Source organism: Schistocerca gregaria, chromosome 5 (genome assembly GCF_023897955.1).
Source record: "Schistocerca gregaria isolate iqSchGreg1 chromosome 5, iqSchGreg1.2, whole genome shotgun sequence".
Lineage (NCBI taxonomy): Eukaryota > Metazoa > Arthropoda > Insecta > Orthoptera > Acrididae > Schistocerca > Schistocerca gregaria.
In genome coordinates, this window is record NC_064924.1 from 376,416,941 (window position 1) to 376,551,599 (window position 134,659).

General features: G+C 39.0%; 1 protein-coding gene across 1 annotated transcript; it reads left to right on the plus strand.

The window, feature by feature from the left end:
* The first annotated feature begins 3,090 nt into the window (after positions 1-3,090).
* Positions 3,091-80,766, plus strand: LOC126272021 (heparin sulfate O-sulfotransferase). The gene is made up of 8 exons (XM_049974515.1): positions 3,091-3,524; positions 3,603-3,832; positions 10,733-10,818; positions 26,513-26,651; positions 43,443-43,540; positions 43,740-43,897; positions 61,486-61,708; positions 75,746-80,766. Exons 1-7 carry the CDS (start codon positions 3,395-3,397, stop codon positions 61,704-61,706), a joined length of 1,062 nt encoding a protein of 353 aa, XP_049830472.1. The 5' UTR covers positions 3,091-3,394; the 3' UTR covers positions 61,707-61,708; positions 75,746-80,766.
* The last annotated feature ends 53,893 nt before the right edge of the window (positions 80,767-134,659 follow it).

The following is a 134,659-nucleotide window of genomic DNA, read 5'->3' on the forward strand; positions in this document are numbered from 1 at the left end:
GTAGCCCAGCTTCATGGAGACGGTTGTGAATGGTCCTCGCCGATACCCCTGGAGCAACAGTGTCCCTAATTTGCTGGGAAGTGGCGGTGCGGTCCCCTACGGCACTGCCTAGGATCCTACGGTCTTGGCGTGCATCCGTGCGTCGCTGCGGTCCGGTCCCAGGTCGACGGGCACGTGCACCTTTCGCCGACCACTGGCGACAACATCGATGTACTGTGGAGACCTCACTCCCCACGTGTTGAGCAATTCGGCGGTACGTCCACCCGGCCTCCCGCATGCCCACTATACGCCCTCGCTCAAAGTCCGTCAACTGCACATACGGTTTACGTCCACGCTGTCGCGGCATGCTACCAGTGTTAAAGACTGCGATGGAGCTCCGTATGCCACGGCAAACTGGCTGACACTGACGGCGGCGGTGCACAAATGCTGCGCAGCTAGCGCCATTCGACGGCCAACACAGCGGTTCCTGGTGTGTCCGCTGTGCCGTGCGTGTGATCATTGCTTGTACAGCCCTCTCGCAGTGTCCGGAGCAAGTATGGTAGGTCTGACACACCGGTGTAAATGTGTTCTTTTTTCCATTTCCAGGAGTGTATTTTGGATAAGATGAGACCCTATAGAGACAATGCTAATTTCCCATATTCTCTGTTGACCTTTTTTGTGTGTACTGAAGTTTGTCAGGGAAGTTGACTAGTTTAAATGATTGATTGATAATTAAAGGTGGAGGGTGTGCTATTTTATCACAGACAAATTTAATTATTTTGGTGATATTTGATCCTTCCTTACAGCATTTTTTCAAGAACAAATTATAATTTTTCACAGCCTCGGTTACATCTTTACTATCTGTAAGAAGCGTGGGGAGTCCCTATTCTGATCCAGGTCAAAAAAGTTTATACCGTTTTGATAAGTGATCGCCTCAATATTATAGTTTACTGCATTTATGAGAAACTCATTGAAGCATTAAGATATTCAAATGGGGTTCACAATAGTGTTGTTGTATTGCTTACATTTTTAAATTTCCTGGCAATTAACTGTTGTACATACATACGTACATCCATACATTAATACTTGTTCCATAGATCGTAAATACAACATTTGGAACATGTTGCTTTAACGCAAGTTGTCTTTACACAAAATAATTAATTTTTTAGCTAATTTGGATTTAATAATGGGTCATAGTGCCACAGACTTATTCATATGTCATAAAATAAACTTATCATTTGACTTTTTTGGCAGTTTTAACAATACTTTTAAATATAACTTCGTAATGTCTCACATATTTAATAAGGTCAGGGTTTTATTGTGTTTCAGCTCTTTATGTAGCTCTCTTTTTCTCTCACTAAATATTTTGAAGCATGGAGGAATTCAGTTCAGTTTACTTTTGACATTTTGGTGCCATTTTTGGCTGGGAATGAGATCACTGAATACAGCTAGAAAACTCCTTAAAAACTATCAAAGTTCTTGGCACACTATTATCTAGGTATCATCTTACGGCAGCTATCTTTTCAAGGAACAGGTTAAAGTTATTTTTGCAAAAGTTTCTTTTCATGTAACCTTCCTTAAAATTATTTATTATTATTATTTATTCCTAGCAGCTGAATAAACAATGCAGAATAATCAGAAATTCCTAAGCCTAAACAGACATTGTTTTCTCTCTCAAACATGCAGTTTGTTGACATATTGTGTATACAAGTAGCTGTATGGCCATTTTCTCTAGTGATTTAACAAAAATTTAGTTTTAAAGCAGAGTTCTGAATTAAGTCAATAAACTTTTTTGAGCTATGGTCATGACTTATCACATTTACATTGAAATCATGTGCTGTTATATTTTTCTTCCTTTCTTTGTTAACTTTATCTAGAAGACACTGGAATCTGAAATAGAAATCTATATTTATTGCAGCTACTTCGAGGGATTCTTAAACTGATATGACTATTTTGTTCATCTCTTTTACTTCAACACAACAGATTTTAAAAGAGTATTGCTCATGTAAGTACCAGTAATCAAAATCCGTTTTTATTCAATATGTTAAGCAGGTATCCACAAGTATGCATCAGCCTCTGTGAGATCTCTCTCCTCTACAAAAGCTTCTTGCTACACTGTAACATTTCAATATATTTAAAAATTTTACGGAGTCACTGATCAGTGTTCATTTAGGCAGACAGCTTTGCCAGTTTTGCTATCATTGAGGATAAATTGCAGTTTTGTTACTAGCTGCCTTCAAACATTTATATTCCAAAGCACTAAGTAATTTTTCAATTTTGTTTATCCTTCTAAGCACAACTTTTCATAGATTTCTCACCTCTGTCTTTCCTTCATACCAGCTTCTACTAAAAAAATCCTTCAGATGCCATTGTGATTAAATTCCTTTCATGTTAAGGAGGTAAATGACTCCTATTGCTTCTTCTTTTGTCGTTGCTATTTCTTCTTCTGCTATTGCCGTTACTTCTTCCCTTGTTGCTTGTGCTTCTGATGATAATGGTTCTGTTTCTGGGAATGATGATGCCTGCTGCTGCGGCCATTGGCGATTGTGGCCCTGCTGTCTTCATTGATGATGTTGGTTCTGCTGTTGGTTGGGATGATGATGTTGCTTCTTCTGTTGTTGCTGTTGCTTCTCGTGATAATGGTTTTGCTTCAGTCGATGCTCGTTTTGCTACCACTGATGATGGCTCTGCTATACCAGCTGATGGTGATGGTTCTGTTCCTGATAATAATAGTGGTTCAGCTGTTTTTACTTGTCCTTTTGCTATCTTCTGATGCCCTCAGTAATAGAGGAGAGTTTAATCTGTTTCCGAAGGTCAATTTCTTAAGAAAACAATTTTCAAAGTAGCTTATGACTATACATTGTGTTTTTCATTTCCACCAGGGGTGCTGTGCGTTTCTTTCCAGTCTGTACTTCGCAGCTGTGTGGAAACACAATATAACATTTCAGGGCTTCAGTAAATCTATAATCTTCACTCAGACAATAAGTTTTTGGGTGAGCAACATTCCTTCTTGTGTGAACACATTTTACGGTGACGTCGCCTTTCGTTCTGATTATTCTGATTCTGATTCTGTGAGAATCGATGTTGAAAGCAACTTGTCCGTGTAGGTCCAAAGATCTTTATTATCTTCAGTGCCTGTGATTGTTTGTTTCTGATCAGCTGTTTACTATTGTGTTGATATGATACAGACGTGGTGGTGTTTGAACTGCATACATGTTTTGGATCGAGAATTGTCTGTGAAATATTATACGTGACAGCATCTTATGTGGAAAGCAAGAGCTTCATTAAAGAAATGTGTAGACAGCTGTTTGAATGTAACTATCTCGTTCACCGACAGTGAAAATGTTGTGACACGTAATGAACGCGAACGAACATTATCGCGGGATTTACATGAAATACGTTTCGTGTTCGTTCAATGCAAAGGATGATACAGAGGGTTACTGTCGGAAGAGTGCTATTATTTGGCGCTTTGCTGAGTTTTGTTATTTTTGTACTTCTTTTTGAGTCTCAAATTCTACAAGTGAGAGAGAGTACTAAGGATTTAGGTAAGAACAGTGGAATAATGGACTTCGTATGGTAATTCTTTATGTTGTAATAACGACATATTACCTTGATCTTTACAGAATATCTTGTAGCAAGTCTTCACCAAAGAAATGTTGAGAATCATCGAATTTTCGACAATAGACCAGAAGAGTCAATGCTTACGGACATGGTCATTATTTATAACCGTGTACCGAAAACAGCTTCAACCAGTTTTGTTGGCGTAGCATACGAGCTTTGTAAACAAAATGGATTTCATGTTCTTCATATTAACATTACAGCTAATATGCATGTACTGACGTTGGCAAATCAGGTAAACATTATTTCCCATTTTTATGAATGTTAATAATACTAGTTCACTGAATTGATGAGCTGCAAGCAGTAGTGTGTGTGATGAATGTTGTACAGTATCCACTTAGTTGATATGTTTGGAATTTGTCTGCACAACTAATAGAGTTAGTTAGAATAATAAAATGTTCCTCATCTTTGTAACTGTCAGTCTTTTGGGTGCCATTCTGCCCACTCTGCCGTGATATATGTCATGTGTCTCTCATTTACCGATAGTTTAATATTAACGTAATGGAGTATTATTCCGGATGATCAGCCATCCACAGATGTGGATGTAATTTTCATTGAATTCTAGGGAAGTGTGTTCGGCCAATCACTGTTTGTCATGTATATTAAGGATTTAGTGGATAACATTAATTACCGTCTCAGATTTGTCACAAAAATTGTAGTTATCTGTGGCTATAATGTGGTACTAGAGTCTCCTTGAAATCTTGGTTATGGTGACAGACTGATCTGTAGCATAGCCTTAGGTCTGGGCTAGGTTGGAATCTGATAATTTGTTTAAGAGTGAATTCCAACTATAGATTGTGGTTACAGAGTAATCTTTAGCAAAGCCTAATTTTTACATGGATGCCATATTTAATGCATTTTTTGCCAATGAGTAATGCAAGTTTCATCATTAAAAAAATCAGAAAAATTGTATTACCTAGTGGACAAGACTTCACCAAGCATTTTGATGCATATTGTCTATACATAATGTGTGCCAGTATCTGGAAGTAACAATGTAGAGACATATTAATTTCAAGTGTTGTATGGGTTCAGTTGTAGTTAAAGCATTAACAAAGTTATATTTATGAGTAAAATACTGGGGAACTGTAGGGCACAAAAAAAAGAGAGTGCCTAAAAATACTTACACAATCCGCAATGAGGGCAGACAGCAAAGGACGGTGATGTGAATACTTACAGTCTTGTTTGGCTTGTGGGAAAGAGTAATGGATATGCTAAAAGATCTCAACTGACATAAGAAAGTGTCATATATCTCATTAAAAAATCGCTTGTAAAAATTTAAGGTTTCCAGGGTAGAATCTATTGATTTTTCAGTTTCCCATGTATCACTCACATAGAAACAGTAAATTCATCACAATAAACCTTTGTTTACATCTCTATTCACAAAAACTAGTGTTAACAAGCGAAGTAGTAGCTTTCTCATTTATGCAGAGATAAGGGGGGGGGGTGGGGGGGGGGGAGAATTGAAGACACAAAACTGACACCAAATGCAGTCTCAGGCTTGAACCCTACAAACTTTCAATTTTAATGATTCAGTGGATATTGCATATTGGCATGTTGGCCAGTTTTCTCCCTGTAACCCGTTCCAGGTGTTGATGTTCGTCTATTGGTAATTGTTAGCTCTTCACTCAAAGCCTGTTGTTGAGATCCCCATTATTTTGGAATGTGATTGTGATCACCAGCTTGGGAATCATGTCTTGAATTTTAGTCCTCTCAGGACCATGTTTTGCATTGAATGCCCATGCTATATGCCTGTGCTGTCTGCTTCCACCAGGAAGATTTTGTATGTGTGCTCAGCAAACTGCATGAGTAAATGTGCTGCAGATACTGTTCTGTTGTGTAACAAGTCTTTAGTATTACCAAAATAATGACCAATATTTAACAGGGTGGATGGTGAGTGGAAGGCTGCGTGTGGTTGTGACCATTCACATATTGATGAACCATTAACCATTGGATAACCTTATTTGCAAGACAAATCTTTCAAACAGAACTTGGACAATTTAGATATGCAGAAGTTTAAAGCTTATTTCGCACCTAATAAATCCAACCTGAATAATCTTGGAAAATTGTTAAATTTTAAGATAAGTGTGGGGTGAAAATAAAATTAGCTGGCACCAGAAAGGATCATGGAAGAACACCACAAACCCATGTTTTAAAAAGTCAAAGGCAATTATAGCAGCATTGTGTGAATGACTGCTGGTATCAGTCACTTTATACTGCCACTCTAGTAATTCGTAAGCAACGGGCTAGGCACATTTCCTGGACCAGGCACTGTCCATATTCAGACCCACAGTACGACACAGTTGTACAGACAAGGGTTTGTTAATTGCTGAAATGATCATTCAGAAATAGCTCTAAGTATGTCATTCGCAGTTTGCCAGTTATTAATAATGTCCTAGCAGCTGGCACAGTTCAGGATCTAAATCTCCTCAATACTCCATTAACAATAAAATCACTTTCTGTGTCTTACTGTTTGAATAATTCAAAAGACAGTTAAGTTCATGTAGAAGTGGAAGGTAATAATCCTCCGGTCGCAAAGCAGATTTAGAATATGGGTGGCATACATGAACTGCCAGGCTGAAACGGATGAGACATTTAACTACTTGCAGTTCACATAAAAGTTCAATTTCCAACAGTTCTGATAACATGTGATCTTAATGTTTCTGACGATCCTTCACAAGATGTCTGTACATTGTCATTTGAGGCTCACATTTACATTTGCAGTTAACAGCACAACACAATCCATCGGGAAACTTGGCACTGACTTATTCACTGATAGTGACACACACAGCTGACAAAAACTAATGAGTAAATGAATCCCTGAGGCAGCACTGGGATTGCTTATATAACCTCACAAAGCAGAACGAACAGTTCCAAACTGTCAGTGCATCTGACTCAATGCTCTAAAAAAAAGCCATCTCAGAACACTAAATTAGTAATAACTTCCTGAATTGGGATTATATTGACTCTCTGATTTTTTCCTGGTGTAGGTTCCGTGATTAACGAACATTTTATTTTTATATCTTAATAAATATTGTTGCAGTATTTTTTCAAACAGAACTTTAAAGAGGACTTTACCCTGTGAACTGTCCATTTGCTCTTTGCTGTTCCCTTTTTCAATTTATCAATCTTCTTGAAAAAGATTTCTGTTACATGTTAAGAACATCATCAGTGAAAATATACACTACTGTAAATATCCTGAATGTGTTGAAAAAGTTCCTGCAGGGGGGGGGGGGGGGGGGTTGATTATTATGTCTGCATATCCGTGTCTGAACTCTCTGCAATGTGAGAATAATGCATAGGCCCACTGTGCAAACCACCATACTGTGCCTGCTGTAAGGACCTTGTACCACTACTAGTCATTCCCTTTCAAGTTCCACTTGTAGATGGAGCGAGAGAAAACTGACTGACTGGATGCCTTCATGTGAACCCAAATTTCTCTTGGCTTGTCTTTGCAATCCTGTCAACATATGTGGAAAGGTCGTAAGATCATTGTACAGTCAGCCACAAATTCTCTCAAATTTCTCAACAGTGTTTTGTGAGAAGAATATTGTCTTCTTTCCAGTGACTCCCATTTGAGTTCATGGCACATTTCTATAACTCATGTTGATTTGATCTACAGGTAACAAATCCAGCAGCGTGTGTCTAAATTGCTCTGACATCTTCATTTAATCTGCCCTCCACAAACAGTCGAGCAGTACTCAAGAACAGGTCTCACTATGCTGCCTATATGCTGTCTCCTTTTTAGATGAGCTTCACCTTCCTAGAATTCTCGTAAGTTGGCCAGTTGCCTCCCCTTCACCATCTTGCATCATTTTTGTCTAAATATTTAATCAACTTGATTGTGCGAAGCAGCACCCTGCTAATACTGTATTTGAACTTTACACGATTGTTTTTCGTATTTGTCTGCATTAACTTACATTTTTCTACATTTAAAACAAACTGCCACACCAAACTACAGTCTCACCAGCAAACAGTCACACATTGATGCTCACCTATCCGTCAGGTCATTTACATATATGGAGGACAAGAGCACTCCCATCATGCTTCTTTGTCTTTCATGAATACTCACCATTCATGACATGTCTTCCAGTAATTTCTTCAGAATATTATTCCAGATGCAGCAAAAAATGTCGAAGCTAGTTACATACTCAATCTTTGAGCAATGCAGGAATGCCGTGTTGCTGCCCCAGGCAAGGTCTTAGCAGAGATGGGACATGTCTTTGCCTTCATCTGACCTAATATTCGATATCACATGTGTATCTGCACCTTGTGGGTGATTCTGCCCTATAGTGTAGTTTGTATTTATGTTGTTAGCAATGGGTGTGAAATGAAAATTAGAGAAAGGCTGAAACACATTACAGAGCAGCAAATAGTGTACTTCTCTCTAATATCTCCAACGGTGCTACCGATCTTGACATCCCCGTCTGATAGTCAAGTCATCAAAAGTAGTGTATACTCCCTCAGTCTATGAGTCACTACAGATGATTAGCAAATGCGTACTGAAAAGGGGAAGTAATTCATTCTGTATGTCACATACTTATAGACTTCATCACTCAAAATGTGGAAAGAGTCAGAAAGCTACCATTCATATGGAGTACCATATAACTCAGCATTTGATAACAAATATCTCTCTCAAAAGAAGTGTCACATAGTATTTAAAATCAAATGTGCAGAATGATAATTAAAAACAAACGTCAGTTAATAGAGGTATCAAGGGCAATATTACATAGACAGACAGTTTTCAGTGAGGGATGTTATGAGAGAATGAACACTTCATAAATTTAACATGTAATGAAAAATGATAAGTCTTTGTTAGCGAAAAGTCCATGATCATCCAAATTGAACTAATGACAGTTTGGGAAACAAATTAGTGAAATCTGAGATGCAAAATGTTATACAACAAATATAAGTTACCCATATCAGAGGAAAGTGTGGAAAATTGCACACAGGTGGGTGAGATACTTAGCGTCCTCTAATAATATCATGAGAAAGTGTGTGTGAATAAGAAATTTTAGTTCAGTGTTGTAATTAATCTTAAACTTCGACCTGACTTGAGTTAATTTTTATACTTAAATTATATAATCAACATAAAAAGATAATTTTGCATTTATTTGATTTCCAAAACACTATTTTTCTGATAATATAGTTTTATTTTTTATGACAATCCATTTAGCAACATCGATCTTGAACAATGAAAATTAATAACTACAATTGTTAATGTAAATGAGTCAAAAACCACTTTACAGTGAAATTAATATTGTGATGCTTTAGTTTTTGTGTAAACAAAAATTTCTGTTTTCATTTTTAATTTTTTTTATTTTATCATTGATAATTATATCGACAGTTATACAAGACAGGATGCTGATAATTTTTATATTGTCAAAATTTGCAACTTTCATGATTAATTATTAGGTGCATAAATCTTTATAAAAATAATTATTTCCAGAAAACATTATATAAATTATACATGAAAAGTATGTAGGTTGTAACTTAAATAATGGCAACATTGCTGTGGAGACACTATGCAATGGAATCTACTATTGTCGCTGATAACACACATTGTTGACATACCTACCTTACCTCCAAGCAAATGGACTCACCCGTCCCACATCACTGGCATGTGCACAATCGAGGGAAACACAGTCTCTTGTGAGCGAGTGGTCAAACATAACAGTGTCACTATGTTTTCGAAACAGGAACAACGGAGATGGATCAAGATTGAATTTACCAGAGGTCATACAGCATGACAGCGTCATCAAGGGCTTAAAGAGGCATGTGAGGAACTGGCATTACCATACAGAACAGGGGCACATTGATAAGAGCCTTCAACGAAGGTCAGCAAACAATGGCAGACATGCATCGGGCAGGTCATCCTAGCATCTCTCACAAAGAAGTGCATGCTGTTGCCGCATTAGTACACAGTGATCGATGCCATATGATTCATGAGTTTGCCCATGAAACTGGATTAGTGCATACGACTGTGCACCGCATCCTGTAGGAACGCCTGGGCAAGCGAAAAAGTGCATCACGGTGGGTTCCGCATGACTTCAGAACTGTTCCAGAGATTTGACAGGCAGTAGATCGCTCCATTCGCACCATCAACAGAACAGGATCTGCTAACAGTACATGGTTGCATCACGGTTGGTTCCGCATGACTTCAGAACTGTTCCAGAGATTCGACAGGCATTAGACCGCTCAATTCGCACCATCACCAGAACAGGATCTGCTAACGGTATACTACACCTTCCACATCGTTGGCAATGGGTTCTACACAACACTGGTTACTACCTTGAAGGACAGTAACAGGTGCAAACATGTAACTCTTTTTGTATTGATTGTGAATAAATAGTTGCCACTACTTAAGTTCCAACCCTCATGATTTCAGTTAAGATAGTCGTCGTAAAATTCATCCTGTTCTAATAGGATCGGGAAGCAATGTACATAAAAATTTTATTAACTTATGACTATTATCTCTTATACCTAGTCTTCTGTGATTTAAATCTCAGCCTCATATACTGGATGATTCAGGAGAAATGTCACATGACATGTGAGGTGATTCAACATCTGAAAATAAACTGAAAAAGTCCTATGAACATGTGTCCGCCTTTCTGTTGTTACGGGACTGGAGCAGGTTGAAGACTGCACACATCCATAAATGAATATAAGGGCAATTGTGAATATGACTTAATAAAATACAGCTCAGTTCTTAAGTAAAAAACCAAATGTCTTATCTTGTGTGAATGGTACATCTGTCTGTGACTATTTATTCATATAGACTATCACGAAATGTTTGTGTGTTTTATTAGTTGTAGCAGATAATTTTGGAATATTATTAAGACATTTGTAATGTACCGAACATTTGGAGCTACCAGTTTCCATAAATACATTGGAACAAATCCTAAGAGAACTTCATTTGAAAAAAACTTTTGTACATTTTCTATCATAATAACTAAAAAGAAATTGAACATGTTTACTTTTTGTGAGAAAATAAGTTATTTATTTGGGGAAAAGAGAGAGAGATAACTAAATAAATAGACCTTAGAATGTAATTATATCTGTTTCTATCCTATAGCTTGTATGCCACTTTGTGGAGAATTCCTGTTTATATTTACACTTTCTTCTTCTTCCTTTACAGTTGCAGTTTGTACAAAATATTTCATACTGGAATAGTATAAAGCCAGCATTTTATCATGGTCACATGGCCTTTTTAGATTTTGGAAGGTAATTAGTTTTATGTGCTATTGTCTTACATAATTATTTCATATTGCTATGTGTACTGAAAAATCTTTGTTGTTTCTCACATCAGGTACTTTTTATTTTATGTTTATAGTTGAATGCATGGTATCTTCAGTTTTTTTGCGGGTGTACACATTTGTTGGTATCAGATTTGCATTCTGTAGGAATTCTCACTTTGTTTCTGTATATCTAATCTCTGTTTTGCACTGTTAATTACTTGTCTGGCTTCTGTGATCAAATACTGTGTACAGTTTGTGAATGCCCTATCACTGTATATAGCAGAAGAGAAACTGCATACAAAATCAGTAATTACATAGTGAAAATTCCCTAACAAGTGAGATGGCATACTGACTGTTATACTTGACTATCATTGAATTGGAGTTGGTTTCATATTCCTCCCAGGCTTGTCTGTTTCTTTCGTAAGTTAGTTGAGATGGCTGTCAGAACCCGTACTCACTTCCTTCCACCCTCCTTCTCCAAATGAATCAACAGCTGATTTCTAATGCCCCTGTTGTCAATGAAATGTTGAAGTTTAACCTTCCTTCCTAAAATGTTTTGTGTGAGGTACCTTCAAGTTATTTGGTCCCATAAATTTTTCCTCCAGAAACTACCTATACCAATTAGTTTAAACTTGTCCATTTTTTGTGGATAGTTCTCTGTACACACACACATCTTCACAATGTTGACATCAAGATTTCATAACAGCTGCAAATACCTCTTTTGATTTCCCATTGGAAATTCACTGATGTTATTGTCTGTTCCAAGTAGAAAACTGGATATTAAGGGGGAAAAAATTATCATTGGAAAAAAACAGAGATCATGGGAGCTGACTCACTGTTCCAAAGTGATTTATATGAAGAAATGTCTGTCAGGAGTGCCCATCAGTTGCTCTGCACTAGCAGTAACTTAAAATTTCTTTGGTGGTGGGTGAGTCACTGGGTTTTTACATTGTGTCTACTACCTCTTGCCTCAGAGTTCAAAGGCAATATGCATGTCTCATCCTTTGTGACAGTTGATAAGTGGAAAGGTTAGTCCATGCCATCACGACATGTCAACATCGCCTGAGTAATTGCCAACTGTTCTGCCTTCTGTTTGTTTATCAGAGCCCCATTTTGAATATACTTCATACATCTTACATTTTAAGTTTTTCTTGTAGGATGGTGTGCACAGTTCCCATTGAAATTCCTGCTTTGGTGGCAACATCTCTTGCACCTAACTGTCAGTCTCCCATACCCATTTGCTCCTGTCATGAAATTATGTAGTCAGTTACGCTGCTGCACTAGTTTGTAGTGCCATGGCATTCGGCCTTCTTTGAATTGTCCCAGCTGTGCACAAACAAATATTATTAAGCTAAATTGATCAAGTGGCCGGAGTTGGAGGTTTCTATCTACAGCTTCAAGGAGCAACAAAAATTTTATTTTCAGTATTTCATATAATTATTTACCAAATTTAAAATTCTGTTGTAGTCTCTTCATTAAGAAGTATAACCTTATGTTAAAGATTTAACCCAGTAAGACAAGATTAAGGTTAAAAACTGTTTATATGTGTTGATACAGTCTAACTTGCTGTGTGCAAATTACCCAGACTATATTCTTCCAGTGTTTGAGAATAAGAGTATGTAACAACTTCCAACAAACATTAATTTCAAATCTTTTAGAAACTTTTCTTGCTGACAATTTCCACAAAATAATGAAAGGGAGAAAGTTCATCACTTACTAAATTTTTGTTATTGTTGTATTTAGACATTAGCATTAGGCAAAACATTTTAATTTATTACTTATGTACTGCTACCTGCATCCCCAAAAGTCAGGGCACCCTTAACAATTTAGAGAAATCATGTGAAACCTAAATCTGATTAGCCTGAACAGGATTTGAACCATATTCCTCCTGAATTTGAGTCCAGCATTTTAACACTCCTCCCACCACTTCCCACCCAATCTCCCTCTACCACACACACCAGTGTCTATGAGCTATGTAGATGGGAATTGTCCGTGTAGCTAATCTTTTAATCCCTCAAATCTTCCTGTCTGTCTTCACTACCCTCCAACCGTGCCCCATCCCACCACGCCTCCAATAGTCCCCATGACCCCCACAACACTCATTTTTACATTCACATTCTCCCCTCTGCAGTCTCTCGTACTCTGGCTTATTTACCTCTCCCATTTCATTCTTGGATGTCATTCTGCTCTACATGTAACTCCCTCTGCCTGCACCACTTCCCTGTCGCGTGCACTTGCTGCCTCTCTCTCCCAATCTTCAGCAACCCTTCCCTTCAACCCTTCCTCCCACTTCCAGCTTCCCTTCTCCCCTTTCCCCATCAATATGATACAGCCCCCCTCCCCCTTCTCATCAAGCTGCAATGACTGCACAGTGTAGTCAGCCAGGACACTTTATTGCTCTGCAGGTGCGTGTGTGCATGTGAGTTCTTAGCAGCATTTTCACCTTTTTTGTGTAGGCATCAATGCCTTAACTATACAGCAACTTGTTACATTTACTACTTTCATTATGTGTATTCCACCAAGGGTTCCTGTTACCACATTTAGAAACCATACCTTGCTTAAGTGAAGATAGCAATTAATCTGATTCTTTTTTAGGTGTTCCATTTCGGTTTTGTTTACCACTTGCCATTAAAATCTGCCCTACAGGCACAAATTCTTGGTGAGTCATGCACTAGCAGCTGAAGAGCATAATAAACATTGTTTTGACCTTTCATTTAGCAGCTATTGCCCATGTTTTGTTGCTAATGTTGATAAATATTAGGAAACTAGAAATGGCCTGTACTATTTCAGTAAAATTTGCGTTAGCATCAATTCGCGACTTCTTCTGCACTTAGTTGAGAAAATTTGTTACAAATATTGCACTCAGTGTTGCTTCCCCAGATCATCCAGCCTGATTTGTGTGAACGACAGTTTTCTTAATATGTGACTACTCTGCTGCCATTCAACTTGTCAAACATAGTTTATCCTGGAGAAAATCCTGCACATATGGCACATGCTTCGTCGTGCAAAGATCTTCAGTTCTTGAGACGTCATTCAGTGACTCTGAGCCCTTGCTAATTTCTGTGGACTGCTCAGACACAGTCATCCCAGTACACACTCTTCATGATTTCACATGTTGCTAATATGAGTTTGCCACATAATTGCTACACATTTCTTCATTGTTTAATAGTGAAGTGTGCAATACACAGTGGCAACAAGAACCACTGTATAGTTTGTATAGCAGATTCCACATTTACAGAGAAAATTGTCACTCAGCAAGACAGCCAGGACATAGTACTTTCAATTACTTGGAGGTTGGACTGGTATACACTGGAAAAATCATTCTGAGAACCTTCTGGATGAGCAGCGTAACCTCACAGGCGGCAGAAGGTTGAGTGCAACAAATTTTCTGCAATTTTGATAATTACAACAAATGATGATGATAATTATTGTAATAATAAAGCAGAAACAAACTCTTTGTGATAATTTGACTCTATTATGATTTAGTAAAATTAATGATTATACAAACCAGCATTATAAAATTCAGGTTTTCATATTCAGCTTTGATTGAATTTTGTAAAAAAAGATAAGATAAAGCTGTCATCAACCTGAAGGCTTGTTTGGAAAGCACAATGCTTTACTAGGCATGGTCCTGTTAAAGGTGGTATGTTGTTGCCTTATCCAGTCAGTTATTGATGGACCTACAGTTGAACATGGGCCCTGCATCATGTTGCAACCCAGCAGTTTTAGTATTAAAAACATTGCCATGGTAAAATAACGATAAGTGACAGATTAAAATCCAAGGACTGACTGGGGAGGAAACCCAAGACATCTAGATCCGTAGTCTGACACTTCACCATTGGGCCATCAAGCCATATAATTCAAGTTGAAGTAAAATATGCAGAATTACTGAATATGGTCACATTTAATCCACATGAGTTAGTGTTAATTCACCATGGGTCCAGTTAATTTAGTTGGGCTCTTGAGATTTTACATACATACTTCAGTCCCACCCCCACTGCTCCCCCCCATGAACCACTGAGCTTGATGTAGCAGAGTGACTTGCATTCCCCGACAATGCAAATAGCTAGGCCAATATATTGTTCCTGAAGAAGGGCAGCAGCCTTTCCAGTAGTTGGAGGAGAACAGTCCAGATGATTAACTGATCTAACACTGTAACATTAGTCAGCTTGACGTCACTGTGTTGGTAAGCAAACTATTGAAAACAAGGGGAAACTACAACCATCACATTTCCCGAGGACATGCAGCTCTACTGTGTGGCTTATTTATAATGGCAGCTTTTTTAGTAAAATATTCATGAGGTAAATTAGCCACCATTCAGGTGTCCGTGTGGGGACTACTTGCAGGAGGATGTTTCCATCACGAAAAACAAAACTGGTGTCCCATGGGTGTGTGTGGAATGTTGGATCGCTTTGTCGGGAAGCCTGGCCAGTGAATTTTAAAAGAGAAGGGGATAAGTTGAAGTTAGATATAGTGGGAGTTATGGAAGTGTGGCAACAGGAAGAACAAAATTATGATCAGGTGAGTACAGGGTCACTAACACAAAATCAAATTAGCATAATGCAGCAGTAGGTCTAATAATAAATAACAAAGTAGGAATATGAAAGAAGTAGAAATGTGGGTAGGCTACTATGAACCACATAGTAAGTGCATTATTGCATCCAAGATAGATGCAAAACCAACACCCAAGACAGTATACAAATTTATATGTCTACTAGTTTCAAAGCTAATGAAGAGATTGAAAGAATACATGCTGTGATAAAAGAAATTCAGTCAATGAAAAATACAGAATGGAATAAATATAACAATACTTGCAACATATAGGATGCATGGAGTTGCAAATGGGCACATTGAAAAGTAGACTGTTGGATATTCATCAGCTCTTCCACACAGTAAGTAGCAATCTATCACAAAAGAAATTATTCAGATACTTAAGGGAGATAATAATTTAACTGTATTGGAGGACTGGAATTTGAAAGTACAAAAAGGGATGGATTGGAAAAACAGTAGGCTAACATGAACTGGGGGAAAGAAATGAAAGAGAAAGTACCGTGGTAGAATATTGGATGGAGCACAATTCAATCATTGCTAGCACTTGGATTAAGAATCATTGTATACAAGGAAGAAACTTGGAGAGAATGGAGGGTTTCATATACATTATACAGCAGTAAGACAAAGATATAAAAAGTAAGACAGATATAAAAACCAGAATTTAGACTGCAATACATTTCCAGTTCCAGATGTTGACTGTGATCATAAGTTATTGATTATGAACTGCTAATTAAGACAGAAGATACTGCAGAAACGTTGGATATTAGGGAGATTGGATTCAGCTAGGTTGAAAGAACCAGAGGTTGTTGGACATTTGTAAGGGAGTATGGGGTATGAGTGATTAAAACTGGGGAAATGAATACAGCAGAATAAGAACGGTTAGCTTTGAGAGATGGAATAGCGAAGGTAACACAGGATCAAACAGGCAAAAAACAAGGCGCAGCAGATATTGTTGTACGATACACAAGACTGAATCCAACTGATGAAAGGAAACATAAAAATGCAGCAAATGAAGCAGGTAAAAAGGAAAATGTGATTGACAGAATGGCAAAGCAGGAATGGCCAGACAAGGAACTGAAGACTGTATATGCACATGACTATGAGAAAGGTAGATGGCGAAGGTCCAGGAAAATTTAAAAGTAACATTCAAGAAAGGTGATGTGTCTGTGAACATTAAGGCCTCTGGTGGCAAGCCAGTACTAACCAAAGAAGGGTAGGTGGGGTGATGTATGGAAAAGACAGGGTGAAGTGAAATTCATGCCCTCAGGCTTTGCAGCACAACTCCCCACATGCAGGCGATAAAAAAATCTCTCACAAAACCCCCCTGTGGGTCCGGGGGTTAGAATAGGCCCAAGGTATTCTTGCCTGTCGTAAGAGGCAACTAAAAGGAGCCTCACACTTTTCGGCCCTATGAGTTCAGGTCCCATTCTATGATTTGACCTGCCACTTTCAAAGTTCTACAGAAGTGCGTGCCATATGGGAAAGGACGCCTTATGTGGTGCAAAAGTTATCCATTGTGCCCTTAGATTTGATCTCATGAATCTCTTGTCATTGCTTTACATGTCCATCTGCAATTCAACTATTTGGGCGAGGACACTTTCCAGGATATGTCATCTTCTTCCATTGTCTCCTGTCCTCTTTCACCCCCATGACAATATTGGATTTCTTTGCATCCAATATTGTCCATTGTGATGGTGCCATCATGTACCCATTTGGTGGTAGCCCCCTGACAACACAGAGATCGCACTGCTGATGCCTGAGCTGTAAACTCCCCATGTATGGCAAGGAGTAGATGCCTGTCATCCTGGGGCATCAGGACTCCCAGCAATGGACATCATGCCAGTTGGCCTTTGCTGTGGCTGGGTGGCGCCCGTGGGGAGAGCCCCTAATCGAGTGGGTGGCATCAGGGCAGACGACCCAGAATGAAGCGGACTAAGTCGTCTCATGCTGGTGACCGTATGGCACCGGCAGTTTCTAAGAAGGGCAAGATTGAATACAATGCCAACAGGTATGACCTTAAATCGTTTGCCTCCCTCGCTAAATCATGGGAGGAACGTAGGGCTACAGAATGTAGAGAGCCATATTCACCTGGGATTTTACTCTGTAGCAGAACTGATGGGGACTCCTTTCTACCTATGAAGTCTCAATTTTTCATTGAACACCTTGAAGATAAGTTTGTAGAAGTGACAGTGCTGTCCAAGATCAGAACAGTGCAGTCTTGATTCAGACAGCATCCCCAGCCCAGTCCTGAGTGTTATTCGCCTGTGACAAGCTGAGTGATATTCCTGTTTCTGTCACTCCCCATAAAAGCCTCAACATGGTCCAGGGGATCATTTTCCATCATGATCTCCTCTTGCAGCATGACGACGAGCTCCGTGCCACTTTAGAATGGCGGGGTGTTCATTTCACCCAGTGCGTTTACAGGGGACTCAAAGACAACAGGGTTGCTATCAGTGCCTTCATCTTGGCCTTTGAGGGTGATTCTTTGCATGAAAAGGTCTAGGTGATGGTTTACCACTGTGACATTAAACCATATGTCCCTCCCTCTATGCGTTGCTTTATATGCCAGAAATTCGGGCACATGTCTTCCTGCTGCACTTCCAGCGCTACATGTCAAGTCTGTCGACTTCCCAGCCTCACGATAGCGTCATCCTCTAGTGGAATTGCAGTGGTTTTTTCCACCACCTAGCTGATTACGGCAACTCTTTAAGCTTTACACCTGCTTTCTGCATTGCCCTTCCACAGCTATATGCAGTGAACCTGTGCCCCTTCAAGCCCCTCTTGAAGCTGTGGCTGTCAGGATAACGACGGCGCAGGAAATAACTGTCTGCAATGTATATCTTCCTCCAGATGGTGCAGTACCCCTGAACACATTGGCTGCACTGATTTATCAACTCCCTAAACTTTTCCTACTTTTGGGAGATTTTAATGCTCATAACCCCTTGTGGGGTGGCCCCATGCTTACTGGCCAAGGCAGATATGTCGAAAATTTACTGTCACAACTCGACCTCTGCCTCTTAAATACAGGTGATCCCACACATTTCAGTGTGGCACATGGCACATATTCGGCCATTGATATCTTGGTTTGCATTCCTGGACTTCTCCCATCTATCCACTGGAGAGAACCTGTGTGGTTGTGACCACTTCCCCATCTTCGTGTCACTGCCCCCCGGCATCAGGCCCATGGGCACCTGCCCAGATGGAATTTAAACAAGGCAGACTGGGACACTTTTACTTGTGCTGTCACCTTGAATTTCCCCCACATGATAACATCAATGTGGTGGTTGGGCAGGTAAATACAATGATCGTTTCTGTGGTGGAAAACACAATCCTTCGTTCTTTAGGATGCCCCTGGAAAAAGACAGTCCCTTGGTGGTTGCCAAAAGTTGCTGAGGCAATTACAGAGCGCCAGTGAGCTCTGCAGTGGCATAAGCCACACCCTTCCCTGGAGCACCGCATAACCTTTAAACAGCTTTGTGCTCGCATTCGCCAGCTTATCAAAAGACAAAAACAGGAGTGTTGGGAGAGATACGTCTCGACCATAGGGTGCCATATGTCACCTTCCCAAGTCTGGGCAAAGATCAAATGAGTTTTTGGGTACCAGACCCCAACAGGGGTTCCCGGAGTTAACATAAATGGCGTGTTACCTACCGACGCAAACGCGATGCCGAGCGCAATGCTCGCGCATCTGCAGCAGAGAATTACTCCCCAGCCTTTCGCACTTTCAAATGGTGGAGAGAAGGGAAAGTCCTCTCGTTCATTACATGCCACAGTGAACCCTTTAACACCACATTCACCGAGTGGGAGCTCCTCAGTGCCTTTGCTCATTGCCCCGATACAGCTCCTGGGCCAGATCGGATCCACAGTCATATGATTAAACATCTCTGGTCTGACTACAAGGGACATCTCGTGATCTTCAGCCGGATCTGATGCAATGTCATCTTTCCATCACACCGGCGGGGGAGCACCATCATACCACTGCCCAAAATGGCAAAAGCCTACTTGATGTAGATAGCAATTAGCCCATCAGCCTCACCAAAGTTCTTTGTAAGCTGCTGGAACGTATGGTATGTCAGTGGTTGTGTTGGGTCGTCAACTCACGTGGCTTGCTGGCTCCATGCCAGGGCAGTTTTCGCCAGGTTCGCTGTACCACTGATAATCTGGTGTCCCTCAAGTCTGCCATCCAAACAGCCTTTCCCAGACAGCAACACCTTGTTGCCATGTTTTTTTATTTACAAAAAGCGTATGACACCACCTGGCGGCATCATAGCCTTGCCACATTATATGATTGGGTTCTCTGAGGCTGTTCCCAATGTTTATCCAGAATTTCCTGTCACTTTGTACTTTCTGTATCCAAGTTTGTGCCTCCCATATTTCCTGCCATATCCAGGAGAATGGGGTCCCACAGGGCTCTGTATTGAGTGTCTCTCTATTTTTAGCGGCCATTAATGGTATAGCAGCAGCTGTAGGGCCGTCCGTCTCACTTTCTCTGTATGCAGACGACTTCTGCATTTTGTACTACCGAGCGAGGTGGCGCAGTGGTTAGCACACTGGACTCGCATTCGGGAGGACGATGGCTCAATCCCGTCTCCGGCCATCCTGATTTAGGTTTTCCGTGATTTCCCTAAATCGCTTCAGGCAAATGCCGGGATGGTTCCTTCGAAAGGGCACGGCCGATTTCCTTCCCCATCCTTCCTTCACCCGAGCTTGCGCTCCGTCTCTAATGACCTCGTTGTCGACGGGACGTTAAACACTAATTTCCTCCTCCTCCATTTTGTACTCCTCCACCAGTACTGGTGTTGCTGAGTGGCACGTACAGGGAGCCATCCACAAGGTGCAGTCATGGTCTCTAGCTTCCAGTTTTCAGCCGAAAAGTCATGTGTTACGCACTTCTGTCGGTGTCGTACCGTTCATCTGGAACCAGAACTTTATCTTACTGTTGATCCCCTCAATGTAGTGGAGACATATTGATTTTTAGGACTGGTTTTTGACACCTGATTGACTTGACTTCCTCACCTTCGTCATCTTAAGCGGAAATGCTGGCAGCACGTCACTGCCCTCCGCTGCCTGAGCAACACCAATTGAGGTGCAGATTGCTTGACGCTGCTGCAGCCCTACAGAGCCCTTGTTCAATCCCACCTTGACTATCGGAGTCTGGTTTATGGTTCGGTGGCACCCTCAGCATTGCGTTTACTCGACCCAGAACACCACTGTGGCATTCAACTAGTGACAAGAACTTTTAGGACAAGACCGGTGGCCAGTTTCCTGGCAGAGGCTGGAGTCCCTCCATTGCAGGTCAGGCGTGCACAACTGCTTGCCAGTTATTTTGTACGTGTTTGCAGTTCTCCTGCGCATCCGAATTACTGTCTTGTTTTCCCACCCAAGACAGTTCATCTCCTGCATCGGCAGCCCAGGTCAGGGCTTAGAATTGCAGTTTGTATCCAATCTCTTCTGTGGAAGTGGAGTCCGTGCCTTTACCACCTATACTCGAGGTCTGTTTGCATACACCTCCTTGGTGTAAACCAAGGCTGTGGCTTTGCCGGGTTCTTTCACAAGGCCCAAAGGACTCAGTTCACCCTGCAGCTCTCCGCTGTCACTTCTTCTTGATTTTCGACATTTACTGAGGCCATGAAGTGATTTACACCGATGGCTCAATGGCTGATGGCCACGTTGACTTCACATATGCCCATGGAGGACATATTAAACAGCATTCCTTGCCCAATGGCTGCAGTGTTTTCCCTATAGAACTTATGGCTATGTCTCGTGCTCTTGAGCCCATCCATTCATGCCCTGGCCAGCCATTTCTTCTGTGTACTGACTCCTTGAGCAGCCTACAAACTATCGACCAGTGCTACCCTCATTATCCTTTGGTAGCGACCATCCAGGAATCCATCTATGCCCTGGAATGGCCCAGTCGTTCAGCGGTGTTTGTGTGGACTCCAGGACACATCGTAATCCCAGGCAACGAACTTGGTGACACGCTGGCCAAATAGGCTACACGAAAACAGCTTATGGAGATTGGCATTCCAATAACTGACCTGCATTGGTTTTCACGCTGCCAGGTTTTTCGGCTTTGGGAGACAGAACGGCATAGTCTCAGTACGAACAACAAACTGCGTGCCATTAAGGAGACTACGAATGTGTGGCAGTCCTCCATGTGGGCCTCTTGCAGGGACTCTGTAGTTCTCTGCCAGCTCCGCATTGGCCATGCTTAGGTGACCCACGGCTACCTCCTGCACCGTGAAGACCCACCTCAGAGTCGATGCAGTGCCTGGTTGACCGTGGCCCATATTCTGGTGCGCTGTTGCACTTTGACTGGCGAGCGATGAAATCTTTGGTTACAGGACTCGTTGCCACTAATTTTATCTGACAACGCTTCATCGGCTGATTTAGTTTTACATTTTATGCATAAGAGAGGGTTTTATCATTTGATCTAAGTTTTAGTGCATGTCCTTTGTCCCTCTGTGTCGTCCACCCTAGTGCTTTTAGGGTGAATGTTTTAATGTGTTGCAGAGTGGCTGGCTTCTCATTTTTATTCTCATGATCAGCCAGCCATGGTAATCTGTTTTGTCATTTTAATCTCTTCTGCCTGTTTCTTGCATTTCTGTGGTTTTCTTTTCCCCTTTTGTCCATTTAAGTGTTTGTTGCCCTTCTGTCATTCTTGTGGTTTTACATTTCTCTCTGTTTTGTGTTGTCAGTCTCACTTGTTTTATTCTCACCCTTGTGGCATTGTTTTATTCAGAACAAGGGACCGATGACGTAGCAGTTTGGTCCCTTTGCCCCTCCTTTAAACCAACCAACCAACCATCTCTCACAAAATTTAGTCTGGCGAGTACATACGGCAGAAATAGGGCATTAAAGAGTGGCAATCTGGCACCACTGTAACAACATGTATTCTAAGTACATCTGCCAGCACATATTAGTTGTGCTGTACAGTTGGTGCAGTGCATAGAGTTTTGGGTTAGCATGCAGAAGGTCGAGGGTTCGCTCCTGGGTTGGGGCGAATTTTTATTTTTTTTATTTTTTTTATTTGCTAATTTCATTCTGATGTTTCGTACTGTAATATATACCATTTCTTAGGTCACATGTATCCTAAATTTACAATGCTGAACATAACAAATACATGGTTATTCAAATTAGATATAGACAGTTGAAACAAATGACCTGTCTTAGGACAATAACTACAAAAACAATATCAATTTCAAGATGCTTAATGTGAAAGTACAGTACAATAATACAACATCTACATGTCATTTATACTACATGTAATATGAGCACTCAGGTGTTGCACATTAGCAGCCAGTGATAATAATAATGTCCATATTAATGACCAGATGACCTTCATGACAGAATTCATAGTCCTCAGAACAACAGATGCTCAAAGTGACCTTCCTGCACATCCAGACATTGTGCAATCCACTGGATCATACAGCTCTGGATCCTTTGCAACAAAGCTGTGTCCACAATAACGAGAGCAGCATGAACATGTTCCACCAATTCTTCCACATTCGTCGTTGGAGTTGGATGACATACCACGAAAAAATTGTTGCATCTGATATGCGAGTATATGAAACAAGTGAAGAAACCTCAGATTTTGAAAGAATATAACAATTCCTGTTCAAAAGTTGGTAAATTCTCAAAGGTGGGAATATTACTGAACCATCAATGTAATAAGTGATGGTTGAAAAATACTGATTTGAATTATTTACAGAAAAATTGGAAAACTGAGGAGGGAGGCTGACCTCAGGGAAGTTCAGATTGAGCTCTGGGGAAATGTGGAAGCACACAGGGCAATACTGACCCAAAGACTTCTCTTAGAAGATATGTTAAAGAAAGGCAAGTCTATATTTGTAAATTTGGAGAAAGTTTTTGCCAATGGTGTCTGGAATATTCTCTTTCAAATTCTGAAGATAACAGGGATAAAATACACAAAATGAAGGGTTATCTACAACTTGTACAGAAACCAGATGATCGAAGGACACAAAAAGGAAGTGGTACTGACAAGGGAACTTCCCCATCCCACCCCCCCCCCCCCCCCCCCCCCCCTCAGATTTAGTTATAAGTTGGCACGGTGGATAGGCCTTGAAAAACTGAACACAGACCAATCGAGAAAACAGGAAGAAGTTATGTGCAACTATGGAAAAAAAGCACAATATACAAACTGACTAGTCCATGAGCAAGATAGGCAACATCAAGGAGAGCGTGAGTTCAGGAACGCTGTGGTCCCTTGGTTAGCATGAGCAGCTGTGGATCAAAAGGGCCTTGGTTCAAGGCTTTCCTTGAGTGACAAGTTTTAATTTTTTATTTTCAGACAATTATTATCCGTCCGTCCAATGCGAGGTAACTGCGCCATAGTATGGGGACGCTACACCTAAACAAGAAAAATCGGGCAAGGTAGAAGAATCTTTTTATCCATTCGCCAACTGTACAAGTTAGGTGGGTCGACAACATATTCCTGTCTTGTGACACATATGCCGTTACCAGTATCGTGTAGAATATATCAGACGTGTTTTCCTGTGGATGAATCGGTTGACCTATGACCTTGCGATCAAATGTTTTCGGTTCCCATTGGAGCGGCACGTTCTTTTGTCTACTAATCGCACGGTTTTGCGGTGCGGTCACAAAACACAGACACTTAACTTCTTACAGTGAACAGAGACATCAATGAACGAACGGACAGACCATAACTTTGTGAAAATAAAGAAAGTAAAATTCTCACCCGAGGGAAGACTTGAACCAAGGACCTCTCGTTCAACAGCTGTGCACGCTAACCATGGGACTACGACGCTCCTGTGCTCACATTTTCTTTAATGTTGCCTATGTTGCGCATAGACTACTCTGTTTGTATATTTTGCTTTTTTTTTTTTTTTTTCCACACAACTTTTTCTTATTTTCTCGGTTGATTTGTGTTCAATTTTTCAAGGCCTATCCACTGTGCCAACTTATAACTAAATCTGAGGGGGTTGCGATGGGGAGGTTCCCTTGTGAGAAGGAAGTGAGACAGGTTGTGGTATATCCCCAGTGTTCTTCAGTCTGTGCATTGAGCAAGCCATTAATGAAACCAAGGAGAAATTTGGAAAGGGAATTAAAGTTCAGTGAGAAGAAATAAAAACATTGAGGTTTGCTAATGATATTGTAATTCTGTCAGAGATGGTACAGGACTTTGAAGATCAGTTGAAAAGAATGGATGGTAGAGCTTTTCATAGTTGACCGTCTATAGCTGTTAGATCATTCGAAAAAAGCAGATTTGTGCTACCAGCTGGACTATTATATTTACTTTCTACCAGTTTTGTTTAGTCACTGTTTTTCTCCTGTGGGGGTGACTAATAATTGAAACTGGTAAAATAAACATACAATTGCACAGATGATGGCAAAAATATGATATTTTTTATTTTTTATTTTATTTTTTGTCAAAGAATGGATAGTGTCTTCAAAAGAGGATGTAAGTTAAATATCAAGTAAAGTAAATCAGTGTAATGGAGTTTTGTCAAATTAAATCAGGCAATGCTGATGGGATTAGATTAGGGATGAGACACAAAAATAGATGAGTTTTGCTATTTGGGCAGCAAAATAATTGAGACTGATTGAAGTAGAGAGCATATAAAATGAAGACTCGGAATAGCAAGAAAAATATTTCTGGAACAGTGAACCTTGGTTATACTGACTATAAATATAAATGTCTTTTCTGAAAGTATATGTCTGTCGTGTAGCCTTGCACAGAAGTGAAATGTGTATCATAAAAAACTTGGACAAGAAAAGACTAGATTTTGAAATGCAGTGCTACAGAAGAGCTCTGAAAATGAGATGGGTAGATCAGATAACTAATGAAAAAGTATGACATTGAAATGAAGAAAACATATTTTCTTTATTTGGAGACACACAAAAGTTTTATATACTGTTAACCAGTATAGGACACCATTTTTCATTATCAGGACAATTGAAGCAACATCAGAATGATCACCAAGTAACACTTTCTCAGACTGAATAATATAGTTAACTTTTATGCGATTGAATCAAAGAAATTATAAAATGTAAGATTAAAAAATATCACCCACTGCCTACAAAATGGTGTTTTTTCCCAATAAAAAATATATTGCGTAACTTAAATAAAAGAAAGTTTATATTGAATGAAGATCATGTAGGGAATAAATGCTAGAGTGGGGCGTTGTGTCAAATTTTTCTTTAAACTGAAAATTGCAACAGCAATAACATGGATTGGTAAATTGGGAAAAAAGTGTATGTTGTTATTTAGTTAATGAGACAAATGGAGAAAATGTTCTTTCAGACAAAAAGCTTGTCCTAGAGGTATTAATGAAATGATGTCAGATGCTGTCTCTTGATCTGATAACAACATACTTAAAATAAATGCTGTGTTATTTACAGTCAGAATGTAGCCACATTTTTGCTGAGAAAAGTGTATTATATTTGTAATTATTAAAGCTCGTACAAATGACATTCTGAATTAAGACAAACTTCAGACATTTGGAATTTCATAAAGATAGAAGATTGAACTGTGACTTCAGTTCTGCTTGTATGTGATATCTGGTGACTTTCTTGTTCATTGGAAAAGGATAACAGTATGTCTGAATAACAGAGTGAAATGTAGTTAAGAGGAACCAAGTTAAGAATCGTACTGCCTTTCTTGAAGTGTGCGTTCTTAAATTTCTATGTTCAAGTTAATGCCTTCAAATAAAGTAAAGATATTTCCTTCCCATGATACTAAGTAAAGAAAGTAATCTTTCCATATGCAGTGACATTGGGTTGAGAAATGATCAGTACTACTTTTTTACTTCTTTGCCGTAGTGTGTCTCGGGATCCACTATAAACTGAAGAGTTGCCTTTTTTATTCCAACAGAAGTATATGATATGTGAAACATTTTATGATTATCTAGTGTTAGTGTGTATGTACTGGTTGAGAATTCAAGATTAATAATTGTGCTCTTGAGTATTTAGTACACTTCATGATGATTTTGCTCATTTTATTAGGAGTCACTAAATGACGGGTCACTTGTTAGAAAAGCTTTTATACTGTATTTTTTGTGCAGTACTTATTAAAATGCACAGTGTATTGAAAAATACACACAGCTCTTTGTACAAAATCATATATAAATGTAAACATATGTTTTCAGGTTTGGAGTTTCACAGCGTCCGCTATATATTAATCTGATCCGGAAGCCACTGGATAGGCTTGTTTCATATTATTACTTCCTTCGCTATGGAGATGATTTTCGACCGCACCTAGTGCGCAGAAAACATGGTGACAAAAAGGTACAAGTAGCGATCTATTTGGAAAAGTATAAATATGAGTTATTATGTTTTTACTTGGTTTTCTATGATGAAGGTCTTCCTCTTCAGAAAATTATAGCAAGTATTAGTAATATGCAATTTTGGCTTATATTATAATGTAATGGCTAAAGATCCCCAGGCACGAGCGATTAATTGCAGTGGTCCATCACAAGGGCGGGTGCAGTCACCTAACAGACCGTATGCGTTGGCCAAATTGCAGTGATCTGACACTGATCATAGACTGCCGGGAAATACTGGTTAGTCTGATGGCGTGCACATGATTCGTGCATATACTACAGCTGTCTGGCTGGTTAGCAGCAATGTGTGGCAATATGACTGCTTGCGTGCAACTGCTTTGTCTAGTTATTGAACATATTTGTGTACTTTTCTTTTCATTTTGCTTTGTTCACATTGAGTAGGAACTTTGCCAGAATTTGCAGTTAGGAAGTGATGTTAAGGCTGGAGTTCCCATTTGCATTAAAAAGGTGATACAAAATAATCTCCGAATTTGCAGTGATTGATATTTTCAAGTTTACTATGTAGAAGAAAAATTGATGAGTAGCTCATTGTAGTAGTCACAATACACTGAGCTGTTCTTAAAGTCCCTTGTCATTTTATATATTGCGACTCTCCCTCATACAATTTAGAACAAGGGTTGTGGCAATCAGCAGTGTTGCTATTGACAACATTCCTATGCATATATTGAGATTACAAAACAAATTGTGTATACTTGCAGTTAAGAAATAATAGCATATTTTCTGGAAAGGGGATTGAAAACATTACAGGATAAAATAAAGCTTACGAGCAAGACATTTGGCATGGAACAGTTTTTAAAATATGTAATTAAAATGTGTCTGAAGCTAAAGGTGAACATTTAAAAACAGAATAAAAAAGCGAGAAAAATCGTCTACAGCACCAAAGCAGTTGATAGTGTATGTGGTTATCCCTAGCTACTTGGCAGGGCTACAACATGTTCTGTTTCAGAGCTCTGTTGGAACTTAGTACCATTTCTGAGAAAGATTTGTGAAGTGCCCCGTAGGTGAGTACCTGGAGTGACAGACCAGTGGGGCCCCGTGACATACAGGACGTCAAGAGAGACATTTTATTAGACTTCAAATACACATTATGTCATTAGCAATGAGAGGCAAACATGTTCCTCTCTGTTGACTCAGGCTGGCCACAGCTAGCAGGTGGCTGGCTTCCAACCATGGGAAAGGGGTGCATGCACAGTCGCGTTGCAGACAGCAGGTTGAGCAACAACCAGTGGTCTGACTGAGGATTGAGGCTCTGACGTCAGTGGTGCTCTCATTCTTCTACCGCCACTCCATTACACTGCTGAACAGCCACACCCAATGACTTGGGTTCATTTGTGTTCACTGCAGAGGCGAGTGAAGACCTCCACATGTGGGGGACAATCCGCTACCCCCTGGGAGGAGTCTGGCTACAGTAGGCATGGAACGCAGGTCAGCAGCGTTGTGGCACCAAGTCCCTCAAGGAGATGCAGTGCAGGGGGCAGCTGGCACAACCAGGCCTCGAACCCATGCATGCACCTGGCGGTGACAAGTCATTCTGTTGTCTAGTAAGGCCATGGCATTGTGGTAATGTGGCTTGTCTCTTAAAGAATCTGCCTCAAAATTCGCAGCTGTATACAAGGTTCTGATGTGCATTTAGCACCGTTACCCAGCCCCCAGTCACATAGCTCACAGCATGGGTTGGTGCACTGGGTGGTGACATCTTCCCATATGTTCCGGCTGTTACTGCTGTGTGGTGCAGACTTCATCAAGCACAGCTAGCCTGTCTAACAATCCTTTTGTGCATGTGTTATGACCCACATGTCACCACAAGGCACTTAGCAACTGGCATTATGTAATTTGACACTTTACAGCCACATTATTACAGATCCCTACATTGTTTGGAGAATTGGCAGAGTCCCTGACATCAGTTGTTGGGCTTCAATTTTTTTCCTCCCATTGCATAACGGATATGCTGTATAGGATTCAACTCGATATCTACTAGTCAGTTCATGTGATGAACACCTTTAAAAATCATTGTCTGATGCGATGACTCAACGTGGAAACTTGTTACAGTCTATGAAGAAGAAACCTGCACCAACTACGTTTCTTAGTGACATTATGAATTTGCTCAAACTCCAGTGGCAGGTGTTGTAAGAGGGATTTTGTGCATCACATGGAGATTTATTGTTAAAATGTTTTATCCATGTTACAAAATGACGTTGTTGTTGTTGTTGTTGTTGCTGTGGTCTTCAGTCCAGAGACTGGTTTGATGCAGCTCTCCATGCTACTGTATCCTGTGCAAGCTTCTTCATACTGCAACCTACATCCTTCTGAATCTGCTTCGTGTATTCATCTCTTGGTCTCCCTCTACAATTTTTACCCTCCACGCTGCCCTCTGATGCTAAATTTGTGATCCCTTGATGCCTCAGAACATGCCCTACCAACCTGTCCCTTCTTCTTGTCAAGTTGTGCCAGAAACTCCTCTTCTCCCCTATTCTATTCAATACCTCCTCATTAGTTACATGATCTACCCACCTAATCTTCAGCATTCTTCTGTAGCACCACATTTCGAAAGCTTCTATTCTCTTCTTGTCCAAACTATTTATCGTCCATGTTTCACTTCCATACATGGCTACACTCCATACAAATACTTTCAGAAATGACTTCCTCACACTTAAATCAATACTCGATGTTAACAAATTTCTCTTCTTCAGAAACTCTTTCTTTGCCATTGCCAGTCTACATTTATATCCTCTCTACTTCGACCACAATAATTTATTTTGCTCCCCAAATAGCAAAACTCCTTTACTACTTTAAGTGTCTCATTTCCTAATCTAATTCCCTCAGCATCACCCTACTTAATTCAACTACATTCCATTATCCTTGTTTTGCTTTTGTTGATGTTCATCTTATATCCTCCTTTCAAGACACTGTCCATTCCGTTCAACTGCTCTTCCAAGTCCTTTGCTGTCTCTGACAGAATTACGTCATCGGTGAACCTCAAAGTTTTTATTTCTTCCCCATGGATTTTAATACCTACTCCGAATTTTTCTTTCGTTTCCTTTACTGCTTGCTCAATATAGAGATTGAATAGCATTGGGGATAGGCTTCAACCCTGTCTCTTTCCGTTCCCAACCACTACTTCCCTTTCATGCCACTCAATTCTTATAACTGCCACCTGGTTTCTGTACAAATTGTAAACAGCCTTTCGAACCCTGTATTTTACCCCTGCCACCTTTAGAATTTGAAAGAGAGTATTCCAGTCAACATTGTCAAAAGCTTGCTCTAAGTCTACAAGTGTTAGAAACGTAAGTTTGCCTTTCCTTAATCTAGCTTCTAAGATAAGTCATAGGGTCAGTATTGCCTCACGTGTTCTAATATTTCTACAGAATCCAAACTGATCTTCCCTAAGGTCGGCCTGTACCAGTTTTTCCATTTGTCTGTAAAGAATTCGAGTTAGTATTTTGCATCCCTGATTTATTAAACTGATTGTTCCGAAATATTTACATCTATCAGCACCTGCTTTCTTTGGGATTGGAATTATTATATTCTTCTTTATGTCTGAGGGTATTTCGCCTGTCTCATACATCTTGCTCACCAGATGGTAGAGTTTTGTCAGGACTGGGTAATCCAAGGCTGTCAGTAGTTCTAATGGAATTTTGTCTACTCCTGGGGCCTTGTTTCAACTCAGGTCTTTCAGTGCTCTGTCAAACTCTTCACGCAGTATCGTATCTCCCATTTCATCTTCATCTACATCCTCTTCCATTTCCATAATATTGTCCTTAAGTACATCGCCCTTGTATAGACCCTCTACATACTCCTTCCACCTTTCTGCTTTCCCTTCTTTGTTTAGAACTGGGTTTCCGTCTGAGCTCTTGATATTCATACAGGTGGTTCTCTATTCTTCAAAGGTCTCTTTAATTTACCTGTAGGCAGTATCTATCTTACCCCTAGTGAGATAAGCCTCTACATCCTTACATTTGTTCTCTAGCCATCCCTGCTTAGCAGTTTTGCACTTTCTGTCGATCTCATTTTTGAGATGTTTGTATTCCTTTTTGCCTGCTTCATTTACTGCATTTTTATATTTTCTCCGTTCATCAATTAAATTCAATATTTCTTCTGTTACCCAAAATGACAGTGATGGGAAAATAAGATAAATTAATTGGGGATCGTATGTGGCTTATTGGCAGACGTTCTTCCCACGTAGCATTTGTGAACAAAACAGGGATGAGTACGAGAAATAGCCTCCTATACTCACCAAAAGGTGGCTTGTGGAGCCTAGATACAGTAGTAGTCTACTGGATGTCCTTGACCTATCATACCAGCTAAAATAGGAACCTGCACTTACAGATGTGTGAGACTGGCATCCTGGGGTGACAGAATACACTGTAGTATGTTGTGTTATTTACATTTGCCTGACAGGAAAGTTCACAGAATTTTAAAACCTGTGAAACAATGGACATGCCACAAAAGTGCCCATGGTGCTCCATTAATAAGATATTCAGGAATAGTTCTCACACCTACAGCTAACCAACATACTTGGTCCATTCACATTAATGGGACCATCACCTATGTTCGATGCCAATGTGCAATAATCACTCACGGGCGGCAGGTAGCAGCACAATCAGGGAGGGTATATAAAGCATGCCAGGGGACACAAAAAATAGTACAGTCGTTGTTGTAATGCAGAAACAGAATAATTTATCTGACATCCAAAAGGACATGACCGTTGGCCTTCAAGCCAAGGGTGTAAGCTTTTCCAAAATGGCTAAGTTTCTAAAGTGTTTAAATGCCACTGTGGTTAAAATATACCATGCATGACTAAATGGAACTATCCAAAAATGGGACCAAGGCAGCTGTGGTGCACCAGACCATAGATTACAGGGGTAAACAACAGCTGTGGAGATGTGTATGGGCAAATAGATCTGTAACTGTTGAGCAGTTGACTGCCCAGATGAATCAAGGAGCTACCAACAGTGTCTCCTCAGTGACCATTCAGGAGAAGTTGCTGAATGTGTGCCTCAGTAGCAGGTGCCTGCTTCAAGCACCTGTGCTGACTGCTGGTCACTGGTGACAATGGCTAGAATTGAGTCACAAGAAGTGGCCTCTTTAGATGAATCATGTTTTATGCTCTATCGTACAGATGGCCGTTGGCTTGTACAGTGTGAAACATCTGAAAGCAAACATCCTGCAGCAATTGTCAGAAGGGCCCTGGCTGAAGGAGGGAGTATTGTGGTCTGAGGAATGCTTTTGTGGCATTCCCTGGGTGACCTCATCATTCTAGAAGGCACATTGGGCAACACAGGTATGTGTGTATCCTTGCAAACCATGCCCATCACTGCATCGAGCTTGTTTTTCCCTGGCATGATGGCATCTACCAGCATACACAAGTATGTATCTATCCTTGGAAACAGTGCCTACCACTACATACAGTTTGTTTATCCTTGACACAATGCCATCTACCACCAGGAAAATGCTATGTATCTCATAGTTCACAGTTTATGTGCATGGTTCATAGAGCACCAGGATGAATTTATTTCATGCCCCTGGCCACCAAACCCCATGGATATAAACCCAGTCAAGAATCCACCTCGATTGGGCTGCTTGCGCCATGGATATTCAGCCGATAAACCTAGCGCAGCTGGCCGCAGCACCAGAGTTAGCGTGGTTCCACTCCCTGTTGATACCATCCGGTATCTCATTGACACTCTTCCTGCATGTCTGGGAGCCGACTGTACTGCAAAAGGTGGTTATTCAGGCTTTTGGAAAGGTGATTGCATTAATGTCACTGGATAGTGTATTTTCTAGATTTAGAAATCCAGCCAAATTGTTACTTCCCTTCAGTGTGTGTTATGAACATAACATTCTGTCTTCACTAACCTAAATTTGCTGGAAGTAGTCTAATGCTTTAGATGACAAGAAGCAATGTGGAGCTGGTTTGCAAACTTCCCACCTCTCTCCCATAGATTGACTTACTTGGTATGCACAGCCAATCTTCTTCTCTGGATAGCCGGCCATGTCGATCTCCAAAAACTTCTTCTTCGAAGAATAATGCTGGTTAAGGGAATTTATCAGACTCTCTCTCTCTCTATTCTTGAAATAATTTTGTACTCGAAGAATACTTTTAGTTCAGTCATGGTATATTTCAACTTCCACAAAAAAAAGATTCACCACTTCAAACTTGTGCGAGTCAGCCAAGTCATCAAACATTAGACTCTATTAGGATATATTTACAACAGAGTTGGTTTAATAACCACCAGAAAATATGAACATGTCTTGCTTCTAGCAAGTCCAACACCAGCATCAAATAGCACAGGCTCTTCTCTACACGTACACTGAAACTCTATGGATTGTACAGCAGGTATTTGTCAGCCGCCGTTCGGCCACCGTGTCCACATTTTGCTCATGACTCTTTTTAGACCTACACACACAAACATGCAATGTGCAGTAGGTTGAATTTGTCTCTCTCACACTTCTATTTAAAATATTGTGGGTTCAAGGTGGAGGAAGGCCAAGTGGTTCTAGAATTTACACAGAAATTCTCGAAGCACTACATATTCCCCGTCAGATGGAACACACAATATTTTATATACCATTGTTATGTACATTTATATCACAGAGAATAACAGTTCATCTTTCAACAATATACCTTGTTCTTTTAATAACCATGAATACCCTTTTTCTTATTATTTAACTATTCCTTTTTGTTCATTTTACTTTCATTATAAAACGTGAATATTTCAATCAATGTTGTAGTTAGCTCTTTCAATATCTAAAAAAATCATTAAGACATTTTTTTTTCTTTTTGGTCTTTATCCAATTGTAAATTCCAGGTGTTCATGACAATTGAGTACTTCATTCTTTATTCTAATCTCTTGTACTATTTTTTCCTTAGTACGTACTAGTATCATTATTTGTAGTAGTTTGTAGTCTGGAGGAGCTCTGGGCAAATGCAAGTGTTCTTTTCGACCCTTGTAAACTCACATATAACATAATAAAGCTAGTGGTATATAGAATTCAAACTTACCAGAGTGATTCCTATTAAATGTGTGACTTCTGTCATGATACTGTCCTTTTCCCCTAGGATCAGTGCCTATACCTTACATGTGGGTTGACCCTATGAGTGCGCTTCCTCCTACTGTTCTGGTAGGAAGGCCCTTTATAAAACATCCCTATTCATCAAGCCACAGGTCGTCCTATATCTATGTAGGTATGCCTGCCCTATAACCTTAGCAAATGCCAGGTACGTCCCCCTTATCCTTTATGAGTAGGCCTCATGGTTCATTGCCCTATTATACACCTTTATGTACACTATAATTAAATATTTCCTAGTAAAATTAAACTCTATTTTACACTTCACTCTCACTTCTTAGCACCTCCTCTAATACCAAGAGTCCTCTTCCACTTCTCAACTTCTATAATCTTAGTAAATACTATGTCTATAAATATTATTCAACTCATGCTAATTACTATGTCTACACATAATGATCAAGTCCCACTAGTCTATGATTCATCTCTTCATCAGAGTCTTTGCTACCCTGACTTTTCTTAAATGATTATCGCGATTGTTACAACCTTGCTTATCACTGTTTTATAATTATTCCACAAGTAAGATTTAAAAAAGGAAAAATGTAGAACCATCACTTAAAAAACAATTTGTGTATCTTTCCAGATGTACACATATCTTTATCCCCTACAACCCTTGGCAGTTCTTACAATCTTTTAATCTGTAACTTCATTGCTTGTGTATTCGTATTTCTTTGTGTGTATGCAGAACTGTTATCGTGAAGTCGGATTATTCGGGCTTCTTATCTGAAGACAAGTTGTAGTTCATTGGAAACCATGGAAACTAGGAAGGACTTCTGCAATAGAAGTAGATGAATATGGAAAGAGGGAAAAATAGATAGGTCCTCAAATGAGAAGTAAGAAAGGGAAAAAAAGGTAGATGTGGTTGCTAGGATCAAAGGAGAGAAAGAAGACAGCCCCAAAGACAGGAAACCCTTCCCATCCCCCTTCCCCAGGATCCCTACCTCGTCAGTACTTGAGTGAGAAGCCGGAGGAGGCATGGTGTTAAATTGTCTCGTACAGAACGGACATTCCCACCTTCACCCTTGAGGTCCGTGAAAAAAATCTTAGCTACGGTATGGAAACAGCAAATGGTGAAGAATCAGGCACACTTGTTTGCGAGGGTCATTTGAAAGGTGTGATGTGTGTTTTTGTTAGTAATGATTTACTGTTAGTGTAAATCATGCTTTTTCATTCATTTCGACATCGATACAAACCCTCCCGTCTATGTCACATCTCGTAAAAGGTATAAAATATTGTGTACCGAGTATAAAATTATATATGCCATTATCACAGTCATTTAATTAGTCACACAATATTGTTTTCCACAGATATAATATTCCATTCAGTTTACTAAGAAAAATATCCTCAATGATTTTAACTTGATTGTCTTACATTCAGTGTGAGAATGGTATTCTCATGAATTCAGAAAGTATTTTGAAAGTTATGTGCCAGGTATGGTTTTCTCTACTTACTTAGAACTATGTGAAAAAAACGATTACCAGACAGCTTTCAAGAAAATCATTTTTGGAATCATTGTAGTTATGATTCATATTAACAGAATATACAAATATAATGACATTGATTTCACTCAGACTTCTGCCCACAGATTTGCACAGAAAACTGGTGAAGAAATTACTTACAAGGCGTAATACAGGCAAAAACAAAACCTAACTATACATGGAGACTGCGTCGGCTGCTGTTGACATTACAATCGAAACCGTGGGAGAGAATGGCTGGCTAGGCAGATTTAATCTATCTTATTTCAGGGATAATATGCGTACCAATTCCCACCTCATGTCACCACCTAGTAAAGTCAGGATAAGTTGGGGCGATCCAGGACGAGTCATGAAGACAGGTAGGGGCACCCCTGGAATAACCAAGGAAGATGCAATCAAAATTGCTAGTGGGCACAACCCACTAACAAAAATTCCTAGCAGGCACAACCCTCAATCAACCGAGGATGACGCAGTCACATACCAGGAGGAATTTTGGGTGATGTAATAACAAATTCTCGCTGGTATGGTTTTTCTAATAACCTCTAAGTGGGAGATGATAGAATAGTATAAGAAGTTGTCGAATTCAGTACAGAAAAATTTTATTACAGAAGAAACACCAAAAACAACTCGGGATTCAACAGTCGTCACTCCATCCATTAAAACAGAACGTTAACATCCCTCGGAGAATAAACAATATGTCCTTTACATTGAACTTTACTTTTTCTGACCCAGTTGTAGGATCCACTAAAAATAATGTTTTGAGATGTATTACCATTTGAGTATCTTCCCAAGCTAGAAATTCTTCAAATTCGTTACTAACAAGTTGTGGTCCATTATCTGTGAGAAATCATTTTGGTTTTCCCACCTCCAGAAAGTACTGTTGCAAACAGCATATAACCATCTGTGTATTTGCTCTTTTTATAGGATATAACTTAACATATTTTGACCAGCACTCTATGATGACCAAAATGTATGACATTCTTCCGTTTCCTTTAGGAACTGGCCCTAAAAAATCTGCTGCTGTAAGATCGTGTAATGATTTAGGTATAATTGGATACGTTTTGTATTTAACATGAGTGTTACTCTCTTTCACCTTCTGACAGATGTCACAGGTCCTAACTCAGGATGCTACTTTATGTCCTAGCTTCTTAAAATAATGGAACTTATTCATATGAGCTATACACTTTTTTATTCCACAGTATCCATATCCTGTATGAATATAGCACACAGTTTTGTTTTCCATTAACTTTGGAATGCAAATGCGCCAACATTATGGTGTTATACTGTCTCTCCAAAACGAATTATGCCCTATAATTTTCCTCCTTCCTGCTTGATTAGGAGCTATGGAATTCCTAATACACATAGCAAACATTTCTGTAAAATAGCGATCATGATGGATGTTTTCTGTTATTCTTTGGGCCACCTCTTGTACCCTGGTGTACGGATATTCTACTGTCACAAAATTAATTGCAAAAATTTCGCTGGGTCCCTCCATACATTTTAACTCTCCTGTTCCTACTGGTAACGTAGACAAAGCGTCCAGTACAATATTCTCAAAACCTTTTACATACTGTATCGTAATGTCATATTCCTGTAGGAACAACATCCATCGCAATAATCTACTGTGTAACAACTGACTACTCATTAAAAGAGATAGATCTTGATGATCTATATAGACATGGATTTCTGACCCCCATACTAGTGTTTGGAATTTTTGGATACTCCATACTGTTGCCAATAGTTCTTTTTCAACAGCTGTGTAGTTTAATTCATGTTTATGAATATAATAGAGGGAAACATTCCACGTGGTAAAACAATATATAAAAAACAAAGATGCTGTAACTTACCAAACGAGAAAGCGCTGGTTTATAGACACAGTAAAAAACACACAAACACACACACATAAATTTCAAGCTTTCGCAACCCAAGGTTGCTTCGTCAGGAAAGAGGGAAAGACGAAAGGATGTGGGTTTTAAGGGAGAGGGTAAGGAGTCATACCCTCCTCCTTAAAACCCACATCCTTTCGTCTTTCCCTCTCCTTCCCTCTTTCCTGATGTAGCAACCTTGGATTGTGAAAGCTTGGAATTTGTGTGTGTGTTTGTGTGTTTTTTATTGTGTCTATCAACTAGCTCTTTCTCGTTTGGTAAGTTACAGCATCTTTGTTTTTTATGTATATTAATTCATGTTTATTAAGACTACGGCTAGCAAAAGCTATGGAGCTACAATTTACATTATCTAGACCCAACTCTCCTTGAAAAAGTTCTGCTGCGGTACCCTAATCAGGTGCATCGGTTGAAATTATACATGGCTCACCCGTACTCGGATGATTTAATATGGGTGATTCTACCAGTGCTCTTTTTACATTTTCAAATGCATCATTTGCCTCTTGATCCCAAAACCACAGTATTCCCTTTCTTAATAAACATAAAATTCTTGGATCATTCAGTTCTTGATCCCATGTATACTGTCTATAGTATCCGGCCATTCCTATAGATCCCTTCAACTGTCTTGCGTTTCTAGAGGGTGGACAATCTTTAATAGCTTTTATGCACTCAGGATCGGGTCTAATCCCCTGCACCCCTACAATATGCCTTAGAAACTTAAGTTCTTGTTGTGCAAAGTGCGATTTAGACAATTTTACTGTAATACCTTTTTCTTTAATTTTTTTGAGGGTCTTACTCAAGGTTAGACAATGTTCGTCCCAGGTAGCAGAGATTATGAGGATATCATCTACATATATTAGTAAATACTTCAATAAATCTCTTCCTAATGCCTCATACAGAGCATGTATAAATACAGATACTAAGATATTTAGTCCGAACGGTAACGCATTGAAATAAGACGATTTACAATTAAACAGAAATGCTGTATACTTCTTTGATTCAGGTTGTAGCCTAATTTGCCAATATCCCACCATCAGGTCCATTGTGCTAAAAAACCTTGCTTTTTCCAAATTTGGATAACAATTCATCAATGTTACTTGGTCTGTCATGTTCTGTCTCTATATACGTATTCAATATACGCGCATCTAGCACTAATCGCGCACCTCCTGTATCCTTTTCTACCACTACTAAAGGGTTATTCGTGATGCTAGGACTACGTTCTTTTATATTGTTGTCAATCATTTTGTAAATTTCCTCCTTAACTGCTTCTTTCAAACTTACCGGTATTGGATATGGCTTACAGGAAGATGAAGTGTCATCTTTGATTTTAAACTTACAATGTAATCACTGATATTACCGGTATGATCATGAAATACTACTTCATATCCCATTAGAATTTTATATAAATCTTGTTTTTGTTCTCTGGTTAATATTAGAGATTCATTTACTTTGTTTTGTATGTCAGCTCGATGTGGTACATGATTTACATTATCGATCTCTGGTGACAATCGTGCTGTAGCAGTTAATCGTAAACATTGACATTCAGTTATTTGTCTTGCAATGTAATTATCAGTTACAAACGGTACCCAACATTTACTGTCATATTTACCAAATCAAAGAAGATTTTCCTCAAAATTTAATATGACGTTAATTTCTAATAACCAGTCTAGACCAAATAAAACATACCTACTAATATTTTCTACTATTACAAGGGGTTTGACAAAATCTGATATTTCAGATGTGGCAGTTCACTTGGGTTTCATGTTTCACAACTTTACTTTTCGTTCTGGTTATACCAAATATGTAAAACTCCAGTTACTGGTAACAGCGGTAAGTAATGTTTAATCTATAATGTGTTAAAGAATGCACTAAAAATGAGTGACACCTCACTCCCTGAGTCTGTAAATATGTTAACTTCAGAAGTCTCCATGGTTCCTGCTATTATTGGTTGTGGATTGCTGGTAGTCAAGCTTGGTTCTTCCAGTAACAACCATTCTTTTGTAGGTATTTTGTGCATGAAATTAACATACTTATTATGAGCCAGGCCTTCTAGTGTATCTCTAGGACCTGGGCCCTGCCCCTGGATCCAGATCACACTGTTTTCCTCATTATTAGTAGTCACTGGTTGGTTACCAAATTGGGTACTACATTATTACTTTGTGCTCTATTATTACTTGGCACAAATTCCTGTGAAGTTACTGGATCTAAATTCGAAGGTGGATGCTTCTTCTGATAATTATCATTGCCATTATTTCTGTTGTGCTGGTGTATTCTAGTTAAGTTGGCCTCATGTATTTTAAAATTATTTCTACTATTCCTTTTGTAATTCTGATTTTCACTTTGGTGTACACTCTCATTGCTGTCCTTATTTAAGGCATCAAGTGCATCCATAAAGGACAACAATTCTTCTACTGTTTTCAAGCTGCTACACAAAATGTCTTTTGTTGTGACTTCTGAAATTTTCCCGGCGTATTTGTTCTTCTAATGTCTTTTCTTGCATAGATAGATAAGCATCTGATTAAAATTCGAACTAGCCCCTCTTCTTCCATTGATGTATCTGAGTACTTCACCCACCTTAAATGCCAGTTGAAATACTTTCTCATTGTTCCCCATGTATTATTGTAATACTTCGGTTCCCACAAATCTGATATGAATTTTTCCTGCACACTAGTGGACCAGTATTTTTCCTTAAATTTCTTCTGGAAGTCTCCCCAAGAAGAAAAGTTCTCAATATTTACAGTATCCCAATCTCCGGCTTCCCCTAAAAGGTACCCAACAGCAAATTCAATCTTTTTTGAATCTTCCCAGTTCTTCGGCAAGGCTTGGTTAAATCTTTTCATAAAATGAGTGGGATGTACGTCCCCATCCGGCTTAAACTTAGGGAATTACCTAGATAACACTGAATTGGCTGCCCATTGTAAATCCGTCATTGCCTCACTAGTCAATACCATGTTAGGAGATGTCATCCTCTTATCTACTTTGTCCTGAATAAGTTTGAATTCTAGCCATAATTCATCCATACCTTACTTGGTAACCTTGAGTTCAGAAGATAAGACAGGAGATACGTTCTCCAAGATTACTCTCGCGGCAACTTTTTGGTCAATTATTTCCTCTACCTGTTCCTCTGGACTACTTATATTTATTAAGTCTGAGGTTGCTAGTTCCTCTTTAAAGTTTCTTTCCACGTTATCTACTCGAAAGTTAATGCCTGCAATTTGCGATTGGACTATTGGTTTTAACTTATCCTGCTTTTCAACACTCTCTCTCAAATTGTGCAATCTTTGCTTTACAGCATTAAATGTAACATTACATGCATTTTGAAATGATCCTAACTTCTCACTAAGTTCAGATTCTACATCATTACATTTATCTTCAATAGCAGATTCTAACTTCTTTGTCAAATCCTGAAATTGCTCATTCTGCCTCTGATTAAAGTTAGTCAACAGTTGATTTACGTGACTATTTAAAGAACTAGTTAGTTCACCTTTCAAATCTATTTTAAAATTTTCTACTTTAGTAGTTAAAGCGTCAAATTCAGTTTTCAGATTTCCCGTGCTTTCACATAAATGGCTGGTTTGCAAATTTCCCACCTCTCTCCATAGTCTGACTTACTTGGTATGCACAGCTGATCTTCTCTGGATAGCCGGCCACGTCGATCTCCAAAAGCTTATTCTCTGATGAATAATGCTGGTTAAGGAAATTTATAAGACTCTCTCTTTACTCTTGAAATAATTTGGTACTCGAAGTATACTTTTAGTTCAGTCATGGTATATTTCAACTTCCACAAAAAACAAATTGACCGCTTCTCGTATAAATATTCGAACTTGTGCGAGTCAACCAAGTCATCAAAAATTAGACTCTATTAGCATACATTAACAGCAGGGTTGGTTTAATAACCACCATAAAATATGAACATGTCTGCTTCTTTAAGTCCAACACATTAATTACTTAAAAGTCTAGTCTCATTTATTCATTTGTTCTTAACAATCATCACAGTCCCTAAACCAGCAAAAAATAGCACAGGCTCTTGTCTACACATACATTGAAACTCTATGGTTCGTAGAGCAGGTACTTGTCAGCCGTTGTTCAGCTGCCACATCCACATTTTGCTCGTGACTGTTTTTGGACCTGCACACACAAACATGCAATGCACAGTAGGTCAGATTTGTCTCACACTTCCATTTAAAATGTCATTGGTTTGAGGTGGAGGAAGGACAAGTGGTTCTAGAATTTACGTGGAAATTCTCGAAGCACTGCAGTGGATATACAGCAGACATTAGTATGCAGACTGCACGCAGTCACATTTTTACATTTTATTTTGAAAAAACATTCAACCTGACACCAGCTGATAGTCTGTTAATGTTACATCATGAAACATGTATAGTGTGTGCAATGAAGGAGTGAAAAGTGAATGAACAATGTAGTACTAGCCTTAAATAACTGCTGTGTAATACAGTATTGTACTCTGGGATTAATCAAATGAGGTAGCACTGTTTTAAACAGACTGGCCTTTTATTTGCGGGGTTATAGGCTCCAGTCTTCATCCAGTGCTCATGATTTAGGTTTTCTGTTGTTTCTCTGAATTACTTTGGGCAAATGCCTGTATGGTTCCTTCTACAGAACCACAGCCAACCACCTCTCCTGTTCTTCTCAAACTAGATCTGTAAGTATATAAATGCCTGTACATATGAATTATGTTGTTCTTGTCATTCTTACATTGTAATGCCAGGCATGTCTAAAGTGATCTATGAATGAATCATAAAACAACAGCAACTACTACCACTACTACAAAAACACTATGTGAAACTATGATGTTATCAATCAGCTTCAAAGTGGAGTTTCACAGACACTTGTTTTTCCTGCCTCTCACCGTCTTGGAAAACATTTGAATAAGTTCTATCAAACCATTCTGAACAAGTCACTAACACCTTCATGACTGTATTTTAAGTATGATTGTTTTTGCAGTTTCACTAGAGTAAAAATTGCCAAGAAAGAACTCAGTGCAGAAGTTATTGTTCATGCAAAGCTGAAAAATAGAAGACTAGAGAAGTGGACAGCAAACACTTTTATTCGATTCATTTCAGAGTAGACATGGCATTTTTCTAATCTTTGTTGGAATATACGCTGCAATGGACATTTGTGATGAATTAGATCTGGGTGCCACTCTGAGACACAAGCTCAAATTGCTGCCTATTGTGGACAGTGCTCTATAGTACTTCCAGGATCAAACATAACACTAGGTTCTGTTCTTAGCCTAGCCGACCAGAAACAAGTCCTCTGGGTGTATATAGCATTTGGTTTCTGTTACAGTCACAAATTTAGCACATTGCTACTCTCCTGCCGGCATAATGAATTTTTATAAATGATTGCAAGTAATGAACCCATTTTGAATTTGTGTACTGCAGAATCATGGTAACAGTTAATAAAGAGGATCCAGTGAGTTTCCCTGTCCACTGATGGAGCCGTTTTACACTTAGGATACATTGAAGACCTAGAGTGATTTTAGCTTACTGTACTGCGAAATGACCATACTACAAGTGTTTCTTAAAGTACATGGTTTCTCCTGATTTATATGAGTAACTATGTCTTCCAACACTTCTGTGCCTATATTGAGAGGCTGCTCTCTTATCTTTTTGAAATGTGACCTCAACATATGCTTTCACCATTTACTTTGTGAAACAATATCAGATCTTTAGGGCACTGGGGCAGACAATATATGATTATGTGATGAAGTTCCTTATATACTCCAGCTCCATTAAACTGTTCCAGCTCCCAAAGTGTTGTTCAAGTTATTTGAGGTTTGTATCCACCATAGAAACAATATCAAATTACACAGGCCATTATTTTTCAGCTACAGAGGCAGCGAAAGGAAGCAACATTCCACAGAGTATCAATTTACATGGAAAGTCAAGGATGTGACCTACGAGACAGACAGCTAAAGTGGTTTTTGTGCCACTCGGAGACTCAAAGTCATATCTCTGCCTATTGTGGTCTGTGAAATGTTTCTCTACATTCAGTTCATTTATACATACACAAAACAGATGCAAGGCAACAGCACAGCTTTTAATAGTAATGCCATTACAGACTCTATTAAAATGTGGTGTCTGTCTGTTTGTTTCTGAAGGAATTCTTCAAGAATCTCACTCTTGTATGGGTAAAGAACTAATTGTAAAATAATTACAAACAGAAAGGCTAAAGCTGTGATATTCTTTGTACTACACTGAGCAATATTCTCATCAGTGAAAACTGCATTGCATTACCTTGTGATAAAAAGGTTATCGTTGTTTTAATATCCATTAAATTTCATTTCAGACATTTGATGAATGTGTGCAGTTAAACCAACCGGATTGTGATCCTGATAATATGTGGCTCCAGATTCCATTCTTCTGTGGGCATGCAGCACCGTGTTGGTCAGTTTTCAATCACTAACAGTTCTGTTCTATATTATAGTCAATAACTCCAATTTTTAATTTAATTTTATTTTTTTGAGATAGGGCACTATTGATGTTCTTACCAATTCCAGTAATCCCTATTTCTGGATCCCTTTCCAAATTACTTAAGACTCAACTTATCAAATATTGTATTTTTTGAGGGAAATTGTATTTGTAGGATTCCAGGAAATGAGTGGGCCCTTGAAGAAGCAAAAAGAAATCTTATCAATCACTATTTCTTAGTTGGAGTCACTGAAGAACTGGCAGATTTTGTGAGGATATTGGAGGCGGCACTTCCTAACTTTTTCCGTGGTGCAGCTGCTCATTTTGAAACCAGTAAGCTATTTCTATTTGTGTATTAAACTTACATTATGTAATTCAACTGTTTTATCTTTCTTGCTTGGTATAAAATTAATTACAGTTAACTTTATCCAGAATAATTGTAATGGATAAATGTATGAGGAAATGGAAAAAGACAGTAACTGTAAGCAGATACATATACAGGGTGTAAACAATAATTGTTACAATGTACCACAGTGGTGTAGAGGAAGTCAGAATGAACCATTTTACAGAGGAAACTAGTGGGCTATCAAGCTGGAAAACCACCTCAAACCGATGCATGAAAACATCCTAAGCTACAGCGCATATGCATCTCCTGAGGTTTTCAATATTCTCTTGCCATTTTCACACATATTATTTGTCTTAGAGAAACACATGACTATTATCATTTTTTAGAAAATTTAATGTAGTTCAGTTTTGTACTGGTATGTGTTTTCAGTAGAGGCTGCAGTTTTACTTATAAAAGTCCCTTCAAATGCTTTTCCACCCTCACATTCAACCTCCACCTGGTCAGAATTTTTAGTACATTTTTCATGACACCCCTTCCTACCACTGCACAAAAATTTAAGACTACATGAACTATCTCTGATTATGACGTTTTTTGGTATTTGCTGACTGGGCTATTATTGTGCACACAGATTAGTCTTGCACTTACGAATTGTAAAACTGATGTTTGTGTGAATTTTACCTCCCAGTTTCATGAATTGTGAAAGCATAAAATTAAAAATTAAATATTTGTTTTGTAAATAAAAACCGCCTTTTCTTGCTGTGCTGTGTTTGATTTTTTCCAAATGACTTTCACCTTTTTGCTTTAAGGCATCTTCAGTGGGATCTAGAATGATACAGTTTTGTTTTAATATGTGTTATTTGTTGATTATAAAACAGTTCACATCTCATTTTTTATGTAAGTAAGTGGTTACTGAGAGTCCTTTGCATTTTTTTATTAGCATCTGTGTTTCCTGTCATCTGGACGCATACTGGAGTGCACACTACGACTCCAGCATGTGACCAGATGCCAACCAAAAATGTGAAGAACTGTAATAATCACTTATTTACATAAAAATGTGACATCAACTGTTTTGTAATCTACAAATCTATATCATTCTAGATTCCACTGAGGATGCCTTAAAGGGAAAAAGGTGAAACACATCTGGGAGAAATGAAACATAGTGCAGGAAGAAAAGGTTCTGAGCTTGCTGCAAAGGATGCCCATGCAAACAAATTTGTTAAAAGTTAAATCATTTTGTTTGCACTACAAAACTATTGTGTTTTTAAAGGTTAAGGTTTTGATCAAATTGTAAACATAATTATTATTTGCATAACATTTACAAAGGTAATTTTACTTTTATTACTCTGCAGGAAAAGTTTAAATCAGTAATATTAATGAAATAGTCAACTATGCCAGTGGCATGATAGCGTAGACAGCAGAGACCAAAAAAGGCCGAATATGGGAAATAATCCATGTAATCACAAATTTTTGTGCAGTGATAGAAGGGAGTGCCATGAAAAAGGTGATAAAAATATTGGCTTGGGTGGGGAAGAGTGAGTGTAGGAGAGTGTACATTTGAAGATCACTTTTTTCTTTAATAACTCAAAAAGCACAGCCTCTTGCAAAAAAGGATCCTTGTACAAAATTAATATACATTAAATTTCCTGCTAAAAAGGTCTTATTCATGTTTTCTCTAGGACAAACAGTCTACGGGAAGAGAGCAAGAGAATATTGAAAATTTCGCACACTGCATGTGTTGTAGCTTAGGCAGTTTTTGTTTCCTTACTTGACACACCACATGTGTGCTATATCAAAATGATCTCCTTTACTTGCTCCACACCTCTGTGGTTAATTATAAACAGCTACTGTTTGCACCCTGTATAGTATGTCATGTGTTAACAGATGTTATCGGACATATGAAGTTGAAATTGTTAATTTGTACCTTTTAATTGTGCAAGAAGTAAGAACATTAGTTGTAAAGTTTCATATTCTGATGATCAATCACTATACATCATTTTTTTAGTCATCATTTGCTACACTTCCATGGTCATGCAGCCAATACCATTTTCCCCCTGGAGATCATTCCATTTTTAAATAGAAAGCATTTTGAGGACATTCCAGAATAGTTAATAATGGGAGGGACCCGCTGTGGTGTACAGATACTGTAAAGAGACGTCTAAAGGAATAGTGACTATTGCATAAAAAGTCTATTGCAAGAGAGATACTGAATGGGACTTGTTTGACTGTCAAAAGGGCAATACATGATGCCTTCAGTCACTACAATAGCAGAATCTTATTGAAAGATATCTCACAGAATCTAAAGAAATTCTGATCATATGTAAAGACTGTCAGTTCCACCAAAAGTAGTTTCCAGACCCTCATGGGTGGCACATGAAATGGACTTAAGGGTAACAGAGCAGAAATAAAAATTCTAAACTCCATTTTCAAGTATTTCTGTACAAATGAACACACAGAACTTGTCCTATTTTAATTCTCACACCACTACAAAGATGAGTGTTACAGATAATGTAATAGTGTCAGTAGCATTGAGGAACAGCTAAAATTAAACAAGGCTACAAGGCCAATGGAATCCCTATCAGATTATGTATAAAATCTGCAGCTGAGTTTGCTCCCATTTTTACCAAATTTACCGTAAATCCCTTGAAACGAAAAACTGTGCCCAGTACTTGGAAGAAAGCAGAGATCATATCCATCTACAAGAAGGCTAGCATGTACATCTACACATATGCTCGTCAACTGTGAAGTTCATGGCAGAGGAAAAGTTACTTCCCATGGTACCATTTGTTAGTGCTTCTTTCCATACCATTTGCATATGGAGGATGACTAGAATGATTACTTAAATGACTCCTCTGTGCACTTTTTAATTGATTCAACTGTGTGGGTTCTTGGTGAAACATTGTTTATTAGAACAGCTAAACATATAAAACTTTGCCTGTGAGTTCAAGTACTAAATACTGTCCATTTTAACATTCAGCTGTCTATAATTTAAATGTTAAGTAGCTTACTTATATTTACGACTACCAGATGGCACTCTTGGTGTCATGTTCACCTTCTCGCACTTGTTAACACGGGCACCTCAGTTCGTTACTACCTGTGGCTTTACAGATATGAGCAGCCCATAGTGGCTCGCCTTCATACATTCTTTTTAAAAAAAAATTGTCGCTAAAGCCCTTCTGGCCTGTTATTTATTTTATGCGTGACATGTAAGTACTGTCTCTGTCTTGTATTGTTAGTCAGTACTTACATTTTTATATAAAAATTTTCTTTTCCCATAAATTTGTAATTATGTTACAGCCCACTTTAAACATTTAAATTCTGATGAAGGTACTCTTAGAAGTGTTGGAACCTGGTTAATAAGACAAAAAATTGTGACCAAGGACTCATTTGTTTCAACTCTAAACAAAATACTTTTTTCTTGTGAAAGTTAATTATTTTTGTATGACCTAGGTTTTGGGTTGTTAGCCCATTTTCCAGTACTCAAGTGATTATTGGAAGCCCAACACAGATAAAGACCTATCAACTTCTTAATCTATCAGTTATTGATTTAAATCATAAAAGTCATCTCTGTTGACTATTTCGATACAGTTCCATTTGTGTTGTACAACATTAATTAGGGTAGCATTTACTCTAATTGTAAATGAACGTACACTGGAGCAGAGATTTGTGCACAATAATGGATATTTCTGTGATTACCTATTTATGAGTGAAGGCACAATGTTCCCAAAAATTGTATTAGTTACACTTCTATGTAGAAGCTATAACTTTATATAAAAAGTGTGAAGCATTGAACTGTGTCTGCTGATTCAGTTCTAAAAGTAGGGATATGTAAATCCGTTCTTCAATTTCTAATATTTCTAATTGAATAAGCTTGGCACCCTTTGCCTCTATATGCAAGACTTCTACATCTTTACCTATTTGTGGGTCTAAGTTAAGCAATGTTTAGCAAACGATGAATAAGGTGTGTTAAGTCTCCAACTTATTTGGTGTCCTCTGAACTTAGTACAAATTGTCTGCCCATTCTCCTATATAGCAGGACTGACACTCTTGGTTGGTGATCTTACAATCCCTGCTCTTCATGATGACAGGTTGTTTATTCTGTGAATTTAAGAAACATCTGCTTAATGTTTGTGGGAAATGAAAATTACAGAGAAACCCTTTGCTTTTAAAATTTAGCCTAACCTATTAGCAATTTTAACTCCAAAAGATAAATTGCATCATTTCCTTTTTGGTCTACCTATGTTGTTCACAAGGTACAGAGGGAACTTGCCTTGCTTCTTCAGTTTTTTATTGAGAATATTATCGATCATGTTGGAATTAAATAAGCAATTGTTTTTATTGTATTAAGTTCCTGGTCATAATCTTCTTGGGACAGAGAGGTAGCAAGGAGGTGGTGGATCATGTCATAGAATGTTGCATGTTTGTAAGCTGTTCAGTGTAGAGGAAGTTAGGATGAACGCACCAGTACAGGAGTCTTTCCAGTAAATTTTAAGTTTGTGGTTAAATCAGACAATGGAAAGCCCATGTTGGAATAACAATAATGTGGAAAGGATAGATTGCTACTCATCACATAGAGGAGGCTTTGGGTTGCAGACAGGCAAAAAGAAAAAGACTACTGAAATATTAAGTTGGTGTTTAGAAAATTAAGGGTGAAACCATTTAACTCCATACTGACCTTTTTGTTTGTGTGCCGCTCGATCATACTTTGCAAGAACTTCTGGAGTTGACTAATGGAATTTTTCCACATACAAAAAATATCATCCACGTATCTTCACCAGTATACTCTCTAATCAGTCTCTCATTTGTCATGAACATTTCTACTAACAAGCGGGTTAAGGATGAACCCATTGCTAGACCATCTGCTTGCTTGTAATAGCTTACTTGTAGTCAGAAATAGTTTTGATATAAATGGAATTCTACTTTCCAACAGAAAATGCTACATATACTTTCACTGATCAAATATTAAATGCATTGAATAACCAAACATCACCCATTGGTATATTTTGTGATCACTCAAAGACTTTTGATTGTGTGATCATGAAATTCTTGTAGATAAGTTTAAGTATTGTGGTATGAGTGGGTCAGTGCACAACCGATTTAATTCATACTTAACTGGAGGAATGCAGAAGGTTGAAATTAACAGTACAGATAGTCTGCAGAGTCTTCTAACTGGGGAGGTATCAAGAATGGTGTCCCACAGGCTTCAGTCTTGGGGTCCCTTGTTGTTCTTAATATATATTAATGACTTGCCACAATATATTCATGAAGATGCAAAGCTAGTTCTTTTTGCTGATGATACAAGTATAGTAATCACACCCAACAAGCCAGAATCATTTGAAGAAATTCTAAATAATGTTTTTCAGAAAATTATTAAGTGGTTCTCTGCAAATGGACTCTCACTAAATTTTGAGAAAACACAGTTTATGCAATTCTGTACAGTAAATGGCATAACACCATTGATAAATATAGACTATGAACAGAAGTCTGTTGCTAAGGCAGAATACTTTTAAATTTCTGGGTATGTGCATTGATGAGAAATTGAATTGGAAGAAACACATCGATGATCAGCTGAAACGGTTAGGTTCAACTACTTATGTTATTAGGGTTATTGCAAATTTTGGGAATAAACATATCAGTAAATTAGCTTACTATGCCTAATTTCATTCACTGCTTTCATACAGTATCTTTTATTGGGGCAAATTGTCATTAAAAGAGAAAGTATTCATTGCACAGAAGGGTGTAACGAGGGTAATTGCTGGAGCTCACCCAAGATTACTTTGCAGACATTTCTTTAAGGAACTCAGGATATTCACAGTACCTTCACAATACATATATTCACTTATGAAATTTATCATTAATAACCCATCCCAATTCAAAAATAACAGCAAAGTGCATAGCTACAACACTAGAAGAAAGGATAATCTTCCCTATTCTAGATTAAATCTCACTTTTGCACAGAAAGGGATGAACTGTGCTGCCACAAAAATCTTTGGTCATTTGCTAAATAGTATTAAAAGTCTGACAGATAGCCAACCAACATTTAAAAGCAAATTAAAAGAATTTTCTGATTGACAGCTCCTTCTACTCAATAGATGAATTCTTAAGTATAAAGTAGTAATTGGAAGGAAAAAAAATTAATTATTTTGTGTAAAGAAAACTTATGTTAAAGTGACACGTTCCACGTCATTACGAAATGTTGTATTCATGATCTGTGGAACAAGGATGTAAATATGTACTGGTTATGCTCAGCTGTTTTTCTGAATTTATGTCATTTAAACACAATATGTGGGATTCAGTATCTGTACAGTCTTTCATAGGAATTCTTGAGAATGGGCTGTGAATATCAAGAGAGGCTAATTTTGCAATGTACGCTGCACATGCTGTAATTTATCTAAACTTGTCGTCGTGGTTGTTTGTGAAAGTGGTACATAGAGGTTGCAGTATGTTCCTTGATTCCTCACTTAATGCTGGTTCTTGAAACTTTTTAAATAGGCTTTCATAGAATGATTGTGTCTTTCAGTTATATTAAATTCGTTCCAATTTACCAGAAAATAACCAGATAAAAGCTGCTTCGTACAGATAACTGCAGTGAGATGTTTTATCAAGTGGCATGGTTAGAGGGAGGAAGAGTTAGGAAGCAGGAGGAATGGTTGGTGAAGCATAGCTGATGGCTTGGAGGGAGGCAGCAGACATACAGGATAGGAAAACGAAGCATGAACACTGAAGCCAGTGACTTTCTGTTGCAGGCATGATCCCCAAAACTACAGTCCAATTTCGTTTATGTTCACCTGTTGCAGGTTCTGAGTTTGAACATAATGATCTCCTTATGCCATAAATAGTGGCCATGAAAGCCAAGGATCAAAGCAAGCAGATGGATGTAGTATTTCTACACTTCAGGAAAGCATTTGAGTCAGTACAACACTAAAATTTCTTAATAAAATAACTATCATATGGCAAATCAAAAAAAAAAAAAAAAAAACTTTTGACTGGTTTAAGGATGTCTTGGAGGGGAGAACACAGCATGCTAACGTGGATTGGCAGGAGGAATCATGCCTACCCCAGGCAAGTGTATTGAGAACTTTGCTGTGCAACCTGACAGACATTATGTGTAGTAACCTACAATGTTTGCAGATTATGAAGTTACCTATAATAAAGTACTGTCTGAAAAACACTGCACAACCGTCCTGGCATGTCATGATAAAATCCCAAACTTGTGCAAAGATTGGCAACTTACTTTGAATGTACTTAAATGTAAAGCAGTGCACTTCACAAACCATAGAAACATGCTACACAGTTACTACATATCAGTGAGTATCAGTTGGAATCGGAACAACTCAGACAAGTACATGGATGTAACAATTTTTATGAACAGGAAATGGATTGCAACATTGGCTCATTTTAAAGTAGTGCAGTTCATGACATAAGTACATTGTAGAAAATAAACTAATGCTAAATCACAGTAAGACTCAGTTTTTACAGTTTCTAACACACAATTCAACAAAACCTGATGGTTTAATTTCACAGAATGGACATATGATTAGTGAAACTGAACAGATCAAATTTCTAGGTGTTCAGATAGATAGTAAGCTGCTGTGGAAAGCCCATGTTCAGGATCTTGTTCAAAGCCTTAATGCTGCCGTTTTTACTACTCAAACGGTATCTGAAGTGAGTGATCGTTTGACACGAAAATTAGTTTACATTGCTTATTTTCATTCGCTTATGTAATATGGCATTATATTTTGGGGTAACTCTTCCCATTCTAAAAGGATATTTTTGACTCAGAAATGGGAGGTTCAGGCAATAAGTGGTGTAAGTTCACGAACCTCTTGTCAGCCTCTGTTCATGAGTCTGGGTATTTTGACATTGGCCACTCAATATATATATTCCTTACTGTCATTTCTTGTTAACAGTATTAGCTTATTCCCAAGAGTAAGCAGCTATCCCTCAGTTAATACTCAGTAGAAATCAAACCTGCATTTGGATTGCACTTCCTTAACTCTTGTGCAGAAAGGTGTGTATTATACTGCTGCCTCCATTTTCAATAAGCCACTACTAGAATTCAAAAATCACGCACTTTCAAATCAAAATTGAAGAGTTTCTTCGTGTGTCACTCCTTCTGTTCTGTCAAGAAGTTCCTTGAAAAATTAAGCTGATTCTTGTTGTATTGTTGACTGCATTTACTTTAACTTATGACTTGACTTTTTTGGGTTCATAAACATTTTATTTTTATGTGTTATTACTTTGATGTTGTAATTTCATGTACTGACATGTTCCATGACCTTGGGATTGCTCCTCAATTTGGTCGTACGGAATTTGATGTGTAAATAAGTAAAATAAAACATATGGGCAGGCACAGGCAATGCAGGTGCCAGATTTCAGTTCATTTGCAGGATCCTAGGAAAATTCAAACTGTCTGTAAATAAGACTACTTTCGAAACATCTGTATGATTCATCCTAGAAAATTTCTCATACATGTGGACCCATACCAGATAGGATGAACAGAGGATATTGAACATACACAGATAAGGGCAGCATGAATGGTCACAGATGTGTTTGACATCCGGGAGTGTTCATGGAAATACTAAATATCCTGAAACAGCAGACGCTTGTTGACAGACATAAATTATTCTGCGAAAATGTACCTACTAAATGTTCAGAGCCAGTATTATATGATGGATATACATATATACTTGAGTCCCATATGTATCAGTCCTATAGGGACCATGAAGACAAGATTAATTAGACTGATTACAATTTGTTCAGAGATATTAAGCACTCGCCCTTTGCACCCTCCATAGGCAAGTGAAATGGGAAGAGAACCTTTGTTTGGTACATGCTAAGTACCCTGTGCTGTGGGTTTGCAGAGTGTGTATATAGATGTATTCCAGAAATTGAGTTCTAAACTCCCTGTGAAAAGTAGCAAAGGCGTTAGCATAATTATAGAACTTACTGAGGGTAATAACTTTGAATGTAACCATTGCATTCTGCATCTACACGTACATATATACTCCACAAGCTACCATACAGTGCATAGTGGAGGGTATGACATGTCACTACTAATCATTTCCTTTTCTGTTCCACTCACAGAGTGGGGGAAAAATTACTTTCTAAGTGACTTGGTACAAACTGTAATTTCTCGCATTTTATTTTTGTGGTCCTTAGTGTGAAATGTATGGTGATAGCAGTGGAATAGTTCTGCATTCTGCCTCAAATGCTGGTTCTCTACATTTCCACAACAGTTCTTCATGAAAGTGTGTCACCATCCCTCCAGAGATTCCCATTTGAGTACATGAAGCATCTCTGTAATATTGACATACTCATTGAATATATTGGTAACAAATCTAGCAACCTGCCTCTGAATTGCTTCAATGTCTTCCTTGAATCTGAGCAGGTGAGGATCCCAAACACTCAAACAGTACTCAAGAATGGGTCTCACTTGCATTCTGTATGCCACATCCTATATAGATAAGCTATACGTTTTGAAAATTCTTCCATTGAAAGCATTCACCTTCCCTACTACCAACCTGGCATTCTCATTCCATTTAATACCACTTTGCAGCATTACACCTAGATATTTAATGAATGTGACTGTGACGAGCAGTGCCCTGCTAATGCTGTATTCAAATGTTACAGGATTGTTTTTCCTACTCATCCACATTAACTTGCATTTTTCTACATTTAGAGCAAGCTGTAGTTCATCACACCAACGAGAGATACTGCCTACGTCATCCTGTATACTCCTGCAGTCAGTCAACAGTGACACCTTCCTATACATCATGGCATCATTAGCAAAGAGCTGTAAGTTGCTGTTCACCCTGTCTGTCAGTTCATTTGCGCATTTATGTATATAGGAAATTAGAGAAGTCTTATCACAATTCCCTGGAGCACTGTCGACAATATCCTTGTCTTTGAACAACATTCGCCCTCGAGAACAACATACTGGGTTCTATTACCTACAAAGTCACATATCTGGGAAACCAAACCAGATGCTCAGACCTTGGTCAACAGTCTACAGTGGGGTACCACGTCAAACACTTTCTGGAAATGTAGGATTATGAAATCTACCTGTTGCCGTCAATCCATGATTTGCAGGATATCATTTGATAAAAGGACAAGCTGAGCTGTGCACAAGCAATGCTTTCTTAATCTGTGCTGATTTTCTGTATCAAGCAGATTTTCTATAATGAAACTCAGAATGTGTTCAAGAATTTTGCAGCAAACTGATGTCAAAGATATTGGTCCTTAATTGTGCAGATCTGTTCTTTTACATTTCTTATACACAGTAATCATCTGCGCTTTTTTCCAGTCACTTGGGATTCCATCTGGACCTGGCGACTTTTTTGTTTGTTTTCAATTCTTTCCGTTGCTTCTGTATGTCACAGATACCTATTTCTATGTCCTCCTTACAGGAATCTGTGTGACAGTCAAATGATGGTACATTTGTACTTGTGTGAATGATTTCTTAAACGTAAAATTTATAATTTCATCTTTTCTTCTGCTATCTTTTGTTTCCACCCCAGAGTGATCGACGAGTGACTGGATAGATGCCTTCGACTCACTTGGTGATTTTAAATATAATCTGAATTTTCTCTGGTTCTTGGCAAGATCTTTTGCTAAGGTATGACTGTGGAAGTTTTATGCTTCACACATTGATTGTCTTACATAGACAAGAATTTCTCCTACTTTTTTCTGGCAACATTTGCACGTTCTTGTGTGAATTGAGAGTGCAACAATCTCTGTTTCCTCAGAGTTTTCCAAATTTGATTATTAAACTGTTGAGGATTCTTTCCATCCTCAGTCCACTTACTTTGCACATATATCTCCTGAGCACAGTTTACATTCCGTTTAATCTTCGTCCATGATTCCTCTAGGTCCATCATATTGGAACTAAATGATGCTCATTCAGCATCTTAATGGGATGCTAATGACTGCTTATCTAGCATAAATACTGTCCTAGCCTTCTAGATGGATTTATTATCTTTAATAATTGTCACCACCATGATGGCATCATGACCTGTATCTGTCTCTATACCGGCACTGTCGATAAGATCAGATCTGTTTGTAACTGAAGAGTCTAAAATATATTAGATGTGGGTTGTCTAACTAGTTGTTCAAGGCAGTTCTTGGAAAATTTGTTAAAAAGTACTTCACAAGTCTGCTTGCCCTTACCATCTGTAGTGAATCCTTAAATGTCCCTGTCTGTACTCAGTAGATTAAAACCATCTCCAACTAGTACTGCATGAAACAATTTTTGATGTTGCTGAGCAACAGTCATAAAATAATTTTTAAATGAACACATCACTGTTTGACTGTATTGTTGTTTATTTAATTACGACCTAGATTTCAGCATTTCATGCCATTTTCAAGTAACTGAGTTTGTCGTTAACATATTTATATCACTGAGCTTGATGCCTGCAATATATGTTAATGACATAAACTCAATTAATTGAAAATGGCATAAAAGGCTTGAACCTGGGTCTTAATTAAATAAAAAAGTATACAGTCAAATGGTGGTCTGTTCATTTAATATTGCATGGTGTGGGTATTTTCATGCTACTGAGCGTAGACTTCCTGTGGATTATTCTAAAACTGTTATGACAGAATCAGCTGCCCAGTAAAAAAATTCAATAATTAACTTGAGTTCACTTAGGCCTGCAACCAGTGTTCAGATAACTTCACAGGCAGACTCAATTTTGACTTCGATACACACAAAATTTTTGTCAAAAACACTGAACACACTTTCTCCTATGGCATCTAATCTGTCTCTTTGATAAATGTTCCATGCCTTGCTAAATATATCTGAGATTCCTTTTTCAAATTTCAGCCAGCTTTCAGTTCTAAGGGTAATTTGAATGTGACAGCTTTCCTGAAGGACAGTAAGTACTGGATCTTTGTTTTGAATACCTCAACAGTTTACTGTTAAAATTGTGACAGTCAAAGTGTGTCTACTTTGTACAGAAACTGATTTCGTTCTCTGCATATCGACTGGCAAGCATTCATCAGAAGACCACACACTACCAGCCAGCTTAAAAAAAAAACCGTGTGCAGTCCACAAGTACTTAGCAACCTAAGCAACTGCTGCATTTGTATAGTGCGTCCCTGCTATGGCAGAAGAGAGGGGAAGAAAACCAATGTGCACTCTGTGTGCATACCGGGGGGAGTCATTCCAGATGTGGAAAGAGTCCTTCCCGATGCCATGAAGGGTACAGGGTGCACCCATCTGCAGGTGGTCGCTCATGTCGGCACCAATGATGTGTGTCACTATGGATCGGAGGAAATCCTCTCTGGCTTCCGGGGGCTATCTGTTTTGGTAAAGACTACTAGTCTCGCTAGCAGGATGAAAGCAGAGCTCACCATCTGCAGCATCGTCGACAGGACTGACTGCGGACCTTTGGTAGAGAGCCGAGTGGAGGGTCTGAATCAGAGGCTGAGACGGTTCTGAGACCGTGTGGGCTGCAGATTCCTCGACTTGCGCGGTTTTTTAGGTTAGATGGCCTTGGGCAAGCACAGAAAGGGCAACAGCCTCAACGGGTGCGGGGCAAAGTCAGGACATGTGGGGACCAAGCAGCAATCGGTATCGTAATTGTAAACTGTCGAAGCTGCGTTGGTGAAGTACCGGAACTTCATGCGCTGATAGAAAGCACCGTAGCTGAAATCGTTATAGGTACAGAAAGCTGGCTGAAGCCAGAGATAAATTCTGCCAAAATTTTTACAAAGGTACAGACGGTGTTTAGAAAGGATAGATTGCATGCAACTGGTGGCGGAGTGTTCGTCGCTGTTAGTAGTAGTTTATCCTCTAGTGAAGTAGAAGTGGATAGTTCCTGTGAATTATTATGGGTGGAGGTTACACTCAACAACCGAGCTAGGTTAATAATTGGCTCCTTTCACCGACCTCCCGACTCAGCAGCATTAGTGGCAGAACAACTGAGAGAAAATTTGGAATACATTTCACATAAATTTCCTCAGCATGTTATAGTCTTAGGTGGAGATTTCAATTTACCAGATATAGACTGGGACACTCAGATGTTTAGGACGGGTGGTAGGGACAGAGCATCGAGTGGCATTATACTGAGTGCACTATCCGAAAATTACCTCGAGCAATTAAACAGAGAACCGACTCGTGGAGATAACATCTTGGACCTACTGATAACAAACAGACCCGAACTTTTCGACTCTGTATGTGCAGAACAGGGAATCAGTGATCATAAGGCCGTTGCAGCATCCCTGAAAATGGAAGCTAATAGGAATATAAAAAAAGGGAGGAAGGTTTATCTGTTTAGCAAGAGTAATAGAAGGTAGATTTCAGACTACCTAACAGATCAAAACGAAAATTTCTGTTCCGACACTGACAATGTTGAGTGTTCATGGAAAAAGTTTAAGGTAACTGTAAAATGCGTTTTAGACAGGTACGTGCCGAGTAAATCTGTGAGGGACAGGAAAAACCCACCGTGGTTCAACAACAAAGTTAGGAAACGACTGTGAAAGCAAAGAGAGCTTCACTACAAATTTAAACGCAGCCAAAATCTCTCAGACAAACAGAACCTAAACGATTCAAAGTTAGCGTAAGGAGGGCTATGCGTGAAGCGTTCAGTGAATTCGAAAGTAAAATTCTATGTACCGACTTGACAGAAAATCCTAGGAAGTTCTGGTCTTACGTTAAATCAGGAAATGGCTCGAAACAGCATATCCAGACACTCCGGGATGATGATGGCATTGAAACAGAGGATGACACGCGTAAAGCTGAAATACTAAACACCTTTTTCCAAAGCTGTTTCACAGAGGAAGACCACACTGCAGTTCCTTCTCTAAATCCTCGCACAAACGAAAAAATGGCTGACATCGAAATAAGTGTCCAAGGAATAGAAAAGCAACTGGAATCACTCAACAGAGGAAAGTCCACTGGACCTGATGGGATACCACTTCGATTCTACACAGAGTACGCGAAAGAACTTGCCCTTTCTAACAGCCGTGTACCACAAGTCTCTAGAGGATCGGAAGGTTCCAAATGATTGGAAAAGAGCACAGGTAGTCCCAGTCTTCAAGAAGGGTCGTCGAGCAGATGAACAAAACCATAGACCTATATCTCTGACGTCAATCTGTTGTAGAATTTTAGATCATGTTTTTTGCTCGAGTATCATGACATTTTTGGAAACCCAGAATCTACTCTGTAAGAATCAACATGGATTCCGGAAGCAGCGAACATGTGAGACCGAACTCGCTTTATTTGTTCATGAGACCCAGAAAATATTAGATACAGGCTCCCAGGTAGATGCTATTTTTCTTGACTTGCGGAAGGCATTCGATACAGTTCCGCACTGTCGCCTGATAAACATAGTAAGAGCCTACGGAATATCAGACCTGCTGTGTGGCTGGATTGAAGAGTTTTTAGCAAACAGAACACAGCATGTTGTTATCAATGGAGAGATGTCAACAGACAATAAAGTAACCTCTGGCGTGCCACAGGGGAGTGTTATGGGACCATTGCTTTTCACAATATATATAAATGACCTAGTAGATAGTGTCGGAAGTTCCACGCAGCTTTTCGCGGATGATGCTGTAGTATACAGAGAAATTGCAACATTAGAAAATTGTAGCGAAATGCAGGAAGATCTGCAGCGGATAGGCACTTGGTGCAGGGAGTGGCAACTGACCCTTAACATACACAAAAGTAATGTATTGCGAATACATAGAAAGAAGGATCCTTTATTGTATGATTATATGATAGTGGAACAAACACTGGTAGCAGTTACTTCTGTAAAATATCTGGGAATATGCGAGCGGAACGATTTGAAGTGGAATGATCATATAAAATTAATTGTTGGTAAGGCGGGTACCAGGTTAAGATACATTGGGAGAGTCCTTAGAAAATGTAGTCCATCAACAAAGGAGGTGGCTTACAAAACACTCGTTCGACCTATACTTGAGTATTGCTCATCAGTGTGGAATCCATACCAGATGGGGTTGACGGAGGAGATAGAGAAGATCCAAAGAAGAGCGGCGCGTTTCGTCACAGGGTTATTTTGTAACCGTGATAGCGATACGGAGATGTTTAACAAACTCAAGTGGCAAACTCTGCTAGAGATGCACTCTGTGTCGCAGTGTAGCTTGCTCGCCAGGTTTCGAGAGGGTGCGTTTCTGTCAGATGTAGGAACTGAGGATGGCCTCAGAAGCCAAGCTACAAGTGTCATTGATGTCAACATGAGCAACAGCTTGTTGTCTACTACACTTAGCACACTCTACATCTTGGATGAGGGCCCACCCCCTCTGGCAGACATATCAAGTGTACATTGGAATGCTTTCTGGCCATCAGTGCTATTTCCATAAGGGGCTTCATAATGTACCTTACATTGGAGCTCCTGATAACTAATAAACCCTTCCCCCACTCCCCTCCCCGCTCCCCCTCCTCTCGCACTTGTGTGCCCACTCAGACCCTACTAAAGGAGCAGCCACCTGTCCACTCATAGAAATAGTGGGCGAGATGAGAGAGCTAGCCTCCACATTGACTCTCCGCCTCAAGAGACATGAGCACATAGCAATCCGCCACTCAGTCTGCAGTGAGCACAGATCCCTTGCGCCGGTACACTGGAAGGTTCACTGACAGCAGAGCCCACGGGAAAAAACAAGTGACACCAGACGTATTCCATGCGATGTGCCATATTCTCTGCTGCTACCACACCATGGGGCAGCAGCCTGCAGACGGCTGACAGTGGCCATAAGCATCTTCAGCTGTCTAAGAACTGTGGCCAGCTCGTGTGCAATGTGTGATATAGGCGTACATGTTCTGCTTTCATCTCTTTACAATCTCACACCTACTCACTCCCTGAATACATCTATACCTTATATGTGAATTGGATTCATATCTTAGAGCTCTCTTGTAATCAGTAGTTTGTGCCCATAGAATTCATAACTTAGGTGATGCAGTGTATTCAATAGAAGCAATGTACAAATTCTTCACCAGTCATGTTTATTAATGTGGTTTGCAATGGTACTTACAAATGGACACAACTGGTTTTGTTCTCCATCCTTTTCTAATCATAACTTATCATGCATCCTCTAATTACCTGAACAATGTGACACTAAATCCTAAACTTCCATTTCTTTCTTTGTAGAATTCATTTATTTTTAATATATTTAATTATACATAGTACTTGGTGTCTTAAAGTTAATTTTTAATGCAGTTAGAAAGACAGCTCACCATTCAACTTAAGTTTGAAGAAGTGAATAATGGACACTCATGCATAAAGGAGTATAGATTTTTTTCTTAGTTTCTAAATTTACATTGTTATTCAGACCTGTCTGATATTGTCTGACCCTAGTCTTTCTGATTACATAATAGCGGGCCTCTGTATTCTAAGACTCCCAAGATTGTCTCCATAAGACTTGGATAGCAGATTATTTGTCCTGGTTTGTGTAGGTTTAAGAGCAATTGCAAATAGACTGAAAAAGGTAAGGTAACAGTAATTAAATTGATGATGAAGAACTGTAAAGCACTACACATTGGCGTCTACATCTACATCCATAACGCTGCAAACCACAGTGAAATGGGGCACTTTCCATTATACCAGAAGTTCGGTTTATTTAACAAATATTTATTAATAATGATACAAATCATTGTACATAGTGATATTACTACAAAAAATTGACATTTATAATTTACGAATATATATCAACAGACAATTTTGGCAGTTCCTTTTTTCTTTTTTCTCTTCCTCCTCCTCCGCTTCCTCATCCTTCTTAATTATGGTGGTGTAATACCTCTGTTCAGCCAATTGTCAGGTAATTCTGCATGGTTCTTATTGAGTCTTGTTGTTTGGTGTGCTAATTCTATGCAGGAGTAATAATTGTTGAAAACTGTTAGTCAGTTGTGAATTAAATAAGTAGTTGTATGTCTGATCATCCAAATTATCGCGTTGTTACAGAATGGGGGAAGAATTGTTGAAGCACTTATGTGCATGCAGTAATTAGTCTAATTTGGTTTTGATGATCCCGGTGGGTCCAACACATAGGAGTATATTATTATATTCCTAGATTCATCATTTAAAGTTAATTCTTAAAATGTACTAAAGAGGCTTTCAAATTATAGTTTGCACCTATCTTCAAGCATGTGACAGTTCAGTTCTATCAGCATCTCCATGATGCTCTCTCATGGGTCAAACAAACATAATTATGTCAATTCATGTTGCAATTCATTTTAAAGGTTCAATAATCCCTGTTAGCTCCTTGTGGTACAAATCTCTCACGCCTGACCAGTACTGTAAGTGGGTTGCACATCTGCATGATCATTCTGTTTCATATTTCTATAAACTGTTACACCCAGGTATTTGTATAAGTTGTTATGAATTAGGAGTTGCAGACACATTTGTAAATTTTCAAACAGTTTTAGGTGTTATGAAGTAATAGTGCACACTATCGCAACAGTAATTGACAAAATATTTGAGTAAAATATAAGAAATAGATGTTCTTGTTCGTTTCATACCTTATTACTGGTCACTTATTCATTGTGAAATGTTGGATTTGCTTTCTTATGCTGCACTCGAAATACATTATACATTTTTCATTAATAATTGCTTTGTTTTAGGTAAGAAATCCCATTTAAGAAAAACTGCACAGAAAATAGAACCATCTGAAGAGACAGTATCAATTATAAAACAGTCAAAAATATGGAAGATGGAAAATGAGCTTTATGAGTTTGCTTTGGAGCAGTTCCACTATATAAAAAAGAAAATACTGGCAATTAAGGATAGTTCAAACTCTGAGAAAGTGCAGCAGTTTACTTATGAAAAAATACGTCCAAAATGAAGGTACTTAATCTCTCTACTATTTTCATGTTTAATGACTTTTATATCTTCACTGCCATAAATTGCACATATTTTTTGTGTTCCCCTTATTTGTAATTTTCAGTAAGCCACACCTATTAGTGTCCATATAAGATGAACTCATATGTATCTCCTGGAAAGAATGAAACTTGCTAAATACTATAAATCTACTGAATTAAAATCCCAGACATAGCATCAAATGTGACAAAGCCTCCTTATCAACTGGTATTTGTAAAGATTGGCAAGGAATGCTTGAGATAGGAGCGGAAGCTTGGAAATCATAATAGTTGGAAGCTTTGAGAAAAAACACTTTTTTCTCTAATTTCACCCACAAGACATCTTGTGCATTTATGAATCAGCGCTTTAACAGAAAATTCTTTTTAATATCGCTACACATCAGTACATAATGACTGTTAAATCACTTTTTTATATATAATTTATGTTTCTGAAACGTGTCCTTTTTCTACTGTTTGATTTTCCTTTATGCAGCCATGTCAAATGTTTTTGTATCAAATAGGTTCTACTTTGTAAATAAAATAGAAAGAAACTTCCACATGGGAAAAATATATTAAAAACAAAGATTCCAAGACTTACCAAGCGGGAAAGCGCCGGCAGACAGGCACAATGAACAAAACACACACACAGAATTACTAGCTTTCACAACCGATGGTTGCTTCTTCAGGAAGGAGAGGGAAAGACGAAAGGATGTGGGTTTTAAGGGAGAGGGTAAGGAGTCATTCCAATCCCGGGAGCGGAAAGACTTCCCTTAGGGGGAAAAAAAAGGACAGGTGTACACTCGCGCGCACACACACACACACACACACACACACTACACTCGCGCGCGCACACACACACACACACACACACACACACACACACACACACACACACACACACACGCATATCCATCCGCACACACACAGACACAAGCAGACATATTTAAAGGCAAAGAGTAAGGTCAGAGATGTCAGTCGAGGCGGAAGTACAAAGGCAAAGAAGTTGTTGAAAGACAGGTGAGGTATGAGCGGCGGCAACTTGAAATTAGCGGAGGTTGAGGCCTGGCGGATATCGAGAAGAGAGGATATACTGAAGGGCGAGTTCCCGTCTCCGGAGTTCGGAGATGGCATGGGATTTGGAGTAGGACCAGGTGGGAACCTGGTCCTACTCCAAATCCCATGCCACTTTCCTAGACGTTGACCTCCATCTGTCCAATGGCCAGCTTCACACATCCGTCCACATCAAACCCACCAACAAGCAACAGTACCTCCATGATGACAGCTGCCACCCATTCCATATCAAACGGTCCCTTCCCTACAGCCTAGGCCTTCGTGGCAAACGAAACTGCTCCAGTCCTGAATCCCTCGACCATTACACCAACAACCTGAAAACAGCTTTCACATCCCGCAATTACCCTCCCGACCTGGTACAGAAGCAGATAACCAGAGTCACTTCCTCATCCCCTCAAACCCAGAACCTCTCACAGAAGAACCCCAAAAGTGCCCCACTTGTGACAGAATACTTCCCGGGACTGGATCAGACCTTGAATGTGGCTCTCCAGCAGGGATACGACTTCCTAAAATCCTGCCCCGAAATGAGATCCATCCTTCATGAAATTCTCCCCACTCCACCAAGAGTGTCTTTCCACCGTCCACCTAACCTTCGTAACCTCTTGGTTCATCCCTATGAAATCCCCAAACCACCTTCCCTACCCTCTGGCTCCTACCCTTGCAACCGCCCCCGGTGTAAAACCTGTCCTATGCACCCTCCCACCACCACCTACTCCAGTCCTGTAACCCAGAAGGTGTACACGATCAAAGGGAGAGCCACGTGTGAAAGCACCCACGTGATTTACCAACTGACCTGCCTGCCCTGTGACGCTTTCTATGTGGGAATGACCAGCAACAAACTGTCCATTCGCATGAATGGACACAGGCAGACAGTGTTTGTTGGTAATGAGGATCACCCTGTGGCTAAACATGCCTTGGTGCACGGCCAGCACATCTTGGCACAGTGTTACACCGTCCGAGTTATCTGGATACTTCCCACCAACACCAACCTATCCGAACTCCGGAGATGGCAACTCGCCCTTCAGTATATCCTCTCTTCTCGATATCCGCCAGGCCTCAACCTCCGCTAATTTCAAGTTGCTGCCGCTCTTACCTCACCTGTCTTTCAACTACTTCTTTGTCTATGTACTTCTGTCTCGACTGACATCTCTTCCCTTATTCTTTGCTTTTAAATATGTCTGCTTGTGTCTGTGTATGTGCGGATGGACATGTGTGTGTGTGTTGATGTGCGAGTGTACACCTGTCCTTTTTTTTCCCCCTAAGGGAAGTCTTTCCGCTCCCGGGATTGGAATGACTCCTTACCCTCTCCCTTAAAACCCACATCCTTTCGTCTTTCCCTCTCCTTCCTGAAGAAGCAACCATCGGTTGCGAAAGCTAGTAATTCTGTGTGTGTGTTTGTGTGTTTTGTTCATTGTGCCTGTCTGCCGGCGCTTTCCTGCTTGGTAAGTGTTGGAATCTTCTTTTTTAATATATAGGTTCTACTTTATTACATAAAGTGAAATGAAATTGTGTTTTGAGCAGTGATATCATCTGACGTGCACTTGTTTAGTAAGTGTCCTACATAATGTGTGCACCTCAAAATTACTTTCGAATTAATAGCTACAAATAAAGTAATGGGGTGAGTGCAGTAATCTGCACATCACTGCACCTCTGCCACCACTACCACAACACATATCAAAGCACTCACTCATTTGAGTAATGAGCCATTCAGCTGCTCCGGACCTCCACCAGTAGGCGCTCACATTGGTCCAGTGTCTCCATTGCTTGCAGGCAATAGCAAGGAGACCCTAGGGGGCAAATGGTTCTTATACAGGCATCTGCCGGCAATCTTGCATGTGTTCTCTATTGCACTAAAGCTGTCATGCCATGGCTTAATAAGAGTAAATAGTTATTTTCTTAAAACAGTCTTTTATTGCATTTGGAATTAAAACAGTGAGCCTCACAGGGAAGCACATTATGCTTTCAGGCAATCTAATGGATTTCCTAGCCACAGTGACCACACACTGTAGTCAAACATTACACCTCAGTCACCTTCCTGCACCCTGCTCTTCCTACTACAACATTTTTGGCTTGAGCAGATTCAGGCAGTTGTTGTCCTATGTGATTGGTCATTGCACATTATAATTTTGTTTGTTTTTAGTTTCATTTGGGTTCTGGAGTTGATTTGTTTAGTGTATGTTGTATGATGCTGGACAGTATCAAAAGAAAATTTATGAGATGACCTGTTGAAAAGTTTGATATCGTTTTTCTGGGGTGGGAATTACTATATGATATTAGTTGAGAGAAATGGTGCATTCGTTACTCAACTACTTAAAAACATATTAATGGTGACCCACTTCTTTGTTGAAGTGAACAAAAGGATTGCTACAATTTTAAATATGAACAGGCAAACAGTTGTAAAATTTGGCGAGAAAATATTTGAGACAGGAGTGGGTGCTTGAGAATCTTCAAAGCTGGAAACTCTGAGGAAAAAAATATTGTATAGATTAGCAAAGTATTAACATAGATTCATTTGCTATACATGTTATATGCCAGCATGTTTAAGATAATCATTCAGTTACCCCGAAGGAAGAAGGTGTTTTGAAATGTAGTTACGTATCATTATTTGCAACTTGTCGCAAACTGGACTTCCACTGTAGACATTTGTGTGGCTGAAGCTGCTGATGGAGACAGAGACATGGTGATGCATATTTTCAAGGCAGATCTGCGACATGAATTCAGTGAAATGGTGTAGCTTGATTAAACTGAAGTCAATTTTGACATATTTTCAAGCAGTACTGCACAAATAACATAGCACTAGAAACAGTGGCAGTGCATTCAGCTAGGGAAACAGATTTATATTTGTGCATGCATGCATCTATATTATACTGTCCTAAACTATCTCCTGGTTTTGAAAAGAAAGATAGGATATTGTGATCATAAATGAATCCTGATACATCTGGAAAGTGGTTTACAGACTCAGTAATATCAAATATGGAAAAACTGTCAACAGTTGTAATCGATAATACTTCATACTATTCTGTTGTTGTCATTAAGGTGCATACTGTGGGAAAGTGATAGGAGAGTATAATTGATTGACTTCAGCATTACATCCCAGTAAATCAGAATCTTAAAGAAGTGGGACTTCTGGAAAATCCCCTAACAAACCACTATTCCAGAGAGATGAAATTGTACTGACAAACTTTTGGGGATATAGTAAAGAGCATGCCTCATTTTCACTGCCATTTAGCCCAATGGATTTGATTTTATGCCAAATTAAAGGTTTGCCTTGTGAAATAACACGATGTTCGCACTGTCGGCTGTTGAACCACTCACTGATAAAGGTGTTTGGACAGTCAGTTCTAAACATAGGAAGAAATCAGTCAGTTGCATGCAGTGCGTCATGGAGTGGTGGTGGCGGGGGGGGGGGGGGGGGGGGGGGGGGGGGACATAATAGCAGAATGAAGCTATTGTAAAAGTTAGTGCTGGAGATGATCATTTCATTAAATAGTGGTTGCAACAATTCAAGCATTTGCTGTGGCATTAAGAGTGATTTCCATTGTTATCACATAAATGATACACAAACAGATTCAGCTGTATATCTGTAATACACTGCTTACAATGGTAAGTGTCTCCATAGCAAAATTATAACTTAGTAAGTTTTGAAACTTTAATAAGAATGTAGCTATTAAAAATAAAGATCAGGTGAAGTTAAACACAACAGTTCAAGCTTTACCACTTTTCTTTATTAGTATACAAGGTGATTCATGAAATATGCAAATATTTTAATGCGTTATTCTAGAAGTAAAACTAAAGGAAAAAAGTTTGTGTAAACATAGGTTTAGTTACATAGTTATGGCTAATCAAAGATTTTGCCTGAAATTTAGCAACTTTGCTAATATGAAGCCATTGCAAAATTTTACGAGGTTAAAGTAAAGCATGATTTCCATTTATTTTGTTGTTACTGATCTAGTGAGTCTAATAAAACATGCCTCAGGTGTATCTGCAGTAGTTTTCCAGAACATCCAGAGTAGCAACGATTATTATAGAAGTAAATTGGTTTATTTTCCATTAAGAATGTAGAAATGTTTATTTCATTTTTGGCAACTGTTAGTGAGTTGTTTCAGTCGTTTCTTAATATTGAAACGAGTTAGTTTTCTGTTTTGTTCAGTGAAAGATCATAATAACAACAGAATATGTAAGTTACTACACATTTAAATGAATATTTTCCCCAGAAATGGATTGGTCATGGTGCTACACATCTGTGACCACCCAGATCGTCCGATTTCACACCAATGGATTTTTTTGTATGGTGGTGGATGAAAGACATAGTTTATCAGGACAAAGTCAATACATGTGAGGCATTATTTGCTCGCATTATGAATGCAATAGACGAAATTAATAATAATCCTGTGAAACTGAAACGAGCAACAAAATCTGTTCGTACACATGAAGCTAAATGCATTGAACCTGGTGGAGACATTTTTGAACATATATTGTGAATGTATTATGAAATTGTATGTATGCTGCACAACTTCCTTAACAGGGAGCTTTGCTTTTTTCGGCTTAACATGAATTAATAAAAGCAGTTTATCTGACACATTCATACAGTTTCAGTTAACATTATTACCATCATTTTTCCAATTAAATTCTCTACAACTTGTGTTGAAAACTTTATGCAATTGTCTGGAATTTAAGAAAGAAATTGGGCCAAGTAGTTTATGAAATTACACCTTTGCCTCTCTGGATGTTGTGGAAAACTGCCGCAGATACATGTCTGGGACATGTTTCATTAGATTCACCAGATCAATAACAACAAAATAAATGGAAATCATGCTTTACTTTAACCTCGTACGGCTTTGTGATGGCTTCATATTAGTGAATTTGGTAAATTTCAGGCAAAATCTTTTATTAGCCGTAACTCCATAACCAAAAATTTGCATACCTATGTTTATATGAACTTTTTTCTTTAGTTTTACTTGTAGAATAACACATTAAAATATTTCCATATCTTCATGAGTCACCCTGTATACAAATCTTAATGTTTTGTTTGTTGTATTAAAAATAAGTAGATTAAAAAAACTTCCAATGTCACCATCATTATTTAACATTTAGAACATGGTCTCGTAACTGTTATAGTATGGGATTACAAATAAGAGATGGAGTTTACCTACATCATTTATTGTTTGCTGATGATCAAGTAGTCGTAGCACAAGATCGAGAGGATGCTAACTATATGTGCAATCAACTAGAAGTAGCATGCAAAACTTGGGGTTTGAAGATTAATTACCAGAAAACTGCATACTTGACCAATGATTCAGATTAGCTATACATTGAAGAAAATAAAATCAAAAAGATAAACACTTTCTGTTATTTGGGATCCTTTTAGAAATCGAGGGAAAATCAGAGTCAGGAATCAATAAAACAATCAGTAGCGGACGGAAGGTCATTGGGATGCTTGACTCAGTCTTATGGAGCAGGAATGTAATGAGCAGAACTAAAAAATTAATATACAAATCTACATTGAAGAGTGTGGTTCTGTATGGAACGGAGACCTGGACAATTAACCTGAAGCACATTAAAAAATTACAAGCTCTAGAGATGGACTTCTGGAGAAGATTGGCAAGAATCTCCAGAAAAGAAAAGATAAGGAACACCGAAATAATAAGGAGAATGGAAATAAAAGAAAGAATATATGATGTAATGGGAATGAAGAAATTACAGTGGTATGGGCATGTACTACGAATGGAGAATACCAAAATTGATGCTGGAGTGGGAACCGGAGGGGAGAAGAAGAAGAGGACAACCTATGATCACCTGGCTCATAAATGTACAGCACAGAGTGAGGAGAATGGGCACACAAGATCGAAACACCTGGAGGAATATTTTGAAAATATAGTTTAAGAACGTTTATTCTTTGTATTGCAGTTTCCGAGCAAATTATTATGTTGGAGATAAGCCTCTGTAATGAGGAAAGGTTCAAAATAATGTTGTTGTTGTTGTTGTTGTTGTTGTTGTTGTCTTCAGTCCTGAGACTGGTTTGATGCAGCTCTCCATGCTACTCTATCCTGTGCAAGCTGCTTCATCTCCCAGTACCTGCTGCAGCCTACATCCTTCTGAATCTGCTTAGTGTACTCATCTCTCGGTCTCCCTCTACGATTTTTACCCTCCACGCTGCCCTCCAATGCTAAATTTGTGATCCCTTGATGCCTCAAAACATGTCCTACCAACCAATCCCTTCTTCTAGTCAAGTTGTGCCACAAACTTCTCTTCTCCCCAATCCTATTCAATACCTCCTCATTAGTTACGTGATCTATCCACCTTATCTTCAGTATTCTTCTGTAGCACCACATTTCGAAAGCTTCTATTCTCTTCTTGTCCAAACTAGTTATCGTCCATGTTTCACTTCCATACATGGCTACACTCCAAACAAATACTTTCAGAAACGACTTCCTGATACATAAATCTATATTCGATGTTAACAAATTTCTCTTCTTCAGAAACGCTTTCCTTGCCATTGCCAGTCTACATTTTATATCCTCTCTACTTCGACCATCATCAGTTATTTTACTTCCTAAATAGCAAAACTCCTTTACTACTTTAAGTGTCTCATTTCCTAATCTTATTCCCTCAGCATCACCCGATTTAATTTGACTACATTCCATTATCCTCGTTTTGCTTCTGTTAATGTTCATCTTATATCCTCCTTTCAAGACACTGTCCATTCCGTTCAACTGCTCTTCCAAGTCCTTTGCTGTCTCTGACAGAATTACAATGTCATCGGCGAACCTCAAAGTTTTTACTTCGTCTCCATGAATTTTAATACCTACTCCAAATTTTTCTTTTGTTTCCTTTACTGCTTGCTCAATATACAGATTGAATAACATCGGGGAGAGGCTACAACCCTGTCTCACTCCTTTCCCAACCACTGCTTCCCTTTCATGCCCCTCGACTCTTATAACTGCCAACTGGTTTCTGTACAAATTATAAATAGCCTTTCGCTCCCTGTGTTTTACCCCTGCCACCTTTAGAATTTGAAAAAGAGTATTCCAGTCAACATTGTCAAAAGCTTTCTATAAGTCTACAAATGCTAGAAACGTAGGTTTGCCTTTTCTTAATCTTTCTTCTAAGATAAGTCGTAAGGTCAGTATTGCCTCACGTGTTCTAACATTTCGACGGAATCCAAACTGATCCTCCCCGAGGTCTGCATCTACCAGTTTTTCCATTCGTCTGTAAAGAATTCGCGTTAGTATTTTGCAGCCGTGGCTTATTAAACTGATAGTTCGGTAATTTTCACATCTGTCAGCACCTACTTTCTTTGGGATTGGAATTATTATATTCTTCTTGAAGTCTGAGGGTATTTCGCCTGTCTCATACATCTTGCTCACCAGCTGGTAGAGTTTTGTCAGGACTGGTTGTCCCAAGGCCGTCAGTAGTTCTAATGGAATGTTGTCTACTCCGGGGGCCTTGTTTCGACTCAGGTCTTTCAGTGCTCTGTCAAACTCTTCATGCAGTATTGTATCTCCCATTTCGTCTTCATCTACATCCTCTTCCATTTCCATAATATTGTCCTCAAGTACATCGCCCTTGTATAAACCTTCTATATACTCCTTCCACCTTTCTGCCTTCCCTTCTTTGCTTAGAACTGGGCTGCCGTCTGAGCTCTTGATATTCATACACGTGGTTCTCTTCTCTCCAAAGGTCTCTTTAATTTTCCTGTAGGCAGTATCTATCTTACCCCTAGTGAGATAAGCTTCTACATCCTTACATTTGTCTTCTAGCCATCCCTGTTTAGCCATTTTGCACTTCCTGTCGATCTCATTTTTGAGACGTTTGTATTCCTTTTTGCCTGCTTCATTTACTGTATTTTTATATTTTCTCCTTTCATCAATTAAATTCAATATTTCTTCTGTTACCCAAGGATTTCTAGCAGCCCTCGTCTTTGTACCTACTTTATCCTCTGCTGCCTTCACTACTACATCCCTCAGAGCTACCCATTCTTCTTCTGCTGTATTTCTTTCCCCTATTCCTGTCAATTGTTCCCTTATGCTCTCTCTGAAACTCTGTACAACCTCTGGTTCTTTCAGTTTATCCAGGTCCCATCTCCTTAATTTCCCACATTTTTGCAGTTTCTTCAGTTTTAATCTACAGGTCATAACCAATAGATTGTGGTCAGAGTCCACATCTGCCCCTGGAAATGTCTTACAACTTAAAACCTGGTTCCTAAATCTCTGTATTACCATTATATAATCTATCTGATACCTTTTAGTATCTCCAGGGTTCTTCCACATATACAACCTTCTTTCATGATTCTTAAACCAAGTGTTAGCTATGATTAAGTTGTGCTCTGTGCAAAATTCTACTAGGGGGCTTCCTTTTTCATTTCTTAGCCCCAATCCATATTCACCTACTATGTTCCTTCTCTTCCTTTTCCTACACTCGAATTCCAGTCACCCATTACTATTAAATTTTCGTCTCCCTTCACTATCTGAATAATTTCTTTTATTTCATCGTACATTTCTTCAATTTCTTCATCATCTGCAAAGCTAGTTGGCATATAAAATTGTACTACTGTAGTAGGTGTGGGCTTCGTATCTATCTTGGCCACAATAATGCGTTCACTATGCTGTTTGTAGTAGCTTACCCGCATTCCTATTTTCCTATTCATTATTAAACCTACTCCTGCATTACCCCTATTTGATTTTGTGTTTATAACCCTGTAGTCACCTGACCAAGAGTCTTGTTCCTCCTGCCACCGAACTTCATTAATTCCCGCTATATCTAACTTTAACCTATCCATTTCCCTTTTTAAATTTTCTAACCTACCTGCCCGATTAAGGGATCTGACATTCCACGCTCCGATCCGTAGAACGCCAGTTTTCTTTCTCCTGATAACGACATCCTCCTGAGTAGTCCCCACCCGGAGATCCGAATGGGGGACTATTTTACCTCCGGAATATTTTACCCAAGAGGATGCCATCATCATTTAATCATACAGTAAAGCTGCATGTCCTCGGGAAAAATTACGGCTGTAGTTTCCCCTTGATTTCAGCCGTTCGCAGTACCAGCACAGCAAGGCCGTTTTGGTTACTGTTCCAAGGCCAGATCAGTCAATCATCCAGACTGTTGCCCCTGCAACTGCTGAAAAGGCTGCTGCCCCTCTTCAGGAACCACACGTTTGTCTGGCCTCTCAACAGATACCCCTCCGTTGTGGTTGCACCTACGGTACGGCCATCTGTATCGCTGAGGCACGCAAGCCTCCCCACCAACGGCAAGGTCCATGGTTCATGGGGGGAGGTTCAAAATAATAATAATAAATAAAAAAGTTAATTATTAGTGGAGTATTATGCGTTTCATTCAGCTAATATTATTATGCGCTAGAGACATCTACTAAAGCTGTGGCTTCTAACTGATGGAAATATTGTTTGTTCTTGAGATTTTGTTTGCATAATGCATTCATCTAAACTGAAGGGATGAAGCGTGATAACACAGTCAGTGATACAAAGAATGAAAGACTAGTAGATTACGACCTATGGGAGTACCAGTAAAGGTTCCAGAGAAATGTGGGGATATGTGAGACAATACTGACACTACAACTTATCTTCAGAGAGAGGCTGAAGAAAGATATATGTACTTCTGCAGCTGTTGTGAATTGGAGGCATCTACTTTGATCAAAATCTCACTGCCACTGAAAAAGACTAATAGAGATTTCCTGGCAGGACATATGCATGGGTTCTAGAGCAGCGCACACACAATGACAGTAACACAGGATAGTAAAATATGTTATCCAACATTGGTGATGTGTGTTACAGCAATTGTAGAACTACAGTTCCATGAATGCTGACTAATAATGTTCTTGGGATTAAAGTCAGAAGAAAACTTATCTTCTTTCTTGACGTAATATTCAAAGAAGAACAGTTCCAAATTAACAGTATTCAGTCAAATCTCTAGGCAGGTGACCTTTGTCCATATACGACAATTCTATACACTGTTCTGTTTCTACTAAGTACTAACCACTGTCTAACTATCAGGCACTGTTTCTGTCTCACAAGACAACTTGAAGACATGACAAACATTCCACAGGAACTCACTAGCAAGTGACGACTTACAGCTTACAACTTGGAACTCATGCTTGTGCATGGTTACTTAAGTGTGAATGTCTTTCCTTGGTGGCACTGTCACTCCATAGGGCATGATTCTTATGGACAGCATGAATAATTTGTGTGCAGCAATGTTTCTGCTGAGGGCAGACGTCCCTGACCATGGTACTTCTATTTGTTGCAAATTCTTCTTGTGTGGTATCACTGTCCACCACTGCAGCATTTGTAGATAGCTTTTGATGGTGTTGACAGGAATACACCCTTTGAAATTCTAAAGATAGCAGGAATAAAATAAAGGGAGTAAATGTGTACTAATTGTACAGAAACGAGACTGCAGTTATAGTGGTCAAAAGACATAACAGGAAGCAATAGTTGAAAAGATGGGGAGACAGAGTTGCAGTGTATCTCCAATGTTATTCAATCTGTATTTTGAGCAAGTAGTAAAGGAAACCGAAGAGAAATTCGGAAAAAAAACAACCAGACAAAATAAAAATGGTTCAAATGGCTCTGAGTACTATGGGACTTAACATCTTAGGTCATCAGTCCCCTAGAACTTACAACTACTTAAAGCTAACTAACCTAAGGACATCAAACACATCCATGCCAGAGGCAGGATTCGAACCTGCGACCGTAGCAGTCCCGCGGTTCTGGACTGCAGTGCCTAGAACCGCACGGCCACCGCAGCTGGCACAAAATAAAAACTTTGAGGTTTTCGATGACACTACAATTCTGTCAAAGATGGGTACGCAGTTAGAAGACCAGTTGAGTGGAATCAGTAGTGTCTTGAACAAAGGTAAGAAGATGAACAATAATAAAAGTAAAACAAGGGTAATGGACTGTAGTCAGATTAAATCAGCAATTCTGAGGGAATTATATGAGGAAATGAGACAGAGATAACATAAAAATGCAGACTGACAATAACAGGAAAAGTGTTTCTGAAAAAGAGATATTTGGAAACACTGAATATAAATTCAAATGGTAGAAAGTATTTTCTGAAGATATTTGTGAGGAGTGTAGCCTATGATTAAACCTTGACACTCCAGCAGCTGGAGAGGCATTCTAAACACACCTCAAAGAACCATGTCATCCACATCGACTCCAGAGACCCCTCACCTAAAGCCTGGTCAGTTTATATTGTCCATGTTTATATCTAAGGAGCACAATCCGCACTATTTTCTCAGCAGTCTCTCTCTCTCTCTCTCTCTCTCTCTCTCTCTCTCTGTCTGTCTGTCTGTCTGTCCTGCTTCATTAACAATCACCACTACCTTCCTACTCTGTAACTCCATCAGGAATGTAAAGCAGTGTGAGCTTTCTGCATCTTCATCTATATACTCCAAAAGCCATTCCACATTGCATAATGATGATCAGATCTTACCAGTATCATCTGTTTTCTTTTCTATCTCTTTTGTGTATGAGGGACATTCCTTAATTTATGCTATCTTATTCTTGCTATCCCTAAGTGAGATAGACGATGGTGGCAGCGTAATGGCCATATAGCCTTCTTCAAGTAGAAGTTTTCTAAATTTACCCAACAAGATTTTGCAGGAACTATGTTGTCTTCCTCCCTTGGATTCCAGTTTGAATTCCCTAAGCATTTCTGTTACACTGAAACAGTTCTCAAGAATTGGTTGCACAAATATGTTGAACACTCCTCCTCCACCTCCTCCTCCTCCTCCTCCTCCTCCCCTCCTCCTCCTCCTCTGTGTCTACCTCTGCATCCCTGTATCTGTCCACCTCATCCTTCCAACTCTATATGTCTATCTTTTCCTCCCACTCTCTTTGCCCATTTCCACCACTCCCTGACCATATCTTCTTCCCCCTTCCCTCTGACCATATCCACATACCCCCTCTTTCTATCTACACCTCCCTCTCTTCTTCACCTGCCCACTATCCCTCTAACCTTCCACCTGCCTCGTGCATCTCCCCCTCCCTTTCCATTTCCTCCTCCCCATCACTTTGTCCATCCTCTCCTTTGTCCATCTCAACCTGTCTCCAGCCATGCTGACCAGCCCCTGCAATACTGTTCAATAAATCAGGCCAATAATGCTCCCATAACATGCCTGTCATAGATGGCAGCCTACATGTTGGAGCCTGGAAAACTATTTCTTGCCCCCTTATATATAGATTGCCCTGCAAAGCAGGTTGATTTGGCAGGCTGCTACTGTTCCCACACAACATGACTGTCATGCAGGGCAGCCTAGATGACGGGGGCTGAAAAAATCATGTTTTGTCCATATCTTTCCCCCTATTGGAGCTAGGAGGTTATAAACCCTACAGTGCTGATACTTGGGTAGCCTGTTGGTTCTTTGGTTGAAATCGACCTAGGGGTCAGGGAGGAGATCCCAGACATACACACACATTCACTCTGCTTTATATACATAACAGCTTAGTAATTTGAATAGAAAATAAACAGTGATTACAACAATAGATCATCGCCATTATGATGAAATCCAGACTGGTAGAGAGGCATATGAAGATTAAAATGATGGCTTACTACATGATTGAAGTGTCACTCTTTTTAAAGACAGTATACACAGCTGATGTTGAGATGTCTTCAATTTCATATTTTTGAAACAAAGAACACCTTTTAACATAATTTACATTTACACTCTAAATAGGAGAGAATTAGCTAACTTGCCAGGTATGCATTATTCACCCATGGACATGAACATGGTCCATAAAAAGATGTTTGACGATTCACTCATATCATTAATTACAGTTATGTAGTGGTATATGGTTAATATGGAACATTGGTTTCATGTGCTCTATTTTGTAGGGAAATCAATGTAGTCAATATCTTAACAATTGCTGTTTATGTTGTTCTAGCATATGTACATAACATAATGTTCACCTCAATTTTTTATTTTTATTTTCAGGTCATATGACTACATTGCTGACTTTGGAAGTGCAACAAATCGGTACATCCGTCTTGATTCCCAAGAAAGTGTTCAATGGTTGTTTATCGAACCAAAGTATAACTTTTCAACATGCCAACTTCTAAAAGGCAACAGTATTAATCTATACCTACAGAACTTTGCCTTTCTTACATCCGTTAATGTTATAATTATGATTTATTGCTACAGTTTCGTTATGCCTGTTAAGGGAAAATCGAACATTAATAATGGATTGTGTAGGTATATCAGTTATTATATACCTTGGCAGTAAGACATTACATGTGTTTCTAGTCCCTCACAACAAATATTTGAGGTTAAATCTTGCCAGCAACGTGGTCTGGTGGAACAGACATGGCAGTTGTAGAAATGGAGTAATGGTCCCACACTTTACAACTGTCTGTAGCATTCCTTCTGCAGTTATAAACACAGAACTAAAGAGATTATTTTTGTTGTACTGAATTAGCCAAAAGAACCTTGTACACAGTTTTTCAAAGCATCTGTTTTCCTTTTATATGTGTGTGTGTGTGTGTGTGTGTGTGTGAGAGAGAGAGAGAGAGTGAGAGAGAGAGAGAGAGAGAGAGAGGGGGGGGGGGGGGGGAAGGAGGTCAAATTGATAAGTTACAATTGTAAAATGTGTTTCCATAATTGCTCCATGGGGGAAAGCCATCACATTTTTTTTTTTTTCAATGTTTGACACTCAAAGACTGAAATATTTAACTGATTGAATGTAACATCATTTGCTGTTAAAGTAGCAGTAAAGAATTAACTTGATATATATATTTTAAATTAATATTTTGACAGATATGTGTAAGATGATGAAAAATGCTGATGGATTTTTATTAGAAGATTTTCTCTCCTCATTTGCTAGTCATTTTCAGCTGCATTTGAATGATATTGTTCCTTAACTATGGTGTAAGGAAAAGGCAAACACTACCCTGTACTTATCTTGTCTTCCACTGAAGGGTAATAGCTTTGTTATGGCAGTGATTATATGAATTTCACAATGTATCACCGATTTTTATTATAGAAGGAATCATAACTGTTTGTTACAAATTTTGATATTTGTAGGAAAATGTATACAGTAAACGGACTTTTGTGAGAGTGATTTTACTTTTTGATAGCCATTTGCTTTCTTCTCATGGATTTTATGCAGATCTCTACTTCGTAGAAGTTTTAAAGCAGGCCTGTAAAAAAACTTTGTTTGGTTGTGCTCCTCGGGATCTCCATAGTGTACATTCTTAGTTACTGGTTACAGAACATTTCTGGCAGTGATAAAATTTTAGAAATTCAAGCATTAAAATAATGAAGTCTGATGCATCTGTTATTTGTGGAACAATGTGTAATACATCATGTTTCTAAATGAAATGAAACTGTTCAGTGTATAAAATAATTAGGAACAAAAGCACTGAGCACAGGAGAGGTCCAGGACAAGTTTAAGTACCTACCAACATGTTTCTGAAACAGATATTTTACCAAGAATATTCAGCTGCATTAAACTGGCTGCAATTATATGTTAAGAAAAGAACACAATTTTCTGTCAGGCAGTACCAAGTATAGGCATCATCCTGTTATGACATAATCCCAGGAATGTAATGCATTAAAAAAATCTTTTGACATTGATTGATGAAAATTTCCTTAATAGGATGGTGGAAGTACATAATGGAACTGGAAACATAAATAATCCTCTAGTATAGTGTGACATTGATACTTAAATCTCCTTACCGTTGTTTGTAATGATTTCGAACCATCTGCAACCAGTATGATTTGGTAAATTAATCTCATTCATTAAGATGACCTGTCAGCACTCCATGTTCCAGGTCATTGTTCAGATATCCATTGTATTCAGATATATTGTTGACATTTGTCTTCACTTGATACCATATTACAGATGACAGATATTCGAGGCATTTGGTACTAAAACATTGCAGAAACTGACCGTTCTATGTTGGTCTATTGGACCCTTGCTGGTGGGTTTCCTGAACCTTTTTAACATAGATATTCATCTGTGTAACAAGTGTTCATCTCAGTAACAAGTCAATCTATGCATGGAGACTTTGTTCTTCCATACTAAAATTTTATCTTTTGTACCCTTAAGATGACATGGACATGTCAGTATGTTGAGGAGATCATGTCCCAGTGTAGGAACCACCTCAAATGCGATCAGATTGAAATTTGAATCAAAATAGTAATGCGAATTTGCACAGTACTCTGTTTATGAGCAAGTCAATTACTTAATTATTTACCCCATTTTATTTCTGCAAGCTGCTACTGTTCCCTTGCCCCCCCCCCCCCCCCTGCCCCGAACTATTTTTGTTGCTTTTGCCCAGCCCATGGCCAACAAATTCACCAAGGAAGGAAAGAAAATTTTGGTTCAAAATCTTGTCAGCTGTGAAGACCTTAGAAACATGTACAAGCTCAAATTGAACATGAATTGGTGGGAAATCACCCATGTGCATTTCAAAGCAACTAGCCTAGTATTTGTCTGAAGTGATCTGAGAAACACTAAAAAATTAACTCTGTTCGGACAGGCCTTGGAAGGTCCAACAGTACCAACCAGCTGCCAGAAAATCAAAATCTAGATGTTTGGACAGCAGGTTTGAACCAAATTCATTAAATATCCCTGTTGCTGCACATTTAAATGTATTCTACCCTTCAGTATACTAAACTAGGTTGAGCTTCAGCATATCCATTTCACCAAGCACTAGAATCCAAGATCGTATATCCAAACCCTATCCATCCTTGATACAATGTATCTGAAGTCTTCCTGTTATTCCTCAGTCTTTTCTACTCATATTTTTCTTTGTATGATGCTAAGAAGTGTATGCATTAACTGATTTATTTACTTACTTATCTTTGTTCAAAATCTGGGAATGTCATCCTTTTCAATCATCTTGTATTTTCTTTTTTGCTGTGAAAGTATTCCCATTTGCATGAGTTTTCAATTATCATTTCTTTTAACATACTTCTTTCTTCACTCCGTTTCTTCATGTCTTCATTCACTTATTTTTCATTGTTGTGTCATCAAAACCTACAGTAACCACTTTTTTTTTCATTTTGTGATTATATTTTGCTATCATAGAGTGTGACACAGCTGCAAGTTTGGTTGGTTCTATACAAATCACATTAACTTTGTGTTAATGACTTTGTGGAATATATTACTTGTGCACTGGAAAACCTAGTGGTCTGAAGTGAAGATTGTCTTCGCATATTTGAGTGCCACAGAGCTGGTTCATTTCAACTACTCAGTAATATATTCATTATCACTCTGTTATTTTCATTGTTTGTGACTCCCGTATGCTGACATCAGTTATTCATATCTAATAATATTGCATGAGAATTATCAGTTATAAAAGTTTTATTTGTATCCTTTGAATATTTTGGATTTACAATTTCTTTTATGTCATTGGTTATGTTCCCTCTGTATATGACATCAGCAGCATTCATGTGCACTGGATTAAATATTTGTGAGAAAAAAATATTTTTCATAGCTTCCTAGATGAAACACAAGTATTTCGAGAACAATAATTAGTTTACAAACAATGACCTGCCATAATGGTTATGTTTATGTGTGACATTAATTAAACTGATAATCACAGGTTACTGAACTGATCATGCTGTATATTTTGTAGTTCATTTTCCTCACATGACCCATGGTAAATTATACAAGAGTTATGTTGTGATCATATGAAGTAAATAGTAGATTTATTGTTTAAGTGTAGGTTTATTGTTGTGATATGTAAATGACTGATATGTGAATGGCAACTGACCATACAGGTTTTATCAACAGAGGGTAAACCAGTTGTTAATAACCACAGAAAATAATCCAGTGGAAATACTGTTCCATTCATCTACACACTGCCTAGTGTGCCACACATGTTTAAATTTGATACAAGAGACTGTCTGAATACATAGAATACCCTAATGAGGTACTGTACACCAGTTGATAAAAGTTTTCTCCATTGTATCATCAAGAAATGCTATTAACACATACTAATAGAAGACAGATACTTGCCTCCTACAGCTATAGCCTTGCAAAAATCACAAGTGAGCAGAAAACAAATCCCCACTTCCATCTCTGCACCTACTCTTACAAGCAACTGTTACAGCTGCATGATATCGAAGAGTTGTACACGTGTGATATTCTGATGCCATGGAGATTAGTTGGAAGAGAGAAAGGAAATGCACAGAGGTCAGTTATTGCAGAGTTAAGTTCCACTAACTTCATTATCACACATTGAAGAATTAAACTTACATACTATGCCAAAAATGTTCTATAAAATTGAATGTAGACACTGCTGTTTCATGACATATGCTTAGTCATCAGCTGTATGTTGTTAATTGAAATGATTATTATTATGACTCAAGTAATTATGCATGGAATGAGAAATAATTTTGCCAATAATCTAGCTGTTTGCTACCCTTTATGTTAAACTTAAAAACTTGGCAATAGCTTGTATTACTTATTTTTAAAAAAGCTGGTACATGAACCCTATGGTATTTTCCATTGCTACGTATTTTTTGTGAGTGATCATGCACTTCGAATCTGTTTTATGTGATGTTACAGATTTTTATTTGTCTTTTAATTTTGCACCACTTGGAAGGAATATTTTTTACAGCATGTGATAAGTGATACCTGCTTCAGATTGAGATTACATTTTATTTCTTGAGACAATTTGTTTTGGAAGGAGTTATAGTTGCTTTATTTATTGAAGCAAGTATAGTTGATATTCAGTATTTTCTTCTGGACAGCTTGAGATATTTTTAAAAAAATATTGTATATTTTTATATGTTTCTTTTGTAATTAAATACTCTTTATTTTGCATTCCTTATGCACGTGATATCTACTAGTTCTAGCATTTGTCTTTGCTTTATGCTATTATGTCACACCTGCTTTCAGAACAAACTTTGCTGACATATTTTTAATGTATGTGAAACATTTTGTTGCCATGGACACTGTTCTGTTAATTTTGTTATTCTTGGGTAATAAAGATCTTGTTGATGTACTGTTTTCGTAATCGGTTATGAAAACCAGTTCTGAGATGCAAGGATATTCCTTTAAACAGATCCTGAGTTCCCATGAATATTTCCCATGAGATTGCAAGTATTGAAGGGGAAAAAATCTCAAATATGAGTATTGTATTCATATTATTCATTTATCCCTGTGATGGAGAAATGGCAACAGAGATGCATGTGATGTTGATACAAACGTACAGTAACTCCTTGACTGATTCAAATTCTTTCAGAATGAGAAGTCAATGAAGCAACATCAGCACTGCAAAAAGTTAGCCCCAGCAATATAAAGATATTTTCAATAATGTATGCAACCTATGGGGAAAAAGGGGGGGAATAATTTATCGCTAAAAAAATACAAGTTTCGACTTTTATTAAAAACATATTTCTTAAAGAGATACTGATGTGTATGTATGGTATAGAACCTGAAAATATTTACTATGACATTTTTGTGAAAAGTCACACTTCCTACAAACTGGGGATGGGGCATTTTGACTACCTGAATTATAAATTTTTTGATTGAATTTAACTGAAAAAAATAAAACAATTATAAAATCAGGTACAAGGATTCATAGAAAAAAAAAAATTTCAAATATAGTTCATGAGTAGATTACGGTATTTAAGATATATACTGAGGATAAATATTAACTTATAGACAGAACTACAATGTTTTTATTTTCAGTTGAACTATCTGATTTCATAAGGGATACATCTTTTGCACACACATACATATGACCTTCAGGTAATTTACAGTTGTGTTTAGGCTCAAAGTTTTCATTTACCTTTCACAGATGTGCAGTGTACCCTATACCAGATGTACACGAGCTACAAACATCCAGACGATAGCCAAACTCAACCCATATAATTGTGAGCACAACAAGAGTTACTGCATTTACTGCTGTTGCTATGCCACATTGCAGTTGATTCAAAGTTGTTGGAAGGGGATGCACATGGATGGAGTCTTCACATCATCTCGCCCCACACCCCAATATATATATATATATATATATATATATATATAAGACTTACCAAGCGGGAAAGTGCCGGCAGACAGGCACAATGAACAAAACACACAAACACACACACAGAATTACTAGCTTTTGCAACCGATGGTTGCTTCTTCAGGAAGGAGAGGGAAAGACGAAAGGATGTGGGTTTTAATGGAGAGGGTAAGGAGTCATTCCAATCCCGGGAGCGGAAAGACTTCCCTTAGGGGAAAAAAAAGGACAGGTGTACACTTGCACACACACACACACACACACACACACACACACACACACACACACACACACACACATATCCATCCGCATGGATATCTTGATCGTCGGGAGTATGTGGCTGACGGACTGCGTCAGCTTTCAGACAACTCTACATACAAAGTTTGCCAAGGTAATCCCATTCCTGACGTCCAGGCGGAGCTTCAAGGAATCCTCAGAACCTTAGGCCCCCTACAAAACCTTTCACCTGACTCCATCAAACTCCTGACCCCACCGACACTTCGCACTCCTACCTTCTGCCTACTTCCTAAAATTCACAAACCCAAACATCCTGGTCGTCCCATTGTAACTGGTTACCAAGCCCCCACAGAACGTATCTCTGCCTACGTAGATCAACACCTTCAACCCATTACATGCAGTCTCCCATCCTTCATCAAAGACACCAACCAATTTCTCGAACGCCTGGAATCCGTACCCAGTCTGTTACCCCCGGAAACCATCCTTGTAACCATTGATGCCACTTCCCTATACACGAATATCCCGCACGTCCACGGCCTCGCTGCAATGGAGCACTTCCTTTCACGCCGATCACCTGCCACCCTACCTAAAACCTCTTTCCTCGTCACCTTAGCCAGCTTCATCCTGACCCACAACTTCTTCACTTTTGAAGGCCAGACATACCAACAATTAAAGGGAACAGCCATGGGTACCAGGATGGCCCCCTCATATGCCAACCTATTTATGGGTCGCTTAGAGGAAGCCTTCTTGGTTACCCAAGCCTGCCAACCCAAAGTTTGGTACAGATTTATTGATGACATCTTAATGATCTGGACTCACAGTGAAGAACAACTCCAGAATTTCCTCTCCAACCTCAACTCCTTTGGTTCCATCAGATTCACCTGGTCCTACTCCAGATCCCATGCCACTTTCCTAGACGTTGACCTCCATCTGTCCAATGGCCAGCTTCACACATCCGTCCACATCAAACCCACCAACAAGCAACAGTACCTCCATGATGACAGCTGCCACCCATTCCATATCAAACGGTCCCTTCCCTACAGCCTAGGCCTTCGTGGCAAACAAATCTGCTCCAGTCCTGAATCCCTCGACCATTGCACCAACAACCTGAAAACAGCTTTCGCATCCCGCAACTACCCTCCCGACCTGGTACAGAAGCAGATAACCAGAGTCACTTCCTCATCCCCTCAAACCCAGAACCTCTCACAGAAGAACCCCAAAAGTGCCCCACTTGTGACAGAATACTTCCCGGGACTGGATCAGACCTTGAATGTGGCTCTCCAGCAGGGATACGACTTCCTAAAATCCTGCCCCGAAATGAGATCCATCCTTCATGAAATCCTCCCCACTCCACCAAGAGTGTCTTTCCGCTGTCCACCTAACCTTCGTAACCTCTTGGTTCATCCCTATGAAATCCCCAAACCACCTTCCCTACCCTCTGGCTCCTACCCTTACAACCGCCCCCGGTGTAAAACCTGTCCTATGCACCCTCTCACCACCACCTACTCCAGTCCTGTAACCCGGAAGGTGTACACGATCAAAGGGAGAGCCACGTGTGAAAGCACCCACGTGATTTACCAACTGACCTGCCGTGCCTGTGACGCTTTCTATGTGGGAATGACCAGCAACAAACTGTCCATTCGCATGAATGGACACAGGCAGACAGTGTTTGTTGGTAATGAGGATCACCCTGTGGCTAAACATGCCTTGGTGCACGGCCAGCACATCTTGGCACAGTGTTACACCGTCCGAGTTATCTGGATACTTCCCACCAACACCAACCTATCCGAACTCCGGAGATGGCAACTCGCCCTTCAGTATATCCTCTCTTCTCGATATCCGCCAGGTCTCAACCTCCGCTAATTTCAAGTTGCTGCCGCTCATACCTCACCTGTCTTTCAACAACTTCTTTGCCTCTGTACTTCCACCTCGACTGACATCTCTTCCCTTACTCTTTGCCTAAATATGTCTGATTGTGTCTGTGTATGTGCGGATGGATATGTGTGCGGGTGTGTGTGTGCGCGAGTGTATACCTGTCCTTTTTTTCCCCCTAAGGGAAGTCTTTCCGCTCCCGGGATTGGAATGACTCCTTACCCTCTCCCTTAAAACCCACATCCTTTCATTTTTCCCTCTCCTTCCCTCTTTCCTGACGAAGCAACTGCCAGTTGCGAAAGCTCGTAATTCTGTGTGTGTGTTTGTGTGTTTTGTTCATGTGCCTGTCTGCCGGCGCTTTCCCGCTTGGTAAGTCTTGGAATCTTTGTTTTTAATATATTTTTCCCATGTGGAAGTTTCTTCCTATTATATATATATATATATATATATATATATATATATATATATATATATATACACACACACCCCTTACAGGCTATCCTTCTGCCCCTTATGGGCATTCCATTGTTGAGGTAGCTCATTGTTAATAAATGCTTTTATTTGCAGAAGCCAGTATGGCATTACCCTGCCCCCATTAAAAATTAAATTTTCAGCATGTTCTTACTAGTGTGGAAACTCAATCATTAATATATCCTATCACATGATTACTGTAACCCCCTTTTCCACAAAAAATATGGGCCATAACTTCTTGGGGAACTGCAAAACACACGAAGCTTTGGGGAATCCATCTCATGCTTGACTGACTGTGAGACCCTTGTGTTACCTGTGCTTTTACATTCTGGCTGTTCACTTTTAGATTAAAGGTAACTTAGCCTCATTACTGAACAATAGATATAATATGAAATAGTTATTTTCCGTACCCACACCCATAATAGTTTGAAAACATCCCATACATTGTTGTTTACATTGAAGGGCTTGTAGCAGTCAAATCCTGCATGGTCTGAAACACAGACATCAGACCACGAGACAGACACATGTGGAGTGTCTAACTCTAGGCTGGCATAAGTACTCCTCTGTGAGCTACATGTAAAACTACTTAATGTGATTTAAGTCTTATGTGAGACACAGGGTGACTTTTGAACCGTTGGAGGTGCAGTGCCATACTCGCAATGAGAATTAAACCACAAAGTTGTAACTGGATTGCAACTATTGTAACAGAGAACGCAAAATGCCTTCTATTGATGTGGTATTGCCATCCCAGTTTGACACACATTGGGTAATTAACAAATGAATAAGCTAGCTGCACCTTTATCTTATAAAGTATATGGGTATCCCTAATAGCAATGACATGAATCAGTAACTTACATCTGGAGTCAAGGTAAACCTTTAGTTTTTATGCATTAGTTACAATGTATGCCAGATTTCTATCTGTAATGTATAATACATAGTCTTGCATAATCAGATTAATCTTTTGAAACTCTTTGTACATTTGGGTCAGCTCCCAGTTACAAGCATAATGTCAGATGACATGTACTAAGTGGTAACACAAAATTGCTGATTGCGTCTAGGAGTGATACAGGAGGACAAGACATTAGCATGTCAGTGTCAACTGAAACTTTCATATAGATATGGATAGACAAAAACGGCAATTGTAAAACAAACTGTCGGAAGGAGCTGGATATTTCATTTGAACATGATGTAACTGGGATCCATATTTCCAGTAAATTGCCGTCACAATGAATTAGAGGTGATCAGTTTGATATAGATTAGAGTGGACAACAATCATAACCACAGTTACCAAAGTGTATGATGGCTGGTAGAGATTTTTTCGATAGTGAGTGAAGGTATTTTGTTCACACCTTTGATTTTATGTAAATTATAAAACAAGTCACCGAACTATCTAGACCTGCCTTTCTACATTTTCCCAAGTTGGACTGAAAAACAATATAAATTTACAGTGTTAGTTCCTGAATTGTAATATGATGACATTAGTCTAAAACTGTTGTTGTTGTGGTCTTCAGTCCAAAGATTGGTGTGATGCAGCTCTCCATGTGCAAGCTTTTTCATCTCCCAGTACCTGCTGCAATCTACATCCTTCTGAATCTGCTTACTCTAAAGCAAGTAAATCAATATCATAGCCTGAAAAGCAAAAGGCAACTATTGCATTTTGTAGAACAATTTAGAAAGTTGTAGGACTTCAGTAACAATCTTAATGTTGTTTTTAACAGTTTCTCTAATGCAGTAATGCAGCTACTTATTTCACACATTTATCTCTAATTTAAAATTATGGCACCCTATATTTGTGCTATATCCAATTGGGGAAATCTGGAATATTTCCCACAACATGCTCTGCATCTTTGGCTGTACTACAGGGTCATTTTGCTTGTTTTTGGCAAAAGTTTATCAAACAGTGTTTACATGAGCATAGAGTTGGCAAAACCATATATTTTCATTGAACGTTATGCCACAACTACAAAAAGCACCTGAAATACACAAGCAATCAGTACTGCCAATTCACCGACCATCACCTACATTAATTGTATGAACATTTATCAAGTAGTTGGGTTAATCACATTTAAATAGAAACCCATTATTTTGCAATTCTCTAATATTGCTTTTCTTTCTGATAATACTGATGAAGGGCAACAAAAGTTGTGACTCTGTGGCTTGGACTATTTTTCACAGTAATGCTTCCAATAAGGATTGAATATCATAGTGCAAAAGTCACCAATGACTTGTACTTGAGTCCAAATATGTTTAGGGATTTAAATGTAAAGACGATACTAAATGGTTTATTTGATAGTGATGGTCAAATGTTGGTAACAAAACAGTTTCAGCTCATAAAATAAAAACAGAGAATAAGAGAAAAATTAACCAATGACTCAGTCAAGACAAAACATGCAAGAAGCACATGAAGGAGGTATTTATGAATTTAAGTCTTTCTCAAACATTTTCCTTTATTAGTTTGAGTTTTGTTTCCTTGAACCAAGTGATTAAAGTTTCTTGTACAAGGGAGAGAGTGAACTTAATTACCAAAGATAGAATGAAATTGTCCAATCTATCAAAAAAGTAAATACAGTTGCTATGCACAAGACATTAAATACAAAGGGCATTCAAAAAGTTTTGCACAGTTGGCTCGCCTTTTTTTTTTCCAGGCGGAGAATGAAGCTTTTTGTGAACATACTTGGAACATTTAGTTATACATTGAGCCTACTCAATGTAGCCTCCATCAGCTGTGATGCATCTGGCACAGCCTTCTTTCCATTATATAAATTAAGTTGGTAAAATTCTGGGCATTGACTGTTACACCATCGCTTGACACAGGAAATAAGGTCACTATCAAATGTTTTACTGTGCAGGTGGACCTTCCGATAACCAAAGGGGTAAAAATCAGACGGAGCCAAGTCCGGACTGTAGGGAGGATGAGGAACAATTTTCCAACCCATTTTCTTGATTTGTTCCTGCATCATAAGGGCTGTGTGGGGTTTTTCATTATGGGGTTTGGCATAGTCATGGTGTAGTGACTGTACCAGTCATACCACACTACACAAGTCATTTCAGCAAGCTGTCGTATCATACACATCTGTCATCTTGGATGATTTGATCAATGGTCTCCTTATTCACATCACTCACTGCCGTCTACATCTACATACATACTCAGCAATCCATGAATACGGTGCGTGGCAGACGGTACCTTTTACCACAACTAGCATCTTCTCTTCCTGTTCCACTCCCAAACAGAACGAGGGAAAAATGACTGCCTATATGCCTCTGTACGAGCCCCAATCTCTCTTCTCTTATCTTTGTGGTCTTTCCGTGAAATGTAAGTTGGCGGCAGTAAAACTGTACTGCAGTCAGTCTCAAATGCTGGTTCTCTGAATTTCCTCAATAGCGATTCACGAAAAGAATGCCTCCTTTCCTCCAGAGACTCCCACCTGAGTTCCTGAAGCATTTCCGTAACACTCGCGTGATGATCAAACCTACCAGTAACAAATCTAGCATCCTGCCTCTGAATTGCTTCTATGTCCTCCCTCAATCCAACCTGATAGGAATCCTAAACGCTCGAGCAGTACTCAAGAATAGGTTGTATTAGTGTTTTATATGCGGTCTCCTTTACAGATGAACTACATCTTCCCAAAATTCTACCAATGAACCGAAGACGACTATCTGCCTTTCCCACAATTGCCATTACATGCTTGTCCCACTTCATATTGCTCTGCAATGTTACACCCAAATATTTAATCAACGTGACTGTTTCAAGCGCTTCACTACTAATGGAGTAATCAAACATTACAGGATTCTTTTTCCTATTCATCTGCATTAATTCACATTTATCTATATTTAGAGTTAGCTGCCATTCTTTACAACAATCACAAATCCTGTCCAAGTCACCTTGTATCCTCCTACAGTCACTCAACGACGTCACCTTCCCGTACACCACAGCATCATCAGCAAACAGCCATACATTGCTTACCAACCTATCCAAAGATCATTTATGTAGATAGGAAACAACAGCGGACCTACCACACTTCCCTGGGTCAGTCCAGATGAAACCCTCACCTCCGATGAACACTCGCCATCGAGGACAATGCACTTAAGAAGTCTTCGAGCCACTCACATACTTGGAAACCAATCCCATATGCTCGTATCTTAGTTAAGTGTCTGCAGTGGGGCACCGAGTCAAATGCTTTCTGGAAGTCAAGGAATATGGCTTCCGTCTGATACCCTTCATCCATGGTTCGCAAGATATTATGTGAAAAAAGGGCGAGTTGCGTTTCGCAGGAGCGATGCTTTCTAAAGCCGTGCTGATGCATGGACAGCAACTTCTCTGTCTCAAGGAAATTCATTATATTCGAACTGAGAATATGTTTGAGAATCCTGCAACAAACTGATGTTAAGGATATTGGTCTGTAATTTTGAGGATCCGTCCTTCTACCCTTCTTATATACAGGCATCACCTCCGCTTTTTTCCAGTCGCTCGGGACTTTATGTTGGGCAAGAGATTTACGATAAATGCAAGCTAAGTAAGGAGCCAATGCAGTAGAGTACTCTGTAAAACTGAATTGGAATCCCATCAGGACCTGGTAATTTATTTATTTTCAACCCATTCATCTGTTTCACAACCCCAGGGATGTCTATCACTATGTCCTCTATACAGGAATATGTATAACACTCAAACGGCAGTATGTTTGTACGATCCTGCTGCGTGAAAGATTTCTCAAATGCTAAATTTAAAATTGCAGCTTTCATTTTGCTGTCTTCCATTGCCAGGCCAGACTGATCAGTGACTGACTGGATGGGAGCCTTCGACCCGCTTACCGATTTTACGTAACATCAGAATTTCCTTGGGTTTTCAGCAAGATCTTTTGCAAAGGTATGGTGGTGGTAGTGCTTGAATGCTTCGCGCATCGCTCTTTTTACAGCAGCACGAATCTCTACTAACTTTTGCCTGTCCTCATTCTCCCGATCTTTCTTGTACCATGAGTGCAACTGCCTTTGCTTCCTGAGCATTCTCCGAATTGCACTATGAAACCACGGTGGGTCTATCCCATTCGTAACCCACTTTTTTGGCACACACTTGTCCAATGCATGATTTACAATGTGTTTAAAATTTACCCGTAATTCTTCCACGTCCATCGTACCGGAAGTAAATGAAGTCGATTCGTTTATTAAGTGGTCTGCTGCATCATGGATTGTCCAGTAGAGAGAAATCACCTTCTTTGAACCTCTGCAACCACCACTGGATACTGCTATGATCCACTGTGTCCTCCCCATGAACATGGAGCAACTTCCTGTGAATCGATGTGGCAGAGCCATTGCCGATCTTGAACATGAACTATATTACCAGCCATTGTCACAACCTGACATCTACTTCACAGTCCATTATGGCTCACATGTAAATAAAAGAAAATAATTTTATATGCCAACTTATAGCTAAATGTTCCAAGTATGTCCACAAAAAATTTCATTCTCCTCCTGCAAAATATAAAAAAAATTAGAGACCACTGTGCAAAACTTTTTGAATGCCCTTTCTATTCCAAGAAGACCAAACTTGTCAAGAGTATTATTAAGCAACTGACAAAACAAAACACTAAATGAAATTTAATTCCCACAAGCTGTGACAGAAATGGTGACAAAGTACTGCACCTGTTAACTAAACAACCAAATATAGATGAATTAGATTTGCTCCTGCAGGCAGTATTTACATCACTGACAGAAAATAGTTTCCATAATACAATCACTAAACAAATTACAAAAGTAATTATATAATTTAGGAGTAAAAGGAGACAACACACGGACCAGTAGAAGCATTGAGTCGTTGACAGTCATTCCCCTCAAAAGAGAAGTAGTTGTGTGTGACGTTGTAATTGGTTTGATGCATAAGAAGTGAGATATTGGGTTTGGGGATGAAGGGATACTGGGAAAGATAGTGTTTGATAGCAGCAAGGCCATGTGAATGCAGGATGTTGGTGTATATGGAGGTGTCAACAACTGTGATCAGGAGGGATCCATGGTTTATACCTTTCATATGAGAGGCTAGGCTACAGTAAATTGGTCTGAGGTATCAGTCAACGGAAGAGAAGATTCTTTAAGTGAGAGCACAGTAATCAGCTGCAGTAGAGTGTCTGGGGTTGTTGGGTTTATGGATTGTGGGAAGCATGTGGAAGACTGGTGTTTGGGAAGTCAGGGTGACGAGGAAAATCTGTTCAGGGGAAAGATTCTGAGATGGGCCTAATAAGTTGAATAGGGATTGGAGATTATACATGACTTCTGTGACTGGATCATTATGGCAGAGCTTGTAGGTGTAAGAGTCAGACAGCTGACCAAAGCCTTCTGTGAAGTAGTCACTGTGATTCATCACGACAATGGTGGAGCCTTTGCCTGCAAGGAAGGTGATTAAATCAGGGCCTGTCTTGCAGTCGTGCATGAATATTATTTCTTCAATTGAGAGATTTGTGTTTTTTGAAAGGGATCTGAGGTAAGATGGTGAGGCTAAGTTGGATGTAAGGAATAACTTGAAGATTACTGGAGAGTGGTATGGTGGGAGAGGTGGAAGTGACCATTGATGGTGGTATGAACTAGGAGCAACAAGGTTCAAGGTGGGAATTCGGTTGAGTTTGCTTGGCGGGATTGGTAGTAAATAAATGTTTCCAGTGTAGGGATCAGGAGAAGGAGATTAGGCCTTTGACAAGACCAGCATAGTTAAACCTGAATGTTGGAGGAAGATGAGGTCTTTGATTACGACAGAAAATTCTGAAGGATTGTGATGGTGGACAGGTAGACAACAGTGTTATAGCTTTGCTTAGATTCTGGGTTTCATGGAATATTGGGAGGAAGTTTTGGAGGATGTAACAGATAGAAAAGTTGAGCAAAGCAAGGTATATGTGCTGTGAGGGGTGGACAAGGGGCTTCACTGGTGGTGGGATAGATGTTGATGGGTAGATGTACTCTAAGGCGGCAGTAGGATTCAGTAAATTTGATACTTTTTGGGGGTGGTATATCGAGTGCTCTTCCAGATGTTGGTCAAGGGTTTCAGTCTGGTAGGTATGAGGTAGACAATGGAGACTGTGCAGTAACAGTATCTTGTTGAGGGAGCAGTGGTGGTTCAGGGATGCCTGCACCATGGGGATTTGTTTCTGTAGTACCAGTTTAGTCAGAGATATAGACTAGCGGAACGTGAAAATTTGAAGATTATTGTGAAAGATGGGGTGGGATCCAGAGAAGGAATTTTTATGTTAGCCTATAGGGGGAGGTGTGTGGATTCCATGACTTAGGCAGCATTTAAAGAACAGGATGTGGAAATGGGCTTCGGCTAGGAATCCCTACTCATCGCTGTTGATGACCTCCCTATACACCAACATCCCCGATACCCATGGCCTTGTTCTTCGTCTTGTTTGGAGTCGTTACATAAGATACAATTAGTGTACTAAGGTAATGTACAAAATAGATCCATTACATTCTTATAACAGCATTGGAATCTGGGTGGAGGCTAGCTATCAAATAAATAAGAGTTGTAATGATGATTTGTTCAATTTGCTCTCCATTCATATCTGTTATGTTTCATGTGTTGCGGGAAAGAAACTTGCAACAGAATGGGGGAAGATCCCTTTTTTAAGTCCCACAGGGATTGGATCTGGTCTCAATTCTGGTCTTAATGTCATGAACAACCCTGATGATACAAGCATATTAGTAAATGCTCCAAACTCAGCCTTACCAACTACCACTAAAATAAGAGCTGAATATGCTGATAAATGTTTCATAGCAAAGTTTTAAGTCTTGATTTACCAGGTTTATAGTATGTGTTTTTAAACAAACCAAACTGATTTACTAGCACATTGTTGTTATCACTAACACCAGAAGTAGACATGAGGGTTCATACACTGAATTAAACATTCCATGTAAAATTCCTGGAGGTTCAGTTGGACATCAAGTTAAAATGGAGTTGATACATAGACAAACTATCAAGAAACTCATTTTTCCATGTTCTGTCTTTAGAAGCAGCCCTCATTGTGTTGAGTTAAGAACAAGAGTGTTGATTTATTTTGTATATTTTTACTCCTTGTATCATGAAATTATCTCCTGGTGCAATGCACCTAAAATGAATAAAGTGTTTATTTATCAGAAGCACACATTAAGAACAACACTTTTTATCCCATATTCGCTGGAGAGAGAAACAGTGAACAAGAAGTTCAAAATCACTTAGTTAAAGAATAGTCTAAGTCCAAAGTGGTGGTTGCCATCACTAGGTGGTTGGCATAATATGCGAATCATACAGAGCACCAACAAGAACTGCCATTCCTGGCAGAACACCCACTTATTTCAGGCAGGTCAGTCACAGTATCCCACTAGATGATGCAGTGATCGTCTCAAAAGCCTGGATTCTTTCCAGCATTTGTCTTGTGCCAGCCGGTCGAATCTCACAGCACCATTGGTGGTGAAGGCTTTAAGTATGGATCGATTCTGGAGCGTTGTGATGACTCCATCTCATTATCTGATTCAGTTATATCAAACAATGTGTACAGTAGATAACTACACAGCTTGCAGAATTCTTAAACTTACTTTGCTATATACTAACTCCTGAATGTTTTTTGTTGCTAAATATAAAAATCAATATTGTCTCCTTGCCTAGAGATCAGAGTGGACGAAGTTACTCTGGTGCAAAGTTCTGGTGCCAGTTAACATGTAACATTAAGCAAGGAACTATTTCTCCCATCATCCCTCTGACTCCATACCCTCTACATCTTTCCTTATACTGTACATCTAACCAATTACGTCTTAACACATGGCTACTACTCCTTTGAGGAGAAGATACACACCAAATCTGGGTACAGCCAAAGGCACCTACTTAGCACCCTCCTATGCCAATGTGTTTGTGGACCAATTAGAGGCAAGCTTCCCAAAGCCCTAATCATCATGTCTGTTTCAGGTTCCTTAATATCTTCATGAACTCAACCCTGGATGAAGGCACCCTATCCTCATTCCTAAACAGCCTCAACACTTTGTCTCCCATTCACTTCATCTGGTCTTCGACAGCCCCTCCTCAACACTGACTTTCACCTCCCTGATAGTTCCATTTCCGTACATATCAGACCCATTAACTATCAATGTTGTTGTTGTTGTGGTCTTCAGTCCTGAGACTGGTTTGATGCAGCTCTCCATCCTACTCTATCTTGTGCAAGCTTCTTCATCTCCCAGTACCTACTGCAGCCTACATCCTTCTGAATCTGCTTAGTGTATTCATCTCTTGGTCTCCCTCTACGATTTTTACCCTCCACGCTGCCCTCCAATACTAAATTGGTGATCCCTCGATGTCTCAGAACATGTCCTACCAACCGATCCCTTCTTCTAGTCAAGTTGTGCCACAAGCTCCTCTTCTCTCAATTCTATTCAATACCTCTTCATTAGTTATGTGATCAACCCTTCTAATCTTCAGCATTCTTCTGTAGCACCACATTTTGAAAGCTTCTATTCTCTTCTTGTCTAAACTATTTATCGTCCACGTTTCACTTCTATACATGGCTACACTCCATACAAATACTTTCAGAAACGACTTCCTGACATTTAAATCTATATTCAATGTTAATAAATTTTTCTTCTTCAGAAACGCTTTCCTTGCCACTGCCAGTCTACATTTTATGTCCTCTGTATCATTGAGGCATGCAAACTAATTTGCAAACAGATTTTCCATACCATATACTCACACAACTCTAACCTTCCTGCCACCTCCCAAGAACGAACTGCAAAGGTGCACCCCACTTAACACCCAGTATCATCATCATCCCTGATTGGAGTAACTGAATCATATCCTTCAACAGTGCTTCAACTATCCCACAGTCTTTCCCACTCCTCATAAAGTGATATCTGCCACCCACCCAACCTACACAACATCCTGGTCCATCCGTATGCCACTCTCATTCCCAACCCTTCGACAGAGGTGTCTCATTCCAGTCAAAGACTCAGGTGCTAGACCTCTCTGATTCACCCACCTAGCACATCCTATTCTAGTCCTGTCACAGGCTTAACCTATCCTTTAAGAGCCAAGGCAACTGGTGGAAACTGCCACATCATGTACCAGCTCTGCTGCAATTTCTGCGCAACACTTTATGTGGGAATTAACACAATCCAGCTACCTCTCAGAATGAATGTCCACAACTAAATTGTAACCAACAGCAGAACTGACTAACCAGTGGCAGAATATACTGCTGAGCACCACATGCTCAAATCTAATGGCTGCTTCATAACCCATGCCATTTGGATACTTCAACCCAGCACAGCTTTTCTGAACTATGTAAACAGGAATTATGTTTGCAACACATCCATCATTCTTGTAATCCTTCTGGCCTCAAACTCTATAAATGCGCTGCACCCACACCCTGTTCCAAATGGTCTCCCCTTCCTCTGACCCATCACCCCTTCCCAATTTGCTCCTCCATGCATCATCATCATCATGTTCTGGGCAAACTCACTGGCTGCAGTGCCCATGTATCCCATTCCTATCCCACGCATCTGATGCCACTCTCTCCCTCATTGTTATTGCACACCCTTGCTGCCTCCCTCTGAGCTATCAGCCAGCCTTCCCCAACCTTTCCTTCTGCCTACATTCTCACTCTAGCCATCCCACCCAACTTAACATCCTACCCCAATCTAACTGCCAAGCTGCTGTCTCAGCATTGTGTATTGAGAAAGCACAATGTAGAGAGAGCGCATACATGCACATGTGTTTCTGTGTGTGTGTGTGTGTGTGTGTGTGTGTGTGTGTGTGTGTGTGTGTGTGTGTGTTCCTTATTTACAACAAATATTTGTCATTAAAATGGTAATTCTTCTGCCTATGTTGGCATTTCCAGCAGAGTATCAAATTCAGTATGCTTATTTGGTAGCTCCATCCTTGAGATATTTTAGAATTAATGAACAATTGAAGGGATGTTTTGTGTCAGAGTTGTATGTCAGAGTTATATATACAACAATACATATGACTGTAAGCATGTAGATAAGTAAGTCATGTTTAACTGCATACACATTTCAGCCAGTTTAGGAAAAAGTGGAATACAACAGATTTTTGCTTATTTATCACAGAGCAACATGCCCACGGCATCGAAGTTTCTCCGTAGAGGGTTGCATATGATCTCAGAAAGAAAAAAAAAATGTCAATATAGGCAACCCCACTAAGACCTTTCATTGTGTAGACTGTTCATTTCTACCTCAGTGAACATTCATTGATTCACTGTTTTCTGTGGATCCCATTTGTTCAGGGAAGTGGAACAAGCTGTGGTCTCCTAAGTCAAGCTGAACATCTGCTGTTTTTCTACTATTGGTAGCTAATTATTTACTGGAAAGCAACTATAGTTTCAAAGAAAACAGTTACCTGTATCTGTAAATACTGAGTCCTGTTTACAGCACATTTCTACTTGCCATGCAGCCTTACAATGAACATCGCTGCTTGTCATACAGCTACCACAATTTTTCAATCCTTGAGGCCAAATATTCAGATAATTTATAAAAGAGAAACTATTGAGGCATGTATTACCAATTTCTTGCTTAATGTTAGATTATAACTTGCACCAGAGTCGATTACTCCACTCTGAACCCTAGACAAGGAGGCAATATTGATTTTTATACTTGTATTTTCTGTAACAAAAAACATTAAGGAATAAGTATATAGCAAAGTAAGTTTAAGAATTCTGCAAGCTGTATAGTTATCTACTGTACACATTGTTTAACATAACTGACTCCAACAGCAAGATGGAGTTACCACAACACTCCAGAATCAATCAATATCTGATGCCTGCACCATCAATGGTGCTGTGAGCTTCGAGGGGCCACTACAAGACAAATTCTGGAAGGAATCCATGTCCTTGAGACAGTCACAGCATCATCTAGTGGGATCCTGTGGCTGACCTGCCTGATATATAAGTGGGCACTCTGCCAGGAATGGCAATTCTTGTTGGTGCTCTGTATGATCTGCATATTACACCAGCCACCTTGTGATGACAACCACCACCTTGGACCTAGACTATTCTTTAACTATGTGATTCTGAACACCTTTTTTCACTGTTTGTCTCTCCAGCAAATGTGGAATAAAAAGTATCAGTAAGTATGAACCTTAACATAGTTGTTAATGTGTGCTTCTGATGATTAAACTTTTCATTTATTTTAGGTACATTGCACCAGGAGATAATTCCATGAGACAACAAGGAGTAAAAATAGACAAAATAAACCAACAATCTTGTTCTTAGCTCAACACAATGAGGGCTGCTTTTAAAGACAAAACATGCCAAAACAAGTTTCTTGATAGTGTGTCAGTTCCAATTTAACTTGATATTCAACTGAACCTCCAGGAATTTTACATGGAATGTTTAATTCAGTGTGTGATGCCTCATGTCTTCTTCTGGTGCCAGTAATAACAACAATGTGCTAGTAAATCAGTTTGGCTTGTTTGAAATCACATACTATAAACCTGATAAATCAAGACTTCAACTTTTGCTATGAGACATTTATCAGCATATTCAGCTCTTATTTTAGTGGTAGTTGGTATGGCTGAGTTTGGAGCATTTATTAATATGCTTGCATCATCAGCAAATGTTGCAGTTTTTTAATTGCTCTTTGAAGTCTTTAGAAGATTGTTTCTGATGTTAAGAAGAGGAGTGTGACCAGATCCAATCCCTGTGGGACTTTAAAAGGGATATTCCCCCATTCTGATGCAAGTTTCTTTCCTGAATGGAAAGCAAATTGAACAAATCGTTATCACAACTCTTACTTCATTGAGAGCCAGCCACATCTGTTTTGTATATCATGTTAGTACACTAATTGTATCTTATATAACCACTCCAAATTAGACAAAGAACAAGATAATCATGTCCGAAATGAAAAAAAAGCAGTGATCTTCACCTACTGGATAATGTAATATGTAAATGATTATGAAGTAATAACATATCAAATCCATAAAACACAGTCAATTCATAGGAACATCTGAAACTGTATTCTGTTTTAATCAACATCTAATGAAAATGTGTTACACCTAGTTGCTCCTTTTTTTATCATCCAATATACATAGAGCATTGTTTAGAATAATAAAGGACTATTGTTATCCATATTCATAAGCTCAAAGTTTACCGATATTTAATGTAATTGTGTGAGTTTAATCAAGTAACAAAATCCAACATACGTCAACAAATCATCAGAAGATACTTTCGGTGTAAAATACAAAATTACTGTAAATGTTAACCGAAAGCTCTGTAAAAATGTCTATTGAAAACATGGTAGGAACACTGTACTTAATTTTTTTATTGTGTAATTAATGACATTGTCAAATTCATTGTTTAAACTGCAAATCTGATGTAAATTCAAATTTATCATTGTTTCCTGGCTAATTTGTATTTTTGAATGCCAACAATGGTGCAATTGCTCGAAAATGTATATAAGGATGTGGGTTGGGGAATTCTAGGTTCACCGTTCAGCTGTTATTTATGATGGACCAACTCTTTGCACTGAGTAATAAAATGTCTTAAAAAAACATATAAAAGTGTACCAGTTATTTCAAGCCGTGTTGCATGCTGAGGGTAATTTTACTATTCCTAAACTTGCCAAGATCACCAGGAGATGAATAAGAAGAAGTTAAGTATATTTTTACACCACTGATCTGATCTGAATAATGTTGATGAGACTCATTTGCAGCAAGTTCATATCAACCCACTCCTAATAAGTTTTTAAGAAGAATTTTCACCATCAGTATTGTCCACCTCCTTAGCGTACCGGTAGCGTTTCCGCCTTTCATGCAGGGGGCTTGGGTTTGATTCCCGGCGGGGGACTGGGTGTTGTGTGTCCTCCTTCGTCATTTTCATTATCTTTGACCCGCAAGTCGCCGAAGTGGCGTCAACTAAAAAAGGCTTACAATACGGCGGCCGAACTACCTCACATGGGGCCTCCCGGCCAACAATGCCATATGCTCATTTCCATTTCCATCATGAGTATTTACAAATTCAAATCATGACTGTCTAGCAAAATGCTGGAGCCAAACTAAGAGATTAAAAATTGAATTTTGGAGCCAAAATTATATGTGTGATTATCAATATTGTGGACTCCAACAACCAAGATAAGTACTCTATAAATTTATATCATTTTCTTTGCTTTGCCCAGTGTTTTTAGGTCGCGAGAAGAACTTTTTGTTCTTTTGTAATTTATTAAAAATCAGTGACCTAGGTGAAGTTGTTCACCAGAAACAGGAAATAGATGAGAATGTAGACTCAGAACAAGACAGTAATGACATGCAGTCTTTAGTGAACAGTTGATAGAAGTCATGAAGAGGTAGCTATAGGCAGAGACTTAAGCAGTGATTGCTCTCCTTTCAGTGGGTTTTGTCAACTGGGAACTGTTAGGCAGAAACAGCAATTTATTTAAACAGCACATGTAATTCTTAGGGGAAAAGTTTGGGCAAACAGGACAAGCACATAACAGAAAACTTTGAAAAGCAGAGCAACATTCTTGAAGTGCTAAGGAAGGTCCGAGGGGATAAGGTATACAATATAAGCAGACAAGTAAAAGAACTGAAAGACCACCTGACCAACACAAACATGCAGGTCAACAACTTTAAGGACTAATCAGTTTCAAAATATATGTCAGTATCGAACACCAAGTAACTGACACACGTATTAGCACAGTTGAGAATGGTTTGATACATGGATTGGAAAGAAATGATAAAAGTTTTGAGTTAATGGATGTTTGTTGTTGTTGTTGTGATCTTCACTCCTGAGAATGGTTTGATGCAGCTCTCCATGCTACCCTATCCTGTGCAAGCTTCTTCATCTCCCAGTACTTACTGCAACCTACATCCTCCTGAATCTGCTTAGTGTATTCATCTCTTGGTCTCCCTCTACAATTTTTACCCTCCACACTGCCCTCCAATGCTAAATTAGTGATCCCTTGATGCTTCAGAACATGTCCTACTAACCGGTCCCTTCTTTTTGTCAGGTTGTGCCACAAACACCTCTTCTCCCCAATTTTATTCAATACTTCATCATTAGTTATGTGATCTACCCATCTAATCTTCAGCATTCTTCTATAGCACCACATTTCAAAAGCTTCTATTCTCTTCTTGTCCAAACTATTTATCGTCCATGTTTCACTTCCATACATGGCTACACTCCATACAAATACTTTCAGAAATGAATTCCTGACACTTAAATCTATACTTGATGTTAACAAATTTCTCTTCTTCAGAAACGCTTTCCTTGCCATTGCCAGTCTACAGTTTATATCTTCCCTACTTAGACCATCATCAGTTATTTTGCTCCCCAAATAGCAAAACTTCTTTACTACTTTAAGTATCTTATTTTTCTAATCTAATTCCCTCAGCATTACCTGACTTAATTCGACTACATTCCATTATCCTTGTTTTGCTTTTGTTGATGTTCATCTTATATCTTCCTTTCCACACACTGTCCATTCTATTCAACTGCTCTTCCAAGTCCTTTGCTGTCTCTGATAGAATTACAATGTCATCAGCGAACCTCAAAGTTTTTATTTCTCCTCCATGGATTATAATGCCAACTACAAATTTTTCTTTTGTTTCCTTTACTGCTTGCTCAATATACAGATTGAATAACATTGGGGAGAGGCTACAACCCTGTCTTATTCCCTTCCCAACAACTGCTTCCCTTTCATGTCCCTCGACTCTTATAACTGCCAACTGGTTTCTGTACAAATTGTAAATAGCCTTTCGCTTCCTGTATTTTACCCCTGCTACCTTCAGAATTTGAAAGAGAGTATTCCAGTCAACATTGTCAATAGCTTTCTCTAAGTCTACGAATGCTAAAAAAGTAGGTTTGCCTTTCCTTAATCTTTCTTCTAAGATAAGTCATAAGGTCAGTATTGCCTCACGTGTTCCAACATTTCTACGGAATCCAAACTGATCTTCCCCGAAGTCAGCTTCTACCAGTTTTTCCATACATCTGTAAAGAATTCGCATTAGTGTTTAGCAGCTGTGATTTATTAAACTGATAGTTCAGTAATTTTCACATCTGTCAACACCTGCTTTCTTTGTGATTGGAATTACTATATTCTCATTGAAGTCTGAGGGTATTTCGCTTGTCCCTTACATCTTGCTCACCAGATGGTAGAGTTTTGTCAGGGCTGGCTCTCTCAAGGCCTTCAGTAGTTCTAATGGAATGTTGTCTTCTCCTGGGGCCTTGTTTCAACTCAGGTCTTTCAGTGCTCTGTCAAACTCTTCAGACAGTATTGTATCTCCCATTTCATCTTCATCTACATCCTCTTCCATTTCCATAATGTAGTCCTCAAGTACATCGCCCTTGTATAGACCCTCTATATACAACTTCCACCTTTCTGCTTTCCCTTCTTTGCTTAGTACTGGGTTTCCACCTGAGCCCTTGATATTCATACAAGTGGTTCTCTTTTCTCCAAAGATCTTTTTAATTTTCCTGTCGGCATTATTTATCTTACCTCTAGTGAGATAAGCCTCTACATCCTTGCATTTGTCCTCTAGCCATCCCTGCCTAGCCATTTTGCACTTTCTGTCGATATCATTTTTGAGACGTTTGTTTTCCTTTTTGCCTGCTTCATTTACTGCATTTTTAAATTTTCTCCTTTCATCAGTTAAATTCAATATTTCTTCTGTTACCCAAGGATTTCTACTAGCCCTGATCTTTTTACCTACTTGATCCTCTGGTTCATGGTGTGGGTTCCTGTAGTCATGTCCTAGTTCATGAACCACGGGCAACGTATGAGTGGCCACGTAAGTGGTCCCGACAGTCGGGATACCAGTTACTTTGGAATAAGGCTGGGCATCTCAGACATATTCTGAGTCATGGTCACCTTTGTGCTCATACGGCAAAGACTACCAAATCCACCGGTTTGTCCCTCAACCGTTAGGGGTAAAACTCAATGGGACTCGGGGCAAGTAAGGCTAGCAACCTGCTTCCCCGATACTTTAAATATGATGCTGGCAACAATCAGAGCAAAATGCCTCGGACCTTTGGAGGTGACGGAGTCCCACCTCTAACTGACAAACCCGGGTCTCCTAAGATACGACTTGGCAAACAAATGGTAACGAGATGAGGAGCTATTAATATCAATGGGGGCTACCGTGGGAAGAAGGTAGAGCTGGCAGAGGCTGCAAGTAAGATGGGGCTGGATGTTTTAGCTGTTAGTGACATTCGGGTAAGGAGTGAGAAAGAAGAGGAAGTGGGAGAATACAAGGTCTACCTGCCAGGAGTCAAAGCAGGAATAGCACAATGGGGTGTAGGGATTTACATCAGGAAAGAAATGGAACCCAGCGTAGTTGCAGTAAGGTATGTAAACAAACGACTGATGTGGATAGATTTGACAGTGTCTAGCAAGAAAATTAGGATTGTGTCAGTATATTCGCATTGTGAAGGGACAGATCAAGATAAGATGGATAGTTTTTATGAGGCACTCACTGATGTAGTTGTTAGAGTAAAGGACAAGGACAGTGTTCTGCTCATGAGTGATTTTAATGCCAGGATTGGAAATCGAACAGAAGGGTATGAAAAGGTTATGGGTAAATTTGGAGAGGATATGGAGGCCAACAGGAACGGGAAACAACTCTTGGATTTCTGTGCCAGTATGGGCTTAGTAATCACAAATTCCTTTTTTAAACATAAGAACATTCACCGGTATACTTGGGAAGGCAGGGGAACCAGATCTGTCATTGACTATATAATAACAGATCAGGAATTCAGGAAGGCTGTGAGGGACACACGTGTATTCAGGGGATTCTTTGATGACACTGATCATTATTTAATCTGCAGTGAAATTGGGATTGTGAGGCCGAAAGTGCAGGAGGTCAGGTCCATATGTAGGAGGATAAGAGTGGAGAAACTTCAGGATAAGGAAATCAGGCTCAAGTACATAACAGCGATCTCAGAAAGGTACCAGTTAGTTGAATGTAGTCAATTACAGTCATTGGAAAAGGAATGGACAAGGTACAGGGACACAGTACTAGAAGTGGCTAAAGAAAGTCTTGGAACAGTAGTGTGTAAAAGTAGGATGAAGCAAACAGCTTGGTGGAATGACACAGTCAAGGCAGCCTATAAAAGGAAAAAGAAGGCGTATCAAAAATGGCTACATACTAGAACTCATGTAGACAGAGAAAGTTATGTTGAAGAAAGAAACAAAGCCAAACAGATAATTGCAGCATCCAAGAAGAAATATTGGGAAGACTTTGGAAACAGGTTGGAGACTATGGGTCAAGCTGCTGGAAAACCATTCTGGAGTGTAATTAGCAGTCTTCGAAAGGGAGGTAAGAAGGAAATGACAAGTATTTTGGACAGATCAGGAAAACTGCTGGTGAATCCTGTGGATGCCTTGGGCAGATGGAGGGAATATTTTGAAGAGTTGCTCAATGTAGGTGAAAATACGATCAGCAATGTTTCAGATTTTGAGGTAGAATGGGATAGAAATGAGGATGGAAATAAAATCACATTTGAGGAAGTGGAGAAAATGATCAATAGATTGCAGTGCAATAAAGCAGCTGGGGTGGATGAAATTAAGTCAGAACTAATCAAATACAGTGGAACGTCGGGTGTTAAATGGCTACACAGGATAATTGAAATGGCCTGGGAGTCGGGACAGGTTCCATCAGACTGGACAAAAGCAGTAACCACACCAATCTTTAAACATGGAAACAGAAAAGATTGTAACAGCTACAGAGGTATCTCTTTAATCAGAGTTGTGGGTAAAATATTCTCAGGTATTGTTGAAAGGAAAGTGTGAGTATTAGTTGAGGACCAATTGGATGAAAATCAGTGTGGGTTTAGGCCTCTTAGAGGTTGTCAGGACCAGATCTTTAGCTTACGGCAAATAATGGAGAAGTGTTATGAGTGGAACAGGGAACTGTATCTATGCTTTATAGATCTAGAAAAGGCATATGACCAGGTTCCTAGAAGAAAGTTATTGTCTGTTCTACGAGATTATGGAATAGGAGGCAAACTTTTGCAAACAATTAAAGGTCTTTACATAGATAGTCAGGCAGCAGTTAGAGTTGACGGTAAATTGAGTTCATGGTTCAGAGTAGTTTCAGGGGTAAGACAAGGCTGCAACCTGTCTCCACTGTTGTTCATATTATTTATGGATCATATGTTGAAAACAATAGACTGGCTGGGTGAGATCAAGATATGTGAACACAAAATAAGCAGTCTTGCATATGCAGATGACTTAGTTGTGACGGCAGATTCTATTGAAAGTTTGCAAAGTAATATTTCAGAGCTAGATCAGAAATGTAAGGACTATGGTATGAAGATTAGCATCTCCAAAACGAAAGTAATGTCAGTGGGAAAGAAATATAAACGGATTGAGTGCCAAATAGGAGGAACAAAGTTAGAACAGGTGGACAGTTTCAAGTACTTAGGATGCATATTCTCACTGGATGGCAACATAGTGAAAGAACTGGAAGCGAGGTGTAGCAAAGCTAATGCAGTGAGTGCTCAGCTAAGATCTAATCTCTTCTGCAAGAAGGAAGTCAGTACCAAGACTAAGTTATCTGTGCACCGTTCAATCTTTCGACCAACTTTGTTGTATGGGAGTGAAACCTGGGTGGATTCAGTTTACCTTATCAACAAGGTTGAGGTTATGGATATGAAAGTAGCTAGGATGATTGCAGGTACTAGTAGAGGGGAACAATGGCAGGAGGGTGTCCACAATGAGGAAATCAAAGAAAAACTGGGAATGAACTCTATAGATGTAGCAGTCAGGATGAACAGGCTTAGATGGTGGGGTCATGTTACACCCATGGGAGAAGCAAGGTTACCCAAGAGACTCATGGGTTCAGCAGTAGAGGGTAGGAGGAGTCGGGGCAGACCAAGGAGAAGGTACCTGGATTCGGTTAAGAATGATTTTGAAGTAATAGGTTTAACATCAGAAGAGGCACCAGTGTTAGCACTGAATAGGGGATCATGGAGGAATTTTATAAGGGGGCTATGCTCCACACTGAACGCTGAAAGGCATAATCAATCTTAAATGATGATGATGATCCTCTGCTGCCTTCACTACTTCATCTCTCATAGCTACCCATTCTTCCTCTACTTTATTTCTTTCCCCCATTCCTGTCAATTGTTCCATTATGCTCCCCCTGAAACTCTGTATAACCTCTGTTTCTTTCAGTTTACCCAGGTCCCATCTCCTTAAATTCCCACCTTTTTGCAGTTTCTTCAGTTTTAAGCTAGAGTTCATAACCAATAGATTGTAGTCAGAGTCCACATCTGCCCCTGGAAATGTCTTACAATTTAAAACCTGGTTCCTAAATCTCTGTCTTACCATTATATAATCTATCTGATACCTTCTAGTTTCTCCAGGATTCTTCCATGTACACAACCTTCTTTCATGATTCTTGAACCAAGTGTTACCTATGATCAAGTTATGCTCTGTGCAAAAGTCTACCAGATGGCTTCCTCCTTCATTTCTTAGCCCCAATCCATATTCACCTACTATGTTTCCTTCTTTCCCTTTTCCTACTCTCGAATTCCAGTCACCCATGACTATTAAATTTTCATCTCCCTCCACTACCTGAATAATTTCTATTATCTCATCATACATTTCATCAATTTCTTCATCATCTGCAGAGCTAATTGGCATATAAACTTGTACTACTGTAGTAGGTGTGGGCTTCGTGTCTATTTTGGCCACAATAATGTGTTCACTAAGCTGTTTGTAGTAGCTTACCCATACTCCTATTTTTTATTCATTATTAAACCTACACCTGCATTACCCCTATTTGATTTTGTATTTATAACCCTGTATTCACCTGACCAAAAGTCTTGTTCGTCCTGCCACCGAACTTCACTAATTCCCACTATATCTAACTTTAACCTATCCATTTCACTTTTTAAATTTTCTAACCTACCTGCCCGATGAAGGGATCTGACATTCCACACTGCAATCCATAGAACGCCAGTTTTCTTTTTCCTGATAATGATGTCCTCTTGAGTAGTCCCGGCCCGGAGATCTGAATGGGTGACTATTTTACCTCTGGAATATTTTACCCAGGAGGCCACCATCATCATTTAACCATACAGTAAAGCTGCATGCCCTCGGGAAAAATTACGGCTGTAGTTTCCCCTTGCTTTCAGCCATTCGCAGTACCAGCACAGCAAGGCCGTTTTGGTTAGTGTTACAAGGCCAGATCAGTCAATCATCCAGACTGTTGCCCCTGCAACTACTGAAAATTCTGCTGCCCCTCTTCAGGAACCACACGTTTGTCTGGCCTCTCAGCAGATACCCCTCCGTTGTGGTTGCACCTACGGTACGGCCATCTATATCGCTGAGGCACGCAAGCCTCCCCACCAACGGCAAGGTCCATGGTTCATGGGGGGAGGGAGGGGGGGTAGTTAATGCATAGGATTTTTAAAAATAAAAGGAAAATATTTGAAGAAGAATTAATTAAATGAAAAGAGTCTGTCGATGGGAAGCTGGTAGATGTAGTCAGTAAAATCGGAGGGAAAATGGAACAAAATTCACCACAAAGTCACCAATGCAAGCAGTAATGTTGATGCATGTCAGAGTAGCATATCAGTTGTAGTAATAAACTGTTTGAATTACAAGAGAGCTTAGTTACTAGGAGTATTGTTAGTACTTGTGGCAATGTATAGGAAAACGTAAATACGGAAATTTTCCAGGAGGCAATACATTAAATCCTGTTGGTTTTATTTACAAGTATAAAGATTGTATCTGGAGTACCTGAAGCCTTTAAAATCAAATTTGTGAATAATTTTTGGATGAAGAAGCATTATCTTTATTTATATTATCATAGATATGACTTTCAATGAGTTTGAAAAATGTTTTTTAAAAGAGTTTGGGTCAGAGACTAAGCACCCTAGAATAAAAAGTGAATTCCTAAATTGGTGTAATTTAAGAGAAGGTAGTGGCTGGATGAGGGATTTCTGCGAACAATAGTTAAAAACATTCGAACATTTGGATAAGCAACTTGAAGAATGGATTCAAATTAATGCTTTAAACAGCAGGTTAATGAACAAAGTCCTGTGGGGATTAATATATGGATCAGGCATTTCTATTGAACAGTTTCTAAATTATGTAGACAAATTAGACAAGGCATGGGAGAGAAATGAAAGACAAAGAGACAGACAAAGGGAATATGGTCACTGCTAGGATAGGGGGTGGTCTCAAAATTACAATGGGCAAAGGTAGAGGACAAGAGAGCCAGGAAATCATAGAAATGATTATCAGTGGACTTATAATGGGAGTAAAAACTTTTGAATGACAGGAATAGAAATGAAAATAAGGAACATAAATAGAGAGGTAGGGTGTGGGAAGAAAATAACAGGACAAAAGATAAAAGGAATGATTAGGGAAACTGAGGGGCACACCATTGGGAGCCTGTCAGTTTATGACAAGAAAAATGCACAGCAATTAAGCTAATAGTTGTAGAAGAGGGGGAAGAAATGATTTGCAAACAAGATTCCACCAAGGAAGAAATGGAAGAACATGTCAGACTAACAGAATTAATTTTGACAAGAAACTCTGGGAAGCCATACCAAGTGAAATGAAAGACGAAAAAGGCAAAAATCAGAATAGAGAAATAGAACTGGATGAGGATGTTTTGACAAACCTTTTTGATAAATCTAGTAGGCAGTCTGTGTCAGCAGAAGAGTGTGTAATAATAATTACAATGAATATCCTGAACTTGAATGTGTTGAAACTGAGGATCATCTACTGAATGGGAAAGAAAGCAAATAGTTGGTAGTTGTGAGGAGTATATTGAGATTATTAGTGTTGTTTCTACTGAGGATAATGAAGAGATGTAGACAGACAGTTGCATTATAGATGGCAGTGTCAATAGTGACATTTCTGATTCTGAAGAATAGGAAGGTGTTTTTCTTTGTGAAGAATTAGATTGGATGATTAATGATGAAGTTAAGAAGGAATAAACAGTAAGAAATGCTACTGGAGACACAACCATATGAGGTAGGGAAAGACAAGAGAATGCTATGGAAGTTCGCCATAATCAGGTCACACCTGAAGACACCAGTGAAATAATGTCCACTGGTAATGATGTAAAAAGCAAAGTGAACTTATTGAAGGTAAGATACTGAAGGTAACATGGGAGCATTTTAATTATATGGGAAGTGGTGGTCAGATAGATGGTGTACTAAAGGAGCTTTATCAGATTTTGCATCTAGAGTGGGTGTTGGATGGATTTTAAAACAAATAAAAAATTAATAGGCTGTAAGGTGCCTTTTGGTGCTTTGCAACTGTTAGTAGAAGAAGAGTTAAAGAAGAATGGAAAGATATGGGATTTAAGGAAAGAGAAAATGATTTGTTAGATGAAGCTGAGAATAACAGTCAAAGTGATGTGCAAGGGAGTCCATACATTTGTGTATAAAATGAAATGCCTGTAATTGGAATCTCAGGAAAGTTAAGGGATAAGAGAGTGGAAAATTTTGTTGAGTTTCCAGTAACTGGGATTAAATACAAAGGTGTATTGTACTGTATTTATATTCATCTCAGTATAGAGGTAGAGATCTTTTGGATAGGGTGGACAGCAATGTGCGGCTGTTTGCTGATGATGTTATGGTGTACGGGAAGGTGTCTGTAGAAGGAGTGACTGTAGAAGGATATAAGATGACTTCGACAGGATTTGTAATTAGTGTAAAGAATGGCAGCTAACTCTAAATATAGATAAATGTAAATTAATGCAGATGAATAGGAAAAAGAATCCTGTAATGTTTGAATACTCCATTAGTAGTGTAGTGTTTGACACAGTCACATCGATTAAATATTTCGGCGTAACATTGCAGAGGGATATGAAGTGGGACAAACATGTAATGGCAATTGTGGGGAAGGCGGATAGTCGTCTTCTGTTCATTGGAAGAATTTTGGGAAGATGTGGTTCATCTGTAAAGGAGACTGCTTATAAAACACTAATACAACCTATTCTTGAGTACTGCTTGAGCGTTTGGGATTCCTATCAGGTCGGATTGAGGGAGGACATAGAAGCAATTCAGAGGCGGGCAGCTAGATTTGTTACTGGTAGGTTTGATCATCACGTTTACGGAAATGCTTCAGAAACTCGGGTGGAAGTCTCTGAAGGAAAGGAGGCGTTCTTTTTGTGAATCGCTACTGAGGGAATAGAGAGAACTAGCATTTGAGGCTGACTGCAGTACAATTTTACTGCCACCAACTTATATTCCGTGGAAAGACCACAAAGATAAGATAAGAGAAATTAGGGCTTGTACAGAAGCATATAGGCAGTCATTTTTCGCTCATTCTGTTTGGGAGTGCAACAGGGAGAGATGATGCTAGTTGTGGTACGAGGTACCCTCCGCCATGCACCGTATGGTGGATTGTGGAGTATGTATCTAGATGTAGATATAGATGAGACATGTCAGTTTTTGGCTTATGATATACATAGTTACATAATGTCTTACTAATTTTATGTTGAACACATTAATAAACTGTTTTTCTCATGATATACAATACTTAGTGTCTAAATTTTCAGACATTATTTTATTTGGGGAGATATAGTAAGTTGGTGAAAAAGCAAGTTTTATCATCATCTTTTGTATGAGGTAGCTTAGTGATAGAAGACCTGAATGAAAATTTGTTTTTGGCAATGCACTGGATTGTAAAAGTAAAAGTTGACTTCAATTGGGGTGACATGATGTTATTATTCACAGATCCAAAAAGGGAAATTTGCTCTGAAACAAATATAGTAATTATAAATAACAATAACAGTGGTAGCCAAATCAGGTTGGTGGCATAGTTGGATGAAAGGGGTTATTATGTTGAACATTAGAGTCTTATGATGATGATATGGTAAATGAATCATATAGGCAATTGATAGCACATAATTATAGAGATGCATTGGGCGGGGGGACTCTCTGTTATGTGTCATGCATGTGGAAAATGCAAGGGCCCAAACCATGTTATATTTACTTCCAGAATTTCATGTTTCTGATGACATATTTTCTCATATTGATCTTTGTGTCTGTCTTATTCAAATGTATCCACTAATAGTTATGTGTATATCTATCTTACATGTTCAGTTGTGCATAAGCTACTAAGAGTACAAAGTGGGATAAAGCAATACCAGAGTAAGTTTGGAGAAGATAAGAACAAAATATTTACTTATTTTGTAAGACTACACAGAGAAATTCTATGTGTGAAAGTTTTTATCATTTGATTTAATTTGTAAGACTACACAAAGAAATTCTATGTGTGAAAGTTTTTATCATTTGATGTTATTTGTTATACTTATGAAACCTCGCACATATGTCATATTATGATTAACCAAGTGTTCAACTTCTTTTGTAAATGTTGGAAATCTTATGCATTTGGAGAGATCCACCCATAAAAACAGTTGTTACATAGACAAGATGTTTTTGATGTCAAGTTGTTTATGTTTTTTAGAGTCATGAATTAGTTATAATGAGTCTACTGGTGATTGGTGAGTTGAGTTGGTGCAAAACAACCAAAATGCAGAAAGTAATACACAAATAAATGTGAAACGTCATTCTCACTTTAGTGGATATGTTGTTGTTCTACCTAAGAACACTGTCATTTGTTGCTCAAACAGTACATCCACATGGAAAACAAGATACAATACAATTAGCAATACACAAGTGGCTGGTGGGGACTAGCATGCTGGTCCATATAGACATTAATTCCAACAGGGACATAGACGGCAGGCTGCACATGCAACTGCTGTCATATTAGCAGGCCTGTTGGCATCCAGTGGCCAAATCAAGCACAAACTTCACATACAAACGGTGAAATGGTGCACACACAAAATAGATACAGCACTCCTCTTCTTTGTGCAGAAGTGAGCACTGTGCTCACCTTCATTTCTTGTGTGGACAAAATAGTGTGGCAAGTCATGGAACATGGTGCCACCAGCAGAGGAGACAATTGCAAAAATGTCAGCACTCCTCTTTCTTTGTGCAGAAGTTAGCACTGTGCTCACCTTCATTTCTTGTGTGGACAAAATAGTGTGGCAAGTCATGGAACATGGTGCCACCAGTGTGTAGGTTCGGAAGTGGTATGACCAAGAATAGGTGTGGCACCGCATCCCTGTGAGAGACCACAAAGTTGAACAGGTGATGCTGGCACAGCTTTTGTTTCCACATCTGAGTCTAAACCCAGTGTGGTGGCAGTGGAATAGGTGACACCGGCCATGATGGAGGCAGCAGTGGCAGAGTGTCAGCTACATCATGGAAGCTGGCGTCCTGTCATGGCCACCGACCATTGAAGGGGGCATCCGCAGCAGAGGAGACAATCGCAAAAATGTCAGCAATGGTGGGGAATAGTGACAGAGGTGAGGGCACTGGCCATGGTGTAGAAAATGGCCCAGCTGATGGAGGATGCAGTGGCGGTAGATCCACTCTCGGCACGCTGCTGTCCATTAAATGTCATAGCTGGTTGATATATTGTGATCCTCTCCCCCCAGCCTTGTGGACAACACAAAGGCATTGGCCAAGGGTACTCTCAATTACTGCCAGCACCCATTTCAGCCAGAGGTCAGATTCATGTACCAGGCTGGAGACATTGTGGTGTCAGTGTCTGTGGATTGCTTGGTGCTGGCCAAAGCAGATGTAGCAGAATCCAGGGCTGATAGCCATGCGACAACTCTGTCGCACTTTTATCATCATCAGGGATGAAACTTTAAGAACTGAGGAACTGATCAAAAGCTACTTCCTGTAACACATCCAAAATTTAGTTTTTCATCTGAGCCCTAAGTGTCTGTACGAGTTATTCTGTTTTCTCATTCGACTGAGGGTTAAAAAATGAGGTGTGACATATGAACACCACTTATTTTATAAAAATCTTAAATGTGTGCGGAAGACCTTTCATTGCAAAAAATTTTGACAAAGGCTCAAACAATTGCCACCGCAGAAGTAGACAGACAATGGACCACATATGGAAACTTAGAAGAAGCATTAATTGCAATAAGGCAGTAGAAATTAAAAACAGGTCCCACAAAATCAAAATGAATTTCTTCCCAGGGCTGCTGTGGACAAAGAAGCATGGGGAGCCACATGATGGATGGCATACCGTGGGCAGGTTTCAACAACTTGTGCTATTTCCCCATCAATGCCTGGACAAAAAATATGTCTGTATGCTAACACTTTTGTTTGTGACACACCCAGTGGTCAACATGTAATAAACACATAACCTCACGCCAAAGGGAGGACAGGACTACAACCCATGGAGTGGTGTCCTCTGTAGCTCATAGCAGCATTCTATCCCAAACAGAAAGATGATTCTGTAATGCAAAATAATTTCACAAAGGATTAGAAGCACAGCCAAGAGGTTTGTCTAGCCAGATGTGTTGCATGAAAGAAACAGCTTTACTTAAAACAGATCTGCAGCTACTTTCACTGCAATTTTAGTGCTACTAATAGGGAAACCATCAGCAACATTTTCAGCTTGCAGGTCTTATTGAAAACAAAAGCAATTCCTCTTTATCAAACTCAGGATCCAGATCAATAGGCAAAAGCTATAAGACATTAGGCATGTTGTGCTGTAGGTTGAATATGTGTCTCATAATTGTATAAGGGTAATCCCAAAAGTAAGGTCCCCTATTTTTTTATAAGTACATAGACCTGTTTATTTCTACAATGGTTTACATAAGTTTACAGCTTGAACATTTAGCTATCTTTCGACATAATCACCATTTCAGTCGATACATTTTTTTAGATGCTGTGGCAGCTTTTGTATGCTCATGTCATACCAGCTCACCTCCATGCTGTTCAGAAAGTTATGAACCTCTTCTTTCACCTTGTTGTCGGAGCTGAATCTCTGGGACACAATTTATGCTGACAGGTACTGTGAGACTCTGTAAAAACTCAAACAGACAATTCAGAACTGGAGAAGAGGAATGTTGAGCAAGGGCATACACATTCTCCATGACAACACTTGCCCACACATCGCTTGGCAAACCATTACTCTCCTGCAACAGTTTCAGAGGAAGGAAGAGGTTCATAACTTCCTGAACAGCATGGTGGTGAGCAGGTACGACTTGGGCATACAAAAACTGCCACAGCATCTACAAAAACGCATTGACAGAAATTGTGATTATTTTGAAAAATAGCTAAGAGTTCAATCTGTAAACTGATAAAAACCATTGTAGAAATAAACAAGTCTATGTACTTTTTAAAAAATAAGAGACCTTGCTTTTGGGATTACCCTTGTATCATGACATGAAAAAACCCCATTGCTGTCATGATACTGCTGTAAGTGATGTGCAGCTTTGTCTGGCAGGGACGCCACAGTTTTAAAAAGAAACACAGTGGCTTGTGGTCTGTGATCAGATGAAACTTACATCCTTATAAAAAAACGTGAATTTTTTTAAAGCATATGCTATGACCAAAGCTTCTTTCTCTATCTGAAACCAATCCTGTTGCACTGAATTTAAGGATTTAGGGGCTTAAGCAGTAGGGCATTCAGATCTGCCTTCAAACTTACAAACAAGGACAGTGCCAAGGAAAAACTTGGAAGCATCCGATGGTAACACAAGGTGATAGTCCAGCTGAAAAGTGACCAAACAAGGGGCTGGCTGCAGCTTGGATTTCAATAACTTCAATTCCTAGTCACAAGCTAGAGACCAGTGGAAAGGAACATCTTCCCATAATAAAGCATGTCTGGTTGTGTCATAGTAGTAATATCCAGTATGAATTTGTGGTAGTATGCAATTTTGCCTAAAAATGCCTGTAATTCCTTGACAGATGGGGCATGTGGCAACATGGCAATAGCATTGTGCTCTTTTGTTGGGAAGTAAATTATGGTAAATAAAGAAAGATTAATTATAGTGCATAATGTGTATACTAGTCACCTATAGCATTGACCCCAACATGACCTGTTACGGAATTTCTTTTTTATTCTGAGCCATAATTATGCTCCGACGTTATGGCGATACCACCAGCCACTGTTAACACAGAAGATTAAGGATTGTCAGCAACTGTTTCCTCCCTACAATCTCCTACTGTTCCTGAATTACACACTGCTTCTTCTGGCAACACCTTGAGATGGTAATGTAAAGTTATTGCCTTTTTGACCTGATAGACTGCAATTATGGTTCACACAAATGGATACCATTTTTCAACTGTACAACATTACTTCAGACATGGACCAATTCATCATTATCATTTTTACAGGTAGACAGTAGCACAAAGAAGACACAAGAGATAACCAAACAAAAGACATAACACAAAATATAATGTTCAACTTCTTGGTCATTGACTATTGGCTTCTATTTATTTAGGACCATTCACTGTAATTTCACATAACACCAAAATCTTCATAGCTGAAGAAAAAGGAAAACATGTCACAGTTTCAGTTGACCACCTGGAACAGGCGTTTACTGGGTTACCACAGCCTCCCTCCCCCCCTCCCCTCCTCGGTGTGTGGGTCCTCTGGCCAATCCTCCTCAGCCTCTCATGCCAGATATGGCCCCCCCTCACCTCCACTCCAGCCCCTCAGACCTTCTGGTAGATATATCGAGTGCAACTATGTTGAGGTCCAGGGTACTCCATATTTCCAGTGACAGTGACTCGTTTGTTCAAGCTTAGTTCTCCAAAATGAGGGGTGGGGACTAAAGTGGTGAGTGAAATAGCCAACGGCCAGGAAGTTGAACATTATATTGTGTGTTATATCTTTTATTTGACTATCTTTTGTATTTTCTTTGCACTACTGTATAGATGCAAAGAATGTGTCTGTGTTGTACTCTTTTGTTAGAAAGTAAATTGTGGTAAATAATGGAGGATTCATTAAAGTGCATACTGACAAAGTATGCTTGTAGGGCACACTGAATACTGAACATAGCTCTCAGGAACTCTACTGATTCTAATATCAAGGAGAAATTAAACAGCTTCTGTGTGGTGCTGTTCTTACTCCTGAAATCATCTGCCAACATGATTCTGATTGTGATCACCTGAGAAACCTTGTGATTCTTGCTGACAGTCACAGGCATGGGATCACTTCTTGGGTAAATGAAGTGGCAGAAACTGTGAAAGCAACATGTTTCAGCAAGCCTGAGGCATTGCTGTGTCAAGTAACAAAGTTCATTCATTCAGTGGAAATTGGTGAGTTATTATTGAAAGGTTATTTTGTACTACTTGGTGCCTTAAATGATGTGAATCAGAATGAAACTTCAGTGGACTACCAAGAACTAAAGGAAACCCTCAGTTACCTGGGACACACAAATGTTATATATGTAAAAATTACAGAGTGGTGTGATTTACCATCTTGGTCATGTGTGAACAAAGAGATCAATGCTGCAAATAAATAGCTCTCAATCGTATTATGTCAGTTAACTGGACAGAATTTTCTGGACATCAGAAGTATTGACCAAAGATTCCATGCCACACATGGCCTTCATTTGAATGGCCTTGGAAAAAAGTTCATAACTCAAAAAGTAATTGAAACAATGACATAATAATTCTCTCATGTCAGATGCAAGAAAAGTTATAAATTGCTGTACCTCCCATTACTAAAAACAGAAAGAGTGATTGATTGCCACTGTAGCATATTCCTGTAGTAGTTAACACTCAAAGAAAGCCTTTTTTAGACTAGAGGATAGGGAAAGTTCCAGAGGAAATGTTGTACCCTTTAACGGGAGGTTTACTACCTTTTGGTTCAAAATATCGATTTTTTTTAAATTGCATTTTTGGATCCATAAAAGTGTTTAGAATTCACCCCTGAAACGATTTTTGCAAATACACAATGGAAATGTTTGTTATTCGCTGTTGAACAAGAAAATACACCTGCCTGAAATCGGCTTTTTTCATGAACACGTTCTTTTAAGGAATTTCGACTTTGTAGCCGCGAAAAAATAATTCTATGTGCTTGCCCATGACTAAAACTGATAAAGTGATCAGGCAGCTTACAACGTACTATGGCTTGTCAATCTGATGGCATTCCATTTCGGTGGAACAAATGAAGAGGGCAATTTGGCAAAGTATTTCCACAAGTGTTCGACGGATGACCACCCACAACACCAAAATTGTCTGGTTGGGGAAACTAGTTGGTGCAAGTGGCGCATTGCAGAGGCTACCAGACATCTGGATGCTCTCCAAAGAAGTTCAAACAGTGATTCATCCGATCTACGAGGGCCCTTTGGAGGACAAGATATTGTACCGGTGCTCGGGAGGAAACACAGAAAATTCAAATGAAAGCGTGTGTTTGGAAATTAGCTCCCAAGCATTTGCTTTCTGGTGTGAAGACTGTGGAGACTGCGACTTTCCTGGCAGTGAGCAGCTTGGACGGAGGGTATTCAGCAATTCTGAAGACCATGACAACGATGGACGTCACCCTGGGACTCTACTCGACGCAGTTCGCCAAGCATTCGGACGACCACCGGATTCAAGCGGCCGAAAACCATTTGGCACCGGCAGTACGAGCGGCTCTGGAGCAGTGCTGGATGGACCAGATCGAGCAGAACGCCCTCTATGAGGGAGAGGAAGCATTAGTTTATGGACCCGGAATAGCAAAAATTGTTCAAATGGCTCTGAGCACTATGGGACTTAACTTCTGAGGTCAACAGTCCCCCAGAACTTAGAACTATTTAAACCTAACTAACCTAAGGTCATCACACACATCCATGCCCGAGGTAGGTTTCGAACGCGCGGCTCCAAACTGTAGCGCCTAGAACAGCGCGGCCACTCCGACCGGTCGGAATAGCAGATTGAACGTAAGTTGCATAATATTACATTTATATGTAGTCAAAACTTCAAACGCGTTTTTCTCGAAATGGCTTTTTTTGTCGCACGGTATGGTAACTTCAAATCTATTGAACCGATTGGCAAGATTCTTTGTCTAGGAGTTGTACCACTTTTATTCCGATCCAAGAACTATAAATATTTTTACTTGGCAAACGAAGACGAAAAATCGATGAAAAAACCCTACTTTTTTCAAATGGCTGCCATTTTGTTTCCTATGGTCCAAATAACATAAGCGAGTAGTAGTGGGCAGGAAATCACGTATTTGTTGTAAATCACTGTGATTGAGAAGTCACAGATATCACAATAACAACATTACAAAATCTAACTGCGATTTCAGTCGCAGTTAGCAGTCGCAAGTAGCATTTCACATTAAACGCCGTGAGCCATCTGTTGGCCGAATTCCATACTGCTTTCTGCGATTTCAGTGCCAAATCGCAACTAAGAGTCGCAAGTAGCAACTAAAAAGTGCAGTTAGCAGTGCCATCTGTTGAGCAAAGCTCATACTATGCTATTCGCTACAGAGTCAAACTGCGATTTCCGTGACAAATCGCAACTAAGAGTCACAAGTAGCAACTAAAAAGCGCAGTTAACATTCTTTTCCTAGTGCCATCTGTTGAACGACGTACGTACTTCGTTATGAGAGCCTTGTGCCTCACCAGATCGGTGTGCGGTGTGTGCATATGAAGGACTTATTTCATTAGTGGTTCAAGTCCATTTTTGTTCATTTTGAGATACGCAGTCGTAAAGTTAAATGAGCGCTGAAAAATCTACAGTTGAGATACCAGAAATATTCAAGCATATGGCTTCTTGCTAGAAATGAACCTTTATTAATGTTAATAACAATTTGTCCATTTTATTTGGACTCTTGAGCTCCGTAGCCGTGGATAATGAAATGTCACTGAAAAAATACGGCAACCAGCCACTTTTTAATGCGTTTTTTTTTTAATTTACGCCAATATGCATTTGCACCCATCTTCAGCTGGCGAATTACATGGATCTTCAGTTACTACAGTAGTACAATCTCGACAGCAGTTTGGATGCTGCAGCAGGCCTGTGCAAAAGCAACGACTCCAATCATTTACTTCACGAGATGCAATTCTACGGACGGATGACATTGGATTTCGCTGAATAATTCCAGAAACTGTGGCGATATTTTCAGGCGTAACTGCGGTTTGCTTGCGGTCAATATGCCCCACTAGATCATCAGTTAGGCTGCCTGTTCGTTGAAATTTTGTGAAGAGTGTACAAATGTTTTTCGCATCAGGTCCTTTTTGAACATTAAATCGTGCTTGAAAACTTCGCCTTGTTGCCGTAAGACTCTCTTCTAACCTGTGGTACTCTAGCACCAGAAAAACGCGTTGTTCAATGGAGTACATGGTTTTAATCTCTTCCTTCGGTACGCTAACCTCCTTTCACGTTTCAATAGTGGAACTCTGGGCTTCGGATCACTATTTATACTAGGCATTACGTATGGCGATTACAGCACCATCTGTTAGCAGCTTTTGTAACTATTATTTCAAACTGCTGTATAAATTTCTTACAGCTTTCACAATAAACATACCTTTTACTGCATTCCTGTATCGATATTTGTTTTCGAGATATTTAATTTTGAAATCAGAGAGTCCTTTTTTGGACACCCTGTATAACACATCCTGAGAAAAAATTCTCAAAGAACATGGTTTTTTGAGCCAAAGATAGTAAACCTCTCCTTAATAATAATTTAGCTTATGTCAAATCTAACATCAAGAAACCTGTCAGAAGTGCAATAGATTATCTGAATAGCTTAAAAACATTTCACCAGAATATAAGAAGTCTTTTAAGTAAAGAAGAAGAACTACTGGTTTCTCTTCAAGGCACAGTTGACATTGGTGAAACTATTGCTAATGTGCTCTACCTAACTGAACATCACTTGGAAGCTACAGAAATAAATAAAATACTTTTAAATAGTTATAGAATTGTTTCTTGCTACTGCAAGTTCAACTTAAGGCAAGGTGGGTTGACATTTTATATGTATAATACTTTTGAATCACAAATGATACATGTAGCTCAATACTGTAATCAACAACATTTTGAATGCTGTGCTGTCAAATTAGAACTGCAAACCCAGTTCCTCATAATAACTACACTTTACACTGCACCTATGGCTAACATTAAAAAGTTCCTCTTGCAGCTAGAATTAGTTCTTGCAAAACTTTATAGGAATAATAGTCAGATTATAGTATTTGGCGATTTTAACATTAATTTTCTTTTAAATAACAGAAATCATAAACAACTGGAATCATTGTTCTCAACTTTCAACCTACTCCTGATGGGTTCATTCCCAACAAGATTATATGGGTACAGAAAGACCTTGATTGATAATCTGTTCCTAGACCCCACAAATTTTAATGATGTAAAGACACAAGCCATAATAAATGGTCTGTCTGATCATGATGGTAAAAAAAATGTAAAACAAATGTAAAACTCGAAGTTGAAAAAAGTAAATGATCACACACAAGTTGAAAATGTTAGATAAATAAATACAGAATCAAATAGCTGGTTTAGAAACAGTTTACACCATGAATAATGGGAGGAAGTCTACCAGACAGTTACAATGAATGAAAATTCCTGGGACTTATTTCTCAAACATTTGAGGCCTGCTTCCGCCAGAGACAGTTTAAAAAGAAATCAGTCTATTGTGGAAAGAAAGAATGGATAACAGATATCATGTGCCAAAAAGAGAGACCTACATATAGAACGAAGGGCTCGTAAAACCTAGCAGTGAGACTACATTACAGAAAAAAATACTGTATAATTCTAACAAGTGTAATCAGGAACGCCAAACAAGTGCATTATGCAGAAAAGCTCAGCAAGTCAAACAGTAAAGTAAAAATCATGTGGAACATCATAATAAGGGAGACAAATAGGAACATAAAATCAGAACAAGCATGGACTCCGCAGTACTCTGGTAGGGGATCAGATAACAATAATTAAAAAGTTGCAGCCTCTGATTTTAATAACTTTTTCGTACTGTAACTGAAAGAACAAGGAACCATAATCAATGGTCTCCCACAGAAGCCATAGAGCTACTAGATCACATGCAAACCACATCAAATACTGCACTTTAATTCAAAAGCACAGCTCCTACTTGAAAAAAATCATAACATTACTTAAAAGCTCTGGGTCTTCTGGATATGATGTAATATCAAACAGGAGTCTAAAATCATGTGCAGACTTAATCAATCACATATTATGCTATTTACATAACTTGTCAATGAAAACTGGAACACTTTCAGACAGACTGAAATGTCCAATCTGTAAGACCTTGATTGATAACTTGTTCCTAGACCCCAACAAATTTTAATTATGTAAAACCCCAAGCTATAATAAATAGTCTGTCTGATCATGATGGTCAACTGACAAACGTAAAACTCGAAGCCCATCCACAAAAGTGGGGCAGGAATATACTATCCTATCATTGGCCTACTCTTTACTGCCAGTGTTCTCAAAGGGGGTGTTTGAGAGAGTAGTTTATGATAGGATTCATGGTCATATGAGACAAAATGGCTTACTGACATCGCAGTTTGGGTGTCATAAGGGATTCTCCATAGAGAGAGCTATATTTAGCCAAACAGATGTAACTGATGATGAGTGTGGTTTCAGCTCTCTGAGACTGTAGACATGTGTGCAAGTTGTGTGTGTGTATGTATGTGTGTGTGTGTGTGTGTGTGTGTGTGTGTGTGTGTGTGTGTGTGTGTGTGTGTGTGTGTGTGTGTTTACTGCTGACAAAGCCTTAATGGCCGAAAGCTATAATTGTGTGAATCGTTTTGTTGTGCCCATTGCAAGGAAATGTAAGTTTTTCTCACCAGACATGATTCCCCTTTTTGAGGTAAAGCATCATCAGTGGTAGTAATTCCTGCTTGGTTTCCAGCCTACATCTGGAAATGCCATCAATATACACTAATATTTGTAGTCTAATTTTTCGCTGATTTGCAGAACTATGCATTTTTTATCTTTTACAAAGCAACTTTTTTGTATGCGTGTACGTGGAAGATCGTGCTTTACTAGTCATTGAACGCTTCATACATTGCCATTTTCAGAACCATCTACACTGGCTCAGGTAACAAAAGATTAATTATAATCACCCTGTATATAATGACAGATGTATTAGACCTTATCTGAAACAGCAATTACATGAGAAGATGATTCAATACTAATATTAAATATGGCAGAAAATGAAGCTCTATGCTTATCCAATTGTTCAGAGACTATCTTCTAGTGCAATATTATTGAGAAGAATTATTTCCTTGTTGACCATGTGCCACCAGATAGGGTAGGCGAGCGTAATATCAGTTATTTTATTTGTAATATGTATCCCCACTATAATTCTCAACGAAGGGCTATTGAAATGTCAAGGAACGTTCCACATAATTTCTTATGTTTATCGAGTGCTTTAATTACAAAAGCTAGATGTATTCTTCCCAAAGCCATGCTATGTATCATCTAAAACACTCCATTTTCCTACAAAATTTAATATTGTAGCTTTCATTACACTTTCTATTGCAAGGGGCATTTGGAAACGATTAACAATAGAAATTTAATGCACATGAATTAAATGGACATGAATCAATGTACATGGGATCTCTCAATATATCTCAGTGTACAATGGATCTCTCAATATACTCCCCACTGACATCAATACACCAGTGCCACTGTCCTGGCAACTTCATTACTGCATCATAGAACCATTGTTTTGGAGTACTAAGCCCCCACCCATGGACATTGGCTGCAATTCTTTGTTGTTGTCAAACCTCTTACCTCAGAGCATGCCCTTCATGGCATTAAATAAAGCACAATCAGAAGGAGTAAGATCTGGTCAATATGGTGGGTGTGGCACAACAACGAACCCCAGTGATATCAACTTTGCAAACATGCCCATTGCTTGCGTGGGGCCAAACATTATTGAGCTGCAGGATCACTAATTTTCACCGCGTTTCCTATTGGCTTTGCTGAAACCTGTGTCTAACGCAGGGATCTGCAAACTACAACCCATGGGCTGACACTGGCCTGCTAACACCAACAGTCCAGTGTGCGATAACAGATCAGACATGAATGGTATCTGGTGTATTGCAATTTTTTTTATTACAGTTGAACCTTACTTATTGAGCATCTCCCAAAACGAGTGATTTGCACAAAGAGTAGAAGAAAATGTAATCAACTGACTCACTTAACGTCCACATAAAGATCCTGATAAGTTTTATTTTTAGCAATCTTTAAAAATCATTTCAAAAATCGCCTTCTGGCTGGGATCGATCTCTTTGGGCTTTATAAATCAACAATAAGTCAAGTGTTCTCCTGTAAACTACTGCTCTGGAAAGTAGAAGCTCCAAAAATGCTGTATGCAGTCAACTGTATTGATCACAATGTGCCTCACACAATCGTTATCAGCCCTACCACTGCTTAGCACTGCTTGGGCTTCTGAGACAATGTTGCAAAATCTTTTCTTCACTGGTGCATGAGAAGCCTTGTAGAATCTGTTATGAATTCCAATTCTGATTTGATGTTATTAACTAACACGAATTCTTTCAAGATGCACATAATGCAGTAGCTAACCACACTACAAATTTAATTAACAATAATGTTGCGTTATTTTTGGGCAAATTTTGAGGTGCAGGCAAAAACAAATATTTTGAAACAACTTTAGTCTAAAATAGGATGTTCTGTACTATAAAGATTACAATACTGTGTTGTAAATCTGTTTCAGTACCTTATTTTTTGGGACAGAATGCACTGATCTATTCAACGTGGACTCCTACACAAAAAGTGTTTCACTTAACAAGTTAATTACAAGTACAATTCAGGAACAAATCATGTGCACTAATCTACGTGACACTGTAAATTATACAATTTACAATGCAAATGAATCATACAAAATACTTACAATAATCAGTTTTTATTTTCTGACTGATTAAGATACAAATTAACTGACATATATAATGTAAGTGAACATTTTAGCTGCAACTACTTATATTAGGTTTTCTGAAAATTTACCATACCTAAGTGACATACATAGGCAAGTAATGTAATTATGCATTGTAATTATGATTAATGAGATTTATGTATGAGGCGCTCTCAGTATGTAATGCAACACATTTTTTCTGAAAGCAGGTTGGTTTTATTCAGGGTTCTTTTGGCTAGAAAACCCTGTTTTTCAACATAATCTCCATTTAATGTGATAGCTTTATGACACATCACTGGAAGGGCCTGTATGATCGCATGGTACCACTGTACTAGTTGACATTAGAGCCAAAGTCTTGCCGCCTCAATAATCTCCCCATCATCCATGTACAGCTTCCCACAGAGTGCATCCTTCATTGGGCCAAATTGATGAATGTCGAGGTGTGAGATCTGGGCTGTAAGCTGGATGAGGATGAACACCTGAATGAAGTTTTGTGAGCTCCTCTTAGGTGCACAGACTTGTGTGAGGCCTGACGTTGTCACGGAGAAGAAGTTCATATGCATTTATATGGCGATGGAAATACTGCAGTGGTTTCTTTAATTTCCCGAGGGTGGCACACCTCAAAGTTGATTGTTGCACGATGAGGGAGGACATCAAACAGAACAATCCCTTCAGAGTCCCAGAAGACCGGCTGAGGTTAAGGTTTTGAACTTCTTCTTTGAATGAGAGGTGGTGTGGTGCCACTCCATGGATTGACGTACAATTTGCAGTTTTGAGTGATGAATCAATGTTTCACCACCTCTGATAATGTTCCACAAAAACTTGTTACTATCAGCCTTGTAATGTGCAAACAGTTCCACACAGATGATCCTTCATTGCTCTTTATGGTCTTCTGTTAGGCTGCAATAAACTCAGCAGCAAATACCTCTGAGTACCTCAAGAGGTGGACGAGTGTGTCAGCACTACCAGCAGAGACGTCCAGTTAAGCAGCACGGTGTTTGATGGTGATCTGTCACTCACCTTAAATCAGTGTTCCACATGCATTGCAGGCATCACAGCTGTGTGCAGCCGAACAGTATGTGGGAGACTGAATGGGTTTGCGCAACCTTGTTGCGATGCCGATGGACACCTCGCTCAACTCATCATGCTGCCTGGTCTTTGTAAACATTCTGCAAGCATCTAGGAATATCTACGATGCTCTGCTTCTCCACCAAAGCAAGCTAAAGGACACTTCTCTTCTTAAATGCACCTCCATTACAAACGACATTTTGAACTTTACTTACAGCGCCGCCACCTTCAGAACTTCATGAAACTATAGAGGCTGAAGTGGGAATATTCGACGATGTTCCATACAAATTCAGCTTTCTTTCACCCAAAACTGGCTGAGAAAAAAATGTGTTGCATCGCTTACAATTGTTTGCAGTTGCGGATCAACTTTACTACCGGAAATTCTCAGCACTAACTTCAAATGCTCGTCAGTTACTTTATATCAGTAAATATATTTTGTATAGTTCATTTTGGAGACAAGTGGGGCAGAATGCAGAAAAAAAGACACGAGCAAAACGTGTGAGTGCAAGACTGAAAAAATGTCAGAAATGATGAATTTAAATACCATCTATCTTTTTAAAATCACTTCATTGCAAATCAACCATTTCCAAGTTCTGCAGTGAGAGTTCCTTTATTGGCGAATAAAAAATCTTGAAATCCTTCCAATTGCATCAAAATCTGAAAAATGAGACCCAAAAAATTATTTTTAAAGCTCTCAGAGTTTCAGTTGCGAAATCTACCGGAAATAGAGTCTCTGATTGCTTACTGAACATTTGTCGTATTAAAACACGTGAAACTTTTTTGTTCAATAAAGACTGAAACAAAACAATTTCGTGTCGATTCGATTTAATAGAAGCATACAAATTAGGCAGTAGCTGATTTTCACCTTATAATTTTAAATTAAGGTTGCTGATAAATTTTTTAAAATCTGTATGAAGTGATAACTTCCATAACCATACATTGTCTTGTAACTCAGCTAAATGACGATTCGTTTCATTCAAGAAAATTTTGACTGTTGTTTGGAGCTCAAAAAACCAGGTCAGGGCTTTTCCACAGCTAAGCCAGCGTACTTATGTAAAATAAGGTCAGTCATTTTCTTCAATCTCTTCAATAAACTCGCAGAATCGATGGTGATTGTGAACATGGGCTCTTATATAATTAACATTGACATGACTGCCTTTAAAACTTCTGACATATCCAAGCACTTTGCGTGTACAGTTGATGAATGATGCAATATACGTTAATGGTTTTGATCCACCATCGGTTTCTACCGTCTTTCACACAAGAGCAAGGACCCTTTTGTTTTCCACACGCTTTTGCCACAATTAGTTGTGACACCTTAAGTTTTTCCACTGTAGACTGTTTTTATTAACGTAATTTTCTACTCCTTTAAAAATTTCTTCTGTCGTGGCCATGCTGTGAATGCTATGAACATCAACTGGCTCTTTTATACATCATAATCAATGAGCCAAGGTTGTGAAGCAGTAAATAAAATCAATTATGATATGTTCAGCTGCATGTTGGGCCAAAGGGTGGGAAACTTCGCTCTTGGCCAGAGCTTGGCAGTGTCTATTGATCCTGGTGGACAGCTGGTTGTTAGTCAAACGAGTAGATAAGGCTGTGCAATGATCCACCAGAACTGGTACATGACATGGTTGCTTTCAGCAAGCCTGTCCTCTAATGGGATAGGATAAGCCTGTGACAGCACTGGTACAGGAAGTGACAGGTGGATGAATTGGGTAGGTCTTGCACCTGGGTCTTCCACAGGTGTATGATTCCAGCGGCAAGGCACTCGGGTTGAGAGTGGCATAGGAATGGACTAAGATGTTGTTGACCTTGAAAGGGCGATAGAATATCACTTTAGCAGCGGTGGGAACGATCTTCGGTAGGATGTCCCAATCAAAGCCCAGACAAAATATGCGGTTCACTTATTCCAATCCAGGGTGGTAGTGGGTGATGAAGGAGACATTCCTTTATGAGTAGCTCTTGACGGTGATTTGAGGATTGGGGTGTGAGGAGAAATGGCATAGGAGATTTGCTTGCAGATTATATCTAGGGACAAGGTTGTCTGCAAAGGATTTCGTGATGCCTCAGCATACAGAGCAAGTGAGTTGTTGCCACTGCAGGTACACTGTCCATAGGTGGTCATGATGTGTGGGAGAGATTTCTTGGTGTGGATGAGATGGCAGCAGTCCAAATTCAGGTACTGTCTGTGGTTAGTGGGTTTAATGTGGATAGAGGTGTGGGTGGAACCATCAAAGTGGAGGTGGTTAATGTCAAGAAAGGTGGCACTATGGGTTGAGGAGGACCAGGTGAAGCAGACGGGGGAGGTGCTGAGGTTGTGAAAGATTGAGGATAGGTAGTTTGGCCCTGAATCCAGATCATGGAGATATTATAAAAGAACCAGTCTATGGGTTTGGCAATTGTTTGTGTATCTTCTCGTCAAAGGCGACATCGTTGTGATTTAGGATACATTCAGTAAGGTTCATAAGGAATGAGGTAGTGGGTTTGGAGTCTGAAGGACGTTGGGAAACATAATATTCAATAGTAGTAAAACCATGGGCATGAGGGATGTTGGTGTATAGGGAAGAGAGACGAGAAGTGATCCAGGAGGTAAGAGATGGTGATGGTGGAGAGCTGATGAAAGAAGTGACTGGTATCTTTGACGTGAGAGAATAGATGGTAGGCAGTTGGTTGGAGGTGTCGGTCAGTAAGTGTCGAAATTCTTTCAATGCGAGCACAATAACCAGCCACAATGGGGTATCCAGGATTGTTGGCTTTGTGGATTTTGGAGAGCATGAGAGTGTGGGATGTCATAGCAGTTAGGAGGGAAATAAATTCAGGGGAGAGGTTCTGGGAAAGTCCTGAAGCCTTAAGCAGGGATTGGAAGTTATGATGAACTTCTGAGATGGGATCATTCGGGCAGGTTATATAGGTGGAGTAGTCATATAATTGACAGAGGCCTGCAATTCATGACAATAGTGGTGGAAGCTTCGTTTTCAGGTAAGTTGATTAGATCAGTATAAGTGACCATATAGAACATAGTATAGAACAGTTATTTACTTCGAAATTTTATATCTGGGAATATTATGGTTAGATCTAACATAAACTAATTCTATGCGGAATATGGTGTATGTGTGTTTTACTTATATTTTCTGCTTTCCCCCATAATCTTTGCTGTGAAAAACTACGCTACATCAGTTTCACTGTCACTGTTCACAAACTACAAGAACAAGATGATGGACAGTTGACCAGTTGAATGTGTCCGCCGTCTTGTTTTAGTAGTTTGTAAACAGGACAGTGCAAGTTACATAGTGCAGTTTTTCATGATGAAGATATCTGGGAAACCAGAAGAAGTAAGTGAAACATATTGCAAACACACACACACACACACACACACACACACACACACACACACACACACACACACACACACATCTTCCACACAGAATTACTGTAGTTAATGTTGGGCCTAACCATAACATTCCCAATAGCAAAACTTCGATGCAAATAATCTTTCTATATTAAGTTCTGTACGATTTGCATGTGACAAACTGTGAAGGGAAACAAGTGAAATAAACAAACATAAGAAATCCAGGAAAGGCACAGCATGTGGTAACAATGTATATATACAAAATTTTCTCTGATTTTCAAAGTTGTAAATACTCATACGTGAATGCAGACTTTCCTGGTGGATACTGCTGATGGAATCTTCTTGCGCGACGCTGCCGCCTGCTGTGTTAGTCTAGCTTAGAATCGTGGGGCGTTAGCAGCTGACCACAGTCCAGGCATATAGCCGCTATTGCAGGGTTCCATGCCAAACTTAAATGGAAGCCCTCGTCCCTATTGACGAGATTGTCATGTAATCTTATTTCGACTGATTCCTTGATAAGCTGTCCCACAAGCCACTGGCTCGGCAAAACATTTTCGTTTCTTCAAATTGGAAAATGTGTCCCTAATCGAGGCTGTTCTGCCACGGCCGATTTGTCCTTGTTCCCCAGTTGTACGCATCTAATGTGTTTCTGGCAGCGTTGTGACATGCAGTGTTGTGTTTGACCAATGTACTGGAGCCCACACTTGCATGGTATACTATATATACCGGGAAACTGTAGCTGCAATTTGTCCTTCACCGAGCACAGTAACTCCTTCGTTTTTGGAGGTGGTCGAAAAATTGCTTTCATGATGCTTTCCCCATTATTCTCGCAATTTTGGCTGATGAGGGCCCAATGTAGGGGATTAAGGCGAGTTTATTTTCCTCTTCCTCTTCTTTGTGGATATCTGTGTCACTCTTTTTTTTCCTCAATGCATATGTAATGTGCACTTGGCTGTAACCATTCCGATGAAACACATCCTTAAGGTGCTGCAGCTCAGCTGGAAGGCTGTCTTTGTCACAGATGGTTCAAGCTCTGTGAACCAGCGGCGTTAGAACGATGTGCCGCTATACAGGGTGATGGCAGCTTAAAACATGGAGATATGGGTCCATGTGGCTCTTCTTTCTGCATACTGCCTATCCTAGCATGCCATCTACTTTTCTCCTTAAAAGGATATCCAAATATGGAAGACATACATCTTGTTCTAATTCCATTGTGAACTGTATGGTTTTGTGAATGCTGTTTGTGTTTGTGGAATTCATTCAGGGCTTCTCTTCCATGTTCCCAAACAATGAATGTGTCACCAATGTAACGGAAGAAGTGTTTAGGTTTAAGCCACGTCGTTTCTTGTGCCAACTCCTCAAAGTGCTCCATATAGAGATTGGCAGTCCCTGACGCAAGTGACGAACCCATGGCTACCCCATCAACCTGTTCATAAAATTCTCCATCATATTTGAAATACGTTGTGGTGAGCACATGTTCAAATAATTTTACTATCTTGGGCTCGAAATGATCTACCAATTTTTTTAAAAAATAAGACGAAACCTGACAGGCTGAGTGCATTTCAAAACCGTTTGTGTTTACATGGGAGCGAAACCCGATTGCGGTATTGGAAAACAGGCAACTAGAAGTGACTTTCCAGAATCGATTGTAAAGTGTTTGCATGTCCACCCAGAATCGGTATTGGGAAATCAGTTACGAAATTCGCTTTTGGGAGCCCCATGTAAATGGGGTGAATTTGATTACCAAATGTGGTCATTCACTAACACCCACCTCATTTACATGGGGCTACCAAATTCGAATTTCGTAAACAGATTTCCCAATACCGCTTCTGGTTGGTCTGGTTGGTCATGTAAACACTCCAAAATCGATTCTATAAATCCGTCACTAGCTGCCGATTTTCCACTTCTGCAATCGATTTTCGCTCCAATAAAACGTATAACTGTTGTTGAAACATGCTGGGATTGACAGGATACGTCTTATTTTCAAAATATTCGGTTAATATGGACTTAATGTGCACCGAAGGAGAAACAGAAATATTAGACTGAGCATGAAGCTGTCTGTCTCTAATATTTAAGTGAAGAGAAATTACGATTGTGTAGACTGAATCAGAAATTGGAACAGCTACTTTCCAGACGCTACATTTAACTCGGCTAGCAATTCTCTATGAAACCTTTACATGTAACCCGACAGCGAAAAACAGTTTGGGAACTCGGGTTTCGTCGCTCGGATGACATGTCGCTTGTAAATGTAGTGACTGTTATGTTTTCTTTTCACTTGTGTTACATATTAGAGGTGGTGGCAATGCAAGAATTTATAATGAAAGCTTTTTTCAAATATATAATATTAAAATGAATGTTATTTACTCCTAATAATATTTATTCATATTGGTACAGGAAAGTGGCACACTGAGAGATAATGTTTTCATATACCAAGATAAATTTAATCAAATAAAAACTTTTCCTGTCAAGAATGGTTTGTCTGATCATGATGCACAGCTAATTACAGTATATGATATAGCTCCATACACTAATGCAAAACAGTCCTCCAAAATAGTGCATTCAGCTAACGATTTACAATTCAAAATTTTAGGGAAAAATTGCAACAGTTAGACTGGATGAGGTGTACAGGGAACCAGATGTTAATTTAAAATTAACCTATTTCATGATATTTTTGTGAGTATATTTGAATACAATTTCGCTAAGGAAACAGTGAAATATAATTGTAAGAAATCATGCAAAAATCCATGGCTTACTAAAGGGATAAAAATATCTTGTAAACAGAAAAGAGAAATCTATCTTATAGCTCAGAGGAGTAATAATCACGAAACAGTGAAACATTATAAAAACTACTGCTCCGTATTAAGAAAAGTTATTAAAAAGCCCAGAAATATGTGTATTATGTCTGAGATTAACACATCTGACAATAAAATTATAACAATTTGGAATGTTATTAAAAGGGAAACAGGGCAACTGAGAGCACTGGAAGAGTGTATTTCTATCAAACTCAATGAAAAGTTTGTTAACAAGAAGTCAGAAGTAGAAAACTTTTTAATAATCATTTTTAAGTGTTGTAGAGAAAAATAGGATCCAGGTATTCATTAGAAAATGCAAGGCAGTATATGGAAGAGGCAAGACCTATGAAATTTAATAAGATTGAAATCCAGCATACCTCTCCTACTGAAATTATGAAAATAATAAATTCACTCAAAAGTAACAGCTCACATGGAATCGATGGCATTTGCAACAGAGTACTTAAAGCTTGTTCAAAAGAAATAAGTAGGATTCTCAGCCACATATGAAGTAACTCAATGAAACAGGGTATTTTTCCACATAGGCTCAAATACACTATCGTTAAACCATTGCATAAAAAAGGGGATATGTCTGATGCTATATTCTAAGTACCTTCGCAATACATATATTCACTTATGAAATTTGTCAATAATAACCCATCCCAATTCAAAAATAACAGCAAAATGCATAACTACAACAATAGAAGAAAGGATTATCTTCATTATTTTGGAATAAATCTCACCTTGGTACAGAAAAGGAGGAATTATGCTGCCACATAAAACTTTGGTCATTTGCTAAATAGCATTAAAAGTCTGACAAATAGCCAACCAACATTTAAAAGCAAATTAAAAGAGTTTCTGAATGAGAATTCCTTTTACTCAATAGATGAATTTTTAGATATGAAGTACTAACTGTAAAAAAGAATTAATAGTTTTGCATAAGGAAAACTTAAGTTAAAGGGACATCTTCCAAATCATTAAGAAATGTCATATTCATGATCTGTGGAACTAGTATTAATGTATGTATGTATGTTAATAGCATCTCGTGATGCTATAAAAGAAAATCACTTCCAGTGAACGAGCTTTTTACAGTTTCCTTAAGAAAGAAAAACAAAAATACCTACAGCAGCTACAGAAGTGGAGAACCACCAAACTATTTGTGGTGTAAATTCTCTGTATTATGGCCAATCCACACTGTCCATTGTGCCACCATTACAACATGGCATCGTCATGTCAAGGTGTATTCACACTGTCCATCACTTCACGGTACATCAAGTCAATTCAAGTCACATAAATCTCAACTCGCATGTCTGTCTTCAACCTTTTTTTCGGGGGAAATGCGATTATCCCAAGACGATTATCAACTGTTTTTACGCACAAAATGCACATACACAGCGTGGTAGCTTATATACGGGATATCTGAGTCCACATTTATACGAAAATAATGTTTATTGCGCTGAAATGGTTTGCACCTTGCAGGGATGGCTTGTATGTTAGAGAAAGAAGACAGAGTGCAAAACAAACAAAAAAGAGTGTGGGTCCGGAAAATGTCGTTATGTGGTGCAGAAAGGGAAAATAAGGAGCTTGAGAAAGAGGAATCATCATTTCATGTATTATAAAGTTGAAGCGTCAGTTATTATTTTCTTTTTACATCAAATTGTCTCCAGAGTTACTAAAAGAAAAGCAGTGTTATGAGCTGCCATAACATACGATGAAAAACTGGTTTATTTAAGGTTAAGTTTCGTTTTTTGTCCTGTGCAAATTTTTCTCCAATAGTCATATCTCCCACAGCACCTTACCCTTCGAGATTGATAGGTTTTCTTTATGCGTACATCTTATATTTGGCTTTTAATAGTTCAAGTACCTTATTTGTACTGGGGTTAGCTAGTGAAACCACATAAATATTGACCACTGGTGCCTGCAGAACTGTACAAGCTGTAAATAATTTTCTTCTCCCAGTATTTTACCCATGCAACCTAAAGAATTTCAAAGAGAGTGTTCCTCTCAACATTTTCAAAAGCTGTAAATAAAGATTTTCCGTTTTTAACCTTTATTTTGAAAGATAATCTAGTTTCTCCTAAACCCAGACTGATCAAAGAACTCTTTCAGGCTGTAGAAGCAATGGCCAGTGAGATATGCAGTCACGGCACCTTTGAATCCTCCTACTCTGTTTACTGACTGTACGGTACTTGGTAATCTTCTTTCCAAGGTGCAGAACGCCATTTTTCCATTGCTTGGTTTTTTTATGGTGCTTACAAATATCCATTTTTGGCCCTGTATTGTGGGTGTCTAAATCTTCATTTTTTAAGAAGATTGTGGGATTTTCAATTGTGTACTGCTTTGTGAATAGTGCAGCTTCACACACATGCAAACATGGAAGTGGGAGGGTTTGCATTTTTTGCTGTACAACCTCTGGCACATGCAATCTTGATCCAACTGCATTGTTCCTGTTTCGAAACCATAGTAACACCGTTACGTTAGATCACTCGCTTACAAGTGACTGTGTTTCCCTCGATTGTGAGCACATCAGTGACATGGGTCAGGCGATTCCATTTGCTTGGAGGTAAGGCAGGTATGTCAACAACATGTGCTATTAGCGACAATAGCGGATTCGATTGCATAACACCTCCACAGCAGTGTTGCCACTATTCAAGTTCCAACCTAAGTATATTTACAATTTTAAACAATGGATACTCCAGGTAGGAATATCAATAATGTAGGAAAAGAAAGATATCTACCTACCATAAAGAAGACACTTTAAGTTGCAGCTAAAAGACACAAGCTTGTCTGCAACAAAATGCGTCTTCTTTAGGGTAAGTAGCAATCTATTTGCAATTTTGTTTGATAACTAGATATTTATAGTTTTGATGATCTTATCATTGCCATTATGGAAGATGAATGCTACAGTTTTCCCTTAATTTATTGTCAGCTTATGTTTTAGACCATTCTGCTTTGCTATTCATTGTCTTTGTAATGTTTTCTTGAGAAAACTTGTGTCATCAGCCAGCTGATAAGCGTTTTGACCATTTATGTTTGTTTGTATGTTATTTACGAGTAAGAGGAACAGCACTGGTTCCCGTACACCATATTTCATCTCTTGGTATTATGAGTCATAGTTTGTAGTTCTGTCGCAGCCAAAGTGTTTTACATCCACTTTTTGTTATGTTCATATAGATACGATCTGACCCAGTTGTTAGATGTGCCTTTGGTGACTAGTTGATTTAATTTCTTTGTAAGTATAATCCATAATTCGCCTGTCTGATATATGAGGTTCAAAACACATCTAAAAATATCTATAACTTGTCACAGTATTGATATATTAGATAACTGAGATAATTATTTTCGTGAAATCCTTCTTCAGGACAGTATTTATACGAGTGCTATCCAGAAAGTAACAGACGTTTTGAAATAAAAAATTAACAGTATGAAAAACCAAGTTCTATTACATGCCGTTTAAAGGTACATCTCAACTCGCTGGTGTTTTCAGTTTGTGCTAATATGCTGAAGGGATGTTATACTCTCAAAATAAAAAAAAAATATAAACAGTTTTCACATTCTAACTGTGTAATCAAACTACAAATAAAAATAACGCCCTTTTCGCATGTTTTTGCTATGAATGTGGACAAATACCACAAGCATTCTATGTAAACCTTAATATTATGAAAAAATGCAATATTTTATCATGTGAGAGAAAATTATTAACAATTTTCACATAAAAAGAAGTATGAACATGCCACAACTTTCACACCGACTTGTTTTCAGTTTGCCTGTGTTGGACGTAAATTGATTTTCTCCAGCATCACTTGCAGTGTCTGAATCGAATAGGTGTGAATGATTGATAATTGTCTCTATTTCAGCTTCTATGGGAGCCTGTTAGCTGTTTTCTGCAAAGTCATTGTGCTGAAATAGTAAACTATGCAGCATAATTAATAACGAATCAATACTTTTATATAAGCCAATTATCAAACTAACTTAACTTTTTGAACAGTTAGCTTACCTAACAACAGAAAAAAGATCTTAAACATATGTGGTGGTGAGGTTCAAATGATTAAAACTTGCTATGTTTCACCTTTGAGCGTCAGCAATGCATACCACTTCCTGCAACGATTGACGAAAATATATACCAAGATTACGAGAAACTTCAACGATATATGGCGTTTAACTCGAGAGATATTACGAAACGAAAGTGTCTTGTGGCTTTACCGGTCCCACCAGCACAGTTAAGCTATTTATCTACATAATCGCCATTCAAGTCGTGGCATTTATCACAGTGTGAAAGAAATTTTTCAATACTGTCAGTAGAAATCTGCTGCCTGTGTTTGCAGTCACTGGTTTATACCGGCGTTCAGTTCGGCTTCAGTATCAAAGCTTTGTGTAGCCATGTCTCCACTGTTGGGAAGAAGTGGTAGCAGCTCAGCGCCAAATCTGGGTATGGTGGATGATCAATCACCTCCCATCCAAAACCCTGTAGAAGCTCTCGGGTACAACTGAGTGAGGGTGGACATGTGTTGCGAAGAAACAAAACGTTTGCACTAAGTTTTTCCCAACTTTTGTTTTGTATTGCCCATCTTAACTTTGTTAGTGTTCGACATTACTTTTCTGTTTCGTACGCTATTGTATTTGTATTCGTCTCATATACATCATCTGATCGTACTGTACAGGAGACATGTCAGTTTTTAGCTTATGATGTACATAGTTACATAATTTCTGAATTAATTCTTGTGCAACATTCAAGGAAATCAACGATAATCACTCTTAGGGTCCCAAAACACAGTAGCCATGAGCTTTCTTGCTGACATCAGTTGCAAACGCTTCCTTGGTTTCGTGGGAGATATGTCTCTGTTTCATAGACAGCCTTTTTGTCTCACAATTAACATGGAGCATCTAAGTCTCTCCAGTTACAAAACGGTCTGCAACTTTGTTACCATTTTTCTCGTCATCTTCGGGGAACGTCAGTGTCGCAGCCAGTCTCTGATTTTTGGGCATTCCGATAGGATTTTGAGAACCCACCTAACACAAAATTAATGGTGACTAAGCTTCTCTGCCACTATTTCATGCACCAAATTCCGTGAAATTTGGGGAAAGTGTTGTGATAGTTCCAAAGTCGTGAATGTCGATTTTCTCGAATTTTTTCGATGGTTTTCATGATTAGTTCGTCAGTTAAAAGGCTAGGCCTATAACTGCAGTCCTTATTTAGAATTTTGGCAAAACCATTTTAAAATCAGTGCACCATTGTTTCACTCAGCCTTCACTCGTTATTCCTTTTCCGTACACGTCACAAAGAACGTGATAAATTTCAATTGGTTTGCAGTGTTTTTTGCAAAAATAAATAAATAAAAACTAATCACAGAATGCACCTCAAAGGTGGCGGGGTTTTCTGTCGAGTGTACATTTTAACACGTCGCAGAAAGCCAATTAACAGAGACACAAACCATACACTACCACTGATGGATACATACTGAGTGTAGGA

What these genes read in the sequence shown, in the direction of transcription:
- LOC126272021 (XM_049974515.1), top strand. Translation starts at nt 3,395, where the DNA reads ATGCAAAGGATGATACAGAGGGTTACTGTCGGAAGAGTGCTATTATTT. An exon ending in TACTGACGTTGGCAAATCAG is followed by an intron (nt 3,833 to 10,732) that starts GTAAACATTATT and finishes CTTCCTTTACAG; the next exon opens with TTGCAGTTTGTACAAAATAT. An exon ending in AGCTGCTCATTTTGAAACCA is followed by an intron (nt 43,898 to 61,485) that starts GTAAGCTATTTC and finishes GCTTTGTTTTAG; the next exon opens with GTAAGAAATCCCATTTAAGA.